This window comes from Heterodontus francisci, unplaced genomic scaffold, assembly GCF_036365525.1.
Source record: "Heterodontus francisci isolate sHetFra1 unplaced genomic scaffold, sHetFra1.hap1 HAP1_SCAFFOLD_70_2, whole genome shotgun sequence".
NCBI classification, from domain to species: Eukaryota; Metazoa; Chordata; class Chondrichthyes; order Heterodontiformes; family Heterodontidae; genus Heterodontus; species Heterodontus francisci.
Window position 1 is genome coordinate 2722444 of NW_027141156.1, and position 144179 is coordinate 2866622.

Here is a 144179-nt window from a genome sequence, read left to right on the forward strand (position 1 = left end):
TGATATCACTGATGTGTCTTGGTGGGTTGTTGCTCTTCAAATGAAGTAGGTGTTATATCTTATAGGGCCGATTTGTTACGAGATAGGACAGTGATTATTTGCCTGCTCGTTCCAGTACAAGTGAGGTATATCTGGATGGGCGGTTACAGTACAAGTGAGGCTAGAGATGTATCTTGATGTGTAATGACAGTACCGATTAGTGTAGAGTCACGTCTGCATGTGTAATTATACAACAATTCATTGAAGCATCTGGATGAGTAATTACAGCACAGGTGTGCTCCATGATATAGGACAGCAGGTATTTACAGTGCAAGTGAGTTCAGTAATGCATCTGGAGGGGTAATTGCAGGACAATTGCTCTATCTAATTGGGTAGTTACAGCGCCATTTATCTCACTGATACATCCTGTTTATGAGTTAAAGTAAAAGTTCGGCCAGTAATATATTTGGGAAGTTTGTGACACTACAAGTGAGGTAATTAATACATCCAGATGGGTAATTACAGGACAACTGAGTTTGGTGATGCATCAGGTTAGGCATTTACAGTACAAGCGACATCAGTGACATTTGTGATTGGGCAGTTACAGTGCAGGTCGCGTCAATGTTTACACATAGATCTGTAGTTACTGTACAAGTAAGGTCAGTGATATATCTGGAATAATAGTTACATTGCAAGTGAGGTCAGTGATATATCTGAATGCTTAGTTACAGTACAAGTGCGGTGAATAATTAAGCTGGGTAGGTGGTTGCAGTGAAACTGATATCAGTGACATTTGCTGAAGGATATTTACAGTATGAGTGACGTCAGTGATGTATCTGAATTTGCTGTTAAATTTCACGTGAGGTTTGTGATGTTTCTGAATGGTAGCTACACTTCACCGCACTTGTACTGTAACTAAACATTCAGATATATCACTGACCTCACTGGTCATGTAACTATTATTCCAGATATATCACTGACATTACTTGTGAGGTTACCAATGTATCTGGAAAGGTAGGTGAACTTTCAGTGAGTTTAGTAACATACATAAATGTTTATTTACAGTACATGTGAGGTCAGTGATGTGTCTGGGTGGTGAGCCATCTGGAAGAGTAGTTACAATTCAAGCAATATCTGTGCGTGATTGGATGGGTAGATACACTGAAAGTGAGCTGTTCAATAGATCTGGAAGGGGAGTTGCAGAACCAGTACGTACGTACGTTATATAAGGATGCACAAGTAAACTCAGAGATATATCTGGATTTGTGCTGACTGCAGAGATGAAGTCAGTGTGATTTGCAACAATTATCAAAATGCATTTTCTGTGTGAAGTTTTGTTTTGTTGCTTCAGTTATAAACTGCGTTGAGACACTTCGGTTGCATCAGACTGTCAGTGGCACTCTGTTGGTCACAGTAGCAACAGACCTTTATTTCAGAAAATGTTTAATTGAAATAGCTGCACTCACGTGGTGCAATCAGGATGAGACATCTCTCCCAGAAAGAAGCTTCTGAGCACTCCAATTTTGCTAGAAACAGGTTAAACATTAGACCACACTATACAAGATAATTTTTCAAGTGCAAATCTTGGGCACCTCGGTCCTATACACATTAGCGTTGATAAGAGTTAGTATTGAAATATAGACGTTTCTGAGGGTGCTAGATAGGGTTGGTACTGAGAGTATTTTGCCCATCGTGGTGGCTGCTGTGTAGAGGGCATAGCTCCAGAACATGGGGCCGCCCATTTCAAATGGAGGTGAGCAGAAATGTTCTCTCTCAGGAGTCATTAATCTTAGGAATTTTCCACCCGCCAGGGCTGTGGAGGCTGACTCATTCAAGACTGATATGGACTGATTTTTGAGCTATTGGCTTTGGTAACAAGCGGGAATGGGGAGTTCAGGACAAGATCACATCAACCATGAACTTATTGAATGGTAGGGCATCCTTGACAGACCGCATGTCCGCTCCCTGCTACTCCCTTTATGTTTTTAAAAAAATTATATGTTATGTTCTTTATGTATAATTGACCTCTGGCACGGTTCAGGGACAATGTCTGAATATAATTTCATCCATGACCATTCTGTCGACAGTCGTTGAAATTTGCCACAGAAGTAATACAAACTGAAAAGCTAGTCCCACTATCCACAAGTACTATCAGACTGTGGGTCGCTTATTGTCCATCCAAAACTTTGGTGAAGTAATATTCTGCTCCTTTGGAAGTTCACTTCAGTAGCATAAGTTATATACAGCTGTTTTTCTATTGAATATATAAAGTTCTGGAGTGAAACGAGTTAATTTCAACTGTTCAATGACTGCACTTAATGTCAGTCTCCAGAGGAACTAATTGACTTTTCCTGTTATGTGTCCCAGTCAGATGAACAGCACAGGTTCAGACAGTATTCATTCCAACATTTAATATGACGAAATGCATTTAACATATATTATTTGTTTGGATTTGCTGACTTAAATAATTCAATTCACGCAATGTAATCATTAAATATTTAGTTAAAAAAAAACATTTGTTCACCTCATACAGTGAAATTTAACTGTGAGAATCAGCTTCACTATGCCGGTTTCAAAATGCAGTCTTTTTTATTTTGATCGTGATAGTTGAATATGAGGGCTGATAAAGCAAGATAACAGATTCTCATCATTGTAAGCAACACCGAGTGGAGGTTCTGTACCTCTTTTCAAATTGCAAAATAATTGTGGCAAGGCATAGGCCTACTATTAATGAATAAACCATGAAACTCCACTTCATATTTGTTTTACATTGTCCAATACAACAGATTTCTCCCAGTTACAAAAAGCGTGAATGTTCGTGATAAACAAAGCAGTTTACAATCATAACCGCGAGTACATCTGATAGATGGGATTTCATACAGGGAAGTGTGAGGTGGTGGATTTCGGCAGAAAGGCTCGGGGAAAAAATCTTGGAGACTTCCCGAAGATTGTGTAGCAACAGCGCGATGTGGAGGTGCATGTGAACCGATATTTAAAGGTGACAGGACATAATGAGAGAGTGTTTCGTTTAAAGCAATTGCATATTGATTGTTTTTCTGTTTTGCTTTCAGACATTTTTAATATATCTTGCATTTCAGTGTATAAGTAATTAGGAAGGACAGACAAAAAGCAAACGGTAGTGGAGTTGCATTGCTGGTTAAAGAGGAGGTAAATGCAATAGTGAGGAAACATATTAGCTCTGACGATGTGGAATCTATATGGGTAGAGCTGAGAATGACTAAGGGGGAAAAAAACATTAGTGGGAGTTATATATAGACAACCAAACTAGTGGTGATGTTGGGAATGGCATTAAGCAGGAAATTAGAGTTGCATGCGATAAAGGAACATCTGTAATTATGGGTGATTTTAATCTGCATATAGTTCGGGCAAGTCAAATGAGTCACAATACCGTAGAGAAGAAATTCTTGGAGAGTATATGGGACAGTATTCTGGACCAATTGGTTGAGGAACCAACGAGAGAACAGGCCATCCTCGACTGGGTATTGTGTAATGAATGAAGAATAATTGACAATCTAGTGGTGCGAGACCCCTTGGGGACGAGAGACCATAATCTGAAAGAATGTTTCATCAAGATGACGAGTGACATAGTTGATTCTGAGTAAAGGGCCCTGAATCTTAGCTAAGGAAACTACGAAGATATGAGGCGCAAGTTGGCCATGATGGATTGGGAAAGGTTACTTAAAGGAATGACGGTGGGGCAAACATTTAGAGCGCACATGGATGAATTGCAAGAATTGTTTATCCCTGTCTGATGTGAAAGTAAAACAGAAAGGTAGCCAAATCATGGCCAAATCATGGCTTACAAAGGAAATTAGAGGTATCATTAGTTCCAAGGAAGAAGCTTTTATATTTTCCAGGAAAAATAACAGACCTGAGGATTGGGAGAAGCTTCGAATTCAGTAAAGGAGGAGCAAGGGATTGAATAAGAAAGGGAAAATAGAGTGCGAGAGCAAGCTTGCAGTGAACATAAAAACTGACTGTAAAAGTTTCCAGAGGTATGTGAAGAGAAAAAGATTGGTGAAGACAAATATAGGTCCCTTACCTTCAGAAACAGGGGATTTTATTATGGGGAATAAAGAAATGGCAGACGAACGAAATGCATACTTTGGATCTGTCTTCACAAAGGAGGACACAAATGTCATACCAGAATTGTTGGGGAACATAGGGCTTAGTGAGAGATTGGAAATGAAAGTATTAGTAGAGAAATGGTGCTGGAGAATTTTATGGGATTGCAGGCCGATAAATACCCACGGCCTGATGTTATGCATCCCAGAGTAATTAAGGAAGTGTCCCAAGAAATAGTGGATGCATTGGTGGTCATCTGCCAAGATTCTACCGACTCTGGAACAGTTCCTACAGATTGAAGGATAGCTGATGTAACCCCACTGTTTAAAAAAGAGAGGTAGAGAGAAAGCAGGGAATTATAGACCAGTCAGCCTGACGTCGGTAGTGGGGGAAATTCCAGAGTCCAGTATCAAAGATTTTATACCAGACCACACAGAGAATAGTGCCAGAATTGGGCATAGTCAGCATGGATTTACGAAAGCGAAATCATGCTTGACAACAGTAATAGAATTCTTCGAGGATGGAACGAGCAGATTTGATGATGGGGAGCCAGTGGATGTGATTTATTTGGACTTTCAAAAGATTTCCGACAAAGTCTCACATAAGAGATTAGCATGCAAAATTAAAGTGCAAGAGATAGGGCGTAGTGTATGACGATGGATAGAAAATTCGTTGGCGGACAGGAAACAAACAGTAGGAATAAATGTTTTTTTTTCTGAATGGCAGGCAGTGAATAGTGGGGTACCGCAGGGATTGGGGCTAGGACCCCAGCTATTCACAATATACATTAATGATTTAAATGAGGGAACTAAATGTAATATCTCCAAATTTGCAGATGACACAAAACTGGTGGGAGGGTGAGTTGTGAGGAGGATGCAGACAAGCTTCAGGGTGATTTGGACAAGCTGAGTGAGTTGGCTAATGGATGGCAGATGCAGTATAATGAAGATAAATGTGAGGTTATCCACTTTGGTAGCAAAAACAGCAAGGCAGATTATTATATGAACGGCTATAAACTGAGAGAAGGGAACATGCAGTGAGACCTGGGTGTTCTCGCACACCAGTCGCTGAAGGTATGCATGCAGATGCAACAGGCGGCAAAAAAGGCAAATGGTATGTTGGCCTTCATGGCGCGAGGTTTTGAGTACAGGAACAGGTATGCCTTGCTGCAATTAGACAAGTCCTTGCTGAGGCCACCCCTGGAATATTGTGTGCAGTTTTGGTCCCCCTATAGAACATAGAACAGTACAACACAGTACTGGGGCGGCACAGTGGCGCAGTGGTTAGCACCGCAGCCTCACAGCTCCAGCGACCCGGGTTCAATTCTGGGTACTGCCTGTGTGGAGTTTGCAAGTTCTCCCTGTGTCTGCGTGGGTTTCCTCTGGGTGCTCTGGTTTCCTCCCACATGCCAAAGACTTGCTGGTTGACAGGATAATTGGCCATTATAAATTGCCCAGAGTATAGGTAGGTGGTAGGGAAATATAGGGACAGGTGGGGATGTGGTAGGAATATGGAATTAGTGCAGGATTAGTATAAATGGGTGGTTGATGGTCGGCACAGACTCGGTGGGCCAAAGGCCCTGTTTCAGTGCTGTATCTCCAAACTAAAACTAAACTAAACAGTACAGGCCCTTCAGCCCACGATGTTGTGCCGAACCTTTAACCTACTCTAAGATCAAACAACCTACATACCCTTCATTCTACTATCATCCATGTACCTATCCAAGAGTCGCTTAAATGTCCCTAATGTATCTGCTTCTACTACCACTGCTGGCAGTGCATTCCACGCACCCACCACTCTCTGTGTAAAGAACCTACCTCTGAGATCTCCCCTAAACCTTCCTCCAATCACCTTCAAATTATGAACCCTGGTGATAGCCCTTTCCACCCTGGGAAAAAGTATCTGGATATCCACTCTATCTATGCCTTTCATCATCTTGTACCCTTCTATCAAGTCACCTCTCATCCTTCTTCGCTTCAATGAGAAAAGCCCTAGCTCCCTCAACCTTTCTTCGTAAGACATGCCCTATAGTCCAGGCAGCATCCTGGTAAATCTCCTCTGCACCCTCTCTCATGCTTCCACATCCTTCCTGTAATGAGGCGACCAGAAATGAGCACAATATTCCAAGTGTGGTCTAACCAGGGCTTTATAGAGCGGCAGCATACCTTGCGACTCTTAAACTCAATCCCCGTGTTAATGAAAGCCAACACACCATTATGAACAACCCTATCAACTTGGGTGGCAACTTTGAGCGATCTATGGACATGGGCCCCAAGATCCCTCTGTTCCTCCACACTACCAAGAATCCTGTCTTTAAGCCTGTGTTTTGCATTCAAATTCGACCTTTCAAAATGAATCACTTCACACTTTTCCAGGTTGAACTCCATCTGCCACTTCTCAGCCCAGATCTGCATCCTGTCAATGTCCCGTTGCAACGTACAACAACCTTCCTCATTACCCACAACTCCAGCAACCTTTGTGTCATCGGCCAACTTGCTAACCCAGCCGTCCACTTCCTCGTCCAAGATATTTATAACAATCACAAAGAGCAGAGGTCCCAGAACAGATCCCTGCAGAACACCGCCGGTCACCGAGCTCCAGGCTGAATACTTTTCATCTACTGCCACCCACTGTCTTCTATGGGCCAGCCAATTATGTATCCAGGCAGCCAACGTTCCCTGTATCCCATGCCTCCTTGCTTTCTGAATGAGCCTACCATGGGGAGCCTTATCAAACGCCTTGCTAAATTCCATATACACCACATCCACAGCTCTTCTTTCATCAATGTGTTTTATCACATCTTCAGAGAATTCAATAAGGCTTGTGAGGCATGACCTGCCCCTCACAAAGCCATGCTGACTGTCTCTAATCAAACTATGCTTTTCCAAATAGAAGGATTAGAATCCTTTCTAATAATTTGCCAACTACAGACGTAAGACTGACTGGTCTATAATTCCCAGGGTTATCCCTATTCCCTTTCTTGAACAAGGGAATAACATTTTCCACCGTCCAATCATCTGGTCCTTTTCCAGTGGACAGTGAGGACGCAAAGACCATCGCCAAAGGCGCTGCAATCTCTTCCCTCGCTTCCCGTAACATCCTTGGGTATATCCATCTGTCCTCAGGTCTTTCAAAATTTACATCACATCCTCCCTCTTAACATCAACCTGTTCGAGCATATCAGCCTGTTTCACGCTATCCTCACAAACGACCAGGTCCCTCTCACTACTGAATACTGAAGCAAAGTATTCATTAAGGACCTCCCCTACCTCCTCTGACTCCAGGCACAAGTTCCCTCCACTGTCCTTGATCGGCCCTATCCTCACTCTGGCCATCCTCTTGTTCCTCACATAAGTGTAGAACGCCTTGGGATTTTCCTTAATCCTACCCGCCAAGATTTTTTCATGACCCCTTCTAGCTCTCCTAAGTCCATTCTTCAGTTCCTTCCTGGCTACCTTGTAAGCCTCTGGAGCCCTGGCTGATCCTTGCTTCCTCAACCTTACTTAAGCTTCCTTCTTCCTCTTGACTAGCTGTTCCACATCTCTTGTCATCCAAGGTTCCTTCACCCTACCATCCCTTCCTTGCCTCATCGGGACAAACCTATCCAGCAGTCGCAGCAAGTGCTCCCTGAACAAACTCCACATTTCTGCCGTGCATTTCCCTGAGAACATCTGTTCCCAATTTATGCTCCCCAATTCCTGCCTAATAGCATTGTAATTCCCCCTCCCCAATTAAATATTTTCCCATCCCATCTGCTCCTGTCCCCATCCATGACTACATTAAAGGTCAGGGAGTTGTGATCACTATCACCGAAATGCTCTCCCACCGAGAGATCTGCCACCTGGCCTGGTTCGTTGCCAAGCACCAAATCCAACATCGCCTCCCCTCTAGTCGGCCTATCTACATTTTGAGTCAGGAAACCTTCCTGCACACACCTGACAAAAACTATACCATCCAAGCAATTTGCACTGAGGAGGTTCCAACCAATATTAGGGAAGTTGAAGTCACCCATGACAACAGCCCTGTTACTTCTGCACCTTACCAAAATCTGCATCCCAATCTGTTCCTCCGTGTCTCTGTTGCTATTGGGAGGTCTAAGGAAAACTCCCAATAAAGTGACTGCTCCTTTCCTGTTTCTGACTTCCACCCATATTGACTCAGTAGCCAAACCCTCCTCGACGACCTCCCTTTCTGCAGCTGTGATACTATCCCTGATTAGCAATGCCACTCCCCCACCTCTTTTACCTCCCTATTACTTTTGAAACCTCGAAACCCCGGAACATCTAACATCCATTCCATCCCCTGTGATATCCAATTCTCCATAATGCTCACAACAACGTAGCTCCAAGTACTGATCCATGCTCTAAGTTCATCAACCTTATTCCTGACACACTTCCTGACTGTTAAAATAGACACACTTCAACCCATCATACTGGCTGCAACTATGCCCTGTCAACTGACTAACCTTCCTCACAGACTCTCTGCACTCTGTATCTGCCTGTTCAACAGCTACCCCATCCACTGATCCGTAGGACCGGTTCCCATCCCCCTGCCAAACAAGTTTTAACCCTCCCGAAGAGCTCTCGCAAAACTCCCGCCCAGGGTATTGGTGCCCCTCCAGTTCAGATGCAACCCGTCCTTCTTGTACAGGTCCCACCTTCCTCAGAAGGTATCCCAATGATCCACATATCTGAAGCCCGCCCTCCTGCACCAGCTCTATAGCCACGTGTTCAGCTGCACTCGCTCTCTGTTTCTCGCCTCACTAGCACGTGGCACCGGTATCAATCCTGAGATTACTATTCTGCTCGTCCTGCCTTTTAGCTTCCAACCAAACTCCCTATTTTCGCTTTAACGGTCCTCACCCCTTTTCATAGCTATGTCATTGTTTCCGATGTGTACCACGACTTCTGGCGGCTCCCCCTCCTCCTTAAGAATCCTGTGGACTCGATCGACACATCCCTGACTCTGGCACCCGGGAGGCAACATACCATCCGGGAGTCTCGTTCGCTACCACAGAATCTCCTGTCTGTTTCTCTAACTATTGAATCTCCTATGACTATCGCTCTCCTATTCTCCCCACTTCCCTTCTGAGCCACAGAGCCAGGCTCAGTGCCAGAGACCTGGCCGCTGTGGCTTTCCCCTTGTAGGCCCACCCCCCCAACCGTATCCAAAATGGTATACTTATTATTTAGGGGAACGGCCACAGTGGATCCCTGTACAGTGCACCTATTCCCTTTCCCTCCCCTGATGGTCACCCAGCTACCTTTGCCCTGTAACTTTGGTGTCATTACTTCCCGATAACTGCTCTCAATCACCCCCTCAGCCTCCCGAATGATCCGAAGTTCATCCAGCTCCAGCTCCAGTTCCCTGACGCGGTCTGTGAGGAGCTGGAGTTGGGTGCAACTGAGGAAGGATGTTCCTTTTATAGAGGGAGTGTAGCGAAGGTTTAGCAGACTAATTAATGGTATGGCAGGGCTGACGTATGAGGAGCCATTGAGTCGGTTAGGATTATGTTCCCTGGAGTTCAGAAGAGTGAGGGGCGATCTCATGTAAACCTATAAAATTCTAACAGGACTTGATAAGGTAGATGGAGGAAGGATGTTCCCGATGGTGCGGGAGTCCAGAACCAGGCGTCAAAGTCGAAGGATATGGGGGTAAACCTTTCAGGACTGACATGAGGAGAAATTTATTCATCCAGAGAGTGGTGAGCCTGTGGAATTCGCTACCACAGAAAGCAGATGAGGCCAAAACATTATATGTTTTCAAGAAGGAGTTAGATATTGCTCTTGCATCCAAATTGGTCAAAGGATATGGTGTGAAAGTGGGAACAGGCTACTGAGTTGCATGATTAGCCATGATCATAATGAATGGCGGAGTAGGCTCGAAGGGCTGAATGGCCTGCTCCTGCTCCTATTTTCTATGTTTCTATGATAGCAGACACAGAGGGGCAAGCTATTTGTTTAATTATTCACTATTTCTGAACGCTATTATTTGCTGTCCCTTTCTGATATCTGTCTAATGGAAACGCAATCTGTATATTCCTCAGTGACAGGCATCTCTCCCCGCAGGGATACACCTCACGAGCTAAATGCAATGCTTGCTGGAGCTTTCGCATTTCAGACTCATAATGACAGATAGGAACTGCTCGGTCAAACCATAAACAGTCAGAGAGCTGAATGGTTTAATAATGGTTTAACAAATATAATGTTTATAATAACTATACTCAGGGTAATATTTTTATTACCCGGCGGATGCGAATGCTGTAACAATGCTGTCCTGCTGTTTAACTGTCAGTTCGTAGACAAAATCTGTTTCTCCTCAACCAGTTCAGTATGAAAAGGGATCTAGATATATATTTCACTTTATATGCATACCACCAAACAGTTTCGATAAAAAGCAAAAATCTACCTAGTTGTCAAATATTGCGTTACTAAAACATGGAGTGGAGAGATCACTCACCTGAAGCAATGATTTTAACATCGAACAATTTTACAGTGAAAAATACTCCTAGTAACACATTGGCACAGGGATCTGGTTTTCCACTGCTGTTCGCGACTGAGATTCAGGATAATACTAATGTGACACAATTTGCCTTCCTAACAGCTAGCTACACCTACATATTAAAATCCTGCCATTGTGCATACCTTGGAGGACGTTGATCAAAGGCTCATTTGTTCATGGTGAAGCACGTCTGAGTGGCATGTGTTCTGCTTCTGCACTTTTATCTTACGTCCTTATGACAGGGAGGGATAGAAAGATGAACAGCCCGAGAAACGACGGAGAGGGGCAGGGAGACTGGGACGGAAAGAGAGAAAGAGTTATGGTGAAAGTGGGAGAGGGTACTAGAGTGAGTGGAAGAGGATGTGAGAGGGAGTGCACAAAGGTGATGAAGGTGGGAAAGGGTAACAGAGCGATTGGGAGAGAGTGCAAATAGAGAGTAGAGCGGCTGATGCAGAGAAGCTTGCGAGAGCGGGAGAGGGAGAGAGGTGGGGTGGGGGGGGAGAGAAAGAAACAGCAAGAGAGAGAGAGGGCATCAAGGATTAGGCAGAGTGAGAGAGGGGATAGGAAGAGTGAGAGAGGGAGGGAGACAGAGGAGAAAAGGGAAAAGGAGGGAAGATAGATTCAATCTCACTCTGTATATAATCCTTTTTTTCTCATTCACAGTCAGCTAGTTCCAGGCTGTGAAAGATGAGGGCAAAAGGACTCACATGTGAACTAAAATGCCACTAGATCAGAGAATGTGATTTATTTTAAAGAATTCTGCAGAAGAGTTCAATGACATTCTTTTCCACTTTTCTGCTGCCACCCTCTAAGGAATGCAATTCACTGTGTATCAAAAGCATTTATTGTCATTTGCTTTGCTGCACCTGTCCTGGGAGTGTTTCATGGGACAGTGAAAAGGGAGCTTTACGCTGTATCTAACCCTGTTTTATGTTTTTGTATGCTGCACCTGCCCTGAGAGTGATTAATTGAACAGTGCTGAGGGGGATTCAACCTGTATCTGACCCCAGGAGCAGAATGACGGGAAGATCCTCCTCCTGGTCCACACCACTCTGCACTGGGTGCCCAATGATAGGAGTGTGTGGCTGAAGTGCTACCAAAACCTGAGGAGCAGCACCTTCAAATGCTCCAACAGAAGCTGCAACCTCAGACACTCCAGATAGACATGGATCATGGACCCATACAGGCCGCAGAAATCGCAGGCGGACTGGAAGTCCATGAACCTGCCTAAACGTCTATGGCACGGGACTGCTCTGTGCAGCACTCGACACCCCAGGTTCCTGATCTAAAGGGGAAGGACTCCGCATGCGAGACCTCCACTGGGGTTTTCCCTTACCGCCAGATGGCAGCACAGACCACCAAGGCGTGTCCAGCAAGCTGACGAGTGCGAGGTAGTGGAGAGTGGGCAGAGGCAGCCCGCAAAGGAAACCCCTCCGTTCAATGTTCACCCACAGAGAGGGGTGTCCCGGGCGCATCGTCTTCTCCACCACCCGTCAGTCCATCCCTGGAGCTGGCCGCCTGGATAGATGAGGCACTCTACTCCACCGGTAGGAGAGAGCCCTGACTGGAGGTTACCATGTTCCAGACTCCCACAGAGACGCTCCGCCAGGAGCCACATGTCGCCTTGGAGGCCATCTGCCAGTGCAAAAAAAAAGTACACCAGTGTACAACATCTGGAAGGATGCTCGACATACAGGTATCTTTGCAGGGTCTGAAGGCAGAGAGTCACAGCCTGGGAGCAGACACATACCGGCGTCTTCCCACCCTCCTCAAATGGAAGAGTCAGGACGCAGGCAAAGACCCAATGTTTCCTCTTGCCCCAGAAGAAATCGAAAACCTTCTTCTGGATCTTGGTGGCAAATGCAAGGAGCAGGGCCAAAGTAACCAACCAGTACCACAGCATCGAGACCACCAGTTGGTTTATGACCAGAGCTCGGCCCCAGTAGGAAAACGTTCAGAGCAGTCCTGTCCACCGCCCTAGCCGAGTGGTGACTTTTGCCTCTCATCCTGCCAGTTTCTAAGGTGGCTAAGGTGAACTCCCAGATAGAGGATGTACGTGGTGCTACTCTGGCAGGGAGCCGACTCGTCAGTGTCCCACCTGGAATCTAGAATATTTCTCCAAAATGATTCTTGCGGCAGACCTGACAGAAAAGGTCTGTTGGCACTCGCGCATCCTCCGCAAGTCAATGGGATCTGTGACCGTCAGGAGCACGTCATCAGCGTAAGTCGAGAGGATGGCCCGCATGGCCGGCCCGTGCAGAGACAAACCGGGCAACCTTCTTCGAAGTAGGCACAGGAATAGCTGTACACAGATGGTATATAAATGGCCAGTCATGGGGCATCCCTGAAGCAGTCCTCACCCAAAGTGATGGAGCGCCGTCAACGACCCAGTAACTTTGACCAGATACACTGCGGTGGCATCTCAAAGTGCTGAAAAGATATTCGTGATCCACATTGTTGAATGCCTACTCCTCATCGAGGGAGAAAGAGGCGACCGATAGATCAGTCTGCTGGGAAGAATGGATCAGGTCCCGGGACCATGTAGGATTGGTTGGCGAGGATCATGTGGTCCAGCATGGAGCCCAGGCAGGTACACATTGCCCGGAAAGACATCTTATAATCCATGCTGAGGAGGGAGAATGCAGGCCAGTAAGCGGAAATCACACCTCTTCGGCAGCAGGATGTGACTGTCCTGCGCAAAGAGAGGGGCAACTCCCCAGTCGACATGCTTTATCCCTGGAAGCGTGCGTAATCACCCCCCAGAATGTTAGAATTAGAATTAGAAATATAACATTACAGCGCAGTACAGGACCTTCGGCCCTCGATGTTGCGCCGACCTGTGAAACCATCTGACCTACACTATTCCATTTTCATCCATATGTCCATCCAATGGCCACTTAAATGCCCTTAATGTTGGCGAGTCTACTACTGCTGCAGGCAGGGCGTTCCACGCCCCTACTACTCTCTGAGTAAAGAAACTACCTCTGACATCTGTACGATATCTATCACCCCTCAACTTAAAGCTATGTCCCCTCGTGTTTGCCATCACCATCCGAGGAAAAATGACTCTCACTATCCACCCTATCTAACCCTCTGATGATCTTATATGTCTCTATTAAGTCACCTCTCCTCCTCCTTCTCTCCAACGAAAACAACCTCAAGTCCCTCAGCCTTTCCTCGTAAGACCTTGCCTCCATACCAGGCAACATCCTAGTAAATCTCCTCTGCACCCTTTCCAAAGCATCCACATCCTTCCTATAATGCCGTGACCAGAACTGCACGCAATACTCCAGGTGCGGTCTCACCAGAGTTTTGTACAGCTGCAGCATGACCTCGTGGCTCCGAAACTCGATCCCCCTAATAATAAAAGCTAACACACCATATGCCTTCTTAACAGCCCTATTAACCTGCGTCGCAACTTTCAGGGATTTATGTACCTGGACACCAAGATCTCTCTATTCATCTCCACTGCCAAGAATCTTCCCATTAGCCCAGTACTCTGCATTCCTGTTACTCCTTCCATAGTGAATCACCTCGCACTTTTCCGCATTAAACTCCATTTGCCATCTCTCAGCCCAGCTCTGCAGCCTATCTATGTCCCTCTGTACCCTACAACATCCTTCGGCACTATCCACAACTCCACCGACCTTAGTGTCACCCGCAAATTTACTAACCCACCCTTCTACACCCTCTTCCAGGTCATTTATAAAAATGACAAAGAGCAGTGGCCCCAAAACAGATCCTTGCGGTACACCACTAGTAACTAAACTCCAGGATGAACATTTGCCATCAACCACCACCCTCTGTCTTCTTTCAGCGAGCCAATTTCTGATCCAAAGCTCTAAATCACCTTCAACCCCATACTTCCGTATTTTCTGCAATAGCCTACCGTGGGGAACCTTATCAAACGCCTTACTGAAATCCATATACACCACATCCACTGTTTACCCTCATCCACCTGTTTGGTCGCCTTCTCGAAAAACTCAATAAGGTTTGTGAGGCACGACCTACCCGTCACAAAACCGTGCTCACTGTCGCTAATGAACTTATTCTTTTCAAGATGATTACAAATCCTGTCTCTTGCAACCTTTTCCCACATTTTGCCCACAACCAAAGTAAGGCTCACAGGTCTATACTTACCAGGGCTGTCTCTACTCCCCTTCTTGAACAAGGGGACAACATTTGCTATCCTCCAGTCTTCCGGCACTATTCCTGTCGACAATGATGACATAAAGATCAAGGACAAAGGCTCTGCAATCTCCTTCCTGGCTTCCCAGAGAATCCTAGCATAAATCCCATCTGGCCCAGGGCACTTATCTATTTTCACACTTTCCAAAATTGATAACACCTCCTCCTTGTGAACCTCAATCCCATCTAGCCTCGTAGCCTGAATCTCAGTATTCTCCTCGACAACATTTTCTCTCTCTACTGTAAATACTGACGCAAAATATTCATTTAACACTTCCCCTACCTCCTTTGATTCCACACACAACTTCCCACTAATATCCTTTATTGGCCCTAATCTAACTCTAGTCATTCTTTTATTCCTGATATACCTATAGAAAGCATTAGGGTTTTCCCTGATCCTATCCGCCAATGACTTCTCGTGTCCTCCTCTTGCTCTTCTTAGCTCTCCCTTTAGATCCTTCCTGGCTAGCTTGTAACTCTCAAGCGCCCTAACTGAGCCTTCATGTCTCATCCCAACACAAGCCTTCTTCTTCCTCTTGACCAGCGCTTCAACTTCTTTGGTAAACCACGGCTCCCTCGTTCGACAACTTCCTCCCTGCCTCACATGTCCCGGAGCACCATGAAGAACTCCACGGTCAGGCCTTCCAGCCCCGGGGGTTTGCCGCATGAAAGCTGGTGGAGGGTACCAGGCAGCTCTGCCAAAGTGAGCGGAGCCTCAAATCCTTTGGCGCCCTGCGGGAAGACCCTAGACAGGTCCTCCCTCAAATCTGTGCACGAATCCTCAATGCACGGCTCCAGAGAGAGCAACGCACTGTAATTGGTACGGACCAGGAGGCTGTTTTGCTCCGGATGCGTGATGGGCACTCCACCATTTTTCCAGCAAGTAGAAGAAGGGTCAGGTGCAGTCCAAGTCTTCCAGGATCTGGATTCCTGACCTTACTTATCCGCATCGGAACTCTATGAGCTGCAGCTCCCTCACTGCCCCATTCTTCTCTTCGTACGCCTGCCACAGGGCCGCGTCCGAGATGGCATGACCGAAGCGAGACACCATGTCGGGCACCTCCCTTTCTAGGCGCCCGATCTCGGCTTCCCAACTCTTGCTCGGCCAATTTGCATAATCCTGACAGAAGAAACGGTTGTGAGTCTTGCCCATTTCCGACCATAGCCTTAAGGAGGGGAAGCCCCCCTGCTTCCTTCTCCAGTCGGCCCATAATCAATGGAATGTGTCCCGGAATCACTCGTGCTCCAGCAGCCAGTTGTTCAAGTGCCAGTAAGCGGACACCACCCACGTGCTGAGTGGAGTGAACTCCGTACACACTCGGTGGTGGACTGAGCATGGCACCAGCCCCATCGAGGCCACCGAGATGGGGGAGACGTACGCCTGCAAAAAGTAGAGGCGGTTGATTCAAGACCCACCTCCTCCACAGCTCCACGTGAAGGCGCTGGAGTCGGGATGGAGATTCTGCCAGACGTCCACCAAGTTGAGGGAGCTGATCAGTTCCCTCAACTTTTGCACCGACGCTTGGCTGCGCTGGGGACCGGCGCGATCCCTCACCTCGAGGGTACAGTTTAAATCCCCCCCGAAGATGATGTACTCGCCGCTATTGATGGAGCTCAAGAGAGCGGACACTTCTTCAAAGAAGAGTGCCCGCATCGCGCCAGGCCTGGGTGCATACATGTTCACAAAGTGAAGCAGCAGGCTACACAGGCGAACGTCGAGGTGGAGCAAGCGGCCCGGCATGAACTCCTTGACCCCCTAAGATCTCTGAAAAGCCAGGGCCAACAGGACAGCCACCCCATTAGAAATCGGGGTGACGTTACTCATGTAACCCCTACCCTGCCACTCCAGGAGCCAGGTGGATTCATTCTAGGAGCCAGGTGGCTTCATCTCCCAGAACGCTGTGTGTTTCCTGCAGAAAGCTCACCGCACATCTTCCTTGCCTGAGGACTGAGAGGTGAGACCCCCTGCTGTCGTTAATGTTGAGGCTGGCTATGGTTATCTTCATGTCAAACGTACTTAATAACCATCGCCAACACCTCACTGTGAGGAGGGAGTGGAAGTGCACCTGGCCTTCTATTCGACCAGCAACCCATTGAGGAACGCCTTCAATCGTCGCCTATCAACCAGTTTTACGCTCTAATCCTTACCTGCTCTCTTGAGGTTGGCACGGGCAGACTGGATGATCAGCGCCAGAGGCGACCAATGATTGAGGGCCAGTTGAACTTTATCACGGCAACCCCTGCATGCCGTGAGGAAATGCCGGAGTTGCGCTGTGGGGATGAGAGGAGACTCAATGGAGGCATGAGGGACTCCACCCACCTCACTGGCGATGAAATCAAGATCGTCCTCCGTGCCCCACCTCGTGTCCCCATCCTCCTCTGGCCCATCACCACCAGCAGCTGACACACCCACCACACACTGTGGGGCGGATGTCCCGGCTGTGCCAGCTGGTCTAGCCTCCGTCCGGATCCCACCCCCAGGATCGATGGCGGAGGAGTCCTCTCTGGGTTCTAGAATGGAGTGGAACCTGTGGGTGCCAGCGGTTCAGGGCCCCCCTCCACCTCCGTCCCCAGGCCAAAGAGTGGTCCAGTGGAGATGTAAGTGCCTGACTTCAGAAATCCTGCCAGAGCCGGGACCGGAGGTGGAGACAGGAGGCCATCTCCCGTCCCATCAGCGCCCACAGGACCAACAGGCAGGGACTTACACAGATTGGCCTCTGAGATGGATACATCCAGGGCAGGAGCGGCACGCTGTTGGGCGGGCGGCCCCTCACAGGTCTCGCCCTCACACAGGACACCCGAACCATCGACCAAAGGAATGATTTCTCTCGTGGGTCCACAAACTCCCCGACCAAGTGCGTGTCCCCCACCTCAAGAGTTGACAAGTGTACAGAGGCATCTGCTCCACCTCCGTTCCGAGGGGTGGAGGGTTCCCGCCCAGGGCTCAAGGCCCCGATCATGCTGGTGGCAGGTGAGCCTGAGGAACCACGCTAAGTGATGGACCCCGATGCATTCTTCAGAGGAGGAAGGTCACCTCCTCTTATTTCGGGAAGGGCGTGGAATCTCAGACACCTCCAATCATAAGAGGCCTTTGCCTCCGCACCCACCTTTTCCCTGGTCACACTGGGCCTGAGTCCTGCCCTGGGGCAGGGGAATTCCCTGGAAGCGGGCCTTGGGCTGAGCTCAGGCTCGGGTTGTGCCACGGTGTCCAGGGGACGCACTGTCGATGTTTATTTTTCATCCGTGCCTTCCTTCCACTTGGACGGCCGCCACTGTCCCAGCCAGGGGCTGTGAAAACCATCCTTTGGAAATCCACATTGAAGTATCCATCCGTGGCCTCCTCCCACGCCAGCTGCATAAATAACTGGTGATGTAAGGAGTACACATGCCGGAGGCTGTTCTCCCAAAGTCCAAGCGGCACTGGAATGAGCCCCGTCGTTACGTCCCCCAGGTGGTGCAAGTGGGGAAGGAGGAGCTAACCGAGAACGAAGGCCTGGATATTCGACAGAATGACCCGTTGTGCAGAAGTCTCCAAGGCGTCCACTGGCGGAAAGGTTCCGCCCACTGTGAGCCCCTTGTTCACTGTGAGCCCCTTGTTCACAGTCAGGGACACCGACACTTGGCCTTCAGGAAAAGCAGCGCCTTCCTGTAAATTTTAGAGACAGCAACAATGGGTGAAGGGCCGAAAACCTCGGCCATTGTCTTCACGCCTACCTATATTGTTATATTGAGATGGACATAGCTCTTGACCCCATGCTTCGATGTTAGAAACGCAAACGGTGATGGGGCAACAGGTGCAGCTGCAGCAGCATACGTGCGTGAAGGCCCCACCATCGGCGAAGAGGAGCTTGCCACGGGGTCGAAGAGCCACGCCCAACCCCAAGAAACAAAGAAAACAACAGTGTTCTCTTCAACACAAGCAATATTATGGGGGCGGGGGCGTGTTTGGGGGGGGGCGCGGTGAGAATGGGAGTAGAGGCGGAAAGGGCTGAAAAGGACAAGGGGAGGAGAGGACAGGTGGCGGAGTGATGGAAGCGAGAGAAGGGCTGCGAGGATTAGATTAGATAAGAGATACAGCACTGAAACAGGCCCTTCGGCCCACCGAGTCTGAGCCGACCATCAACCACCCATTTTACACTAATCCCATATTCCTACCACATCCCCACCTGTCCCTATATTTCCCTACCACCTACCTATACTAGTGACAATTTATAACTGCCAATTTACCTACCAACCTGCAAGTCTTTTGGCAGGAAACCGGAGCACCCGGAGAAAACCCACGCAGACACAGGGAGAACTTGCAAACTCCACACAGACAGTACCCAGAATCGAACCCGGGTCCCTGGAGCTGTGAGGCTGCGGTGCTAACCACTGCGCCACTCATGGTTGCAGCACCTTGCTGTAGAGTCCACGGTTCATTCTTCCAGTTAGGGGAGGGCTCTTCGCCCGGGTCGGGAACAGACGCCCAGTTCTCTCCTTTTCCTTCTGTTCAATACAGATTGACTTCATCTGGCCAGCTCCAGCCGTCCCGAGCCACACAGTTGGGGTGAGGAGGGAGCCCCTATTGTGCAAGGTGAAAGATAAGCACAAGAGCAAATACAGGGTTTCCGACAGAGTTTGGCAGTCCCACCCCGGATCCTCCAGTGCCCCCACCCTCCACCAACAGTCCAAACAAAGAACAAAGAATAGTACAGCTCAGGAAAAGGCCATTCGGCCCTCCAAGCCTGCGCCGATCTTGATGCCTGCCTAAACTTAAAACCTTCTGCACTTCCGGGGCCCATATCCCTCTATTCCCATCCTATTCATGTAATTGTCAAGATGCCTCTTAAATGTCTCTATGGTACTTGCATCCACCACCTCCCCTGGCAACAAGTTCCTGGCACTCATTACCCTCTGTGTAAAGAACTTGCCTCGCACATCCCCTCTAAACCTTGCCCCTCTCACCTTAAACCTATGTGCCCTAGTAACTGATCTTCCACCCTGGCATAAAGCCTCTGACGATCCACTCTGTCCATGCCGCTTATAACTTTGTAAACCTCGATCATGTCGCCCCTCCACTTCAGTCGTTCCAGTGAAAACAATCTGAGTTTTACTAACCTCTCCTCATATCTAATGCCCTCCCGACCAGGCAACATCCTGGAAAACCTCTTCTGTACCCTCTCCAAACCCTCCACATTCTTTTGGTAGTGTGGCGACCAGAATGGCACGCAGTTGTCTAATTGTGGCCAAAGCTAAAGTTCCGTGAGCTGCAGCATGAATTGCCTATTATTATATTCTATGCCCCGACCGATGAAGGCAAGCATGCCATATGCCTTCTTGCCTACCTTATCCACCTGCGTTGCCACTTTCAGTGACTTCTGGACCTGTACGCCCAGATCTCTCTGCCTGTCAATACTCCTAAGAGTTCTGCCATTTACTGTACACTTTCCACCTGCATTAGACCTTCCAAAATGCATTACCTCACATTTGTCCGAATTAAACTCCATCTGCCATTTCTCCGCCCAAATCTCCAACAAATCTATACCCTGCTGTATCCTCTGACAATCCTCATCACTGTCCGCAACTCCACCAACCTTTGTGTCGTCCGCCAACTTACTCATCAGACCAGCTACATTTTCCTCCAAATCATTGATATATACTCCAAACAGCAAGGGTCCCAGCACTGATCCCTGCGGAACACCACTAGTCACATCTCTCCATTCAGAAAAGCACCCTTCAACTGCTAAACTCTGTCTTCTATGACCGAGCCAGTTCTGTATCCATCTTGCCAGCTCCCTTCTGATCCCGTGTGACTTCACCTTATGTATCAGTCTGCCATGACGGACCTTGTCAAAGGCTTTACTGAAGTCCATATAGATAACATGCACTGCCCTTCCTTCATCAATCATCTTTGTCACTTCCTCAAAAAACTCAATCTATTTCGTTGGACACGACCTCCCCTTCACAAAACCATGCTGTCTCTATCGAATATGTCCATATGTTTCCAAATGGGAGTAAATCCTGTCCCGAAGAATCCTCTCTAATAATTTCCCTGCCACTGACGTAAGGCTCACTGGCCTATAATTTCCTGGATTATCCTTGCTACCCTTCTTAAACAAAGGAACAACATTGGCTATTCTCCAGTCCTCTGGGACCTCACCTGTAGCCAAAGAGGATGCAAAGATTTCTGTCAAGGTCTCAGCAATTTCTTCCCTTGCCTCCCTCAGTATTCTGGGGTAGATCCCATCAGGCCCTGGGGACTTATCTACCTTAATGCTTTGCAAGACACCCAACACATCCTCCTTTTTGATAATGAGATGACTGAGACTATCTACACTCCCTTCCCTAGACTCATCATCCACCAAGTCCTTCTCCTTGGCGAATACTGATGCAAAGTACTCATTTAGTACCTCACCCATTTCCTCTGGCTCCACACATAGATTCCCTTCTCTGTCCTTGACTGGGCCAACCCTTTCCCTGGTTACCCTCTTGCCCTTTATATATGTTTAAAAAGCCTTGGGAGTTTCCTTAATCCTGTTTGACAATGACTTCTCATAACACCTTTTAGCCCTCCTGACTCCTTGCTTAAGTTCCTTCCTACTGTCTTTATATTCCTCAAGTGATTCGTCTGTTGTTAGTCTTCCAGCCCTTACGAATGATTCATTTTTCTTAAAGGTCACATTCACTATGAATGTCTATGCATCAAGCTCTTTCAAGACGTTCATAGGTGAATGTGCAAAATCTCACAGTCATCAGCACGGCACAGCATTAAAGTGATATTTGATAATATATTGAGGCATGCCAACCTGTTCATGAAATTCCAGACACACGCTCTGAGTCTGTTCGAGAGAACAGAGGATTTAGCAGCATCACTGCGTTCTCTGTGTTCCAAGACATAATTGATTCCACACATATGGCCGTTGGAGCACCTACAGGCCTGTTAAATGCATTTATGAATCGATAGGTGTCTCAATAAATAAATGTGCAGCTTGTCTGTGACAACCAAAATAGTATACTGCAGGTGTGTGATTGTTATCCAGGAATCAGAACCAATGTATTCATTCTGCAGAAATCACAGGTGCCAGCACAGTGCAGCCACCCGCCCACCACCCACCCGCCCACCGAATTCCTGCCAGGATGCATACTTGGCGACAGGTGTTACTCGCTGAAGGCTTGACTAATGTGATGGAACCACGGAATGAAGAAGAGGAACGGTACAATTCCAGCTGTATGACCTTCAGAGTCAAGGCTGAGCAGGCCATAGGTCTACTGAAGATGAGGTTTAGGTGTCTGGATCACGCAGGTGGTGCTCTGCAGCAATCGTCTGCAAGGGTATCTCGCAGTTTTCTTATCAGCAGACTGCTGGTGCTGCAGAGGGAGGAGGGTCTGGCGGATGAGGGCAATGTTCAGCATGAGGCATTCTCAGATGCGGAGGGTGAAAGTGTTGAGGAGGAGGAACAGGCGCAGCTACCTGAATTGTGGTGGAGATGGAGTTGGAGACTTTCAGGAGTTGAGTGCAAGGAAGGCTCGGGGGGCTGTAATACTCAGGTCTTTCTCCTTATCGGGGACTCATGACACATCGACTGACATGTCAATCTGAATTCAGAAATTCAAATCAGCTGAAAACGCTAAGGCATTCACCAGAAATGCTAATCTCAGCTTCAAAGGTTCACCTCTCCCTCAAACACAAACACGGTCCAATAGGTCACCTCCCCCAAGGCTCCATGGCATGCAGCTGAAATATTATCATTGACTTGAGGCCGATAAAAAGCCTAATGATTTTTTTTTTGTGTGTGCGGTCGAACAACAAATAAATTATTCCAAAGCGCATCAGTGACCCGAAAACAGTTAATGTAATCTCTTGAAACATTTGGGAGTTCTCACGCATGTCGACGACCCCTTGCCGTCAGCCCTGGTAGAGGCAAGTGACTGATCAGGGTGCTCCGTGGTCTGGGATGAACTTGACGGACATCCTTTGACTGTCCGAAGCTTTGAGGGCCCCGGAATGTTGAGGCGACCCCGAGCAGTGTCAGGAGCACCCTCCATCGCCCTAGGATACTGAAGTGTTACTGTCACTGGCAGAGGGGGCAAGGTGACGCTGTACACATCAGGAGTGCCCTGCGAGGAGACCCCAGTTGCATGCAGCTACTGATTCTGTGCCCTCACGATACTCAATTGGGTCGCTTCGCTGTCCTCAGAGGGATGAGTAGCTTCCAGATGTCGCAAGAGCCGCATTGACAGTTCGCTCAGGCACTGCTGCATGGAGCTGACTGATTCTATGTGGGTTTTCAGGGTCTGCTAGATCGAGCTCCCCTGTGCCGCCGCCAATCTGTCAATGGAGGAATCCAGTTGTGCAGATGGCATTTACTGTGCGGTACCCATGACCTGGAGGAGATCTCGAAAGTCCGAGCCACAACATACATCATCTCTGTTAACTACTCCAGATTTTGACACACATCACACTGCAACTGAAGAATCCCCCACCAAATGGATGTCCTCAGAGTCTTAGCACAGCCCTGGCCTCCAAAGATCCTCCGAGTGTCCAAGGCATCGGACGATACTGCCTCTGGCATCTGGTGTGGCAGTTGTTGTGGTGATGGCACCAGGTAGTGACCACGAATCCAAGGAAACAACGAGCCCAACCGAGGTGACTGGCTGTGAGCGCGTGATTAGTGAGGGGGAAGGATGTGAATCTGCACCCTCTGAGGACCCTCCTGCTCCTCAGCTGTGGACGAATATGCCCCAGAGACATCACCTGGCCACCGCTGTGTTGCACCTGCAGGTGAAAACAGAATCATCAGTTGTGATCAGTACTCCAGACTGAAGGATATGTCATAGACTGCAGTGTGGACACATGTGTGACTTTGAACTCGCGAGCAATCTTTATTGCTTGAGCCAGCCCCCTGCTCGAACTCTTGGGAATTCGCCCACCCGACTAGGTGCTCCTACCGCACCATTTGCTACTAAGCATCCTCCTGCCTCCCCAGAAAGCAGCAATGCCTCCTCCTACACACTTTTAAGAACTTCCATATTGGTGATGTCCAAGGGCATTTCTTGGGCATTCTGTGCCTTCTTCTCCTGTGGAAACGCATGGCAATCTGTTCAGTTTTGTGACTTGAAGGAGCACCTGTCATTCCCTTTTACTGCGTGCTACCTCTCGGAACGGTGTCATAGAGGTATACGATTGGCACACTTCTGGACCATTGTGCATCTCAGATGTGCCCAGCACACGATCCACATCAGGGCTGCTGCCATTCATTCGAGACAGATGACTTTGACTTTGCAGCATCAACAACTGGAAACTCTACCATATAAGTTCAAAGCAACGATGACTGTCACATGCCCTTTACCCTGGCAGAGTGTTTTGTTTAGTTTAGAGATACAGCACTGAAACTGGCCCTTCGGCGCACACAGTCTGGAGAATGTATTGACCCGCTTGTGGCACGATAGTCACGTCCACCTCACCACCACGTGGCTGCTGACCTACTTCACAACGTTCTATCATGCCTTCTTGGTGACCTGGGGAGGCCTCCTCCTTCTGTATGCTGGGTAGAGGACCTCCCGCCTTGCCTCAGCTGCCTGGAAGGAGACATGCAGTGAGTCTTCTGTGAACATTGGCTTCATGCGATTGCCTCTATAAGTCATTGCAGCAAGCAGGTTCTGGTCCTCCAAGGACTCTGTTAGATTTATTGATATTGACTGGGTCGCCCCTTTAATTGCAATGACAGTCCTTTTCCCCTTAGCCAGCTATTTGCCGTGTGTTGAGCTCTAGCTCCTCCCACCATCCTCTGTGATGAAAACAGCCTTTTCAGAGTTAGTGAAGATGCTGAAAGCCCTTTTAAATGGCTTTCAGCACCTTCGTTAGGCTCTAGCCCCGCCCTTACGGATGCTCACCTTCCCATCCGAGCACATCTTTTTCAAGCAGTAATCCACTGCCGAAGTTCTAATTGATCAGTTAGCGCACCATCGGTACGGCGGCTGAGCGCAGTGCATGAGCTCCATTGGTACAGGCTTCTGTCTGCTGGACCGTGAACCCGGAGGGACAGGTAGAATTCCTGCCGATGATTTATTGTATTGCTGTCCTTCCCTTTGAGGCGTTGGAAAGCTGGAAGCCATTGTCATCCGGGCTGATCCAAACTCCTTTCCGTATCCACTGACTACATCCCCCTGTCTGTCCAATACCTGCGGTAGAAGCAGGCTATTCATAACTTCCACAATCCCTTTGTCCCTGAGTCGAGTTCCAGTACCAAATCCTCTGCATTACAAATCTTACCCAAAAACTTGATCTCTATCTGCCTCAATGCATTGGTTGCATACATCCTCTTCAGCGTCTTTGTCAAATCTGGACTTGAGTATTCGGTGTTAACCTGCCTGGAGATCAAAGTGGAAGACACAAAAAAGACTTCTTTCTTGAAATGAGATTTGTATCTGTTGAAAAGAAACCCTCTAATAGAAACGTGGCGGATGCCTGTTACCTCCTGTCTTTCAATAATTCCCGCAGCCAGTGTGATTCTTGCTGCCTCCTGTGTTTTGGGAAATCCTGGAACCTGAAGAAAGCTTGTCCTGTTATACTGTCACTGTGAGTGCTAAACAGACCTGTTACTACACCCCTGCTGATCGACCTATGTGACACCTACTACAGTCGAATCGCCTTGAACGCCTTCCCATCACAGGTAGAGAGACTTTGGGTGGCACTCGAGTATTAGACTGTGGGATACATTAACCAAATGAAAATTTTCGAACCAGAACGTGGCAAACTGATCCCCCACCCCTATGAAACAGCTATAAACCCAAAAACGATTTTACCTAATCAATCCTTTTGAATGTGCGTTTGTTTGTGTGTATGTGTGCAAGAGGGCTAGGGAAAAACAGAAATAAGGAGGTTTTCATATATAAGTTTATCTCATTAGTAGTTAAGACATTTTATTTCGAATAAATAGTTAATGTTGTTGTTGTTTAAATATGCCTTTTGCGTGTTTTTTTGCGGGGGGGGACAAATAGGCTAACTAATTGGCTAATCTTTGGTAGGTAGGAAAATACATTGATATGCTGTGACCCTTGGAGAAATGGAACTGTATTAACGGTACAATTCTCCCGCCTTTGTTGTAAAATCACAAAGATCCCTTTTTTAGCTCTGTAACATTGTCCAACTTTGCACCTGGCTCAACTCATCAACTGCTAATGACCTAATTCATCTTATGAAAATGCTTCCTTTTTTATATTTTATTTTTAGGGCATAAGTTAGAACTTAGAAGATTCCATAGATGTGTTTTTTTTTGAACAAAGCTCAGCAAAACGACACTTGAGATGTTGTTTGAAAACCACCTGTGCTGGAAGTCATGTGCTTTGGGTTCAGTAAACAACAGAACCGTTGGTGTCCTGTGGAAAATGATTGCGGAATGAAGCCAAATCTAAAGGTTCATGAAGGTCGGGATGTCGACGCTTAGAAACCACCCAGCTCACCTCTTTCTGTCCCACTTTGCAGAAATCCTGAGTGTGGGAGAGCAAAAATCCCAGGTTTTGCATCGCTTCTGAGAAGCGGAAAAAGTCCTGTGATGCAAGTGTGTGCTGGTGGCAAACCGTGATGCCACATATCTCCTGGAATGTTAACTGGAATAATTATCGACATCTCCAAAACGGAATGCTTCTGGAACAATCCCAGTGATCCGGCTCCATATACTTGGATGCCAGACCAAAATGATGGGTAAATTACTTCCTTCCGTGTCTTGCCTTTTTTTCGTCAATAATGAGCAAGTATTTGGACAAAGTATTCATTTTTGTCTTTTTTTTTGTTACAGAGCCCCGCAGGGGGAATTTTTGCATTTTTTCCAGTGTTTGTGTGAGTGTAATTGGGGGATTTTAAAAACGAAAACTTCCATATTTCGATCTCTGTTTTAATGTTTTGCTTCGGTACTGGTTAAGTCTAGTTTTATAATAAACTGATAATTTTGTTGTTTATTAAAGAAATGTGGCTAGCGAATTTTATTCTGGGATATAAAAAGTGATTTGCTGTAACAGTAACCGGGTAAACATTTAAATATGTTGTGTCTGTTGGAGAATCAAGCTAGAAAACACAGGGCACTCCTCCTGCCTTGGTCGTAACACTTCGTTACCTATAGACCTAACTGCTCTAAGACACTCCTGGAGGGTAGCCAATATTCTACTCTCCCAAAACTTCAAGGAACCTAAAGCTCTGCTGCCAGTATCCAAACTGGCCTCAAGTGCCGTTCCACATGCAGCCCTGTGCTCGCTGACGTACATTAGCTGCCAGTAAAGCAAAGTCTTGACTTTCAAATTCTCATAATTGTTTTCAAATCCCTTCATGGCATTGCCCTTCCCTTTCTTTGTAATTTCCTACAGACTAACAACTCCTGACATAGAATCATAGAAAATAGGAGCAGGAGTAGGCCATTAGGCCCATCGAGCCTGTTCCGTCAGTCATTATGCTCATGGCTGACCGTCCAAGTCAGTAACCTGTTCTTGCTTTCTTCCCATATCCTTTGATCCATTTCGCCCCAAGAGCTATATCGAATTCCTTTTTGAAAACATACAATGTTTTGGCCTCAACTGCTTTCAGTAATAATGAATACCACAGGCTCACCACTCTCTGGGTGAAGTAATTTTTTCTCATCTCAGTCCTGAAATTGTTACCCCATATCCTTAGACTATGACCCCTGGTTCTGGACTCTCCACAAATAGGGAAGATCCTTCCTGCATCTCTCCTGTCAAGTCCTGTTCGAATTTTATAGGTATCTTTGCGATCCCCCCTTACTCTTCTGAACTCCAGCAAATATAATCCGCACCGACTAAATGTCTCCTCATACGTCAGTCCCACCATCCCAGGAATCAGTCTGGTAAACCTTCGCTGCATTCCCTCTATAGGAAGAACATCCTTCCTCAGATAAGGAGATCAAAACTGCACACAATATTCCAGGTGTGGCCTCACCAAGGCCCTGTATGATTGCAGCAAGACATCCCTGCTCCTGTACTCGAATCCTTTTGCAACGAAGGCCAACAAACCATGAGCCCTTTTTACCACCTGTTGCACCTGCATGCTTAACTTCAGTGACTGGTGTACGAGAACACCCAGATCTCGTTGCATATTCCCCTCTCTCAGTTTAAAGCCATTCAGATAATAATCTGCCTTCCTGTTTTTCCTACCAAGTTGGTAAACTCACATTTATCCGCATTATACTGCATCTGCCATGCATTTGCCCACTCACTTAACTTGTCCATATCACCCTGAAGCCTCTCTGCATCCTCCTGACAACTTACCCTCCCACCCAGTTTTGTGACATCTGCAAATTTGGGGATATTAGACATAGTTCCCTCATCTAAATCATTAATGTATATGGTGAATAGTTGGATTCTAGCACAGATCCCTGCAGTACCCCACTAGTCACTGCCTGAAATTCGGAAAAAGACCCATTTACCCCGACTCTTTGTTTTCTGTCCGCCAACCAATTTTCTATCCATCGCAATACGCTACCCCAACCCCATTGCGCTTTAATTTTACATGTTAATTTTACTTGCGGGACTTTCTCGAAAGCCTTCTTAAAGTCCAAATACAGCATATCCACTCGTTCTCTCTCATCTATTCTACTAGTTACATCCTCGAATAATTCTAGTAGATTTGTCAAGCATGATTTCCCTTTCGGAAATCCATGCTGATGCGATCCGATTCTACCACTGTTCCCCAAGTGTTCTGCTATAAAATCTTTGACAATGGCCTCTAGATTTCTCCCCATTACCGACGTCAGACTGACTGGTCTATAATTCCTTGCTTTCTCTCTACCTCCCTTTTACAACAGTGGGGTTACATTAGCTGCCCTCCAATCTATAGGAACTTTTCCAGAGCCTATAGAATCTTGAATGATGACCACCAATCCATCCACTATTAATAGTTGAGTTCTGAAGAAGGGTCACTGACCTGAAACGTTAACTGTGCTTCTCTCTCCACAGATGCTGCCAGACCTGCTGAGTATTTCAAGCATTTCTTGTGTTTATTTCACTATTTCTCGGGCCACTTCCTTAAGTACTCTGGGATGAAGATTATCAGGCCATGGGGAGTAATCGGCCTGCCATCCCATCAATTTTCCCAACATTATCTCTCTACTAATACTGATTTCCTTCAGTTAATCCCTTTCACTAAACACTGTCTTCCACAACATTTCGGGTAAGATATGTGTGTCCTCCTTTGCGAAGAAAAGTATGCATTTAGTATGCAAAGTATGCATTTAGTTGATCATCCAATTCTTTGTTCCCCGTAATAAATTCCCCTGATTCTGGCTGTAAGGGACTTACATTTGCCTTCACCAATCTTTTTCTCTTCACATGCCTATAGAAACTTTTACAGTCAGTTTTTATGTTCCCCACAAGCTTACTCTCCTGCTCTATTTCCCCCATTTTAATCAATCCTTTGATCCGCCTTTGCTGAATTCTGAGCTGCTCGCAATCCTCAGGTCTTGTTTCTTCTTCCGGTGAATTTATATGCCTCCTCTTTGTATCGAATGCTATCTCTAATTTTCCTTGTAAGCCATGGTTTGGAAACCTTTCCCAGTTTGCTTTTTGCGCCAGACACACATACCAGCACTCGTCCAAATCTGGACTCTTGAGCATTTCCGATTTTAATTGCTCCACCCGTGGTTGGTGTGCTTTTAATTGCCTCTGCCCTAAGGTTTAGAATCCCCTAATTGTACCTCTCCAAATCTCTATATCGTTTATACCTCAAGACCTATCTCTTTGGCAAATCTTTCAGTCATCTATATTAATATATGATTATGTGCCACAGTGTCCTATTTTGCATTATAATGTTCCTGTGAAGGGCCTTGGGACGTCTTATTACATTAAAGTCGCTATACAGGTTATTGTTTTTGTGTCTGCTCATTCCACCACCCTTTCTGAAAGTTTATTTATGCCTTGCCCGATCTTCACTGTACTTCAGCGATCATGTCTTCCACAAATTTAGACATTGTGCTCTGTTCCCCAAAGTCTAAGTCTAAATGTATGTCAGAAACAACAGTGATTCTGGTACTGAAACTTGTGGACCACCACTATGTAGCTCTATCCAGTCGGAAAAACAATATTGGTGAACGATTTCCTGTAGTCTATTAATGTCCTCTGTCCTCAACCTTCTCTGTTACATCATCAAATAATTCAAATGGATTTGTCAAGCATGACTTTCCTTTTGCAAATCTATGCTGGCAATCCTGAATTAACTCAAACCTCTCAAAATTCCTGCTGTTTTATCCCTGTTTATTGTTTCTAAAACCTTTACCACCACTGTTGTTAAACTAAATGACCAGTAGTTGCAATGCTTGTGTATTGTCCATTGATAGTTCTGGAAAGTAAGGGTGACCATCTATGTCATCATTTTCTCCCTCAGCAGGGAGAAGTAGGATGAGAGGTCCCAGGGCTTTGTCAGGATAGCGGTATTCCTGATGGTGTAGGTGGCTCTGCGGGGCCCCCATGTCAACGGGGAGAGGTACAGGGACTGGAAGAATTCTCACTCCATTAATGTACAGTTGCTGTGTGAGCATGCCCAGTGCATCATGTTGGTGATTGTCCACTATCCTGGCAGTAGCCACCGTAACTACATTCTGAAGCAGTCAGCCGGTCCCAACATCTTCAGGATTCCATGGAGAACCAGAATGTCACTCCTCAGAGATAAGCGATACTCTGTCTAGACAAGACATATAAACCCTGGCACCAACCAACCCAACTTAATTCTGGATCAAATTTTTTTGAAGGGAGCCTTACTTCGCATTCACCCATTTACTGCAAAGGGCGATTTACTCTGTATCTAACCCGTGGGAGTGTTGGATGGGGTCAGTGTAGAGGGAGTTTTACTCTGAACCTAATCCCGTTTATTTCTCTTTTTTTCCTTTTCTTTCCTTCTTTCTTTTTTCTCTATCCAACCCCGTTTTTTATGGGGACAGTGAGCTTTACACTGTATCTAACCCCGTGCTGTACCTTTCCTGGGAGTGTTTAATGGGGACAGTACAGAGGGATCTTTACTCTGTATCTAACCCTTTTTTTTTCTTTTTATTTGCTTTGTACAATGAGCCTTTCTACCCCAGGCTCCTTTTATATTTTTCATGTGAAGGAGGCCTTTATTCCTCAGATCCCTTTATATACAACATAGAACATAGAACTGTACAGCACAGCGCAGGCCCTTCGGCCCACGATGTTGTGCGATCCTTTAACCGACTCTAAGATCAAACTACCTACATACCCTTCATTCTATTATCATCCATGTACCTATCCAAGAGTCGCTTAAATGTCCCTAATCTATCTGCTCCTACTACCACTGCTGGCAGTGCATTCCACGCACCCACCACACTCTGTGTGAAGAACCTACCCATGACATCTCCCCTAAACCTTCCTCCAATCACCTTAAAATTATGCCCCCTGGTGATAGCCCTTTCCGCCCTGGGAAAAATCCTCTGACTACCCACTCTATCTATGCCTCTCATCATCTTGTACGCCTCTATCAAGTCACGTCTCATCCTTCTTTGCTCCAATGAGAAAATCCCTAGCTCCCTCAACCTTTCTTCGTAAGACATGCCCTCCAGTCCAGGCAGCATCCTGGTATATCTCCTCTGCACCATCTCTAAAGCTTCCACATCCTTGCTATAATGAGACGACCAGAACTGAACACAATATTCCAAGTGTGGTCTAACCAGGGCTTTAAAGATCTGCAGCATAACCTCGCAGCTCTTAAACTCAATCCCCCTGTTAATGAAAGCCAACACCCCATACGCCTTCTTAAAAACCCTATCAACTTGGGTGGCGAATTTGTGATCTCTGGCCATGGACCCCAAGATTCCTCTGTTCCTCCATACTACCAAGAATCCTGTCTTTAAGCCTGTATTCTGCATTCAAATTCGACCTTCCAAAATGAATCACTTCGCACTTTTGCAGGTTCAACTCCATCTGCCACTTCTCAGTCCAGCTCTGCATCCTGTCAATGTCACGTTGCAACCTACAACTGCCTTCCACACTAACCACAACTCCAGCAACCTTCGTGTCATGAGCAAACTTGCTAACCCAGCTTTCCATTTCCTCATCCAAGTCATGAAAATCACAAAGAGCAGATCCCTGCAGAACACCACTGGTCACCGAGTTCCAGGCTGAATACTTTCCAGCTACTACCACACTCTGTCTTCTATGGGCCAGCCAATTCTGTTTCCAAACAGCCAACTTTCCCTGTATCCCTTGCCTCCTTACTTTCTGAATGAGCCTACCATGGGGAACTTTATCAAACGCCTTTCTAAAATCTACATGCACCACATCCACTGCTCTTCCTTCATCAACGTGTTTTGACACATCTTCAAAGAATTGAATAAGGCTTGTGAGGCATGACCTGCCCCTCATAAAGCCACGCTGACTGTCTCTAATCACACTATGCTTTTCCAAATAATCATAAATCCTGTCTCTCAGAATCCTCTCCAATAATTTGCCCACTACCGATGTAAGACTGACTGGTCTATAATTCCCAGGGTTATCCCTATTCCCTTTCTTGAACAAGGGAATAACATTTGCCACCCTCCAATCATCTGGTACTACTCCAGTGGACAGTGAGGACGCAAAGATCATGGCCAAAGGCGCGGCAATCTCTTCCCTCGCTTCCCGCAATATCCTTGGGTATATCCCGTCTGGCCCCGGAGACTTATCTGTCCTCATGTCTTTCAAAATTTCCAGCACATCCTCCCTCTTAGCATCAACCTGTTCGAGCATATCAGCCTGTTTCACGCTGTCCTCACAAACGACCAGGTCCCTCTCACTAGTGAATACTGAAGCAAAGTATTCATTTAGGACCTCCCCTACCTCCTCCGACTCCAGGCACAGGTTCCCTCCACTATCCCTGATCGGCCCTACCCTCACTCTGGCCATCCTCTTGTTCCTCACATGTGTAGAACGCCTTGGGATTTTCCTTAATCCTACCCACCAATACTTTTTCATGTCCCCTTCTAGCTCTCCTAAGTCCATTCTTCAGTTCCTTCCTGGCTACCTTGTAACTCTCTCGAGCCCTGTCTGATCCTTGCTTCCTCAACCTTCAGTAAGCTTCCTTCTTCCTCTTGACTAGCTGTTCCAACTCTCTTGTCATCCAAGGTTCCTTCACCCTACCATCCCTTCCTTGCCTCAACGGGACAAACCTATCCAGCAGTCGCAGCAAGTGCTCCCTAAACAACCTCCACATTTCTGTCGTGCATTTCCCTAAGAACATCTGTTTACAATTTATGCTCCGCAGTTCCTGCCGAATAGCATTGTAATTCCCCCTCCCCCAATTAAATATGTTCCCATCCCGTCTGCTCCTGTCTCTCTCCATGTTGGAGGCCTTGGAATGTGAAAAGGTGTTTCAGATGTTAATTGCTGTGCCCTTCTTGGCTTCCAGTTTTCTCAAGGTTAACTGTTGGATTTTTTTCCCATTAAATGTTGACTGTATGTTTACAATCGATGAAGTAAAATTCCTCATTTGGCATATCGTGTTATCTTGACACCGCTGCAGCGCACAGGAATCTTAGAATTGTCTGTTACAATTGTGCTGATTTAGTTCTTTGGAGTCTTGTCTGGGATGGTTGTATTTTGGGTGCGAACCGAAACAATGCATCAGCGATTACATTGTTTTTTTTTTATCTTCTGCAATCAAGCTTTACCCATTCAGGCTCCTGCACCTTGATAGTCTTTCTCCCTCAACCGACAGTGCGTAATAAATTGTTTTGTTCGCCCCTGTGAAATGTCTGAGATTCCTCTGGGCCTTTCTTCTTGCTGAGTTCTGCTTTGAAATTGTTGGGTTTGATTAGCATTGGGTTTGGGACCTATAACTTCCCAAAGAAGGTGTCAGACAACTAGACAGTAGGGTCATCCAACTGCAGTGTCAGTTCAGGGGATTGTTTGGCCATGGACCGAGTCACCACACAATTATGGAGAATGCCGGGGACCTTCGCCTGTATCTGATCTGTCTCCCTGACCTCTTTTAGTCTCTCCAGAACTACTGGGGAAGCTGCTACCTGTTCCCTGTCAGATCATTACCCAGGAGCAGGTTGCCCAATCCATCGGTAAACTAGGTACAATCCCCATGGTTACCGGTCCTAAAACTGTGTCACACTCCATGTGCACCCGATATAAATGTCTGGTCACATACTGTCTTCCGATACTGACACTCTATCATTCACTGCACTCTCTGGAGGAAAGGTTATGCCTTTTACCAGCATAAGAGATTGGGTGGCCCCTGTATCCTTGAGTATGACTACGTGCTTGCTTGCCTCACTGGAGTCATTTTTCCTTGGGATACGTATTCCTGGTAACTCTCAGGGATTTTGTTATGTTTTCCCGCACTCTCTGTGGTAGGTTTACTGGGTCTGACTGTTACAGTTAAAGGCACAGTCATCAGGGCCCGTTTTCCTGCACTGATCTGGTGGACCATGATTAATCCTACAGATTTTCCCCATAACTTCCAGCATTCAGCTCCATGGTGATCTGCCTTATTACAGTGGAAACACACAGACCTTCAGCCGTTACTCTTGCTCTCAGTACCGTCCTTTTTGACCCAAGGATGGACCCCGTGTGTTTCACATTTCCTCCTTGCCCATGGCTGTTCGGACTCCTATCACCCTCCCACCTTTTATTCTCAGGTCTTTGGGGTAACTAGGGAAGGGTTTCCCTTTGGGGGAAAGGCCTTGTGTACAAGGGAAAATTCATCAGCCAGAATTGCAACCTACCTGACTCTTTGAACCTTTTGTTCCTCTGTGTGGATGTTACTGGGAGGGGGAGCGAGTTTTTGAACTCCTCGAGAAGGACAGTACACTAAGGTTTTCATATGTGCACTGTATCTTATGTGTCCGTATCTACTGGTCAAAAGAAAACACAAAAACAGACTGTAAATCTTCTAATGGTGTATAAAAAAGTAACGATTAGCTAAGACAAATGTGGGCCATTACAGGCAAAGTCAGGAGAATTTATTTTGGGGAATAGAGAAATGGCAGAGAAGCTAAATGACTTTTTGTGTCTGTATTGACGAAGGAAGATACAAGAAAATTCCCAGAATTAGAGATCCAAGGGACAGGGGTGGGGTGTGTGTTGGGGGGGGGGGGGGGGGAATGAGGAAGTGAAGGAAATTAATTTTGGTATGACTTTTGTATTGGAGACATTAATAGGGCTGATGTTTGATAATTCCCCAGGATAGGATATTTGACATCCCAGAGTGTTGAAGGAAGTAGCAATGGATTGTTGATCGTCTTTCAAAATGCTATCAATTGTCGAACGCTTCCTCCAGATTGGAAGGTCGCAAATGTCACCCAACTGATTGAGAAGGGAGGGAAAGAGAAAATTGGGAACGACAGACCTGTTATCCCTTCATTATTACCAGGGAAAATGCTAGAATCTGTTCTAAAATATGTGATAAATGGATCTGATTGGGCTGAATCAACATGGATTTATGAATGGGAAATCATGCTTGATGAACATGTTAGGGATTTTTTGAATGTCACTAACAAAGTAGAAAAGGTGAGGCGGTGAATTTTCAGAAGGCTTTTGATGAAGCGCCTCACAGTAGGTTGGTTAACAAAATTAAAGAACATGGGATAGGAGGTAATATACAGACATGCAGTAAGGATTGGTTAACAGGCAGGAAACAGAAAGTAGGAATAAACGTCTCTTTCTTGCATTGGCAGGCTGTGAATAGTAGGGTATCGCAGGGATCAGTGCTTGGGCCCCAGCTGTTCATAATATATCAATGATTTGGATATGGGGACCAAGGTAATATTTTCAAGTTTGCAGGTGGCAAAAACTGGGTGGGAAAATGTGTTGTGACAAATATGCAAAGCAGCGTCAAGGGGATTTGGACAGACGTATTGAATTGGGCAAGAATGTGGCAGATGGAATATAATGTGAAAAAATGTGAGCTTAGCCAGTTTGGTAGGCGGAATAAATGTGCAGAGTATTTTTAAATGGTAGGAGATTAGAAAGTGTAAATGTACAAAGGGACCTGTCTATCCTCATCAATAAGTCGCTGAAAGCTAACATGCAGGTGCAGCAAGCATTTAGGAAGGCTAATGGTATGTTAGCCTTTATCACAAGTTGATTTGAATACAGGAGTAGTGAAGTCTTGCTGGAGTAATTTGTGCAGTTTTGTTCCCCTTACCTTAGGAAGGATATTATTGCCGTAGAGGAAGTGCAACGAAGGTTCACCAGACTTTTTCCCGGGATGGGGGACTGTCCGACAAAGAGAGATTGGGAAAACTGGGCCTGTATTCTCTGGAGTTTCGAAGAATAAGAGGTGATCTCATTGAAACCTACAAAATACTTAAAGGGATATACAACGTAGATGCAGATAAGATGTTTCCCCTGGTTGGGGAGTCTAGAACCAGCAGAATTTTAAGAGCTCAGCACATGGCCCTGAGCTAGAGGTAGTTTCCTCAATAGCTTTGCCTTCACTGGGTGTACTGGGTCTTCCTCTAGTTGTTTGAGCAGCCTTAACTCCCTTTCCTCCTTCTCCTTCTGGAACATTCTTAATTTTTCTCTATATTGATGCTCACTCTGCTATTTCTCGCGTTCTCTCGACATCTAATTCTAGTCTCTTCTGTTCTAGTTTTACCTTAGCTAACATTACTCTATCTGCTAGTGATTATAACCCTATTTGAGTCTTCAGCTTCCAGAGAAAAATGGTTGGCCACAGGTCTTAGGATTTGAGGTTTCCTGGCTTTTGAATGGAGAGTAATCCCTAACTGCCCAGCTACATTACTCAACTTTTCAAGAGACAGGGCTTTTAACCTGTGCCAAGTTACTTCACTCTCTATGTAACTCCTTTATTGCGAATGTAACTCCTTTATTCAAAAAGGGAGAGGGACGGAAAGCACGAGAAAGTGATGGGCACGGATAGGGTAGATAAGAAGAAAATGTTTCCTTAGCGGAGGGGCATTGATTTAAGGTAAGGGGCAGGAAATTTAGAGGGGATTTGTGGAAAAAATCACCCAGAGGATGGTTGGAATCCGGAATACACTGCCTGAAGAGCTGGTAGAGGCAGGAACACTCACAGCATTTAAGAAGTATTTAGATGAGCCAACGAAATGCCATAGATAACAAGGTTACGGGCCAAGTGCTGGAAAATGGGATTAGAATGGAAAGGCTTGATGGCTAAGAAGAACACAGTGGGCCGAAGGGTCTGTTTCTGTGCTGTATTACTCTGACACTTCCAATTTCTCGTTTGTCATTGCGTTACAATCACTAGAACCTCCATATTTCTGATACAGCCAGGTGAGGAGGGGTCACGGGCTCCCCTCTTGTCCTATCTTTTATTTGATCACAACGGGGTTTATTACATTTTCGCAGCAGGCGTGCTGAGCAGCTCAGTGAGTATTTTACCTTTTACTTTATTGTGATCGTGAAAGAACCAATCAGACAGGTTTTCTTAAGTTTAAACCAGAAGTTAGTTTATTATACTTTGAAATCTAAAATTAATCGAAATAAAATAATAAAAATATAAGGTACACATTCTTGCACAAACTCACAGGCAAATCACACAAATAAATTATACACTGAGAAATTAATTTGTATTTGGATTGGAGTCCGGAATAAATTAAAAGTAAACAAAGTCTGTGAGGTTGGATAATTCTGTGATGTGTGCCTTTGCCACCCTTACTTATGAGTTTCATGTCATCTGCAAGCTTTGAAATTATGTTTTATTACATATAACTCTCTATCACTTGTATATCTATCTACATGTCAGGAAGAGCATTAATTCTAATACTGACCCCTGAGAAACAACACTGCATACTCCCCCTCGCCCAGTCTGAACAATGACTGTTCACCACTTCTCTCTGCTTTATGTCCCTGAGTCAATGTCATATCCACACTATCACTGTCACATTAATCCATGTGTTCGATTTTTCATCACAAGTATGAAATGTCATTTGATCACAGGCCATTTGAAAGTCCATATACAAAACACGAAATACACTATCCTCATCAACACTCACAGTTATGTCATCAACGAGCTAGAACAAGATTATGAGACATGATTGGTCATTAACCTGTCCATGCTGTTTGTCATTTATTATCCCATGTTTTTGCAAGAAAGATATATTTTTTTACAGGGTTATGGCCTCGAGAAATTTCCAACCACAAACATTAGACTGACTGGTCAGTAGTTACAGGACTAATCTAATGTCTCCTTTTATAAACAGGGTGTAACATTTACAACCCTCCAGTCCCCTGTCATCACTCCCAGATCCAAGGAGGAATGAAATATTCTGGCCAGTGCCTCTCCTATTTCCACCATTCCTTCCCTCAACAAACCTCATATATCCCATCCAGACTGAGTAAATCTTCTACACTATCGTAGCACAAAAACTATTGGATTGAAAGAGGTTAACTTAACTTGTCTGTGCATTGACTGTAATTAATGTCAGTCACTATGGACTCTAATTGTGTCACTGGAGGGTTTCCCTCTTCTATTAATAAGATACTCCTTTCAATGTGTTAACTCATAGTGTCGGTGGGAGCATTACCCCCGGCACTAACAGGGATCCGTGGTTATAGAGAGAGAGAGACAGGGGATAGATCAAAATCTGAGAACAATAGATTGGAATGTTGCAACAATGGGTCAGAATCTGAAGACAATAGATTGGAATGTTGCAACAAAGGACAGCAGGAATTTCTCCTATTGGTTTGGCCTGGTTACTGCTAATTATTATTGGATGACATTGGAATATCGGTTCTATTATGCTCTGAAGATGTTTCAAACGATTTACCAACCCATCCTCGCCATTATAGGTGGCCCTGGTAAGTCTCTGTATCCAACTATTAGATCTATAAACCATATTTCACTGACATGGTGTTCTGTCAAGTAGGTTTGGGAAGCATTAAGCCACTGTCTTCAGTATCTGTCACAAACTCCACTCTACATCCACTAGTGCATTCCCCACCCTACCCAATGTCTGAGGCAGACACAGACTGTTTGGAACCTCAGTGTTATAGTTATACCTGAGGTGAGTTCATCGCCATATTTCGCCCAACACCAGCTCTACCTACTACCACCTCTGTTATATCACCCGTCATGACATCTGCCTCAGCCCATCTGCTGAATAAACCCTCATCTCTGCCTTTGTTAAATCCACACTTGACTATTCCAATTCTATCCTGGTCTCCCTCCCAGTTATAAACAACGAGAAGCCACAGCCCATCCAGAACTCTGCTGCCTGTATTCTAACTCACACCAAATCCCGATCACACATCACCCCTGTGCTCACTGATCTTCATTGGCTCCCAGTCTGGCAGCACCTTAATGTTAATATTCTCATTCGTGTGCTAGAATGCCTCCACGACCTCACCCCTCCAATTAGTACTTTTCCCCTGTACATTTCACATATTATTGAAAATCTTATGCCTTCAAGTCTTTATCCAATCCTTTTTGAAGTGAGTTGCTTTCATTCTACATCTTCCGCTGCTCTGATTTTCAATCTATGTCGGCACTGGTGCTAAAGCTATGGAAACCTGGATCCATAAAATGATGTGAACTTCACAGCCAACCACTTCTAGTGTAACCTGCAGAGTGCCCGATGCTGGGCAGGGATCTAGCCTGGGTATACCATGCATATGCTGTTAGGGTGAGGAAGGGTTTGAATTAACGTCAATAAGCCATACTGACAGCTTTGATGTACTTCTTTGACACTTTGTCTGTGCATGGCCATTGGCCGCCTGTGCAGTCACTCTCAGGTGAACACACATTCAGCAGCACGAGGAACCCCTCTGGTGTTATTCAAAAGGACCAGGCATCCAACGTACAGGCGAGGGGCTGTTGACTTCCTTCTGCTATTTTGAAGTAAGTGGACGTGCTGTGGATGGTTTTCTGGAGGTTGTGTTGTGAGCTGCTGCAGACATTCAGGAACGACAGAGGATTTGGTAACCCAACTCTGGACGAGGTATGGGGACTGTAGTTACAGTGTCTCTGGGTCTGTAACATGACCAACAAATAGAGTAGGGGCTGCAGAGAGGGGAAGCTCTAGAAAGAGGGAGGAGGAGGGGGCCCTCCCCTACCCACCCCTGGTTTTCCAAGAGCACTTTTCCCACCTACACCTAACGCAGGAGCAGTGTGTGAAGTAACTGATTCAATAAGGAGATGGTCACAGAGCTGCGTCACCTCCTGTAACACGACCTGGAGCTTCACACCAGGGTGAGGACGGAGTTGTCAGTGGCTGTTAAGGTCTCAGATGCATTGAACTTCTATGTATCGTTGAAAATTGATAGCAAAACAAACTTACCGGCTTTGTACCTGAATGCATGAAGCCTTTGGAATAAAATAAATGAGCTAACAGTGCAAATAGAGACGAATGAGAATGATTTAGCGGTGATTACTGAGACGTAGTTGCAGGGATGTCAGGCTTGGGAATTGAATTTCCTTTGTTCGTAAAGAAAGAGATCAGTGCAGTGGTGAGAAATGATATAGGCACTAGATTTCAAGATGTACAATCAGTCTGGGTAGAAATAAGAAATAGCAAGGGAAAGAAGTACCTGGTGGGAGTAATCCATAGGCCCCCGAAACAGTAGTTCCGCAGTGAGGCACAGTATGAACCAAGAATTACTGGGGTTTGTAAGAAAGGTACGGCAATAATCATGGGTGATTTTAATATGCCTATAGACTGGATTAATGAAATTGGCAAAGGTAGCCTCGGGGGGAGCAGGCGATTCAAGATTTGGTATTGTCAAATGAGGTAGGATTAATTAATGATCTCATAGTTAAGGATCCTCTATGGACTTCAGTGCTGGGACCTTTGCTCTTTGTAGTATATATAAATGATTTGGAGGAAAATGTAGCTGTCCTGATTAGTAAGTTTGCGGACGACACAAATTTGGTGGAGTTGCGGATAATGATTAGGATTGTCAGAGGATACAGCAGGATATAGATCGGTTGGAGACTTGGGCGGAGAAATGGCAGATGGAGTTTAATCCGGACAAATGTGAGGTAATAAATCTGGAAGGTCTAATGCAGGTGTAAAGTATACAGTAAATGGCAGAACCCTTCGGAGTATGGACAGGCAGAGAGATCTGGGCGTGCAGTTCCACAGGTCACTGAAAGTGGCAACGCAGGTGGATAAGGTAGTCAAGAAGGCATACAGCATGCTTGTTTCATCGGTCGGGGTATAGAGTATAAAAATTGGCAAGTCATGCTGCAGCTGAACAGAACTTTAGTTAGGCCACACTTAGAATATTGCGTGCAATTCTACTCGCCACACTACCAGAAGGACGTGGAGGCTTTGGAGAGGGTATAGAAGAGGTTTGCCAGGATGTTTCCTGGTCTGGAGGGCATTAGCAATGAGGAGAGGTTGGATAAACTCGGATAGTTTTCAATGGAACGACGGAGATGGAGGGGAGACATGATCGAGGTTTACAAATTTCTGAACGGCATGGACAGAGTGGATACTCAGAAGCCTTTTCGCAGGGTGGAAGAGTCAGTTACTAGGGGACATAGGTTTCAGGTGCGAGGGGCAAAGTTTAGAGTGGATGTGTGAGGCAAGTTCTTCACAGAGGGTGGTTAGTGCCTGGAACTTGCTGCCACGGGAGGTGGTGGAAGCAGATACGATAGCTACGTTTCTGAGGCATCTTGACAAATACATGAAAAGGATGGAATAGAGGGATACGGACCCCGGAAGTGCAGAAGGTTTTAGGTTAGGCAGGCATCAAGATCGGTGCAGGCTTGGAGGGCCGAATGGCCTCTTCCTGTGCAGTCCTGTTCTGTTCTTTGTTCTTTGTTCATTGTTCTTTGTTCTTTGGAGGAGTGATCATAGCATGCTAGAATTTCAAATTCAGTTTGAGAGCGAGAAACTGGAGTCCCACACTCGCGTTCTAGAGTTAAACAAAGGTAATTATATCGGCATGAGGACAGATGTAGCCCTAGTAGACTGGACAGGAAGACTAAAAGGTAGGACAGTTCATGAGCAGTGGCAAATGTTTAAGGAGATATTCAATTGCTCCCAACTACAATATATTCCAGAGAGGAAGAAATATTCTAGGAGGGGGAAAACAAACATCCATGGCTAAGCAAGGAAGTTAAGGATAACATAAAGACAAAAACTAAGGCATACCATGTTGCAAAGGCCAGTGGCAGGCTGGAAGATTGGGAAATGTTTAATGATCAACAAAGGGTTACTAAAAATTTAATAAAAAGAGCAAAGGTAAATTAAGAAAGAAAACTAGCGCAACATATGAAAACGGATAGCAAATACTTCTATAAGTATATAAAAGGTAAGAGAGTAGCTAAAGTGAATGTTGGTCCCTTGGAGGATGAGATTGGGGAGTTGATGGAGGCGAACACAGAAATGGTGGAGACACTAAATCAGTATTTTGCCTCAGTTTTCACGGTGGAGGCCACGAGTACTATATAAATAGTAGCAGGCAATGCAAAGTTTACAGAAAGAGAGGAATTTAGAACAATCATCATTACTAGGTAAAAAGTACTGAGCAAACTATTAGGATTGAAGGCAGACAAGTCCCCAGGACCTGATGGCCTACATCAGAGGGTCTGAAAGGAAGTGGCAGCAGAGATAGTGGATCCATTGGTTATAATATTCCAAAATTCCCTGGATGCGGGAAAGGTTCTAGTGGATTGGAAAAAAGCTAACATAACGCCTTTATTCAAAAAGGGACGTAGGCAGAAATTTGGAAACCATAGACCAGTCAGATTAACATCTATCGTTGTGAAAATGTTAGAATCTATTATTAAAGAAGTAATAACAGGACATTTAGAAAGTCAAAACGCAATCCATCAGAGTCAGCATGGTTTTATGAAGGGTGAATCCTGTTTGATGAATTTGCTAGAGTTCTTCGAAGCTGTGACAAGAAAAGTGGAAAATGGGGATCCTATCTGGACTTCCAGAAGGCATTTGATAAGGTGCTGCACAAAAGGTTAATACACAAGATAAGATCACATGGGGTTAGGGGCAATTTATTAACTTGGATAGAGGATTGGCTAACAAACAGAAAACAGAGAGTTGGGATAAATGGGTCTTTTTCTGGTTGGCAAGATGTTACTACTGGAGTACCACAGGGTTTGGTCCTTGGGCCCCAACTATTTACAATATATGTTAATGACTTGGATGCAGGGAGAGAAGGTACTATAGCCAAATTTGCAGGTGACACTAAAATAGGTGGGATAGTAAGTTGCAATAAATAAATAAGAAATGTACAAATTGATATGGATAGGTTAGGTGAATGATCCAAAATTTGGCAGATGGGGTTTAACGTGGATAAGTGTGAGTTTATCCATTTTGGTCGGAAGAATAGAAAGGCAAATTATTATCTAAATAGAGAGAAAATTCAGAGTGCTTCGGTGCAGAAGGATTTGGGTGTCCTCGTGCAGGAATCACAGAAATCTAGTTTGCAGGTACAGCAGGTGATAAGGAAATAAAATGGAATTTTGGCATTTCTTGCTGAAGGTATAGGATATAAAAGTAGGAAAGTGATGCTGCAACTGTACAAGGCATTAATGAGACCGCACCTGGAGTACTGCGTACAGTTTTACTCTCCTTACTTGAGGATGGATGTCGTTGCATTGGAGGCAGTTCAGAGGAGGGTCGCTAAATTGATTCCAGGGATGAGGGGTTTGTCTTATGAAGAGAGATTGAGCTCTTTATGCCTTTATTCTCTAGAGTTTGGAAGAATAAGAGTCGATCTAATTGAGGGATATCAGCTGATTAAGGAGATTGACAAAGTGGACAGAGAGAAGATGTTTGCTCTTGTGGGGCAATCTAGAATGAGAGGTCATAGTTTTAGGATAAGGGGGAGTAGATTTAAAACAGAGATGAAGAGAAATTTCTTCTCTCAAAGGGTCGTGAGTCTGTGAAATTCACTAACCCATATTGCGGTGGATGCTGGGGCATTGAGTAAATTTAAGGAGGAGATAGACAGATTTTTAATTAGTAATGGGTTGAAGGGTTATGAAGAACGTGCAGGAAAGTGGAGTTGAGGCAGAGATGAGATCAGCCATAATCATATTGAATGGCGAAGCAGGCTCGAGGGCCTGAATTGCCTACCCCTGCTCCTGGTTCTTATGTTATTATGTTCTTATCTGGATCTTTCCAGACAAGAGCTGGTGACGTATCCATTATCTCTCTCTATGCTGTCCATTGATGTATCTGTTGTGTGACAGAGGCCATCTATGTCGGGTGAGATGAATATATCATTTCCTCCCTCAGCAGGGAGAAGCAAGATGAGAGATTCCGTGGCTTTGTCAGGATAGCGGGTTTCTTGATGGTGCAGGTGGCTCTGCGGGGTCCCCATGGCAACAAGGAGAGGTACAGGATCTGAAAGAACTCTCACTCCATTAATGTACAGTTCGCGTGTGAGGATGCCCAGTACATCATGTTGGTGAATGTCCACTATCATGGCAGCAGCCACCATACCTTTATTCTGAAGCCCTCAGCCGTCCCCAACTCTTCAGGCCTCCATGCAGAACCAGAATGTGGCTCATGACCTCTAAACTCTAGACACCCCCTCCCCCACACAGAACCACCAGATGCTTCCAATGTCTGAACCGCTTGGGGGGAGCCCTTCAGTACACACTGGAGCAGGTGTCCAAGTTCATGGTGTTCTGCTGATATGAAGTGCTCTTCATATCATCACCATCATGAGGACACACGCATTGGTACCAGGAATCCAGAGGCTACCTCAGGAGGAGGAGGAGGAGGCAGGGGGATATTTCCTGGATGCTTTCAACCTAGACAGGCTGTAGGAGTGTCCCTGATAAGATTCTGGTTCCCATAGGACAACTTCCGTTTCCCACCAAGGATCCCCCATTCTCCACCATTACACCCATCTGAGACGTCCCATCACTGTGTCCCCTTGGTCACCATCCTGCAATAAAAAATCACCATCAAAAACCTTTTCATTAGCATCTTTATCCAACAACACATCCAATTATACAAGCAAAACTGAAAAATTCACCCTTGTGTATTCCCTTAGTCTCTGTCTTGTGGGTTCCCTCAACCTGCCTACTGCTCATACACAGTGTTTCCCCAGTGGCTGCAGCATGGCTCGTGGAAAGCTGCTGACTTTCACTGGGGTTGACTGCAGATGGCCTTGCAGGACGTCCTCGAGCATCTCTGTGACTTGAAAGCTCGGAATCGGACTGCACCACCTCGACATGGGCGGCAGCCCCAGCAATGTTCACATCTGAGTCCTGTGTATTATAACTCGTTTGTGACCTCGCCCTCCGGTGAGCTGACACATGAACTATCCTTTCCACCTGGCTTGGCTGCAGCTCACTCGTGCTCAGTGACTCACCACGTGCAGATTCCTACTGTATCCCAGCCTCTAAGGTACACGCGGTGTAAGTATTTGATCTGGTGACTGTGAGTATCAGGCCAAATGATGGCGTCACTATCAGTGCTCTGCTGCTACTCTCTTTCTGAAGCTGCTGTGACAGGGAAGCTGGCGGATTTGTGTTATCATTGGAAAGTAGAAAATTTGAAAGGGAGGGTTGGGGTGCGGGTTTGCGGGTGGAATGGAAATCAGGAGGTCCATGGTCTCAACATCGCCAGCGTGTACATTAACATTTCTAACCTTTACCAGTTCTGATGAAGGGTCACAGGTCTGAAACCTTAACTCTGTTTCTGTCCACACCGATGCTGCCAGACCCACTGAGTATTTTCGGCACTTTCTGTTCAGGTACACAGATGTGCCCCTTTGACCAACTTATCTCAGCCCTTTTTTAAGCTTAAATTTGCATTTCTGGCCATCCTCAAATACTCCATTGAGAATGAAATTTTAATTCCAATCATACACCACGAAAATCCTTAGGATGTCCGTCTCCCCAGGTGTGCCTGTTTTTCTTCTCTACCAGGTTATCAATTGGCTATTTCCTGTGATATGCTAGTGAGATTGTATTTCTGGCTTTATTTATTCAAAATGCTCTGGAAGTCCTTCCCCCAGCCCTCGCTCTTAGTGATGAACACACACGTTTGATTGAGTGTAAACTCTTTTTGTTGCCAAATCCCCGACTCATTCATCACTCAACTGAGTTTACTATTTCTCACCAACCAAGTAAACCAAGCCCATCATCCCGTTCTCTGTGTTCCCTCTCCTAAACCACTGTAAGGTCTGATCTAGGGTCAGGGATTACCCAAAAGGAGGTCAAAGGGTCACAAGCAGTTTATTGAGGAGCGACGGTTCAAATACAGCACAAAATCAGAATAAACACAGTAGAGAAACGATCTGTGATGGATGAGAAAGGCTTTCTGGCTGTGGATTAGTTTTAAAGATTATTAAAGATGTTATAGCAGGGCGCATAGAAAAATTCAAGGTGATCAGGCAGAGTCAACATGGTTTTGTGAAAGGGAAATTATGTTTCATCAATTAACTGGAGTTCTTCGAAGAAGTAACATGTGCTGTGGGTAAAGCGGAACTGGTGGATGTACTGTACATAGATTACCAGAAGGCATTTGATAAGGTGCCACATCAAAGGTCATTGCGACAAATAAAAGCTCATGGTGTAGGGGGTAACATATTGGCATCGATAGACGTTTGGTTAGCTAACAGGAAACAGAGAGCAGGCATAAATGGATAATTTTCTGATTGGCAGAATGTCACGAGTGGTGTGCCATGGGGATCAGTGCTGGGGCCGCAACTTTTTACAGTTTATTTAAATGAATTAGATGAAAGGACCGAAGGTGTGGTTGCTAAATCTGTTGATGAAACAAAGTTCTGAAGAGGACATAAGGAGGCTACAAAGGGACATAGATAGGTTGAGTGAGAAGGCAAAGATCTGGGAAATGGAGTATAATGTGGGGAAATGTGAAATTGTCCATATTGGTAGTAATAATGACATTAAACTAAGCATATTATCTGAATGGTGAGGGATTGCAGAACTCTGAGATGCAGGAGCATCTGGGTGTTCTGGTGCATGAATTGCATATGATTAGTATGCAGGTTCAGCAAGTTATTAGGAAAACTTATATAATGTTATCATTTATTGTGAGCGGAATTGAATACAAAGGTAGGGAGGGCATTGGTGAGACAATATCTGGAATTCTGTGTACAGTACTGGTCTCCTCATTTAAGTAAGCATGCAAATGCGTTGTAAGCAGTTCAGAGAAGGTTTATTAGACTAATATGAGCGGACTGTCTTATGAGGAAATGCTGGACAGGTTAGGCTTATATCAGCTGGAGTTTAGAAGAGTAAGGGGCGACTTGATAGAAACATTTAAGGTGCTGAGCGTTGGATAGAGCAAGTGAGGGCGACAGAGAGAGAGAGAGAGAGGGAGAGATACAGAAAGAGAGAAAGAGAGAGCTGAGCTCATCGGCTGCTGAAAACCTCGTCCATGCCTTTGTTACCTCGATACTTGACTATTCGAACACACTGCTGGCTTGTCTCCCACATTCTACTCTCTGTAACCTTGTGGTCATCCAAAACTTTGCTGCCATCTTCTAATTTACACCAAATTCTGTTCACCCAAAATCCCTGTGCTCACGGACCTACATTGGCTCTTGGTCCAGTAACACCTCAATGTTAATATTCCAACCATGAGAACAAATCCCCCCATGTCCTCGTCCTTCAGATTATCTCAATCCCCTGTCCATTACCAATATTCCTGAAACTTGTTCATCTTATAGTATTTTGCTAATTCCCTTTTTAAAGGTGGGTTTCTTTCCCACTATCTCTATCCTTGACTACACATTTCATCTCTCCAGCTCCACTGGTGCTGTGGAAATTTGGTTCCATAAAATTGTGTGAGCTGCACTGCCGGTCACATCCAGCACATTGTACAGGACACCCAGGCTGGCCAGGGTGCTCGCGTGGTGTAACGTGTGTGCGTCTGTTGCGCGAAGAGGGGTCTGAATATGGTGTCAATCAACCATTCCGGCAGCTTTAATGTACGTCTTTGAAACTTGGTCTTTGCATGACCACTAACTGCCTGTGTTAGTCTCTCTCAGCTGAATATACATTCATCAGCACGAGGAACCCTCTCTGGTGTTATTTAAAAGGACCAGACATCCAACTTAGAGGTGAGGGGCTTTTGACTTACTTCTGCTATTTCAAAGTTAGTGGAGGTGCTCTGAATGTTTTTCTGGAGGTTGTGTTGTGACCTGCTGCAGACATTCAGGGAGGACAGAGGATTTGGTGACCCAACTCTGGACGAGGTAAGGGGACTGTAGTTACAGTGTCTCTTGGTCTGTAACAGGACCAACAAATGGAGTGGAGGCTGCAGAGAGGGGAAGCTCTGTAAAGAGGGCGGAGGAGGAGGCTCTGCCCTACCCACCCGGGTTTTCCAATAGCAAAAAGAGCTGTTGTCCAAATATCGGTGCCTGGGGATCGCCACTGTAAACTCCCATCGAGTCTGAACAACAACGTTTCACCACTTCTCTCTGTTTACTGTTCCTTAGTCAATGTTATATCCACACTGTCACTGTCCCTTTAATCCATAGGGTTCAGTTTTCCTAACCTGTCTATTGAATGTCACTTGATCAAACTCCCTTTGAAATTCCATTTATATAACTTCAATCACACCACCCTCATCAACCCTCTCCGTTGTTTTATCAAAGAACTCCATCAAGTTTACCTCACCACCACCTCTCTCCACTCCTCCACTGCTGTGAAATTATCAGACTGCTTATCCGACACCCAGTACTGGATGAGCAGAAATTTCCTCCAATTGAATATTGGGAAGACGGAAGTTATTGTTTTCATTCCCCTCTCCAACTCTGTTCTCCTGCTATTGATCCCACCCTGGTAACAGTCTGAGATTCAGAAAGTCTGTTTACAACTTTGGTGTCACATTTGACCACAAAATGAGCTTCCAACATAATTCTCATGCTATCATTACAATCGCCTACTTCCACCTCAGTAACAACACTCGACTTCACCCCTGTCTCAGCCCATCTGCTGCTGAAACTCATTCATGCCTTCATTACCCCTAGGCATGACTATTCCGGTTCACTCCTGTCTGGTCTCCCACCTGCTACTCTCTGTAAACTTGAAGTCTCCCAGAACGTTGCTGCCCATTTCCTAACTCGCACAAAGTCTTGTTCATATATCACTGACCGACATTGACTCCTGATCAAGCAATGTCTTTGTTTAAATTCTCCACCTTGTTTTCCCTCCATGACGTCGCCCCTGGCCTGAATCTGTAATATCCTCCAACCCTTCAATATATCTGTACTCCTCTAATTCATGCCTCTTCTGCCTCCCTGATATTAACTGTTTCACCTTTGTTGGCCACACCTTCAATTGCCAAGGCCCCAAGCACTGGAATGCCCTCCTTACACCTCTCCACCTCTCCATCTCTCCATCTCTCCACCACGCTTCCCTTCTTTAATGCACCCATTAAAACCTACCTCTTTGACCACGCTTTTTGCCCTCTGACCTAATAATTTCGTATATCTCTCGGTATCATGTTTTGTTTTATAATGAAGCATCTTGTGATGCTTTATTACAATAAAGGCACTATATAAAATCAGTTGTTGTTGAAGTTTGCCAGATATGATTTGGAAATCGCATTTGCGTGCTGCTTCTCAATTATTATCCCTTTTTGAGCAGGGCATACTTATCTCCTGGTTGTGACCTTTAGAAATTTCCAACCAGCGACATTACATTGACTGGTCAGTAAATACAGGTTTTACCTCATCTGTCCTTTTTTAAACAGGGTGCAACATGTACAGCCCTCCAGTCCTCTGTTATCACTCCCATATCGAAGGAGGGTTGGAAGATTCTGTCCAGTGCCTCTGCTACTTCCACATTTCCTTTCCTCAGTAACCCTCATACATCGCATACAGATCGGGTAAATGTTCTACTTTTTTGAGGTACAAAAAGTGTTGGATGGAAAGTGGTTAACAGAACCTGTTTGTTCAGTGACTGTAGTTAAAGACAGTCTCCATGGACCCTAATTGTGTCACTGGAGGTTTTCCACCTTCTATTGATAAGGGACTCCTTTCAAGGTTTAATACCATTGTGCTTGTGATTATCAGCTTCACCACTTACAGGCATCAGCAGCTCCAGAGCGAGGGAAAGGATCGATCAGAACCTGAGAACAATAGCTTGGAATGTTACAACAATGGGTCAGAATCTGAGAACAGTGGATTGGAATATCACAACAGTGAGCAGAGGATTATCATGGCCTCTTTACATGCTTTCTACGTATGATTCGCTGTCTTTCACAACGTGGACCTTTTACACACTGTTGATTATACAACACATTTACTATCCCATTCTTGCTATTGTTGGTGTCCCTGGTAAGTTTGTCAATACAGCTATTAATTTTACAAGCCATTTTTAACTGCATTACTGTTACTGGAATTTACTCTGCCCTCCTTACTGCTGTTGTTATTCCTGGTGAATCTCTGTCTCCAGCTATTAGCACTGCAACCATTGCTAATGGTATTCTCGTTCTTGTAATTTATTCTCATCTTTCCTGCTGTACTGCCCTGGTAAGTCTTTATTTCCACATATAAGATCTGTAAACCCTGATTCACTGAAATACTGTTCAAGTAATTTTGTTTTTTTTTCCCTCTGGAGCACGAAGCTAGTGTTATTGGTCTCCATAAGAAATTCTGTCGCCTATCTGTGAACGACATACTCCAAGTCCAATGTTTGAGGCTGAACCAGACTGTTTGCAACCTCTGTGTTCTATTTAAACCGGAGCTGTGTTCATCTCCATATTCTCTGCATCACAAATCCTGCCTACTACCACCTCTGTAATATCAACCATCTCCTCCTCTGCCTCAGCCCATCTGCTGCATAAACCCTCATCTGTGCCTTTGCTAAATCCACACTTGACTATTGCAATTCTATCCTGGTCATCCTCCCAGTTATAAACCCCCCATAAATCACAGCCCATCCAAATCTCTGCTGCCTGCTTCCTAACTCACACCAAATCCCGATCACATATCACCCCTGTGCTCACCGATCTACATTGGCTCCCAGTCTGGCAGCACCTTAATTTTAATATTTTCATTCTTGTGTTAGAATCCCTCCATGGCCTCACCCCTCCAATTAGTCAAATTCCCCTCTTCATTTCTATATTACAGAAAAACCTTTGTCTTGAAATCTTTTTCCAGGTCCACCTTTAGAGTCCATTTCAGTCCCTCTCTATCTCTCCCTGGTGGTGATTTTCGGCTCTATAGCACCACTGTTGCCCACACGATGGAAGCCTGGATCCACAAAAGGGTGTGAGATGAGCTAGAAGTCACTTCTGGTGTGGCCTGCACACTGCTTCGTGCTGTGCCCGGTTGTATATTGCGTTACCGAGTAGCATGAGGAGTTGTGGAATGTCACATCAAACTTCTATTCCAGCAGCTTTGATGTACGTCTTTGAAACTTGGACTGTGCATGTTAATTGACCGCCTGTGTAAGTCACTCTCGGCTGAACATACATTAAGCTGCACGAGGAAACTCATCTAATGCTATTTAAAAGGTCTAGGCAGTCAACCTACCGGTGAAGGGCTTTAGACTTCCTTCTGCTATTGTAAAGTTAGTGGAGGTGCTGTGGACGGTTTTCTGGAGGTTGTGTTGTCATCTGCTGCAGACATTCAGGGACGACAGAGGATTTGATAACCCAACTCTGGACGAGGTATGGGGACTGTAGTTACAGTGTCTCTTCGTCTGTAACATGACAAACAAATGGAGCAGAGGCTGCAGAGAGGGGAAGCTCTGTAAAGTGGGAGGAGGAGGGGACTCTGCCCTACATACCTCGTGTTTTCCAAAACCACAAAGAGCAGTGGTCCTAATACTGAGCCCTGTGGAACACCACTGTATACTCACATCGATTCTGAACAACAAACTTTCACCACCTCTCTCTGTTTACCTTTCCTTAATCAATGTTATATCCACACAGTCACGGTCCCTTTAAACCATAGGCATCTGTTTTCCTAACCTGTCTATTGAATGTTACTTGATCAAATAACTTTTGAAAGTCCATATATATAACTTCAATCACACCACCCTCATCAACCCTCTCTATTGTTTTATCAAATAACTCCATCAAGTTTACCTCACCACCACCTTTCTCCACTCCTCCACTGTTGTGAAATTATCAGACTGCTTATCCAACATCCAGTGCTGGATAAGCAGGAATTTCCTGCTTATCCAATTAAATATTGGGAAGACAGAAGTCATTGTTTTCACTCACCACTCCAACTCTCTTCCCTTGCTATTGATTCCATCCCTCTCCATGGTAACAGTCTGAGATTGAGGCAGTCTGTTTGAAAGCTCGGTCTCAAATTTGGTACACAATTAATAGGCACACGTACAAATGTGGGATAATTATGGAAGACCAGCACGGATTTGTTCAGGAAAATGGTGTTTAACTAACTTGCTGGAGTTTCTGAAGAGGTGAAATGTTGATGAGGGCAATGCTGTTGATGTGGTGTGAATGGAGTTCCAAAAGGCATTTGATAAAGTGTCACACAACAGACTTGTGAGCAAAGTTGTAGCTCATCGATTAAAAAGGACAGTAGCAACATGAAACTAAATTGGTTGAGTGACAGGAAACAGAGACTCGCGATTAATGGATGATTTTCCGGCTGGAGAAAGGTTTGTAGTCGAATCAAACAAAATACCGCAGATGCTGGAAATCTGAAATTAAAACAGAAAGTGCAGGAAATGTTCAGCATGTCAGTCAGCATCTGTGAGGAGAGAAGCACAGTTAATGTTCCAGGTCTGAGACCTTTTATCAGAAGTGGCAAAGGTTAGAAATGTAATCGGTTTTAAGCAAATAAAGTTGTGGTATTGGGGAAAATACAAGGTCAGAAATGAGAATAGTAGAGCGGGAGTGCTGGGTGGAGGGTGTTGAAATAACAAGCGACTGGAAGCTCGGCGTCATGCTTTTGGACTGAGCGGAGGTGTTCCACAAAGCGGCCACCCAATCTGCCTTTGGCCTGCGGCGGTGTTCCAGTGAACATCAACGCCAGCTCGAGGAACAGCACCTCATTGTCCAATTAGGCACTCGACAGACTTCTAGACTGAGCATTGAGTTAAATTTCAGATCAAGACTGGCTCTTTTAATTATTTTGCTTTGTCCATTCTTTTTTTGCCATGTGCTGGCCTTAAACTGGATTGTTTTATGTTAGTGATTTTGGCGAGGGCTGTTCATTATTTTGTCATTTAACACCCTCTCTGCACTGACGCTTTGTGTTTCACCGCACCATGAGCACACTCTTTTTGCCTTTGCCCCATGACCTCCTTGTCAGTTAATCTCTCTGACCCTCTGTCCTATCAACACTTCTTTTTTTCTCTTTTGCCCCACCCCTGCTTTATTTGCTCAAAACCTATTACATTTCTACCTTTGCCAATTCTGATGACAGGTCACAGGCCTGAAGCGTGAATTCTGCTTCACTCTCCACAGGTGCCGCCAGACCTGCTGAGTATTTCCATCACTTTTTGTTTTCATTTAAGGCTTGTAGTGGTGTTCCCCAGGGATCTGTGTTGGGATCGTTTCTCTTCCTGACACATATTAATGACATGGACCTTGGTGCACAGGGCACAATTTCAATGTTAGCAGATGATGCAAAACTTGGAAGCATTGTGAACTGTGAGGAGGATAGTGTAGAAAATCAAAAGAACATAGACAAGTTGGTGGAATGGACAGACAGGTGGCAGATGAAGTTCAATGTGGAGAAATGTGAAGTGATTCATTTCGGTAGGAAGAACATGGAGAGGCAATGTAGAATAAATGGTACAACGCTAAAGGGTATGCAGGGGCAGAGGGATCTGGGTGTATATGTGCATAGGCCATTGGAGGTGGCCGGACAGGTTGAGAGTCGTTAATAAAGCAGACAGTATCCTGCGCTTTATTATCAGCAGTTTGGAATACAAAAGCAAAGAGGTTGTTTTGAGCTTGTATGAGACACGAGCTCGGCCTCAGTTGCAGTATTCCGTCTAGTTCTGGGCACCACACTTTAGGTAACGTGAAGACATTGGAGAGTGTACAAAAACATTCACAAGAATGGTTCCAGAGGTGAAGAATATCAGTTATGAAGAGAGACTGGAGAATTGGGAACATTTTCCTTGGAGAAGAGAAGGCTGAGAGGAGATTTTAATAAAAGGTATTCAAAATTATGAGGTGTATGGACAGACTGGATAGGGAAACAAATGTTCCCGCTCCTGAAAAGATCTAAAACGAGAGGGCAAAGAATTCAAGTAATTGATAAAAGAAGCAGAAGTGACATGAGGAAAACTTTTTCACACAGTGAGTGGTTAAGGTCTGGAATGCACTGCCTGAGAGTGTGGTGGAGGCAGATTCAATTGAGGCATTCAGGAAGAAATTGGATAGCTGTCTGAAAAGGAAGATTGTACAGAGTTACAGGGAGAAGGCAGGGGAGTGGCACCAGATGAATTGCTCTTTTGGACAGCCAATGCAGACACGATGGACAGAATGGCGGCCTGGAACAATTATGTGATTCTGTGACAGTTGACCACAAAATGAGCTTCCAACGTTATATTCTTGCCATCCCTATCACCACCTATTTACACCTCAATAACTTCGCCCAACTTCACCCCTGTCTCAACTCATCTGCTGCTGAAGCACTCCTTCATGCTTTCATTACCTGTAGACTGGATTATACCAACTCATTCTCCCACATTCTACTATCTGTAAACCTGTGGCCATCTAAAACTCTGCTGCCGGTGTCTTAACTCACAGCAAGTCCCATTCCCCGGTCACTGACCTACATCAGCTCACAGTCAAACAATGTCTTGATTTTAAAATTCTCAACACGTTTTCAAATCCCTCCATGGCCTCACCCCTCACTAACTCTGTCATCTCCTCCAGCCCTACAGTTCTTCGGGATATCTCTGCTCCTCTAATTCTGGCCTCTTGTGCATCCCTGATGTTAATTACTCCTCCATTGGTGGCCACACCTTCAGTTGTCTCGGCCCACAGCTCTGGAATACCCTCACTACACAGCTCCATCTGTCCACCTCGCTTTTATTCTTTTAGACGCTCCTTTAAAACTTGCCTCTTTGACCAAGCTGTTGGTCACCTAACCTAATATCTCCTTTTGTGGTTCAGTGTTATACTTTGTTTCATGATGCTGCTGTGAAGTACCATGGGATAAGTTCTTGTTAAACTTTGCCAGGCATGATTTGTCATTAGCATATCCGTGCAGCTTGAAATTTATTATGCTATGCTTTTCCAAGCAACGAATATTTCTGTCCTGGGTTGTGAACTTTCCCCAGCACTGACGTCAGATTGACTGGACAGTACATGGTTTACCCCATCTCTCCTTCGTGCCAAAAAGGTGTATAATTTGCAGCCCTCCAGTGCTCTGTCATCACTCCTATATCCAAAGAGAATTGACAGATTCTGTCCAGTGCTTCTGCCATTTGCACCATTCCTTCTCTCACCAACCCTCATAATTCTCATCGAGACCAGGTAATTGTTCTAGTTTATTGTGATACAAAAAGTGCTGGATTGAAAGGGGTTAACTGAACCTGTTCGTTCAGTGACTGAAATTAATGTCAGTCTGCATGGACCCGAATTGTGTCACTGGAAGATTTTCCGCTTCTATTAATAAAGGACTCCTTTAAATGTGTTATCACATAGTGTCAGTGGGAGTATCACATCACTCCCGGCACTAACAGGGATCAGCGGTTTTGGAAAGAGGAAGAGGTTCGATCAGAATCAGAGAACAATAGATTGGAATGTTACAAAAATGGTCAGGAGCTTCATCTGGGAGTTTAACTTTCTTTCTGCAGATGATGATCAGTTCTCATTAAACAGTCTGATATATTACGTACTGAGGAATATTCAATACATTTACGACCACTTCCTGGATATTATTGGTGTCCCTAGTAAGTCTCTGCATCTAGCTATTAATTCTATAAACCATATTGAACTGCCTTCCCATTCTTGTCATTTCCTCTGCTCCTTGTTGCTGTTGTTATTCCTAGCAAATATCTGTCTCCAGATATTAGCTCTGTAAACCATTGCTATGTGCATTCGAGCGCCTGTAATTTACTCTCCCATCTTTGCTGCTGTTGATGTCCCTGGTAAGTCTCTATTTCCCGCTATGAGATCTGTAAAAGTTGTTTCACTGAAATAATGTTCTTGCTATTTAAATTTGGGAAGAGTGGAGTTGTCATTGGTCTCCATAAGAAATTCCATCCACTATCCGTGAACCACGAACTCCTCATTGCCAAATATCTGAGGCTGAACCAGACAGTTTGCAACCTCTGTGTTCTACTTAAATCTGAGATGAGTTCATCTCCATATTCTCACCAACCCTGCCTACCACCACCTCTGTACTAACACACGTCTCCACCTCTGCCTCAGCCAGCTGCTGCATAAACACTCATCTGTGCCTTTGTGAAAGACACACTTGACTATTCCAATTCTATTCTGGTCACCCTCCCAGTTATAAACCTCCAGAATCCACAGCCCATCCATACCTCTGCTGCCTGTATTCTAACTCACACCAAATCCCGATCACCCATCACCCCTGTGCTCACTGATCTTCATTGGCTCCCGGTCTGGCAGCACTTTAATTTTAATATTCTCATTATTGTGTTTGAATCTCTCCATGGCCTCACCCCTCCAATTAATCCCATTCCCCTCTCCATTCCCATATTCCTGCAACTATTTTGCCTGAAAGTCTTTTCTTCAATTCCCCTTTTGAAAAATAACTGTTTGAAAAGGCACTCTTTGAAAATTAGGGGTCGCCCTTTTAGGACAGAGATGAGGAGACTTTTTATTTCCTCAGATAATTGTGTGATTTTGGAAATCTCTGCCTGAGAAGGTGGTGGAGGGGGAGTCATTGTATATTTTTAACGCGGAGGTAGATAGATTTTTGTTAGGCAAGAGAATCCAAGTTTATCGGGGTAGATGGGGGTTTGGAATTCGAAACACAAACAGATCAGCCATGATCTTATTAGATGGTGGAACAGGCATAACAGGCTGACTGGCCTACTTCTGCTCCTAATTCCGATGATCCTGTGGTCGTTCTCTCTGTTTATCTGCTCTGGCAATGATTTTTAGCTCCACAGCGCCACGGGGCCCACCGCCATGTAAGCTTGGATCCATAAAATAATACGAGCTGAGCTGCTGGTCACTTTAAGTGTTCCATGCTGGACAGGGCTCTTGCCCCCGTTCACCAAGCATGTGCTGGGAGCGTGAGGAGGGGTCTGAATATGGCGTCTATCAGCCATACCGGCAGCTGTGATGTACGTCTTTGAAACTTGGACTGTCCACGGAACGCCTGTGCTAGTCACTCTCAGCTGATCAGATATTCAGCAGCACGAGGAAGCCCCTCTAGTGTTATTTAAAAAGGACCAGGCATTCAACATACAGGTGAGGGGTTTTTGACTTACTTCTGCTGTTGTAAAGTTAGTGGAGGTGCTGTGGATGGTTTTCTGGAGGTTGTGTTGTGAGCTGCAGCAGAGATTCAGGGAGGACAGAGGATTTGGTGACCCAAATTTGGACAAGGTATGGGGACTGTAGATACAGTGGCTCTGGATCTGTAACAAATGGAGCAGAGGCTGCAGAGAGGGGAAGCTCTGTAAAGTGGGATGAGGAGGGGACTCTGCCCTACCCACCTCGGGTTTTCCAAGAGCACATTTCCTACCGACACCTAACCCAGGAGCAGTGTGTGAGATGACTCTGATTCAATAAGCAGGTGGTCACAGAGCTGTGCCACCTCCTGTAACACGACCTGGAGCCTCACACCAGGGTGAGGATGGAGTTGCCAGTGGCTGTTAAGGTCACAGTTTCATTGAACTTCTATGTATCTGGATCGTTCCAGGCAGGAGCAGGAGAAGTATCCAACATTGAGTCACAGACACTGATAGAGCCATTTACGACATAGAAGGAGGCCATTCATCCCATCATGTTCATGCTGGCTCGCCATGGAGAAATCCAGTCAGTCCCACTTCCCCGCTCAATCCCTGTAGCAAATTCATTTCCTTCAGGTTTTCACCAGCTTTCATTTGAAATCACTGATTGTCTCTGCTTCCAACACACTTGTGGGCAGTGAGTTCCAGATCATTAACACACGCTGCATAAAGAAAAATGTTCTTCCTCATATTCCCCCTGCATCTCTTGTCCAAAACCTTCAATCCGTGCCCCTAGTCCTTCTTCCATCAGTTAATGGGAACAGTTTATCATTGTCTAAATTATCTAAACCTGTCATAATCTTGTAAACTAACCTTGGAACTAAAATCCTCCATCCCTGGAACCATTCTGTTAAATCTCTTCAGCACCATTCAAGGACCTTCACAATCTTTCTGAAGTGCGGTGACCAGAATTGGACAAACTAGTCCAGCTGAGACCTAACCAGGGATTTTTAAACGCTCGTCATAACTTCTCTGCTTTTGAACTCAATACCTCTCTTTATAAAATCCAAGATTATATTTGTTTTACTATCCAATCTCTCAATATGTCCAGCCACCTTTAAGGATGGATACACATGCACCCACTGGTCTCTCTGTTCCTGCACACTGTTTAGAACTGTGTTATTAAGATTATATTGCCTTCCTATCCCATCTGTCAAAATGCATCACCTCACACTTGTCTCACAATTTAATTTGCCACTTGTCTGCTCATTCTACTCACTATCTATGTCCTGTCGCAGGTGGTTCTGAACATCCTCACTGTTTGTCACAGCTCCAAGTTTGGTATCAGAGGCGGATTTTGAAATTCTACTCTGTATTCCAAGATCCAAGTCATTTATACACAGCAAAATTAAACAGTGGCCCGAGCACTGACCCTGGGGAAACTTCCACTGTAAAACATCTTCCAGTCTGAAAAACTGCCATTTACTATGACACACTGTTTTCGCTATGTAAACCTTTGTTTGTATCCAATTGGACACTGACCCTCCCATTCCATTTGACTCAATGTTGGTAATTAACCTTTTTTGAGGTATTTTATCAAACACATTCTTCCAACCAATCTAGACAACATCCATCACATTCCCTTCATCAACCTTCTCTCCTACATCATCAAAAGTGCAATTAGATTCGTCAAGCATGACTTTCCTTTTGTAAATCTATGCTGGCTATCCTGAATTAACTCAAACCTTTCAAGCTGCCTGCTGTTTTATCCCTGACTATTGCTCTAAAACATTTCCCTCCACTGATGTTGGACTAACTGGCCTGTAGTTGTGAGGACTGTGTTTTGTCCATTGATATATTCTCTAGGTGAGAGAGGTCATCTATGTCGGGTGATGTTAATACATCATTTTCTCCCTCAGTGGGGAGAAGCAGGATAAGGGGACCCCTGGCTTTGTCAGGATAGCCACATTCCTGATGGTCGAGGTGTCTCTACGGTGTCCCCATGTCAACGGGGAGAAGTACTGGAACTGAAAGAACTCTCACTCCATTAATGTACAGTTGGTGTGTGAGCATGCCCAGTACATGATGTTGGTGAATGTCTACTATCCTGGCAGCAGCCACAATAACTTCATTCTGAAGCAGTCAGCCGGTCCCAACACATCGGGCCCCCATGCAGAACCAGAATGTGGCTCCTCGGAGACAAATGTAAACACCCCGCCGCCCCCCCCCCCTCTCCAGACACAGCTCATGTTTCTACTCCCCCAAACCACCTCCCACCGCCAACCAACCTCACACAATCAAGATGTGTATAACATGAACAATGAAGTCACCAGGAACATGGTGGAACAGACCATCGGTGTGATGAAGCAATGCTTCCGATGTCTGAACCGCTCGGGGGGAGCCCTCCAGTACACACTGGAGCAGGTGTCCAAGTTCATGGTGTTCTGCTGCACCCTTCATATCATCACCATCATGAGGACACAGGCATTGGCACCAGGAATCCGGAGGACACCTCAGGAGGAGGAGGAGGAGGAGAGGGGGAGGATATTTCCTGGATGCCTTCGACCCAGAAAGACCGTCGGAGAGTCACTCCTAATATTCTGTTTCCCATAGGCCAACTTCCCTTTCCCACCAAAGATCCCCCATTCTCCACCATTACACCCATCTGAGACGCCCCATCACAGTGTCCCCTTGGTCACCATCCTGCAATGAAAAACACCAATAAAAACCTTTTCATTAACATCTTTATCTAACAGCACATCCAATTATACAAACAAAACTGAACTATTCACCCTTGTGTATTCCCTTAGTACCTGTCTTGTGGGTTCCCCCGACTTGCCTAGTGCTCCTACACAGTGTTTCCCCAGTGACTGCAGCATGGCTGGTGGAAGGCTGCTGACTTTCACTGGGGGAGACTGCAGATGGCCTTGCAGGATGTGCTCGAGCAGCTCTGGGCATTGAGGGCTTGGATTCAGACTGCACCACCTCGACATGGACAGCAGCAGCCTGGGCTGGCAGATGGGTAACAGCAAGGACACTGGTGGAGTGACAGTGAAGGGAGAACAAATGCTGTCATCCTGAGAGAGGACAGCAGGTTCCCGCTCCACGGAGACACTGTCACTGCCACGGGGCGACACCTCAGCAATCCTAGTAATCTACTGGATCACAGATTGCTGGACTGCTGTGAGAGCCTGCAAACCCCTTTGAACACTGAGATCGACAGCCATGATGACAGCAGTCTTATCCTGCATGGAAGCAAGCATGGATCTCATGACCTCAGTCTGAGCTTCCACTGCAGCACTGAGACGTCATACAATTCTGGTGTCTTGAACATCTCGAGTTTAATTACTAGACCATTGGCGGCCGTACCTTCAGCTGCCGAGGCCCTAAGATCAGCAAGAGAAGAGCAGAACTTCTTCAAGGTTGGCATTCCAAGAAGAGAAGTGACAGTGATATAAATACTAAAATGAAAGCAAAATACTGCCGTTGCTGGAATTCTGAAATGAGAACAGAAAGTGCCAGAAATATTCAGCAGGTCTGTTGCATCTGTGTAGAGACAAACAGAGTTAACGTTTCTGATCTGTGACCCTTCGTCAGAACTGGAAAACGTTCGAAATGTAACAGTCTGTCATTTAAACTCTCCCCTCTCCGTCCCATCACTGTCCTTCCGTCTTGTTCTTCTTCCCCCTTCCCCTCTTTCACTTGCTCAAAGACTGTTACATTTCGAACGTTTGCCAGTTCAATTGACTATTTCCTGTCATATGCTAATGACATTGTATTTCTGGCTTCACTGATTCAAAACTCTCTTAAAATTCCGTTCCCCCACGCCCCGCCCCGCAGCTGTTAGCGATGACAAACACACGTTTGATCGAGTGTAAACTCTCTCTGTCTCCAAATCCCTTTTGGCAGGAATATTAAAAACCAAGCATGTTATCTGAATGGTGATGGATTGCAGAACTCTGAGATCCAGAGGGCTATGTGTATCCTGGTGAATGAATTGTATAAGGTTAGTCTGCAGGTTCAGCAAGTAATTAGGAAAGCTAATGGAACATAATCATTTATTGCGAGCGGACTAGGACACAAAATTAGGGTGTTTATATTTCAGTTATACAGGTCATTGATGAGACCTCATCTGGAGTACTGTGTACAGTATTGGTCTCCTTATTTAAGAAAATATGTAAATTGGTTGGAAGCAGTTCAGAGAAGGTTTACTAGACTAATACCTGGAATGGGCGGGTTGTCTTATGTTGAAAAGCTGGACAGGCTCGTCTTATATCAGCTGGAGTTGACAAAAGTAAGAGGCGACTGGATTGAAGAATATAAGACTCTGAGTGTGGGACAGAGCAAGTGAGGGAGACAGAGAGAGAAACAGGGAGAGAGAGAGAGAGCTCAGCTCATCTGCTGCTAAAACCCTCATCCATGTCTATGTTACATCTGGACTTGACTATTCTAACACACTCCTGGCTGGTCTCCCACATTCTCCTCACTGTAACCTTCTGTTCATCCAAAACTCTGCTGTCATCTTCTAAATTATATTAAATTTTGTTCACCCAACATCCCTGTGCTCATTGACCTACATTGGCTCTTGGTCCAGTAGCACCTCAATTTTAATGTTCTCATTCATGTGATCAAATCCCTCCATGTCCTCATTCCTCTGATTATCCCAATCCACTGTCCATTACCAATATTCCTGAAACTTGTTCATCTTAAAGTCTTTTTCTAATTCCCTTTTTAAAGTGAGTTTCTTTCCCTCTGTCTCTCTCCCTGATCACACATTTCATCTCTCCAGCTCCACTGGTGCTGTGGAAGTTTTGATCCATAAAATGGTGTGAGCTGCACTGCTGGTCACATCCAGCACATTGTGCAGGACACCCAGGCTGGCCGGGGTGCTAGCGTGGTGGTAACATGCGTGCGTCTGTAGTGTGAGGAAGGGACTGAATGTGGTCTCAATCTCCCACTCCAGCAGCTGTGATGTACATCTTTAAAACTTGGTCTTTGCATGTCCACTGATCGCCTGTGTTAGTCACTCTCAGCTGAACATACATTCAGCAGCACGAAGAATCCCCTCCAGTGTTATTTAAATGACGAGGCATCCAACAAACAGCTGAGGGGCTTTTAACTTACTTCTTCCATTGTAAAGTTAGTCGAGGTGCTCTGGATGTTTTCCGGAGGTTGTGTTGTGAGCTGCTGCAGACATTCAGGGTCGACAGAGGATTTGGTGACCCAACTCTGGACGAGGTATGGGGACTGTTGTTACATAGAACATAGAACATACAGCACAGAACAGGCCCTTCGGCCCACAATGTTGTGCCGATCCTTTGTCCTCTGTCAAGGACAATTTAATCTATACCCCATCATTCTCCTTTATCCATATACCTATCCAAAAGCCTTTTGAAAGTCCCTAAAGTTTCTGACTCAACAACTTCCCCGGGCAAGGCATTCCATGCCTCGACCACTCTCTGGGTAAAGAACCTTCCCCTGACATCCCCCTTATATCTCCCACCCTTCACCTTAAATTTATGACCCCTTGTAACGCTTTGCTCCACCCGGGGAAAAAGTTTCTGACTGTCTACCCTATCTATTCCCCTGATCATCTTATAAACCTCTATCATGTCACCCCTCATCCTTCTCCTTTCTAATGAGAAGAGGCCTAGAATGTTCAGCCTTTCCTCGTAAGACTTATTCTCCATTCCAGGCAACATCCTGGTAAATCTCCTCTGCACCCTCTCCAAGGCTTCCACATCCTTCCTAAAATGAGGCGACCAGAACTGCACACAGTACTCCAAATGAGGCCTTACCAAGGTCCTGTACAGCTGCATCATCACCTCACAGCTCTTAAATTCAATCCCTCTGCTAATGAACGCTAACACCCCATATGCCTTCTTCACAGCCCTATCCACTTGAGTTGCAACTTTCAATGATCTATGCACATAGACCCCAAGGTCTCTCTGCTCCTCCACATGCCCAAGAACCCTACCGTTAACCCAGTATTTTGCATTCATGTTTGTCCTTCCAAAATGGACGACCTCACACTTTTCAGGGTTAAACTCCATCTGCCACTTTTCAGCCCAGCACTGCAACCTATCCAAGTCCCTTTGCAGACGACAATAGCCCTCCTCGGTATCCACAACTCCACCAACCTTTGTATCATCTGCAAATTTACTGACCCACCCTTCGACTTCCTCATCCAAGTCGTTAATAAAAATCACAAACAGGAGAGGACCCAGAACTGATCCCTGCGGTACGCCACTGGTAACTGGGCTCCAGGCTGAGTATTTACCATCTAAGACCACTCTCTGCCTTCTATCAGTTAGCCAATTCTTAATCCAACTGGCCACATTCCCCACTATCCCATGCCTCCTGACTTTCTCCATAAGTCTACCATGGGGGACCTTATCAAATGCCTTACTAAAATCCATGTACACCACATCCACTGGTTTACCCTCATCCACTTGCTTGGTCACCTGCTCAAAGAATTCAATCAGGCTTGTGAGGCAAGACCTGCCCCTCACAAAACCGTGCTGACTGTCCCGAATCAAGCAGTGTCTTTCCAGATGCTCAGAAATCCTATCCCTCAGCACCTTTTCCATCAACTTGCCTACCACCGAAGTAAGACTAACTGGCCTGTAATTCCCAGGGTTGTTCCTATTCCCTTTCTTGAACAGGGGCACAACATTTGCCACCCTCCAATCACCTGGTACCACCCCCGTCAGCAGAGAAGATGAAAAGATCATTGCCAGCGGCTCTGCAATTTCATCCCTTGCTTCCCATAACATCCTTGGATATACCCCGTCAGGCCCGGGAGACTTGTCTATCTTCAAGTTATTCAAAAACCCCAATACATCTTCCCTCCTAACGAGCACTTCCTCGAGCTTACCAGTCTGTTTCACACCGTCCTCTTCAGTAATACACCCCTTCTCATTCGTAAATACCGAAGAGAAGTACTCATTCAAAACCTCACTTATCTCTTCCGGCTCAACACACAGTCTCCCGCTATTGTCCTTGACCGGACCTATGGTCCCCCTAGTCATCCTCAGTGTCTCTGTGTCTGTAACATGACCAACAAATGGAGCAGAGGCTGCAGAGAGGGGAAACTCTGTAAAGAGCGAGGAGGAGGGGTCTCTGCCCGACATACCTCGTGTTTTCCAAGAGCAAAAAGAGCAGTGGTCCTAATACCGAGCCCTATTGAACACCACTGTATATTGCCATTGAGTCTGAACAACAACCTTTCACCACTTCTCTCTGTTTACTGTTCCTTAGTCAATGTTATATCCACACTGTCACTGTACCTTTAATCCATAGGGTCCAGTTTTCCTAACCAATCTATTGAATGTCACTTGATCAAACAACTTTTGAAAGTCCATATATATAACTTCAATCACATCACCCTCATCAACCCTCTAAATTGTTTAATCTAAGAACTCCATCAAGTTTACCTCACCACCACCTCTCTCCACTCCTCCACTGTTGTTAAATTATCAGAGTGCTTATCCAACACCCAGTACTGGATGAGTAGAAATTTCCTCCAATTAAATATTGGGAAGACTGAAGGCATTGTTTTCACTCCCCACGCCAACTCTGTTCCCTTGCTATTGATCCCATCCCTCTCCCTGGTAACAGTCTGAGATTCAGACAGTATGTTTACGACATTGGTGTCACATTTGACCACAAAATGAGCTTGAACCTCATTTTCAGGATATCATTACAACAGTCTATTTCTACCTCAGTATCATTGCCCGACTTCACCCCTTTCTCAGCCCATCTACTGTTGAAACCTCATTGATGCATTCAAAGAACAAAAGAACAAAAAACAGTGCAGCACAGGAACAGGCCATTCGGCCCTCCAAGCCTGCGCCGATCTTGAAGCCTGCCGAAACTAACACCTTCTGCACTTCCGGGGCACATATCTCCCTATTCCCTTCCTATTCATATATTTGTCAAGATGTCTCTTAAACATCGCTATCGTTTTTTATAAATTTATTTAAGTGGTGATTATTCCAACTCACTCCTGGCTGATCTCCAACATTCTACTCTCTGTAAACTTGAGATCATCCAAAACTCTGCTGCCCATGTCTGAGCTCACACCAAGTCTCGTTCATCTATCACTGACCGACATTGGCTCCCAGTCTAGCAATGTCTTGATTTTAAAATTCTCATCCTCGTTTTCAGATGCCGCCATGGCCTCTCCCCCACCCCACCCCCATATATCTGTAATCTCCTCCACCTCCACAACCCACTGCGATATATGTGCTCCTCTAATTTCAGCCTCTTGTGCAACCCTGATTTTAATCACTGCACCACTGGCGTCCGGGCTTTCAGCTGCCTCGGCCCAAAGTTCTGGAATATCCTCACTGCACCGTTTTCTTTTTTCATTCTTTCATGCGATGTGGGTGTCACTGACAAGGCCAGCATTTGCTGCTCATCCCTAATTGCCCTTGATAACTGAGTGACTTGCTGGATATTTCAGAAGTCAGTTTAGAGTCAGCCACATTGTTGTGGGTCTGGAGTCACATGGAGGCCAGACCGTATAAGGATGGCAGATTTCCATTGCTAAAGAACATCAGTAAGCCGGGCTGTTTTTATTTAACGATGATCAATGATAGCATCATGGCAACATTGATGAGAATAGCTTTCAAATGCAGATTTGTATCAGTAATTGAATTTTATAACTTATTGAATTTTAAATTGCACCAGTTGCCACGGTGAGGTTTGAACCCATGTCCTCAGAGAATCAGCCTGAGCTGATTACAATTTTGATAATATTACCACGACGCTACGGTCACCGCTTTTCCGTCTCGCTTTCCTCCTTTCAGGTACTCCTTAAAACCTATCTCTTTGTTCAAGCTGTTGGCCATCTGACCTAATATCTCCTGTTCTGTCTCAGTTTCATACTTTGCTTCATAATGAACCTGTGAAGTACCTTGGGATGTTTTATAACATTAAAAGCACTATATAAATATAAGTTGTTGTTGAAGTTTGCCAGACATGCTTTGTCATTACCATATTCCTACTGCTGTCCATTTATTATTCCATGTTTTTCAAAGTAATGAATATATTTGTCCTGAGTTATGAAATTTCCCCATCAGTGACGTTAAACTGACTGGTCAGTAAATGCATTGTTTACTCCATTCTGCTTTTTCAAATAGGGTGTAACATTTACAACTCTCCAGCCCTCTGTCACAACTCCCATATCCAAGGAGGATTGAAAGATTCTGTCCAGTGCCTCCGCTATTCCCACCTTTCCTTCCCTCAGCATCTCTCATACATCCCATCCAGACCAGATAAATGTTCTACTTTATTGTGGTACAAAAAGTGCTGGACTGAAAGGGGTTAACTGAACCTGTTTGTTCAGTGACTGGAATTAATGGCAGTCTCCATTGACCCGAATTGTTTCACTGGAGGGTTTCCATCTTCTATGAATAAGGGACTCCTTTCAATGTATTATCACATAGTGTCATCAGGAGCATCAAACCCGGCACTAAGAGGGACCAACAGCTCCAGACAGAGGGAGAGGATAGATTAGAATCTGAGAACAATAGATTGGAATGTTACAAAAATGGACAGGAGTTTCATCTGGCAATTTGACGCTCTTTCTACATATTATGACTGGTACTCATTAGACAATCGTATCTATTTTACTCTTCAGATTATTCTATATATTTACTATCCCATCCTCGCTATTGTTGGTGTTCCTTCTAAGACTCTTTATCCAGCTATTAATTCTACAAACCGTGTTTTACTACATTACTGCTCTTGTCATTTTCTCATCTCTCTTTGCTGTTGTTGTTACTCCTGGTGAGTCTTGGATACAGGCTATAAACTCTACGAAGCATTGCTAATTTTGTTACTGGTCGTGTAATTTTCTCTCTTGGCGTTGCTTCTTTTGATGTTCCTGGTAAGTCCCTGTATAGAGCTATCAGATCGTTGTTGTGCCTAATCTGCACTTACTCTTAAAGAATTCACAGAAGCAGACTGGTGGAAGGTATATCAATGGTTATTCACACTTTAGATCATCAGATACAAGCACTCACTCCTTGCACGTTATACTACTCGTCAAGACACGAGGTGATCAGTCCCGGAATAGCAGCTGCCCTTCTGTTCTCTGAGTCCTTGAGTCAGGGAACTTTCTTGAGTGTTCTTCCCCGGGGTTCTCGTGCCGTCACCAGTTTCAGCCATTGTCTTCTGTGAGTCTAATCATACCTCGTGTCCATAGCAACTCCTTTATCTGGTTTGTGCAAAGATACTATCTGGTAGAATCTCTCGTTTGTTTCAGCCTGTTTTTTTCTGGACTGTCCACAATTGCTTGCCATCTGTTTGTTGTGATCCATTCTACCAAGCCCCTCCATGTTTCAAAATGTTGTGTATTGTTGTGTGACGATCCCCTTTGTTTTAACTAAGTTCTTATGTGTTTTTACTGAGTCTACAGCCACCCCCGCCCCCCTTTGATCCTGCAACGCTACACCCAAGGGATCACTCTCTCACGTCTCTTCGATAGTACACTTGTGCAATTACAATTTCATTGTTAACGCAATATCATAAACAGAGTAGTGTTAAAGAAAGCACAATTTAAGGATCATTGTTACATAATTAATCACTAGTGTGATCACAATACAGTAGCAATTTAATTTGTCGAATACATTTGTCATTCATTAATTCATTTTAAGTATGTACCAATAGTTATGCAACTACCGTCGTGTTACATAATTAATTGTTTATCTTTTTATAGAACAAGTTCGAATACTGATTGCCTTTAAGGTAGCTGTCCAACCTGCATTCATACATCCTCTCACATTCCTTAATCAACTTCTTAAGTTTCCAAATTAAGTATGTCACATATATCAACATGACACCCGAAACAACTATCAGGACATGGGAGATAATTCTAAACCAGGGGTTTGACCCCCAGTTCCATAAGTCCTCCCACCAGGTAGAATCGTTTCTCTCATCAATCTCATCTTGTATCATCTTACACTGTTGTTCCAGATTGTAGTACACTACACCAATGGTTTCTAGTTGCTGCCTCTCTTTACCCAAACGTGTAGGCAATGGCTGAATAATATATTCATATTCCCGAAGGTAATTTATCAAGTCGTCCTTAATACTTTCTGTCACAGTTATCGTTTCTGTCTTTCTTTTATGTATGTCGGCCAACTCCATCTTCTCTACTCTAGTTGGTATTTGTGGGTTGAAAAGAAACATACTGTTGCTCACCAGACAAATCCGGTTATGTCCATACTGGTACTCCTTCATTGTGGTGGTTAAGCAATATCTCCCCTTCTCCCCTTTCCCTGATAGGCCACATGGGTTAACCCTGGCAATGCCTTCCTAGTTTCCATGGCGCAATTTACAGTGGTATTAAATCCACATTTTTATTCTGCTGTGTTATATGTATGTATGTATATATGGTGAGGACATATGACCACCTGGTTTTCCAGACTACACTTAGACAAAGTTGTCCCAATTATCTCCTTTCCAATTTTCACAACATAGGTCGATATATCATAGTATTTTCTGTAATCCTTTTCCCTTTCCTCACTCCGTCTACTATTCTCTGTAGTAATAGGACAGATGGAAAAGGTTGGCTATCTGCTGAGACAAAACCTCTCCCTTCCCACAGAGGTAGGTACTCGGTCAAACTGTTACACACGTACATACTGTCAGAATTTATATCAACCAGTTGGGGAAACATGTGTGGTTGTGTCACCACAAAGTGACTGCAGCTAGTTCGGCATTCTGCACACTTAAACTCGCCCGTAACTGTAAGGCAATGTCTTTAATAGGTTTTCCATTATGATCCTGTCCATGTAATCCGCACTTTGCCTGCCTAATCCCATCCTCCACAGCAGAGGAACCGTTAACAAAAATGTTGACTGCTGGTTTGATTTCTGTTTTCTTCCTTTGGACATCCCCGCCCCGCAATGATTTTGACACAAAATGTCCCTTGAGGGCCTTTTCTGTCAAAACCTGACACTCATGGGGTGCAGCCTGGTAGATTAAATTGACTGCCAAGCATGTCAAAGTATTTTCCTTTTTTACTGAAATGTCTCTACCTTGCCAGAACAAGGTCCACCGAGCAATACGATTCTGACTAACATTACCGTCCTTCAGTTGTCCATCCAGTAACAACTGGAAGGGTATGTGTTCAGTTAGGATAGTAACGGGGCTGAGACTGACAATATAACATTACCGTCCTTCAACCGTCCATCCAGGAACGACTGGAAGGGCGTGTGTTCAGTTAGGATAGTAACGGGGCTGAGGCTGACAATATAAGTAAAATTTTGAATCACCCAGAAGACGGCCGGCAAATCTTTTTCACACATTGTGAAGGCCCTTTCTACTGACGTTAACAAGTGAGATGCGTACTCAACTAGGCAGAATCGGCTATGTTTCTTCTGAAGCAATGCTGCTGATAAGGTGGTATCTGTGGTAGCGACATCGAGGGCAAAGGGTAGGGGTGGGTCCGGCACCTGTAACACCGGATCTATGGCCAGCACCTGTTTTAATTCTGTAACTGCTGACTTACACTGACACCAGGAATCAATATGGTTACAGTTGTATAGGACTTTGGTTCGGCCACATTTGGAATGCTGCGTGCAGTTGTGGTCGCCACATTACCAAAAGGATGTAGATGCTTTGGAGAGGTATAGACAGGGTGGATAGCAAGAAGTTTTTTTCCCAGAGTGGAGGATTCAATTACTAGGGGTCACGAGTTCAAAGTGAGAGGGGAAATGTTTAGGGGGGATATGCGTGGAAAGTTCTTTACACAGAGGGTGGTGGGTGCTTGGAACGCATTGCCAGCGGAGGTGCTAGATGCGAACACAATAGCGTCTTTTAAGATGTATCTAGACAGATACATGAATGGGCAGGAAGCAAAGAGACCCTTAGAAAATAGGCGACGTGTTTAGATAGAGGATCAGGATCAGCTCAAGTTTGGAGGGCCGAAGGGCCTGTTCCTGTGCTGTAATTTTCTTTGTTATTTGTTCTTTGGTCCCTGCAATACCCAGTAATCCCAAAATTGATCTCAGACGCTTAATATCTTGTGGTAGGTGGAGTTTGAGGATTGTCTGTACTCGCATCTGCTCTATCTCGTGCTTTCTCTGTGTTATCACTATTCCCAAATAGGAAATCTTTTCTTTCATTAGTTGTGCCTTTTTAAGTGTAACTTTCACTCCGACCTTCCAGAGGAGACGAAGGAACTCCTCCAGCAGCTCTAGCTGCTCCTCCTTACTCTCCGTTTGGAGCAGTAGCTCATCCACATATTGTATCCAACATTCTGATCGGGAGAAAGGACTGTGCCTGTCCCCTGTGCCAACCACTGGTGGAAAGTTGACGGACTATCATGTAATCCCTGGGAGAGACACATCCAGGCGTACAGTTGTCCGGGAATGTAAGCACAAATTTATACTGACACTCTCGTGCCAGCGAGAGTCTGGATAAAACTCCATCTGCCATTTCTCTGCCCAAGTCTCCAACCGATCCATATCCTGCTGTGTCCTCTGACAATCCTCATCATTATCCACAACTCCACCAAGCTTTGTGTCGTCCGCAAACTTACTAATCAGACCAGCTACATTTTCCTCCAAATCATTTATTTATACTACAAACAGCAAAGGTCCCAGCACTGATCCCTGCGGAACACTACTATTCACAGCCCTCCATTCAGAAAAGCGCCCTTCCACTAATACCCTCTGTCTTCTATGACTTAGCTAGTTCTGTATCCATCTTGCCAGCTCACCTCTGATCCCGTGTGACTTCACCTTTTGCACCAGTCTGCCATGAGGGACCTTGTCAAAGGCTTTACTGAAGTCCATATAGACAACATCCACTGCCCATCCTTTCTCAATCATCTTCGTCACTTCCTCAAAAAACTCAATCAAGTTAGTGAGACACGACTTCCCCTTCACAAAACCATGCTGCCTCTCGCTACTAATACGTTCATTTGTTTCCAAATGGGAATAAATCCTGCCCCGAAGAATCCTCTATAATAATTTCCCTACCACTGAGGTAAGGCTCACCGGCCGATAATTTCCTGGATTATCCTTGCTACCCTTCTTAAACAAAGGAACAACATTGGCTATTCTCCAGTCCTTTGGGACTTCGCCGATAGCCAATGTGGATACAAAGATTTCTGTCAAGGCCCCAGCAATTTCTTCCCTTGCCTCCCTCAGTATTCTGCGTTATATCCCATCAGGCCCTGGGGACTTATTTACCTTAATGCTTTGCAAGACGCCCGACCTCCTCCTTTTTGATAACAACATGACCCAGACGATCTACACTCCCTTCCCTCGACTCATCATCCACCATGTCCTTCTCTTTGGTGAATACTGATGCAAAGCACTCATTTAGTACCTCACCCATTTCCTCTGGCTCCACACATAGATTCCCTTCTCTGTCCTTGAGTGGGCCAACCCTTTCCCTGGTTACCCTCTTGCTCTTTATATACGTATAAAAAGCCTTGGGATTCTCCTTAATCCTGTTTGCCAATGATTTTTGATAACCCCTTTTAGCCCTCTTTAATCTTTGCTTATGTTCCTTCCTACTATCTTTATATTCCTCAAGGGCTTCGTCCGTTCCCAGTCTTATAGCCCTGACAAATGCTTCCTTTTTTCTTTTTTGATTAGGCTCACAATATCCTTCGTTATCCAAAGTTCCCAAAACTTGCCAAACGTATCCTTCTTCCTCACAGGAATATGTCGGTCCTGGATTCTAATCAACTGACGTTTGAAAGACTCCCACATCTCAGATGTTGATTTACCCTCCAACAGCCGCCCCCAATCTAAATTCTTCAGTTCCTGCCGAATATTGTTATAATATTTCATTCGTGGAAGCTTCCAACATTCACACGTTTGAATCAAAAGCAACAGTAACTTGATTTTACTCATTTCAAATTTGACTAAATCATTGTCCTTTTATATCACTCTGTCATAAATTTAGTCATGGAGCCTTCTGACACCCTCCCCCTCCCCTCCCCCGTTAATGATGGGTCATACATAAGGCCAGGGTGGGGGTCTAAGGCTCGATTGGGGGTTGGGGAGATGGTCATCCCAAGGACTGTAAGCATCATCATGGCACATAGTGGCCTTATCTGTCAAGTCGGCCCGAAAAAGTCATCATTGTCATCATCCTCCCTAGCTGCAAACGCATTTATGATATCTCACTGTGCTGAGAGTTGATACTGTTTTTTACTTATCTCCTGCTGACATTTGGTATGATCCGCTCACTGGTACACCCGCTCCTTCTGTGAACAGAGCAGAACCGTCAATGTGGTCTGGAAGTCAGAGCATTTCTGTTCCACTCTTGTGAGCTGTTCCTTCACTCTCTCCACTTCCCTCTCAGTCTGACCGAGACTGTATTCAACCTTGTCAGCTGGAGTCTGGAATTGGCTTAAGACAGACCTCTGGGCCCGTGCACTGTTTAACTGCAAACCCTATCCACGAGGGCCACTTGCCCTTCAATTATTTTCGGAGTCCCAACTCCCAATCTGGCTTGACCATAATTACTCAACCGTTCAACAATCCATTGAATTCTTAAATTAGTTTGAACTTGGCGAGACTATTTAAAAGAGCCATAAATTGTATTGCAAGCAAGTCCCATCTGGGATCGCTACTCATGTTGTGCCTAATCTGCACTTACTCTTAAATAATTCACAAAAGCGGACTGGCAGAAGTACATAACTGTTTTAGTCACACAGCAAATCATCAAAGTACAAGCTCTCCCGACTTGCACGTTATATTACCCATCAGGACACAAGGTGACCAGTCTCAGACTTGCGGTTGCTCTTCTGATCCCTGAGACCTACACTCAGGGTGTCTTCTTCAGTGTTCTTTCCCGGGGTTCTAGTACCGTTCCCAGTTTCAGTCAGTGGTTTAATCTTGTTTCCAAGACCCTTCCCTCTTAATTACTCATAGGGTTCTGGTACAATGACATAATGACAATTCCATATTGTGTTCAGTAAGAGCCTGGTCAGCACTTTCATTTCTCACAATATCCCATTGTCTACTGTGAGTCTAATCATATCTCGTGTCCAAAGCAACTCCTTTATCTGGTATGTGCAAGGCAATGTCTGGAAACATCTCATTCTGTTTCAATCTGTTTTTCTGGACTGTTTGAAATTCTCTGTGCCATTTGTGTGCTCTTCCCCCTTTCACCAAGCCCCCCTAAGTTTGAAAACACTGTGTATTGTTGTCTGACTAGCCCTGTGTCTCAACTAAGTTCTTATGTGCTTTTACTGAGTAGACAGTACCGCCGTCAATAAGTCACTAAAGACAAACAAGCAGGTTCAGCAAGCAATAAGAGGGCTAATGGTATGTCCGCCTTTATTGCAAGAATATTTGAGTACAGAAGTAGTGAAGGCTTACTTCAATTGTACAGAACCTCGGTTAGACCGCACCTGGAGTACTGTGTGCAGTTTTGGTCCCTTTACCCTAGGAAGGATATTATTGCCATAGAGGGAATGCAAGGAAGGTTCATCAGACTTGTTCCTGGGATGGAAGGACTGCCCTATGAAGAGAGATTGGGCAAACTGGTCGTGTAGTCTCTAGAGTTTTGAAGAATGAGAGGGGATCTCTTTGAAACCTACAAAATATTTAAAGGGATAGACAGGGTAGATGCAGCGAATAGGTTCCCCAAGGTTGGGGAGACTAGAATCAGCAGACACACTTTCAAAATAAGACGGAAGCCACTTAGGACTGAGCTGAGGAGACATTTGTTTATTCAGAGGATTGTGAACTTTAGGAATTCTCTACTCCAGAGAGTTGTGGAAGCTCAGTGATTGAGTCTGCTTAAAGTAGAGATTGACAGATTTATAAGTACCACTGACAGAAAGGGATATGGGGATAATGTGGGAAAAAGGCATTGAAGTGGATGGTCAGCCACTATCATATTGAATGGCAGAGCAGGCTTGATGGGCTGAATGGCCGACTTCTGCTCCGATGTTCCTAAGCTGCTTAACTCATTCAGACTCGAGGCAGTTTAGTAATGCTGCTTTCAGAGGGTTTGGAATTTTTGCTGGAACACCTCTGGTACTATCTCATATGCGCCCAGGATAGAATTTTTAGTTATCTCATAATCTGAAGAATTTTCATCTGACAACATCAGCACATGGTCCTGAGCGAGGGGCAGCTCCCTCACTAGATGTGTCTTCACTGGGTGTACTGGGTCTTTCTCTAGTTGTTTGAGCTGCCTTAACTCCCTTTCCCCCTTCTCCTTCGGGAACACTCTTATTTTTTCCCTTTCTTGACACTCACTCTGCTCTTTCTCGCTCTCTCTGGAATTCTAATTCTAGTCTCCTCTGTTCTAGTTTTACCTTAGCTAACATTACTCTATCTGTTAGTGATTGTAATCCTGTTTGAGTCTTCAGCTTCAAGTGAAACATGGTTGGCCACAAGTCTTAGGATTTCGGGTTTCCTAGCTTTTGGATAGAGAGTAATCCCTAACTGTCCAGCTACATTACTGAACTTTTCAACAGAGGGCTTTTAACCTGTCCCGAGTTACTTCACTCGGTATGTAACTCCTTTATTGCCAATGTAACTCGTTATTCAAAAAGGGAGGGAGACAGAAACTGCAGGCCAGTTAGCTTCACATCTCTCTTGCGGGAAATGTGAGACGTTATTATTAAAGACGTAATCGCAGACAGTTAGAAAAAAAATCAAAGTAATCAGGCAGAGTCAGCATGGTCTTCTGAAAGGGAAATCATGTGTAATCAATTTGTTGGAGTTCTTTGAAGAAGTAACATGCACTGTGGAGAAAGGGGAACCAGTGGATGTACTGTACTTAGATTTCCAGAAAGCATTTGATCAGGTGCCAGATCAAAGGTTAATGTGGAAAATGAAAGATTATAGTGTAGGGGGTAACATACTGGCATTGATAGAGGAATGGCTAGCTAACAGGAAACAAAGTAGGCAAAAATGGGTCATTTTCTGGTTGGCAAGATGAAACGAGTGGTGTGCCACAGGGATCTGTGCTGGGGCCTCAACGTTTTACAATTTATATAAATGACTTGGATGAAGGGACCGAAGGTATGGTTGCTAAATTTGCTGATGACACAAAGATAGATAGGGAAGTAAGTTGTGAAGAGGACATAAGGAGGCAACAAAGGAATATAGATAGGTTAAGTGAGTGGGCAAAGACCTGGCAAATGGAGTACAATGTGGGAAAGTGGGAAATTATCCATTTTGAGAGAAAGAGTAAAAAAGAAGAATATTATCTTAAAGATGAGAGATTGCAGAGCTCTGAGATGGAGAGGGATCTGGTTGTCCTCGTGCACGAATCACGCAAGGCTAGTATACAGGTACAGCAATTCCTTCGGAAAGCTAATGAACTGTTGTTGATTGTGAGGGGAACTGAATACAAAAGTAGGGAGATTATGCTTTAGCTATACAGGGCATTGGTGAGATCACATCTGGAGGACTGTGTACAATATTGGTCACCTTATGTAAGGAAGGATGTAAATGCATTGGAATCAGTTCAGGAAAGGTTTACTAGACTAATACCTGAAATGGGTGGATTGTCTTATGAGGAAAGAATGGACAGGCTAGGCTTGTATCCGCTGGAGTATAGAAGAGTATGAGGTGAGTTGATTGAAACATGTATGATCCTGAGGGATCTTGACAGGGTGGATGTGGAAAGGATGTTTCCTCTTGTGAGAGAATCTAGAATTCGGGGTCACTATTTAACAATAGGGGGTCGCCCTTTTAAAAGAGGGAAGAGGAGAATTACTTTCTCTCAGAGAGTCGTGGGTGTTTGGAACGCTCTTACTCAAAAGGAAGTGGAAGCAGGGTCTTTCAATATTTTTTAAGGCAGAGGTAGATAGATTCTTGATAAGAAATAGGGTGAAAGGGTATCGGGGGTAGGTGGGAATGTGGAGTCGAGTTTGCAGTCAGATTAGCCCTGATCTTATTGAATGACAGAGTAGGCTCTCGGGGCCGAGTGGCCTACTCCTGCTGTTAATTCGTATGTTCTTATGTTCATATGCTCTGGCTTCAGAAGGTACTGGCTTCGAATGTGGACATTTTAGTGTTCTAGCAGTGAAAACCACAATAAGCTCTGCAATGAAATTATTTATTTTTCTCAGAGTCATTTGTTTTACCACTTCTCTGGCCACAGAAGAGGTGCCAGAGGACTGGCGAATAGTGAATGTGTTACCATTATTCAAGAAGCAGGGATAAATCATGTAATTACAGGCCAGTGAGTCTCACATCATTGGTAGGGAAACTATTGGCGAAAAAATCTGACAGACAGGATTAATCTCCACATGAAGAAGCAGGGATTAATCAAGGATAGTCAGGCATTGTCAGAGGGAGATCATATCTCAAAATTTGATTGAGTCTTTCGAGGAGGTGACCAGATGTGTAGATGTGGATTTTTGATAAGGTCCCGCATGGGAGATGGGTTGAGAAGTATTTAAGAAGTCCCAGAGTACTTAAGGAAGTGGCCCTAGAAATAGTGGATGTATTGGTGGTCATCTTTCAAGATTCTATAGACTCTGAACAGTTCCTACAGATTGGAGGACAGATAATGTAACCCCACTATTTTAAAAAGGGAGGTGGAGAGAAAACATGGAATTATAGACCAGTCAGCCTGACGTTGGTAGTGGGGAAAATTCTAGAGTCTATTCTCAAAGATTTTATCGTGGAGCACTTTGAGAACAGTGTTAGAATGGGACAAAGTCAGCATGGATTCACAAAAGGGAAATCATGCTTGACAAATCTACTAGAATTCTTCGAGGATGTAACTAGGAGAGTTGATGCGAGGGAGCCAGTGGATGTGGTTTATTTGGACTTTCAGAAGGCTTTCGACAAAGTCCCACATAAGAGAGTAGCATGCAAAATAAAAGCACATGGGATTGGAGGTAGTGTATTGCGATGGATAGAAAATTGGGTGTCAGGCAGGAAACAAAGAGTAGAAATAAACGTGTCTTTTTCAGAATGACAGGCTGTAACTAGTTGGGTACCACACGGATTGGTGCTGGGACCCCAGCTATTCACAATATATATTGATGGTTTAGATGAGGGAACGAAATGTAATATGTACAAATTTGCAGATGACACACAACTGAGTGGGAAGGTGCGTTGTGAGGAGGATGCAGAGAGGCTTCAGGGTGACTTGGAGAAGTTGAGTGAGTGGGCAAATGCATGGCAGATGCAGTCTAATGTGAATAAATGTGAAGTTATCCACTTTGGTAGCAAAAACAGGAAGGCAGATTATTATGTGCACGGCTATAAACTGTGAGAGGGGAATATGGAACGAGACCTGAGTGTTCCCGTCCACCAGTCGCGAAAGGTAAGCATTCAGGTGCAACAGGCGGTAAAAAAGGCAAATGGTATGTTGGCCTTCATAGCGAGAGAATTCGAGTACAGAAGCAGGCATGTCTTGCTGCAATTGTACAGGTGCGGCCACACCTGGAATATTGTGCGCAGTTTTGGTCTCCTTATCTGAGTAAGGATGTTCTTGCTGTAGAGGGAGTGCAGCGAAATTTTACCAGACTGATCCCTGGGATGGCGGCCTGACGAATGATGAGAGACTGAGTCGGTCAGGATTTCAGAATAGTGAGGGGGGAATCTCAAAGAAATCTATAAAATTCTAAAAGGACTTGACAGGGTAGATGCAGGACGGATGCTCCTGATGGTGGGAGAATCCAGAACCAGGGGTTATAGACTAAGAATAAGGGGTTAACCTTTCAGGACTGATATGAGTAGAAATTTCTTCACCCAGAGAGTGGTGAGCCAGTGGAATTCGCTTACACAGAAAGCAGTTGAGACCAAGACATTGTATGCGTTCAAGAAGGAGTCAGATATAGTCCTTGCATCAAAAAGAAACAAATGATATGGGGGGAAAGCGGGAAAAGGTTACTGAGTTAGATGATCAACCATGATCATAGTGAATGGCGGAGCAGGCTTGAAGGGCCGAATGGCCTGTTCCTGCTCCTATTTTCTATATTTCTGAGGTAGGAGCCCATGGGATCCAGCTCAATTTGGCAAATTGGATCCAAAATTGGCTTACCAGCATGAGGCAGAGGGTAATGGTTGAGAGTTGTTTCTGTGATTGGAAGGCTGTGGCCAGTGGTGTACCACGGGGATCGGTACTGGGACCATTGCTGTTTGTAGTGTACATCTATAATTTAGACGTGAATGTAGAAGATATGATCAGTAAGATTACAGATGACACAAAAATTGGTGGTGTCATAAATAGTGAGGAGGAAAGGCTTAGATTACAGGACGATATACATGGGCTGGTAAAATGGGCAGAGCAGCGGCAAATGGAATTTAATCCTGAGAAATGTGACGTGATGCATTTTAGGAGGACTACCAAGGCAAGGGAATATACAATGGATGGTCGCACGCTGGGAAGTACAGAAGGTCAAAGGGATATTGGTGGACTTGTCCATAGATCACCGAAGGCAGCAGCACAGGTGGTTTGGACGGCATATGAGATGCTTGCCTTTATTCGCTGAGGCATAGAATATCAGAGTGGGGAGGCTATGGCATTCAGGGAAAGTTGGCTGTATGGATACAAAATTGGCTGGCCCATAGAAGTCAGAGGGTGGTAGTCGATGGAAAGTATTCAGCATGGAGCTCGGTGACCAGTGATGTTCCACAAGGATCTGTTCTGGAACCTCTGCTCTTTGTGATTTTTAGAAATGACTTGGATGAGGAAGTGGAAGGCTGTGTTAGCAAATTTGCCGATGACACGAAGGTTGCTGGAGTTGTGATTAGTGTGGAAGGCTGTTGTAGTTTGCAACGGGACATTGACAGGATGCAGAGCTGGGCTGAGAAGTGGCAGATGGAGTTCAACCTGGAAAAGTGTGCAGTGATTCATTTTGGAAGGTCGAATTTGAATGCAGAATATAGGATTAAAGACAAGATTCTTGGTAGTGTGGATGAACAGAGGGATCTTGGGTCCATGTCCATCGATCGCTCAAAGTTGCCACCCAAGTTGACAGGGTTGTTAAGAAGACGTGTGGTGTGTTGGCTTTCATTAACAGGGGGATTGAGTTAAGAGCCGCGAGGTTATGCTGCAGCTCTATAAAGCCCTGGTTCGACCACACTTGGAATATTATGTTCAGTTCTGGTCGCCTCATTAAAGGAAGGATGTGGAAGCTTTAGAGAGGGTGCACAGGAGATTTACCAGGATGCTGCCTGTACTGGAGGGCATGTCCTACGAAGAAAGATTGAGGGAGCTAGGGCTTTTCTCATTGGAGCGAAGAAGGGTGAGAGGTGACGTGATAGAGTGGTACAAGGTGATGCGAGGCATAGATAGAGTGGATAGTCAGAGACATTTTCCCAGGGTGGAAAGGGCTATCACCAAGGGGCATAATTTTAAGGTGATTAGAGGAAGGTTTCGGGGAGATGTCAGAGGTAAGTTCTTTACACAGAGAGTGGTGGGTGTGTGGAATTCGCTGCCAGCGGTGGTAGTAGAAGCAGATACATTAGGGGCATTTAAGCGACTCTTGGATAGGTACATGGATGATAGTAGAATGAAGGGTAGGTAGTTAGTTTGATCTTAGAGTAGGTTAAAGGTTCGGCACAGCATCGTAGGCCGAAGGGACTATACTGTGCTGTACTGTCCTATGTTCTATGTTCTATGTTTGACGGAGCTGTATAAAACGCTGGTTAGGCCACAGCTGGATTACTGTGCACAGTTCTGGTCACCACACGAGAAGGATGTGATTGCAGTAGAGAGGGTGCAGAAGAGATTCACCAGAATGTTGCATGGGCTGGAGCATTTCAGCTGTGAAGAGAGACTGGATAGGCTAGGGTTGTTTTCCTTAGAGCAGAGACGGCTGAGGGGGGACCTGATTGAGGTATACAAAATAATGAGGGACATTGATAGGGTAGATAGGAAGAAACGTTTTTCCCATAGTGGCGGTGTCAGTAACCCAAAGAGTTGATTTAAGGGAAGGGGCACGAGGTTTGGACGGGATTTGAGGAAAAGGAAATCACCCAGAGGGTGGTTGGAATCTGGAATACACTGTCGGAAGGAGTGGTAGATGCAGGAACACTTACAACATTGAAGAAGTATTTAGATGAGCACTTGAAACGCCATGGCATACAAGGTTATGGGTGAAGTGCTGTAAAATGGGATTAGAATGGATAGGCTTGATAGCCGACACAGACACAGTGGGCCAAAGGGACTGTTTCTGTGCTGTTTATCTCGGTGACACTATGACACTTCCAATTGCTCGTTTGTCATTGGGTTACGATATCTGGAACCTCCACATTTATGTTACATCCATTTGAGACTTCTATCCACCGAAATTTACAAGAGTCAGAGGCGAAGTGATGGAAACATATATGATCCTGCGGGGTCTTGTCAGGATGGATGTGGAAAGGATGTTTCCCGTTCTGGGAGTATCCAGAAATAAGGGTCACTATTGCAAACAGAGTTGAGGAGAATATTTTTTCTCTGAGGGTCGTGAGTCTTTGGAATTCTCTTCCTCAAAAGGCAGTGAAAGCAAAGTCTTTAAATATTTGTAAGGCAGAGCTAGATAGATCCTTGATATGCAAGGGGTTGAATGGTTATCGGGGTCGGTAGGAATGTGGAGTCGAGGTTACAATCAGATTAGTCATGATCTTATTGAATGGCCGAGTGTCCTACTCCTGCTCGTAATTCATATGTTGATATATTCGTATAATCTGGCTTCAGAAGGTACTGTCTTCGAATGTGGACATTTTTGTGCTTCAGCAGTGAAAATCACAATAACATCTGCATTGAAATTTTAAATTTTTATTCTCAGGATCAATTGTTTTTACCACGACTAATTTCTCCTTTGTCATTGCATTACAATCCCTGGAACCTCCACATTTTTGATACAGCCAGGTGAGGAGGGGTCCCAGGCTCTCTTCTTGTCCTATATTTTATTTGATCACAACGGGGTTTATTCCTTTTTAACAATGGACGTGCTGACCACCTCAGTGAGTATTTTACCTTTTACCTTTATTATGATCGTGAAAGAACCAATCAGACAGGTTTTCTCTAGTTTAAACAAGAGGTAAATTTATTATACTTAACAATCTAAACTGGATCTGAATAAAATCGTAAAAATATACACTACACATTCACGCACACACTCAGACGAGAATCTCACACACATGAATTACAGAGTGACAAATAAATTTGTGTTGGATTAGAGTACAAAACAAATTTAAAAAAAGGTTCCGTGAGGTTGGATAATTCTATGGTCTGCATTTTTCCCACCCTTAGTTATGAGTTTCATGTCATCTGCAAGAGTTGAAATTAATGTTTTATACATAACGTCTCTGTCATTTATATAGCTATCAATATGCCAGGAAGAGCACTGGTTCTAATGCTGCCCCCTGAGAACCAGCCCTTTAGACTCCCCCTCCATCTGTCTGAACAGTGTCTGTTCACCACTTCTCTCTGCTTTCTGTCTCTGAGTCAGTGTCATACCCACACTGTCACTGTCACATTAATCCATGTGTTCCATTTTGCATAACAAGTCTATGAAATGTTATTTGATTACAGGCCTTTTGATAGCCCATATACATAACACGAAACACACTATCCTCATCAACACTCAGTTATGTCATCAATGAACTTGATCAAGATTATCAGTCGCGATTTTGTATTAACCGATCCGTGCTGTTTGTCATTTATTATCCCATGTCATCCAAGAAAGATATATTTTTGTCCTGGGTTACGGCCTCTAGAAATTTCCAACCATCAACTTTAGACGGACTGGTCAGAAGTTACTGGGTTCATCTGATGTCTCCTTTTACAAACAGGGTGTAACATTTACAACCCTGCAGTCCTCTGATAACCCTTTCATATCCAAGGAGGATTGGAAGCTTCTCGCCAGTGCCTCTGCTAGTTCCACCACTCCTTCCCTCAACTAACCTCATATATCCCATGCAGACCGGGTCCAATATATTGTGGTACTAAAAAGTGAAGGATTGAAAGGGATTAACTGAACCTGTTTGTTCAGTGACTGTAATTAATGTCAGTCACCATGTACCCTAATTGTGTAACTGGAGGGTTTTCCTCTTCTATTAATAAGGGACTCCCTTCAATGTGTTATCACATAGTGTCAGTGGGAGCATCAACCCCGGCCCTAACAGGGGTCCGTGGCTGCAGAGAGATGGAGAGGATAGATCAGAATCTGAGAACAACAGATTGGAATATTACAACAATGGGTCAGAATCTGAGAACAATAGATGTGAATAATACAACAATGGGCAGGAGTTTCTCAAATTGGTATGGCCTTGTTACTGCAGATTATTATTGGATAACATTAAATGGTCGGATCTATTATGCAATGACGTTGATTCAAACGATTTACTATTCCATCCTCGCAATTGTTGGTGTTCCTGGTAAGTCTCTGTATCAAACTATTGTATCTATTAACCATATTTCACAGATTTAGTGTTCTTGTCATGTAAACCTTGGGATTAACTTCAGCCATTGTCTTCAGTCTCTGTCAGAAACTCTATTCCATTTCCACTGTTTGCAATCCCATCCCTGCCCAATGCCTGAGGCTGCAACAGACTATTTGCAACCTCTGTGTTCTATTTAAACAAGAGCTGAGTTCATCTCCATATTCTCTCCATCATCAACCCTGCCTACTGCCACCTCTGTAATATCACCCGTCTCCACCTCGGCCTCAGCACATTTGCCATATGAACCCTCATCCGTGCCTTTGTTAAATCCACACTTGACTATTCGAATTCTATCCTGGTCACCCTCCCAGTTATAAACCTCCATAAACCACAGGCGATCCAGAACTCTGCTACCAGCATCCTAACTCGCACCAAGTCCAGATCACCCATCACCCTGCGCTCACTGATGTACATTGGCTCCCAGTCTGGCAGCACCTTAATTTTAATATTCTTATTCTTGTGTTTGAATCTCTCCAATTGGTCCCATTCATCTCTCCATTTCACATATTGTTGAAAATCTTCTGCAAGCAAGTCTTCTTCTACTTCCCTTTTTATAGTGAGTTGCTTTCACTCTGCATCTTCCCCGGCTGTGATTTTCACTCTCATCTAGTGTGGCCAGCACTGTGCTCCAGGCTGGACAGGGTACTAGCCTGGGTCTACAGAACATGTACTGTTCCTGTGAGCGGGGATCTGATTTGACGTCAATCACCCATTCCAGCAGCTTTGATGTACGGAAGGGCAGTGGATGTTATCTATATGGACTTCAGTTAAACCTTTGACAAGGTGCCTCATGGCAGATTGGTACAAAAGGTGAAGTCACACGGGAACAGAAGTGAGATGGCAAGATGGATACAGAACTGGCTCGGTCACAGAAGACAGAGGGTAGCAGTGGAAGGGTGCTTTTCTGAATGGAGGAATGTGACTAGTGGTGTTCCGCAGGGATATGTGCTGGGACCTTTGCTGTTTGTAGTACATATAAATGATTTGGAGGAAAATGTAGCTGGTCTGATTAGTAAGTTTGTGGACGACACAAAGGTTGGTGGAGTTGCAGATAGTGATGAGGATTGTCAGAGGATACAGCAGGATATAGATCGGTTGGAGACTTGGGTGGAGAAATGGCAGATGGAGTTTAATCTGAAAAAATGTGAGGTAATGCATTTTGGAAGATCTAATGCAGGTGGGAAGTATACAGTAAATGGCAAAACCCTTAGGAGTATTGACAGGCATAGAGATCTGTGCGTACAGGTCCACAAATCACTGAAAGTGGCAACGCAGGTGGCGAAGGTAGTCAAGAAGGCATACAGCGTGCTTGCCTTCATCGGTCGGGGCATAGAGTATAAAAATTGGCAAGTCATGCTGCAGCTGCACAGAACTTTAGTTAGGCCACACTTAGAATATTGCATGCAATTCTGGTCGCCACACTACCAGAAGGACGTGGAGGCTTTGGAGAGGGTACAGAACAGGTTTACCAGAATGTTGCCTGGTCTGGGGGGCATTAGCTATGAGGAGAGTTTGGATAAACTCGAATTGTTTTCACTGGAATGACGGAGGTGGAGGATAGAGGTTTACAAAGTTCTGAGCGGCATGGACAAAGTGGATAGTCAGAAGCTTTTTCCCAGGGTGGAAGAGTCAGTTACAAGAGGACATAGGTTTAAGGTGCGAGGGGCAAGGTTTAGAGGGGATGTGCGAGGCAAGTTTTTTGCACAGAGGGTGGTGAATGCCTGGAACATGCTGCCAGGGGAGATGGTGGAAGAAGATACGATAGCGACATTTAAGAGACATCGTGACAAATTCATGAATAGGAAGGGAATCGAGGGATTTGGGCCCCGGTAGTGAAGAAGGTGCTAGTTTCGGCAGGCATCAAGATCGGCGCAGGCTTGGAGGGCCGAATGGCCTGTTCCTGTGCTGTACTGTTCTTTGTTCTTTGTCAGTGATTGTGTTGAACTATGTTTTCTGATGTGCCTGCCATAGCTGAATAGCTGGAGTTATGTGGAGGCAGTGAGAGGTGGGTGTGAGGCTGGTATCAGTGGAACGTGTGTCAGGGTGAGGTGGAGTATGTGAATATTAGGTGTGAGTCCTGAGTGTTAGGGACTACTGATGGGTGAGTGATGGGGGTGTGGTTCATTGAGCAGTGTGAGATGTTGGTGATGTTGGGGGTAGGAGATGCCATGTGGAGATGAATTCACTGACATTGACCACCCGTGTGAGCTCATTAAACTTCTTCTGGCACTGCTGCCAGGCCCTCGGGTCCAAACGTCTTCCATTAGCCTCCCTGGGAACGTGAACCCATTTCCTTCGCTCTTTCTATTTCTCTTTCCTTCTTTCACAAGCACACTGTCTCTCTCTCTGCACTCTCTGTGTCTGTTGCTCATAGAATCAGAGATTGATGAAACACAGAAGGAGGCTATTCGGCCCATTGTGTCAGTGCTGTCTCTTTGAAAGAGCTATCTAATTGGTTCCTCTCCCCTCCTCTTTCCCTGGACTCCAACAGTTTTTTGCCCCTTTTCAAGGATTTGTTAAATTCCCTTTTGAAAGATATTATTGATTATGCTTCCACCATGTTTTCAGGCAGTGAATTCCAGATCCTAACAACTTGCTGTGTAAGAAAATTCTCCTCATTTCACCTCTGGCTCTTTGTCAATTGCCTTCAATCTGTGCCTTCTTATTACTGAACTTTCTGACACTGGAAACAGTTTCACATTAATTACCCTTTCAAATCCCTTCATGATTTTGAATTCTACATTAAATCTCCTCTTACCCTTCACTGCTCTAAAGAGAACAATCTCAGCTTTTGCAATCTCTCCATGTAACTGAATCCCCAGATCCCTGGTACAATGTGATTAAAATTCTGCTGTTCCATTTGTCATGCTTCGGGATGTGCTGTAGTGTTTTATATAGATTTAACATAACTTCCCAGTTTTGTTTTCTGTGCCTCTATTTATAACGCCCAGGATCTCATATGCTTTATTAACTGCTTTGTTAACCCCTCCCGTGACTTTCAATGATTTACACATAAACTCCCCAGGTCTCTCTGATCTTGCACTCCCTTTACAGTGTAACATGTAGCTTGTGTTGTCTCTCCACATACATCCTTCTAAAATGTATTACCTCAGACATCTGCTGTGACAATTACAATTTGAGAAGATTGAAGACATTGTTTTCAGTCCCCGCTCCAAACTTTATTCCCTAGCTATCGACTCCATCCCTCTCCCTGGCAACTCTGTGAGACTAAACCAGACTGTTCGCACCTTAGTATCATATTTGACCTCTAGATAACCTTCTGACCACATCTACACACCTTCACTAAAACAGCCTATCTGCACCGAGAAATTCATCGAAAAATCATAGAATGATTATAACACAGAAAGAGGCCATTTGGCCCATTGTGTCTCTGCCGGCCAAATAACAATCCCACCAGCCGAATCCCACCTTCCAGTATTTGGTCCGTAGCCCTGCAGATTACAGCACTTGTGGTGTAACAAGCCACCTTTAAAATGAGTTCAGGGTTTCTGCCTCAACTACCCTTTCAGACTGTGAGTTCCAGACCCCCACCACATTCTGAGTGATTTTTCTCCTCATCTCCCCTCTAATTTTTGTACCAATCATTTTAAATCTATGCGCCCTAGTCACTGATCTCTCTGCTAAGGTGAATTGACTCTTCACCTCCACTCGATCAAGGCCCCTCAATATTGTGTACATTTCAATCAGATCTTCCCTCAGCCTTCTCTGTTCCAAGGAGAACAACCACATCCTATCCAATCTTTCCTCATAGCTGCACTTTTCCAGTCCTGGCAACATCCTTGTTAATCTCTTCTGCATCCTTTCTCGTGCAATTACATCCTTTCTGTAATGAGGTGACCAGAACTGCACACAGTACTCAAGTTGTGGCCAAACCAATGCCTTATACATTCCCAGCATAACCTCCTTGCTCTTATATTCTATACCTCGGCTAATAAAGGAAAGGATTCCAAATGCCTTTTTAACCATCTGATCAACCTGTCCTGCTACCTTCAGGGACCTGTGGACATTCACTGCAAAGTTCCCTCAATTCCTCGACACGTCTCAGTATTTTCCCATTAATCGTGTATTCCTTTGCTTTGTTTGACCTCCCCAAATGCATCACCTCACACATCTCCAAGTGGAATTCGTTTGCCATTTTCTACCCATCTGACCAGACCATCAATATCTTCCTTTAGCCGACAGCTATCTTCCTCGCTATCTACCACACGGTCAATGTTTGTGTAGTCTGCAAACGTTTTGATCATGCCCCTTACATTTACGTCCAAATCGTTAATATACAGCACGTTAAGCATGGAACCCAGTACTTAGCCCTGCAGAACGTCACTGGAAACAGCCCTCCAGTCGCAAAAAATGCCTGTTAACAATTACCCTTTGCTTCCTGCCACTGGGCCAATTTTGTATCCACCTTGCTGCATTTCACTGGACCCAATGGGATTTTATTTTGTTAACCAGTCTTCCCTGTGGGACCTTGTCAAAAGCCTTGCTAAAATCCATGTCGACCACATTAACTGCGTGACCCTCATCCATATTATTTGTTACATCTACAAAAAAATCATGCAAATTGGTCAGGAACGATCTTCCCTTAACAAATCCATGCTGACTATCCTTAATTAATCCATGTCTTTCTAAGTGACTGTTTATCCTGTCTCTCAGAATTGATTCCAATAATTTTCCCACTACGAGGTTAGACTGACTGGCCTGTAATTATTCGGTCTGTCTCTTGCTCCCTTTTTAAACAGAGGTACACTGTTAGCAGTTCTCCAATCCTCTGGCTCCACACCTGTATCCAGTGAGGACTTAAAAATGATGGTCTGCTATTTCCTCTCTTGCTTCTTTCAAGAACCTGGTGTATATTTCATCCGGATCTGGTGATTTATAAACTTTCAGGTTACTAATCCCATTAATACTTCCTCTCTCCCTATGTTTATCATATCCAATACTTCACACTCATCCTCCGTAACTACAATATCTGCATGGTCCTTCCCTCTTTTGTGAAGACAGACACAAAGTATTCATTAAGAACCATACCAATATCTTCCTCCCCGACACATAGGTTACCTTTTTGGTCTATTACGGGCCCTTAGTTACCCTCTTACACTTAATGTATTGAGAAAAAAAAAACATCTTTGGGTTCACCTTGATTTTGCTTGCCAATATTCTTTCATGCCCTTTCTTCTATTTCCTAATATCCTTTTTGATCTCACCCCTCCACTTTCTATAGTCTCAGTTTTCTGTAGTATTGAGTTCTTGATGTCAGGCATAAGCTTTCCTTTTCTGCCTTATCTTACCCTGTAGGCTCCTTGTTATCCGCAGAGAAGTGGATTTGTCTGTCTTACCTTTTTTCTTGTGGGAACATGGTTGCCCTGAAACTCTTGAATCTTCCCTTTGAATGCCTCCCACTGTTCTGACACTGATTTAGTTTCAAGTAGCTGTTTCCAGTCCACTTTCACTAAATCACTCCACAGTTTAGTGAAATTGGCCTTGCCCCAAGTGAGAACTCTAACTCCTGGTCTATCTCTTTCCTTTTCCATAATTATGTTAAAACTGACTAAATTATGATCACTATCACCAAAATGCTCTGCCACAGCCATTCCTTCCACCTGCCCATCTTCATTTCCTCAAACTAATTCTAAAACTGCCCCCTCTCTTGTTGCACTTGCTTCCTACTGGCCAAAAGAATTCTCCTGAATACGGGCCAAAAAAGTTCTCCATAACATCGCCTGACGTCACCCGTGTCTCAGCTCCTCTGCTCAAAACCCTCATTCATTCCTTCATTCCCTCTAGATTTGACCATTCCAATGTCCTCCTGCTGATCTCCCACATGCTACTGTCTGTAAACTTCAGGTCATCCAAAACTCTGCTGCTGATGTGTTAACTCACAGTAACTCCCGATCACCTATCACTCCTATTCACACTGACCTCCATTGGCTGTCGCTTAAGAAATGTCCTGATTTTAAAATTCTCATCCTTGTTTTCAAGTTCCTCCATGGACTCACCACTCCCTGGGCTGGGTTTTATGGGCCCCCGTAAGTTGAGGTTGGAGGTGGGGGGCCCAGAGAATGGCGATGGGAAGTGGGGGCAGGGGGCCTGTCTCAGCCCATTGCCAAGTGAACTTGCCGGGATCGGGGATAGGCCCACAATGACTTTCCCGCCCAAAGGGAATTAACCAGCGGCGGCGGTCACACCACCACGTGGAGAGGGCACCTTGTAAAACGGGGTTCCGTCCCTGTGGGCTTGGGGAGTTTCCCACCTCCATAAGCAACATGTGACCGACGGAGGGTTCCGGCCGGCAAACAATGAATCTCCAGGATACCTCTCCCACTGAGGTGGATGACCACCCGTCCAATCACCCTCAGCAGGTCCTTCCAGACAGGCCCCAGTGACCCGACACACACGCATTGATCAGACTCCAGGCACTGAGGCAAACATATATACAAACACATACACACACACCGATCAGTCCCCAAGCGCTGAGGCAGACATATATACAAACACATACACACACACCGATCAGTCCCCAAGCACAGAGGCAGACAGATATACACACAGACACACAGACACACAAACCAATCAGGCACCAGGCACTGAGGCAGATAGATATACAAACACACACATGCACACAGATCAGACCGCAGGCACTGAGGCAGACAGATATACAAGCACACACACACCGATCAGACCCCAGACACTGAGGCAGTCAGTCATACAAAGACACACACACACCGATCAGACCCAAGGCACTGAGGCAGACAGATATACAAACATACACACATACCGATGAGACACCAGGCACTGAGGGAGACAGATATACAAACACACGCACAGACCGATCAGACACCAGGCACTGAGGCAGACAGATATACACATACACACACACACACACCGAGAAGACACCAGGCACTGAGGGAGACAGATATACGAACACACACACACCAATCAGACACCAGGCACTGAGGCAGACAGATACACAAACACATACACACATCGATCAGACCGCAGGCACTGAGGCAGACAGGTATGCAAACACACAGACACACACACACACATACCGATCAGATCCCAGGCACTGAAGCAGACAGATACACAAACTCACACACACATCGATCAGACCCCAGGCACTGAGGCAGACAGGTATACAAACACATTCACACACACATACCGATCAGACCCCAGGCACTGATGCAGACATATATACAAACACCCACACACACCGATCAGTCCCCAGGCACTGAGGCAGACAGATATACAAACACACACTCATACCCACACACACACCGATCAGACCTCAGGCACTGAGGCAGACAGATATAAAAACACACACACACACACACACCGATGAGACCCCAGGCACGAAGAGAGACAGATATACAAACACACACAAACACACCGATGAGACCCCAGGCACTAAGACAGACAGATATACAAACACACACAAACACACTGATGAGACCCCAGGCACTAAGACAGACAGATATACAAACGCACACAAACACACCGATGAGACTGCAGGCACTAAGACAGACACATATGCAAACACAAACACACACACACACCGATGAGACCCCAGGCATGAAGACAGACAGATATACAAACACACACACACAAAAACACCGATGAGACCCCAGGCACTGAGACAGAAAGATATGCAAACACACACACACACACACACACACACACACACACACACACACACACACACACACACACACACACACACACACACACACACACACACACCGAACAGACCCCAGGCACTGAGGCAGACAGAGAAAGACTCACAAACACACACACACACACCGAACAGACCCCAAGCACAAAGACTGATGGATATACGAACACATACACACATCCCAATCAGATCCCAGGCACTGAGGCAGACAGATATACAAGCACACAGACACACACCGATCAGACCCCAGGCACTGAGGCCGACAGATATACAAGCACACAGACACGCACACACACACCAATCAGATCCCAGGCACTGAGGCAAACATATATACAAACACATACACACACACCGATCAGTCCCCAAGCACTGAGGCAGACAGACAAACACACACAAACACACACACACACACCGATCAGACCCCAAGCACAAAGACTGACGGATATACGAACACATACACACACCCCGATCAGACCCCAGGCACTGAGGCAGACAGATATACAAGCACACAGACACACACTGAACAGACCCCAGGCACTGAGGCAGACAGATATACAAACACACTCACACACTGATCAGACACCAGGCACTGAGGGAGACAGATATACAAAGACATACACACACACACACACAAACCGAGAAGAAACCAGGCACTGAGGGAGACAGATATACGAACACACACACAGGCACACCGATGAGACCCCAGGCACTAAGACAGACAGATATAGAAACACACAGACACACCGATCAGACCCTTGGCACTGAGGCAGACAGACATATAAAGACACAGACACACACACCGCTGAGACCCCAGGCACGAAGGCAGACAGATATACAAACACACACACACAAACACACCGATGAGACCCCAGGCACTAAGACAGACAGATATACGAACACACACACACACCGAACAGACCCCAGGCACTGAGACAGATAGATATCCAAACACACACGCACACCGATCAGACCCCAGGCACTGAGGCAGACAGGTATACAAACACATACACACACACACACATACAGATCAGACCCCAGGCACTGAAGCAGACAGATATACAAACACACACACACACACCGATCAGACCCCCAGCACTGAGGCAGACAGGGATACAAACACATACACACACAAACATACTTATCAGACCCCAGGCACTGAAGCAGACAGATGTACAAACACACACACACACACACACACACGCCTATCAGACCTCAGGCACTGAGGCAGACAGATATACAAACATACACACACACACACACCGATGAGACCCCAGGCACTAAGACAGACAGATATACAAACACAGAGACACACCGATCAGACCCCAGGCACTGAGGCAGACAGATATACAAAGACACACACACACAAACACCGATGAGACCCCAGGCACGAAGACAGACAGATATACAAACACACACAAACACACCGATGAGACCCCAGGCACTAAGACAGACAGATATACAAACACACACAAAGACACCGATGAGACTGCAGGCACTAAGACAGACACATATGCAAACACAAACACACACAGACCGATGAGACCCCAGGCACGAAGACAGACAGATATACAAACACACACACACAAACACACCGATGAGACCCCAGGCACTGAGACAGAAAGATATACAAACACACACACACACACACACCGAACAGACCCCAGGCACTGAGGCAGACAGATAAACACTCACAAACACACACACACACACCGAACAGACCCCAAGCACAAAGACTGACGGATATACGAACACATACACACATCCCGATCAGATCCCAGGCACTGAGGCAGACAGATATACAAGCACACAGACACACACCGATCAGACCCCAGGCACCGAGGCCGACAGATGTACAAGCACACAGACACGCACACACACACCAATCAGATCCCAGGCACTGAGGCAAACATATATACAAACACATACACACAAACACACCGATGAGACCCCAAGCACTGATGCAGACAGACAAACACACACAAACACACACACACACACCGATCAGACCCCAAGCACAAAGACTGACGGATATACGAACACATACACACACCCCGATCAGACCCCAGGCACTGAGGCAGACAGATATACAAGCACACAGACACACACTGAACAGACCCCAGGCACTGAGGCAGACAGATATACAAACACACTCACACACTGATCAGACACCAGGCACTGAGGGAGACAGATATACAAAGACATACACACACACACACAAACCGAGAAGAAACCAGGCACTGAGGGAGACAGATATACGAGCACACACACACGCCGATCAGACCTCAGGCACTGAGGCAGACAGATATACAAACGCACACACAGACACACCGATGAGACCCCAGGCACTAAGACAGACAGATATACAAACACACAGACACACCGATCAGACCCTTGGCACTGAGGCAGACAGACATATAAAGACACAGACACACACACCGATGAGACCCCAGGCACTAAGACAGACAGATATACAAAAACACACACACACCGCTGAGACCCCAGGCACGAAGGCAGACAGATATACAAACACACACACACAAACACACCGATGAGACCCCAGGCACTAAGACAGACAGATATACGAACACACACACACACCGAACAGACCCCAGGCACTGAGGCAGACAGATATACAAAAGCACACACACACCGATCAGACCCCAGGCACTGAGGCAGACAGATATACAAACACACACACACGCACCGAACAGACCCCAGGCACTGAGGCAGACAAATATACAAACACACACCGATCAGGCCCCAGGCACTGAGACAGACATATATCCCAACAGACATACACACACCGATCAGACACCAGGCACTGAGGCAGGCAGATATACAAACACACAGACACACTGATCAGACACCAGGCACTGAGGCAGAAAGATATACAAACACATGGACACACCGATCAGGCCCCAGGCACTGAGACAGATAGATATCCAAACACACACGCACACCGATCAGACCCCAGGCACTGAGGCAGACAGGTATACAAACACATACACACACACACACATACAGATCAGACCCCAGGCACTGAAGCAGACAGATATACAAACACACACACACACCGATCAGACCCCCAGCACTGAGGCAGACAGGGATACAAACACATACACACACAAACATACTTATCAGACCCCAGGCACTAAGACAGACAGATATACAAACACAGAGACACACCGATCAGACCCCAGGCACTGAGGCAGACAGATATACAAACATACACACACACACACACTGATGAGACCCCAGGCACTAAGACAGACAGATATACAAACACAGAGACACACCGATCAGACCCCAGGCACTGAGGCAGACAGATATACAAAGACACACACACACAAACACCGATGAGACCCCAGGCACGAGGACAGACAGATATACAAACACACACAAACACACCGATGAGACCCCAGGCACTAAGACAGACAGATATACAAACACACACAAAGAAACCGATGAGACTGCAGGCACTAAGACAGACACATATGCAAACACAAACACACACACACCGATGAGACCCCAGGCACGAAGACAGACAGATATACAAACACACACACAAACACACCGATGAGACCCCAGGCACTGAGACAGAAAGATATACAAACACACACACACACACACACACACACACACACACACACACACACACACACACACACACACACACCGAACAGACCGCAGGCACTGAGGCAGACAGATAAACACTTACAAACACACACACACACACCGAACAGACCCCAAGCACAAAGACTGACGGATATACGAACACATACACACATCCCGATCAGATCCCAGGCACTGAGGCAGACAGATATACAAGCACACAGCCACACACCGATCAGACCCCAGGCACCGAGGCCGACAGATGTACAAGCACACAGACACGCACACACACACCAATCAGATCCCAGGCACTGAGGCAAACATATATACAAACACATACACACAAACACACCGATGGGACCCCAAGCACTGATGCAGACAGACAAACACACACAAACACACACACACACACCGATCAGACCCCAAGCACAAAGACTGACGGATATATGAACACATACACACACCCCGATCAGACCCCAGGCACTGAGGCAGACAGATATACAAGCACACAGACACACACTGAACAGACCCCAGGCACTGAGGCAGACAGATATACAAACACACTCACACACTGATCAGACACCAGGCACTGAGGGAGACAGATATACAAAGACATACACACACACACACAAACCGAGAAGAAACCAGGCACTGAGGGAGACAGATATACGAGCACACACACACGCCGATCAGACCTCAGGCACTGAGGCAGACAGATATACAAACGCACACACAGACACACCGATGAGACCCCAGGCACTAAGACAGACAGATATACAAACACACAGACACACCGATCAGACCCTTGGCACTGAGGCAGACAGACATATAAAGACACAGACACACACACCGATGAGACCCCAGGCACTAAGACAGACAGATATACAAAAACACACACACACCGCTGAGACCCCAGGCACGAAGGCAGACAGATATACAAACACACACACACAAACACACCGATGAGACCCCAGGCACTAAGACAGACAGATATACGAACACACACACACACCGAACAGACCCCAGGCACTGAGGCAGACAGATAAACACACACAAACACACCCACACACCGATCAGCCCCAAAGCACAAAGACTGACGTATATACGAACACATACACACACCTCGATCAGACCCCAGGCTCTGAGGCAGACAGATATACAAGCACACAGACACACACCGATCAGACCCCAGGCACTGAGGCAGACTGATATACAAGCACACACACACACACACCAATCAGATCCCAGGCACTGAGGAATATAGATATACAAACGCCCACCCACACACACCGATCAGACCCCAGGCACAGAGGCAGACAGATATACAAAAGCACACACACACCGATCAGACCCCAGGCACTGCCGCAGACAGATATTCAAACACACAGGCACACCGATCAGACCCCAGGCACTGAGGCAGACAGATATACAAACACACACACACACACCGAACAGACCCCAGGCACTGAGGCAGACAAATATACAAACACACACCGATCAGGCCCCAGGCACTGAGACAGACATATATCCCAACAGACATACACACACCGATTAGACACCAGGCAATGAGGCAGGCAGATATACAAACACACAGACACACTGATCAGACACCAGGCACTGAGGCAGACAGATATACAAACACATGGACACACCGATCAGACCCCAGGTTTTGAGACAGATAGATATCCAAACACACACGCACACCGATCAGACCCCAGGCACTGAGGCAGACAGGTATACAAACACATACACACACACACATACAGATCAGACCCCAGGCACTGAAGCAGACAGATATACAAACACACACACACACCGATCAGAACCCCAGCACTGAGGCAGACAGGGATACAAACACATACTCACACACACATACTTATCAGACCCCAGGCACTGAAGCAGACAGATATACAAACACCCAAACACACCGATCAGTCCCCAGGCACTGAGGCAGACAGATGTCCAAACACACACACACACACACACACACACACACGCCTATCAGACCTCAGGCACTGAGGCAGACAGATATACAAACACACACACACACACACACACACCGATGAGACCTCAGGCACTAAGACAGACAGATATACAAACACAGAGACACACCGATCAGACCCCAGGCACTGAGGCAGACAGATATACAAAGACACACACACACAAACACCGATGAGACCCCAGGCACCAAGACAGACAGATATACAAACACACACAAACACACCGATGAGACCCCAGGCACTAAGACAGACAGATATGCAAACACACACACACACCGATGAGATCCCAGGCACAAAGACAGACAGATATACAAACACACACACACAGACACCGAACATACCCTGGCACTGAGGCAGACAGATGAACACACACAAACACACACACACACCGATCAGACCCCAAGCACAAAGACTGACGGATATACGAACACATACACACACCCCGATCAGACCCCAGGCACTGAGGCAGACAGATATACAAGCACACAGACACACACTGAACAGACCCCAGGCACTGAGGCAGACAGATATACAAACACACTCACACACTGATCAGACACCAGGCACTGAGGGAGACAGATATACAAAGACATACACACACACACACAAACCGAGAAGAAACCAGGCACTGAGGGAGACAGATATACGAGCACACACACACGCCGATCAGACCTCAGGCACTGAGGCAGACAGATATACAAACGCACACACAGACACACCGATGAGACCCCAGGCACTAAGACAGACAGATATACAAACACACAGACACACCGATCAGACCCTTGGCACTGAGGCAGACAGACATATAAAGACACAGACACACACACCGATGAGACCCCAGGCACTAAGACAGACAGATATACAAAAACACACACACACCGCTGAGACCCCAGGCACGAAGGCAGACAGATATACAAACACACACACACAAACACACCGATGAGACCCCAGGCAGTAAGACAGACAGATATACGAACACACCCACACACCGAACAGACCCCAGGCACTGAGGCAGACAGATAAACACACACAAACACACCCACACACCGATCAGCCCCAAAGCACAAAGACTGACGTATATACGAACACATACACACACCTCGATCAGACCCCAGGCTCTGAGGCAGACAGATATACAAGCACACAGACACACACCGATCAGACCCCAGGCACTGAGGCAGACTGATATACAAGCACACACACACACACACCAATCAGATCCCAGGCACTGAGGAATATAGATATACAAACGCCCACCCACACACAACGATCAGACCCCAGGCACAGAGGCAGACAGATATACAAAAGCACACACACACCGATCAGACCCCAGGCACTGCCGCAGACAGATATCCAAACACACAGGCACACCGATCAGACCCCAGGCACTGAGGCAGACAGATATACAAACACACACACACACACCGAACAGACCCCAGGCACTGAGGCAGACAAATATACAAACACACACCGATCAGGCCCCAGGCACTGAGACAGACATATATCCCAACAGACATACACACACCGATTAGACACCAGGCAATGAGGCAGGCAGATATACAAACACACAGACACACTGATCAGACACCAGGCACTGAGGCAGACAGATATACAAACACATGGACACACCGATCAGACCCCAGGTTTTGAGACAGATAGATATCCAAACACACACGCACACCGATCAGACCCCAGGCACTGAGGCAGACAGGTATACAAACACATACACACACACACATACAGATCAGACCCCAGGCACTGAAGCAGACAGATATACAAACACACACACACACCGATCAGAACCCCAGCACTGAGGCAGACAGGGATACAAACACATACTCACACACACATACTTATCAGACCCCAGGCACTGAAGCAGACAGATATACAAGCACCCAAACACACCGATCAGTCCCCAGGCACTGAGGCAGACAGATGTCCAAACACACACACACACACACACACACACACACACGCCTATCAGACCTCAGGCACTGAGGCAGACAGATATACAAACACACACACACACACACACACACACACACACGCCTATCAGACCCCAGGCACCGAGGCCGACAGATGTACAAGCACACAGACACGCACACACACACCAATCAGATCCCAGGCACTGAGGCAAACATATATACCAACACATACACACAAACACACCGATGGGACCCCAAGCACTGATGCAGACAGACAAACACACACAAACACACACACACACACCGATCAGACCCCAAGCACAAAGACTGACGGATATACGAACACATACACACACCCCGATCAGACCCCAGGCACTGAGGCAGACAGATATACAAGCACACAGACACACACTGAACAGACCCCAGGCACTGAGGCAGACAGATATACAAACACACTCACACACTGATCAGACACCAGGCACTGAGGGAGACAGATATACAAAGACATACACACACACACACAAACCGAGAAGAAACCAGGCACTGAGGGAGACAGATATACGAGCACACACACACGCCGATCAGACCTCAGGCACTGAGGCAGACAGATATACAAACGCACACACAGACACACCGATGAGACCCCAGGCACTAAGACAGACAGATATACAAACACACAGACACACCGATCAGACCCTTGGCACTGAGGCAGACAGACATATAAAGACACAGACACACACACCGATGAGACCCCAGGCACTAAGACAGACAGATATACAAAAACACACACACACCGCTGAGACCCCAGGCACGAAGGCAGACAGATATACAAACACACACACACAAACACACCGATGAGACCCCAGGCACTAAGACAGACAGATATACGAACACACACACACACCGAACAGACCCCAGGCACTGAGGCAGACAGATAAACACACACAAACACACCCACACACCGATCAGCCCCAAAGCACAAAGACTGACGTATATACGAACACATACACACACCTCGATCAGACCCCAGGCTCTGAGGCAGACAGATATACAAGCACACAGACACACACCGATCAGACCCCAGGCACTGAGGCAGACTGATATACAAGCACACACACACACACACCAATCAGATCCCAGGCACTGAGGAATATAGATATACAAACGCCCACCCACACACACCGATCAGACCCCAGGCACAGAGGCAGACAGATATACAAAAGCACACACACACCGATCAGACCCCAGGCACTGCCGCAGACAGATATTCAAACACACAGGCACACCGATCAGACCCCAGGCACTGAGGCAGACAGATATACAAACACACACACACACACCGAACAGACCCCAGGCACTGAGGCAGACAAATATACAAACACACACCGATCAGGCCCCAGGCACTGAGACAGACATATATCCCAACAGACATACACACACCGATCAGACACCAGGCACTGAGGCAGACAGATATACAAACACATGGACACACCGATCAGACCCCAGGTTTTGAGACAGATATATATCCAAACACACACGCACACCGATCAGACCCCAGGCACTGAGGCAGACAGGTATACAAACACATACACACACACACATACAGATCAGACCCCAGGCACTGAAGCAGACAGATATACAAACACACACACACACCACAGCTCAGGCCCTGCGATATCTATATATATATATATATATATATATTTATATATACACACACACCTCAGCCCAGGCCCTGAGATAGCTATATACACACACACATACACACAGACACAGAGGTCACACCGCATCACTGAGCCAGGCATATAAATGCACACACTCACACATACACACCACAGGTCAGGCCCTGATATATATATATATATATATATATATATAAAAACGCACACACACTCTCTCTCTCACGCACACACACACCAAAGTAATTCATGACAACGCTACTTCATCGGGTACGTCATCAGGATGCGCCGCGGTGCGCACATGCGCAGACGGTCTCATGCCCCCTGCGCATGCGCTGCGGTCCGGCTTACCAGGACCGATTTGCGCATGCGCAGACGACGCGATACGCGCATGCGCACACAGTCTCCTTATCTCTGCGCATGCGCTGCGGTCCGTTCTGCCGGTACCGCTGTGCGCATGCGCATATGACGTCATCGCGTTATTTCGTCTTCCTCGCCGACGCGCCAGTTTGGCCTCTGCGCATGGGTCAAAGCTTTGGCGCGACTTTTTGAAAGTGGAAGGAGGAGAGGTTTCGTCGGGCATTTTCTCTCATTTTATCTGAATTATTTATTCGTTTAGGAGACTTGCTTCATTTTTATTTGACACAGGCGATTGTTCCAAGGTAAGTTGCTCTGCCTTTGCAAGTTGCTCTGAAAACATTTCCATTGTCTGGGCCACCGCATGTTCTCCAGTCCCTGTTGTGAGTTGCTCTGAAAACATTTCCATTGGCTGGGCCACCGCATGTTCTCCAGTCCCTGTTGTGAGTTGCTCTGAAAACATTTCCATTGTCTGGGCCACCGCATGTAGCAGGATGAAGGCACAGTGACTGTGATTTCTGGCGCCAAACAGTACACACTGCAGATACATGATGGCCAGGCTACCTGCAGCTGCATCTTCTCCATTCAGACTTTGTTGCCCTGCAAACATGCTGTTGTTGTGGAGAGGCATCTGGGTCTGCCTTTGGACAGGCTCGCCCCTAATTGCCGCTGGCGTGCATCTCAGACACCAACGACGACAGGCATGGCTGCTGTGATTACAGAGGAACAGCCAATGCCCCTCAGCCACAATGAAAAATACCGCTTGCTTTCAGATCAATTGTACCAGCTACAACAGGCCGTTCTGCAGAGTGGAACGGCAGCATTCATGAGGAGACTGGACTGGCTGCGGCAACAGACTCTCCGCTGGCAGCAAGGACTGGCTGATGAGATGGAGCCATTTACTATGCCCAACAATTGCCCGGAAGCACCTTCGGATGGAGGTGGCCGCGCGCTGGACATCAGTCACGTGTCACAAACCCTGGATCCTGAGCGTCTCACCCCCTGGCCTACTGATCTGATGGACCATACATATGCCTGCCTGTTCAAATCTCCACTTCCCCTACCTGCGGTAACTATTCCTTGCTGCTCAGTTACACAGTTACCTGCTCCTACACCCATCAGGGCAGTGCACATGGACACACAGTTACCTGCTCCTACACCCATCAGGGCAGTGCTCATGGACACACAGCCACCTGTTTCCCCATCCGACGTTGAAACAACCATGCAGAGCCTTGTGAGACCCCGCAATTGCCAGTTGCTGCCTGTCAAGCAAGAGAGGGCGTCCAAAGGCGTCAAGCACTTGGGGGACATTCAGCAAGAAGAGACTGAGCACTAAAAGAAACAAGCATGCCGTGTCCAGTGGTAGCAGAAATGTGAATGCTCTTGCTGTGAACACAACTGGTAATAGTAGTAGGCAGGATTAAATGGGAATGGATGGAAAGATGCACAAGTAACATAACCACTGGCAGGGAACTGCTGGGCTAAATGGCCAGCTTTATGTTCATAGCCCAAAAGAAATGTGCTTCTTTTCCAGCACCCTCACATCATTCATGTTTTCCCTGAGAGCAGCATTGAACCATCACGAGATAGGGGCAGTAACATCATCCTGCCTCCTGCAGCTGAGGTGGGTACTAAGTGATTCATTGGCGGTGTTATCAGTACATGCCTTTACCGCAGAACACAAAGCATTCTCAACAGTAATTTCATTGGAGGGAGGGAAGCTCTGACACTGATTTTCTTTCCTTATTTTCTTTCATGAAAAACGTGCCCTTGAGAAAACAATCCTTGACACTTAAGGACGGCATTCAAGCAAAGGAGGCAGTGTGGGAGAGGACGCAAGGATGTGCTGATTCCTGCATCTGAGGTGGGTAATAAGTGCTTCATTGGCGACGTTATCAATTGTTGCCTTCACTGCAGAACTTAAAAAGGTGTGCACAACAGTAATTTCAGTGGATGGAGGGAGGCAAGCTCTGACTCTGATTTGCTTTATTTCTTTTCATGTAAAACATGGCGTCGAGAAAACAATCCTTGAGACTTAAGGTCAGCATTCAAGCAACGGAGGCAACTAGATCATGCTGCGGAGCTCATCACGATGTGGAAAGGAACATTGCATTTATGGATGAATTGGGAATGCACATTGGGATGCGCTTGGGGAACATTCACCAAGAATAGACTGAGCTCAGACTCTTGTGACTTTGCCTTCTTCACATGGACAATACAGTAGTGGAATAGAGAGCCAAGCGTCTATTCACCACAAGGCTCTCCAGGAATAATCTCTTTAGCTGTGCATAGCAGAGACTCGGCCTGTCTGTCTAACGGGAATGCTGGACACAACACTCATGTATCCATGCACAGCAGTTCCTCGGATACTTAATGAACTTAATAAAACTTTTCAATAATTAAACCCAGAATTGTTGAGGTTTTGTTTTGCATGCTATTTCCCCGACTTTGCAACTGCACTTCAGATATTCTACTATGGTGGGGGGGTGGAGGGAGGGGTGGGTGAAGAGGGGGAGGGGTGGGGAGTGCGGGGAGGCGTGGGGAGAGGGAGAATGCAAAATGCAGGGACCAAACAGTTGCAATGCCTGAAGTACTGTGGCGAAGTAGAGAAAGCAACTGGGAAGGGGAGAAAGCAACTGGATTGGGCATCCGCAGCTGGAGGGAACAGCTGAATGGAGAGGGCCGGATGGGAGAGGTCGTAGAGAGCCGCGGGGAGCGAGCGTGCGAAGACCATGGTGTCACCGGGTCCAGGGACTGGCCAGTAAGTCTTTTGCTGTTGTGTTTTTGGCGCATGCACAGAAAAAGGCACTCCCCTTCCGTTCCGCTGCTCCCCCCCCCACTCTCTCCCCTTCCTCCCTCTCCCCCCAGCTTTCTTCCTCCCCCCTTCCTTACCCCTCCCTCTCCCTCTTTCACCCCCTCCCCCTTTCTCCCCCCTTTCCCTCTTTCTCCCCCTCTCTCTTTCTCCCCCTCTCCCTCTTTCTCCCCCCTCCTTCTCCCTCTTTCTCCTCCTCTCCCTCTTTCTCCCCCTCCCTCTTTCTCCCCCTCTCCCTCTTTCTCCCCCTCCTTCTCCCTCTTTCTCCTCCTCTCCCTCTTTCTCCTCATCTCCCTCTCTCCCCCCTCCCTCTCCCTCTTTCTCCCCCTCTCCCTCTTTCTCCCCCTCCCCCTCTCCCTCTTTCCTTCCCCTCTTTCCCTCCCCCTCTTTCCCTCCCTCTCCCTCTTTCTCCCCCTCCCTCTTTCTCTCCCTCTTTCTTCCCCCACCCTCTCCCTCTCCCTCTTTCTTCCCCCTCCCTCTCCCTCTTTCTCCCCCCTCCCTCTCCCTCTTTCTCCCTCCGTCCCTCTTTTCCCCCCTCACTCTTTCTCCCCCTCCCTCTCACTCTTTCTTCCCCACCTCCCTCATTCTTCCCCTCCCTCGCCCTCTTTCTCTCCCTCTTTCCTCCCCCCTCCCTCTCCCTCTTTATTCCCCCCTCCCTCTCCCTCTTTCTCCCCCCTCCCTCCCCCACCTCGCCCCCCGGCACCGCTACCGCTGGTCTCCCCGCGCTGCTGTCCCGATCCCCCGCGCTGCTCTCCTCGGCCCCCGCGCTGCTCTCCCCGGCCCCTGCGCTGCTGTCCCCGGCCCCCGCGCTGCTCTCGCCGGCCCGCTCCTTTCTCTCACTCCGGCCATTGTATTCTGCCACGTGTTTGTCAGGTTTCATCTCTGTGATTCTTTGAGCAGCGCCATCTTTAGTCCTGGCAGCTGCTGCAGTCGCAAGCTGTGACGTTTCGGTGGCGCATGTGCCAAAACAGCGCCACCTACCGATCGCGTTGTCAACAATTGCGGTCCACACACACACGCACACACACATGCTCTCTTTCCTTCTCACGCACACACATACCCTCTCTCTCTCTGACACACACACACAAACACACACACAGGTCACACCACGGACATTCAGACAGAGTCTCGCAGTCAGTTCAACACTTAACTCTCTATACAAGACAACAGTGCTGCAGATGCTGGAAATCTGAAATAACAAAATAAAATGCTGGAAATACTCAGCAGGTCTGGCAGGATTTTTGGAGAGAGAAACAGAGTTTAATGTTTCAGTTCAATGACCCTTCATCAGAACTGAGAGATGAGAGATGGAACCATTTTTAATCCAGACGGGGAAAGGAGGGAGGGGGAGGATTATGATCAACATTCAGTTAAACAACTTCAGGAGCATCCTTTCATTATTTAATCTCTCTTGTTTTCCACTGTATCACAGATCTTCCCATTTGTTCATTCAGGTTCAATCATTTTAATACTTCACTGGATACAGGAACACATTTATAAATCTCAATCAGTCCTCTATTAAATTGGTAACTTTGCTCCAGCCTGATGTATAATTTCTCTGTTTGTTTCCATTCCTCACAGTCAACTTGCTGACGATTGGGATCCTGTCTCGGGGAAAGTGCGGTCTCTCCAAATGTATCACTTGGTACCTGGTGGCCATGTCAGCGGCGGATCTACTGGTCATTATCCTGGACCTGATATTCAGACAGATTCCCATTGTTTATCGGGAAAAGTTCCGGTTCCTGCAGTCCAACCCCGTGTGTAATATCCACGCAGTCCTGCTTTACACAGCCACAGACTGTTCTGTCTGGTTCACCGTCACTTTCACCTTTGATCGATTTGTGGCCATTTGTTGTCAGAATCTGAAAAGTAAATATTGCAGCGAGAAAACATCGGCTGTGGTTGTGGGAACAGTGACTGTGCTGAGCACAGACCCCACTCACACACCAGCAAATAGCCAATTCAATCCAAGCCTCTATTAATAACTGCTGGTTTGGAACTGAGCCAGAATCACACACCAGGAAAGAGCCAATACAATCCAGGCCTCTATTAATACCAGCTGGAGTGGAACTGAGTCCCACTTACACACCAGGAAAGAGCCAATTCAATCCTAGCCTCTATCAATACCAGCTGGAGAGGTAGTGTTTCCCACTCACACACCAGGAAAGAGCCAGTTCACTCCAGGCCTCTATTAATACCTTTTGGAGTGATGCTGAGTCCCAATCACACACCATTAAAGAGCCAATTCAATCCAAGACTCTATAAATACCAATTGGATTTGAACTGAAAACCGCTCACGCAACAGGAATGAACCAATTCAATCAACGCCACTATTAATAACAGCTGGAGTGGCACTGAACCGCCCTCACACACCAGGAAACAGCCAATTCATTCCAAGCCTCTTTTAATACCAGCTGGAGTAGTACTGAGTCCCTCTCACACACCAGGAAAGAGCGAATTCAATTAATTCCTCTACTAATACATTCTGGTGTGTTACTGAGCCAGACTCACACACCAGGAAAGAGCCAATACAATCCAGGTCTCTATTAATATCTGCTGGAGTTGAACTGATCCCCACTCACACACCATGAAAGAGCCATTTCAATCCAAGCCTCTATTAATATCAGCTGGAGTTATACTGAGTCCCATTCACACACCAGGGAAGAGCCATTTCTATCCAAGCCTCTATTAATACCCGCTGGAGCGGTACAGAGTGCCACCCACACACAAGGAAAGAGCCAATTCAATCCAGGCCTCTGCTAATACCGACTGGAGTGGTACTGAGCCACACTCACACACCAGGAAAAAACTCAATTCTATCCAAGCCTCTATTAATACCTGCTGCAGTGGTACTGAAGCCCACTCACACACCAGGAAAGAGCTAATTCAATCCAGGCCTCGACTAATACCAGCTGCAATTGTACTGAACCACACTCACACACCAGGAAAGAGCCAATTCAATCCAAGCCTCTATTAATACCCACTGGAGTGGTACTGAGTCCTCTATTACTACCAGCTGGAGTGGTACTGATTCCCACTCACACACCAGGAAAGAGCCAATTCAATCCAAGCCTCTATTAATACCAGCTGGAGTGATGCTGAATCCCAATGACACACCAGTAAAGAAATAATTCAATCCAGGCCTCTATTAATAACAGCTGGAGTGGTACTGAACCCCACTGATACACCAGGAAAGAGGCAATTCAATCCAGGCCTCCATTAGCGCCAGCTGGAGTGGTAAAGAAACCCACTCACACACGAGGAAAGAGTCAATTCATTTCAGGCCTCCATTAATACCTGCTGGAGTGGTACTGAACCCCACTCACTCACCAGCAAAGAGCCAATTTAATCCAAGCCTCTATCAATGCCTTTTGGAGTGGTACTGGACCCCACTCAGACACTAGGAAAGAACCAATTCAATCTTGGCCTCTATTAAAACCAGCTGGAGTGGTACTGAACCCCAGTCACAAGATAGGAAAGATCCAATTCAATCCAGGCCGCCATTAATACCAGCTGGTGTTGGAGTGAGACCCACTCACAGACCAGGAAACAGCCAATTCATTCCAACCCTGTTTTAATACCAGCTGGAGCAGCACTGAGTCCCTCTCACACACCAGGAAAGAGTCAATTCAATCCAGGCCTCTATTAATATCAGCTGGAGTTGTACTGAGCCACGTTCACACACCAGGACAAAGCTAATTCAATCCTAGCCTCTATTAGTACCAGTTGCTGTGGTACTGAAGCCCACGCACACAACAGAAAACAGCCAATGCAATCGACGCCGCTCTTAATACCAGCTGGAGTGGTACTATGTCCCACTCACACACCAGGAAAGAGCCAATTCAATCCAGGCCTCCATTAATACCAGCTGGAGTGATACTGAATACCACTCAAGCACCAGGAAAGAACCAATTCCATCCAGACCTCCATTGGTGCCAGCTGGAGTGGTAAAGAATCCCATTCACACACTAGCAAAGAGTCAATTCATTACAGGCCTGCATTAATACCTGCTGGAGTGTTACCAAACTTTACTCACACACCAGAAAGGACACAATTCAATCCAGGCCTATATTAATACCAGCTAGAAGTGGCATTGAAACCCACTCCCACACCAGCAAAGAGCCAATTCAGTCCAAGCCTCTATTAATACCAGCTGGAGTGGTACTGAGTCCCACTCATACACCAGCACCAGGTTAAAGTCTAATCAATCCAGGCCTCTACTAATACCAGCTGGAGTGGTACTGAGCTACACTCACAAACCAGGCAACAGAACAATTCAATCAAAGCCTCTATTAATACTTTTTGGAGTGGTACTGGACCCAACCCACACACCAGGAAAGAGCCAATTCAATCCAAGCCTCTATTAATAGCTGCTGCAGTGGTACTGAAGCCCATTCACAAGCCAGGTAACAGCCAATGCAATCGAGGCCTCTAATAATACCAGCTTGAGAGGCACTGATTCCCACTCAAAAAAAAGGAAAGAACCAATTCAATTCAGGCCTCTATTAATACCAGCTGGAGTGGTACTGAGTCCCACTCACACACCAGAAAACAGCCAATTCAATCCAAGCCTCTATTAATAACTGCTGGAGTGCCTCTGAACCCCACTCAAACACCAGGAACGAGCAAATTCAATCCAGGCCTCTATTAATACCAGTTGGAGTTGGAGTGAGACCCACTCAAACACCAGGAAACAGCCAATTCATTCCAACCCTCTTTTAATACCACTGGAGCAGCACTGAGTCCCTCTCAAACACCAGGAAAGAGTCAATTCAATTCGGCCTCCACTAATACCAGCTGGAGTGCTACTGAGCCACACTCACACACCAGGAAAAAGCCAATTCAATCCAAGCGTCTATTCATACCTTTTGGAGTGGTACTGAAACCAAATCACACACCAGGAACGAGCCCATTCAATCCACGCCTGTACCAGCACCAGCTGGAGTGGTACTGAACCCCACTCAATCACCAGGAAACAGCCAATTAAATCCAGACCTCCATTAGTGCCAGCTGGAGCGGTAAAGATTCCCACTCACACACTAGCAAAGAGTCAATTCATTTCAGGCCTCCATTAATACCTGCTGGAGTGTTACCGAAATGTACTCACACACCAGAAAGGACCGAATTCAATCCAGGCCTCCATTAATACCAGCTCGAAGTGGTATTGAAGCCCACTGCCACACCAGCAAAGAACCAATTTAATCCAAGCCTCTATGAATACCAGCTGGAGTGGTACTGAGCCACACGCACACACCTGGGGTAGGTGGGACCTCTACAAACAGAATGGTCTTCACCTGAACCAGAGGGGTACCAATATCCTGGGGGGGAGATTTGCTTGTGCTCTTCGGGGGGGTTTAAACTAATTTAGCACGGGAATGGGAACATAAATTGTCGTTCCAGTGCACAGGATGTTGAGAGTAGTGAGGTCAGGGATAAGGTTACAAAGATGCAAGAGGGCACTGGCAAGCAAGAACCTGGTTTAAAGTGTGTCTATTTCAACGCCAGGCGCATCCGGAATAAGGTGGGTGAGCTTGCAGCATGGGTTGGTACATGGGATCTCGATGGAGTGGCCATTTCGGAGACATGGGTAGAGCAGGGGCAGGAATGGATGTTGCAGGTTCCGGGATTTCGATGTTTCAGTAAGAACAGAGAAGATGGTAAAAGAGGGGGTGGTGGTGTGGCATTGTTAATTAAGGAGAGTATTACAGCGACAGAAAGGACGTTTGAGGACTCGTCTACTGAGGTAGTATGGGCCGAGGGTAGAAACAGGAGAGGTGAAGTCACCCTGTTGGGAGTCTTTTATAGACCTCCAAATAGTTCCAGAGATGTAGAGGGAAGGATAGCGAAGATGATTCTGGACAGGGTCGAGAGTAACAGGGTAGTTGTTATGGGGGACTTTAACTTTCCAAATATTGACTGGAAATACTATAGTTCGAGTACTTTAGATGGGTCAGTTTTTGTCCAGTGTGTGCAGGAGGGTTTTCTGACACAGTATGTAGACAGGCCAACCAGGGGCGATGCCACATTGGATTTGGTACCGGGTAATGAACCCGGCCAGGTGTTAGATTTAGATGTAGGTGAGCACGTTGGTGATAGTGATCACAATTCGGTTAGGCTTACCTTAGCGATGGGCAGGGACAGGTCTATACCGAAGGGCAAGAATTATAACTGGGGGAAATGAAATTATGATGCGATTAGGAATAATTTAGGATGCGTAGGATGGGGAAGGAAACTGCAGGGAATGGGAACAATCGAGATGTGGAGCTTATTCAAGGAGCAGCTACTGCGTGTCCTTGAGAAGTATGTACCTGTCAGGCAGGGAGGAAGTTGTCGAGCGAGGGAGCCGTGGTTTACTAAAGAAGTTGAAGCGCTTGTCAAGAGGAAGAAGAAGGCTTATGTTAGGATGAGACGTGAAGGCTCAGTTAGGGCGCTTGAGAGTTACAAGCTAGCCAGGAAGGATCGAAAGGGAGAGCTAACGAGAGCAAGGAGAGGACACGAGAAGTCATTGGCGGAAGGATCAGGGAAAACCCTAAGGCTTTCTATAGGTATATCAGGAATAAAAGAATGACCAGAGTTAGATTCGGGCCAATCAAGGATAGTAGTGGGAAGTTGTGTGTGGAATCAGAGGAGATAGGGGAAGCGTTAAATTAATGTTTTTCGTCAGTATTTACAGTAGAGAAAGAAAATGTTGTCGAGGAGAATACTGAGATTCAGGCTACTAGGCTGGATGGGATTGAGGTTCACAAGGAGGAGGTGTTAGCAATTTTGGAAAGTGTGAAAATAGATAAGTCCCCTGGGCCAGATGGGATTTATCCTAGCTTTCTCTGGGAAGCCAGCTAGGAGATTGAAGAGCCTTTGTCCTTGATCTTTATGTCGTCATTGTCGACAGGAATAGTGCCGGAAGACTGGAGAACAGCAAATGTTGTCCCCTTGTTCAAGAAGGGGAGTAGAGACAGCCCTGGTAATTATAGACCTGTGAGCCTTCCTTCGGTTGTGGGTAAAATGTTGGAAAAGGTTATAAGAGATAGGATTTATAATCATCTTGAAAAGAATAAGTTCATTAGCGATAGTCAGCACGGTTTTGTGAAGGGTAGGTCGTGCCTCACAAACCTTATTGAGTTTTTCGAGAAGGATGAGCAAACAGGTGGATGAGGGTAAAGCAGTGGATGTGGTGTATATGGATTTCAGTAAGGCGTTTGATAAGGTTCCCCACGGTAGGCTATTGTAGAAAATACGGAAGTATGGGGTTGAAGGTGATTTAGAGCTTTGGATCAGAGATTGGCCAGCTGAAAGAAGACAGAGGGTGGTGGCTGATGGCAAATGTACATCCTGGAGTTTAGTTACTAGTGGTGTACCGCAAGGATCTGTTTTGGGGCCACTGCTGTTTGTCATTTTTATAAATGACCTGGATGAGGGTGTAGAAGGGTGGGTTAGTAAATTTGGGGATAACACTAAGGTCGGTGGAGTTGTGGATAGTGCTGAACGATGTTGTAGGGTACAGAGGGACATAGATAGGCTGCAGAGCTGGGCTGAGAGATGGCAAATTGAGTTTAATGCGGAAAGGTGTGAGGTGATTCACTTTGGAAGGAGTAACAGGAATGCAGAGTACTGGGCTAATGGGAAGATTCTTGGTAGTGTAGATGAACAGAGAGATCTGGGTGTCCAGGTACATAAATCCCTGAAAGTTGCTACCCAGCTTAATAGGGCTGTTAAGAAGGCATATGGTGTGTTAGCTTTTATTAGTAGGGGGATCGAGTTTCGGAGCCACGAGGTCATGCTGCAGCTGTACAAAACTCTGGTGAGACCGCACCTGGAGTATTGCGTGCAGTTCTGGTCACTGAATTATAGGAAGGTTGTGGACGCTTTGGAAAGGTTGCTGAGGAGATTTACTAGGATGTTGCCTGGTATGGAGTGAAGGTCTTACGAGGAAAGGCTGAGGGACTTGAGGCTGTTTTCGTTGGAGAGAAGGAGGAGGAGAGGTGACTTAATAGAGACATATAAGATAATCAGAGGGTTAGGTAGGGTGGATAGTGAGAGTCTTTTTCCTCGGATGGTGATGGCAAACACGAGGGGACATAGCTTTATGTTGAGGGGTGATAGATATTGGACAGATGTTAGAGGTATAGTTTCTTTACTCAGAGAGTAGTAGGGGCGTGGAACGCCCTGCCTGCAACAGTAGTGGACTCGCCAACTTTAAGGGCATTTAAGTGGTCATTGGATAGACATATGGATGAAAATGGAATAGTGTAGGTCAGATGGTTTCACAGGTCGGCGCAACATCGAGGGCCGAAAGGCCTGTACTGCGCTGTAATGTTCTAATTCTAAAAAGAAAATTACTGGACCCCACTCAGACACCAGGAAAGAGCCAACCAAAGAGGCCAATCCTGGCCTCTATTAATACCAGCTAGAATGGTACTGAACCCCAGTCACCAGAAAGGAAAGATCCACTTCAATCCTGGCCTCTATTAATACCAGCTGTAAGAGCCACTGAGCCCCACTCACATACCAGGGAAGAGCCAATTCATCCAAGCCTCTATTAATACCTACCGGAGTTGGAATGAGACCCACTCACACACCAGGAAACAGCAAATTCATGCCAGCTCTCATGTTATACCAGCTGGAGCAGCACTGAGTCCCTCTCACACACCAGGAAAGAGTCACATCAATCCAGGCCTCTTCTAATACCAGCTGCAGTGCTCCTGAGCAACACTCCCACCCAGGAAAGAGCCAATTCAATGCAGGCCTCGACTACTACCTTTTGGAGTGGTACTGGACGCCATCACACACCAGGAAAGAGCCAACGCAATCGAGGCCTCTATTAATACCAGCTGGACTGCACTGATTCCCAATCACAAGAAAGGAAAGAGCGAATTCTATCCAGGCCTCTATTAATACCAGCCGGAGTGGTACTGAACCACACTTACGCACCAGGAAAAAGCCAATTCAATCCAGGCATTCATTAATACCAGCTGGAAGTGGCATTGAAACCCACTCACACAAAAGGAAAGCGCCAAATCAATCCAGGCCTCTATTAACACCAGCTGGAATGGTACTGAGTCCCACTCACACCCCAGGAAAGTGCCAATTCAATCCAAGCCTCTATTAATACCTTTTGGAGTGGTTCTGGACCCCACTCAGAAACCAGGAAAGAGCCAATTCAATCCTGGCGTCTATTTAGAACAGCTGGAGTGGTACTGAACCCCTGTCACAAGAAAGGAAAGATTCAATTCAATCCATGCCTCTATTAATACCTTCTGGAAGAGCCACTGAGACCCACTCACACACCAGGAAAGAGCCAGTTTAATCCTGACCTCTATTAATAACTATTGTGTGGCACTGATTCCCACTCACACACCAGAAAAGAGCCAATTCACTCCAGGCCACTATTAATACCTTTTGGAGTGGAACTAAACCCCACTCATACACCAGCTATGAGCCAATTCAATCCAAGTCTCTATTAATACCAGCTGGAGTGGTACTGAGTCGCAATCACACATCAGAAAAGAGCGAATTCAATCCAACCCTCTCTTAATACCAGCTGGAGTGATACTGAGTCCCATTCACACACCAGGAAAGAGTTAGTTCAATCCAGGCCTCTTCCGAACAAGGGTCACTGACCCGAAACGTTAACTCTGCTTCTCTTTCCACAGATGCTGCCAGACCTGCTGAGTGAATCCAGCATTTCTTGTTTTTGCCTCTATTAATACCAGTTGAAATGGTACTGAACCCCTCTCCAACACCAGGAAAGAGCCAATTCATTCAAGGTCTCAGTTAATAACTGCTGGAGTGGCACTAAACCTCACTCACACACCAGGAAACGGCAAATTCATTCCAAGCCTCTTTTAATACCATCTGGAGCAGTACTGAGTCCTTCTCACACACCAGCAAAGAGTCAATTCAATCCAGGCCTGTACTAATACCAGCTTGTGTGGTACTGAGCCAGAATTACACACCAGGAAAGAGACAATACAATCCAGGCCTCTATTCGTAACAGCTGGGTTTTGAACTGAACCCCACTCACACACCAGGAAAGAGCCACTTCAATCCAATCCTCTATTAATACCAGCTGGAGTGATACTGAGTCCCATTCACACACCAGGAAAGAGTTAGTTCAATCCAGGCCTCTTCTAATACCTTTTGGAGTGCTACTGAGCCACACTCCCACAGCAGGAAAGAGCCACTTCATTCCAGGCCTCGACTAATACCTTTTGGAGTGGTACTGGACGCCACTCACACACCAGGAAAGAGCCAACGCAATCGAGACCTCTATTAATACCAGCTGGAGTGCACTGATTCCCAATATCAAAAAAGGAAAGAGCCAAATCTATCCAGGCCTCTATTAATGGAAGCTGGAGTGGGACGGAACCCCACTCACAAACCACGAAAGAGCCAATTCAATCCAGGCCTCTATTAATGGAAGCTGGAGTGGGACGGAACCCCACTCACAAACCACGAAAGAGCCAATTCAATCCAGGCATTCATTAATACCAGCTGGAAGTGGCATTGAAACCCACTCACACAACAGGAAAGAGCCAAATCAATCCAGGCCTCTATTAACACCAGCTGGACTGGTACTGAGTCCCACTAAAACACCAGGAATGAGCCAATTCAATCCAAGCCTCGATTAATACCTATTGGTGTGGTACTGGACCCCACTCAGACAACAGGAGAGAGCCAACTCAATCCTGGCCTCTGCTAATACCAGCTGGAATGGTACTGTACCCAGTCACCAGAAAGGAAAGATCCACTTCAATCCAGGCCTCTATTATTACCAGCTGGAAGAGCCACTGAACCCCACTCACGCACCAGGAAAGAGCCAATTTAATCCAGACCTCCATTTGTGCCAGCTGGAGTGGTGAAGAATCTCAGTCACACACCAGGAAACAGCCAATTCATTTCAGGCCTCCATTAATACCCACTGGAGTGTTACTGAACACTACTCACACATCAGAAAGGACGCAATTCAATCCTGGCGTCTATTTAAACCAGCTGGAGTGGTACTGAACCCCTGTCACAAGAAAGGAAAGATCCAATTCAATTCATGCCTCTATTAATACCATCAGGAAGAGCCACTGAGACCCACTCACACACCAGGAAAGAGCCAGTTTAATCCTGACCTCTATTAATAACTGCTGGTGTGGTTCTGACCCAGACTCACACACCAGGAAAGAACAAATTCAATCCAAACCTCTATCATTACCAGCTGGAGTGGTACTGAGTCCCACTCACACACCAGGAAAGAGCCAATTCACTCCAGGCCACTATTAATACCTTTTGGAGTGGAACTGAACCCCACTCATACACCAGCAATGAGCCAATTCAATCCAAGTCTCTGTTAATGACAGCTGGAGTGGCACTAAACCCCACTCACACTCCAGGACACGGCAAATTCATTCCAAGCCTCTTTTAATACCATCTGGAGCAGTACCGAGTCCTTCTCACACACGAGCAAAGAGTCAATTCAATACAGGCCTGTACTAATAACAACTTGGTGTGGTACTGCGCCAGAATTACACATCAGGAAAGAGCCAAAATAATCCAGGCCTCCATTAGTACCAGCTGGGTTTTGAACTGAACCCCATTCACACACCAGGAAAGAGCCAATTCAATCCAAGCCACAATTAATACCTGATGGAGTTGGTGTCATTCCCACTCACAAACCAAGAAACAGCCAATTCGTTCCAAGCCTATTTTAACACAAGCTGGAGTGGTACCGAGCCACACTCACACACCAGGAAAGAGCCAATTCAATCCAGGCCTCTATTAATACCAGCTGGACAGGTACTGAGTCCCACTCATACACATGATATAGCCATTTCTATCGAAGCCTCTATTAATACCGGCTGGAGTGGTACCGAGTGCCACCCACACACAAGGAAAGAGCCTATTCAATCCAGGCCTCTGTTAATACCAGCTGGAGGTGCTAATGAAACCAACTCACACACCAGGAAAGGGACAATTCAAAATAAAAACAAGAAATGCTGGAACCACTCAGCAGGTCTGGCAGCATCTGTGGAAAGAGAAGCAGAGTTAACGTTTCGGGTCAGTGACACTTTTTCGGAACTGTTCAATCCAGGCCTCCATTACAACCAGCTGGAATGGTACTGAAAACTACTCAGACACCAGAAAGTACCCACTTCATACCAGGCCTCTATTAATACCAGCTGTAAGTGGCACTGAACACCACTCACACACCAGGAAAGAGCCAAATCAATCCAGGCCTCTATTAACACCAGCTGGAGCGGTATTGATTCCCTGTCACACAGCAGGAAAGAGTCTATTCAATCCAAGCCTCTACTAATACCTGCTGGAGTGGCACTGAGCCACACGCACACGCCAGGAAAGAACCATTTAAATCCAAGCCTCTATTAACACCCACTGGATTAGTGCTGATTGCCACTCATACACCAGGATAGAGTCTATTCGATCCAGGCCTTTACTAATATCCAGCTGGAATGGAAAAGAGCCACACTCACACACCAGGATACAGCCAATTCAATTCAAGCCTCTATTACTATCTTTTGGAGTTGTACTGGACCCCACTCTCACACCAGGAAAGAGCCAATTCTATCCAAGCCTCTATTAATACCTGCTGAAATGGTACTGAAGCCCAACCACACACCAGCAAAGAGCCAATATAATCGAGGCCTCTATTAATAACAGCTGGAGTAGCACTGATTCCCACTCTAAAAAGGAAAGAGCCAATTCAATCCAGGCTTCCATTAATACCAGCTGGAGTGGTACTGAACCCCAATCACACACCAGGAAAGAGCCAATTCAATCCAGGCCTCCATTAATACCCACTGGAGATTTACTGAACTCCACTCACGCACCAGTAGGGACCAAATTCAATCCTGGTATTCATGAATACCAAAAGGAAGAGGCATTGAAATCCACTCACACTCCATGAAAGAGCCAAATAAATCCAGTCCTCTATTAAAACCAGCTGGAGTGGTACTGAGTCCCACTCACACACCATAAAAGAGCCAGTTCAATCCAGGCTTCTAATAAAACCAGCTGGAGTGGAAGTGAACCCCAGTCACCAGAAAGGAAAGATCCAATTCAATCCAGTCCTCTAATAATACCAGCTGGAAGAGCCACTGAGCCCCACTCACACACCAGGAAAGAGCCAATTCATTACAAGCCTCGATTAATAACAGCTGGAGTTGCACTGAACCACACTCAGACACCAGGAAAGAGCCAGTTCAATCCAGGCCTCTATTAATAACAGCTGGTGTGGTACTAAACCAGACTCACGCACCAGGAAAGAGTCAATACAATTCAGCCCTCTATTAATACCAGCTGGAGTGGAACTGAGACACAATCACAGACCAGAAAAGATCCAATTCAATCCAACCCTCTATTAAAACCAGTTGTAATGGTACTGAACCGCACTCAAATACCAGGAAGGAGGTAATTCAATCCAGTCCTCTATTAATAACCGCTGGAGTGGCACTAAACCCGACTCAAACACCAGGAAATGGCCAATTCATTCCAACACTCCTTTTAATGCCAGCAGGACTGACTCCCTCTCACACACCAGGAACGAGCCAATTCAATCGAAGTCTCTATTAATAGCAGCTGGGCTTTGAACTGAACCCCACTCACTCACCAGGAAAGAGCCATTTCAATCCAAGTCTCTATTATTACCAGCAGGAGTGATACTGTTTTCCATTCACACACCGGGAAAGAGCCAATTCAATCCAAGCCACTATTAGTAACAGTTCGAGTGGCACATAACCCCAGTCACACACCAGGAAAGAGCCAAATCAATCCAGGCCTCTATTAATAACTGCGGGAGTGGCACTGAACCCCAATCACACACCAGGAAAGAGCCAATTCAATCCAGGCCTCTATTAATACCAGCTCGAGTCTCACTGAGTCCCACACACACACAAGGAAAGAGCAAATTCAATCCAGGCCTTTATTAATACCGGCTGGAGTGCTACTGAAACCATATCACACACCAGGAGAGGGAAACATCAATCCAGGCCTCCATTAGAACCAGCTGGAGTGGTACTGAATCCTACTCAGACACTGGAAAGGACTCAATTCAATCCAGGCCTCTATTCATACCAGCTGGAAGTGGCACTGAACACCACTCACACACCAGCAAAGAGCCATTTACATCCAGGCCTCCATTAACACCAGCTGGAGCGGTATTGCGTCCCTGTCATACAGCAGGAAAGCGTCTATTCCATCCAAGCCTCTATTAGTGCCAGCTGGAGTGGTACTGATCCAAACTCACACACCAGGAAAGAGCCATTTCAATCCAGGCCTCTATTAATACCCACTGGAGTAGTACTGAGTGCCACTCATACACCAGGATAGAGTCTATTCAATCCAGGTCTCTGCTAATACCCACTGGAGTAGTACTGAGTGCCACTCACACCAGGAAAGAGCCAATTCAATCCAGGCCTCTATTAATAACTGCTGGAGTGGCACTGAACCCCAATCACACACCAGGAAAGAGCCAATTCAATCCAGTCCTCTATTAATACCAGCTGGAGTTGGAGTGAGTCTCACTCACAGAGCAGGAAAGAACCATTTCAATCCAGGCCTCTATTAATACCAGTTCGAGTGGTACTGAGTCCCACTCACACACAAGGAAAGAGCAAATTCAATCCAGGCCTTTATTAATACCGGCTGGAGTGCTACTGAAACCATATCACACACCAGGAGAGGGAAACATCAATCCAGGCCTCCATTAGAACCAGCTGGAGTGGTACTGAATCCTACTCAGACACTGGAAAGGACTCAATTCAATCCAAGCCTCTATTCATACCAGCTGGAAGTGGCACGGAACACCACTCACACACCAGCAAAGAGCCATTTCCATCCAGGCCTCTATTAACACCAGCTGGAGCGGTATTGCGTCCCTGTCATACAGCAGGAAAGCGTCTATTCAATCCAAGCCTCTATTAGTGCCAGCTGGAGTGGTACTGAGCCACACTCACACACCAGAGAAGAGCCATTTCAATCCAAGCCTCTATTAATACCCACTGGAGTAGTACTGAGTGCTCCTCATACACCAGGATAGAGTCTATTCAATCCAGGCCTCTGCTAATACCAGCTGGAAGTGGCATTGAAACCAACTCACACACCAGGAAAGTGCCAAATCAATCCAGGCCATCAGTAACGCCGGCTGGAGTGGTACTGAACCCCAATCACACACCAGGAAGGAGCCAATTCAATCCAGGCCTCCATTAGTGTCATCTGGAGTGGTAAAGAATCCCACTCACACACTAGGAAAGAGCCAATTCATTTCAGGCATCCATCAATACCCTTTGGATTCTTACTGAATAAGACTCACACACAGAAAGGACACAATTCAATCCAGGCATCCATTAATACCAGCTGGAAGTGGCATTGAAACCCACTCACACAACAGGAAAGTACCAAATCAAACCAGGCCTCAACTAACACCAGCTGGAGTGGTGCAGAATCATACTAACGCATTGGGAAAGGGCCAATTCAATCCAGGCCTCATTAATACCAGCTGGAGTGGTACAGAATCCCACTCTCATGAATGCCAAGCATTCACACATACACACACATACACACACACACACACACACACACACACACACGTAAACACACAAACAGCCACACGCAGACACACACGCAGACACATCATGCCCCAGCCCCTGAGCCAGGCACACGCACACATAGACACACACACACACACACAAAGACATATGCACACACACCTACACACGCACACCGGGAAATCATTCTACAGACCCTAAGCCACACACACTCATACACACAGAGCCCAGGACGAGTGCCAGACACACACGAACACACACAGACACAGAAACATGTACACAGACACACTCGGACACACATACACAAACGCACACAGATATACACACACAGTCACACACACAGACACACACACACAGCCACATACACAGACAGAGACACACAATCACAAACACACATTGAGTTCACACCCAGGACCCTGAGTCAGACACACACACACACACACACACACACACACACATACCCACACACAGTCACACAGACCCAGACGCACAGACACCGACACAGACACACACACACAGACACACAGCCACAGACACCCACACACAATGACACATTGAGGTCACGCCCAGGACCCTGAGCCAGAAACATCCCACAAGGGCACACAGAGGCAGACACACTCGGACACACAAACATATCACAACGCAGGAACTGAGCCAATCAAACACACGAACATAAACACACACCGAGATCACACCTCAGGCACTGAGATAAACACACAAACATATACACACATGCACATGCACTCATACACACGCACACACACAGAGCACTCAACACAACCCTGGTACTGAGATACACACACACAAAGATAAGCACACACACAGATACACGCAGACACACATACACACACAAATACACAGACACCCACAGATGCACATGGACACACATGCACCAGCACAAACAGATACACAACACAAAGGCACAGGCTCCACCAGGGTAGGCGATGATGTAGTGGTGTTATCACTAGATAAGTAACCCAGATGTCCAGGGTTTGCTCTGGGGACATGGGTTCGCATCCCACCACAGCAGAAGGAGGAATTTGAATTTAATTTTTAAATCTGGAATTAAAAGCTAGTCAAATGATGACGATGAAACTATTGTCGATTGTTGTCAAAGCCCATCTGGTTCACATCATGTCCTTTTGGGAAAGAAATCTACTGTCCTTACCTGGTCTGGCCTGCAGATGACTCCAGACCCACAACAACGTGATTAACACTTACATGCTCTGTGAAATGGCTGAGCAAGCCTCTCAGCTGCATCTAACCACTACGAAGTGAATAAAAAGGAATGAAACCGGACAGACCACCCGGCATCAACCTAGGCAACGGAAACGACAACGGCAAACCCAGCAATGTCGACCCTGTGAAGTCCTCCTTACTAACATCTGGGGGCTTGTGCCAAAGTTGGGAGAGCTGTTCCACAGACCAGTCAAGCAAGAGACTGACATCGTCATATTCACGGAATCATACCTTACAGACAATGTCCCAGACACTGCAATCACTATCCCTGGGGATGTCTTGTCCAACAGATCTAGCAATGCAAAACTGGGCATCCATGAGGCGCTGAGGGCCATCAGCAGCAGCAGAATTGTACTCAACCACAATCTGTAACCACATGGCCCGGCATATCCCCCACTCTACCATTACATTCAAGCCAAGACACCAACCCTGGTTCAATGATGAGTGCAGGAGGTCATGCCAGGAGCAGCACCAGGCATACCTCAAAGTTAGGTGCCAACCCGGTGAAGCTACAACACAGGACTATCTGCGTGCCAAACTGCGTAAGCAGCATGCGACAGACAGAGTTAAGCGATCCCATAACCATCGGATTAGATCTAAGCTCTGCAGTCCTGCCACATCCAGCCGTGAATGGTGGTGGACTATTAAACAACTAACTGGAGGAGGTGGCTCCACAAATATCCCCATCCTCAATGATGGGGGAGCCAAGCACATCAGTGCGAAAGATAAGGCTGAAGCATTTGCAACAATATTCAGCCAGAAGGTCCTAGTTGTTTATCCATCCCTGCCTCCTCCTGAAGTCCCTGGCGTCAGAGATGCCATACTTCAGCCTATTCGATTCACTCCACATGATATCAAGAAACGACTGAAAGCACTGGATACTGCAAACGCTATGGGCCCTGACAATATACTGGCAAAGGTGCTGAAGACCTGTGCTCCAGAATCTACCGCACCCCTAACCAAGCTGTTCCAGTACCACTACAACACTGGCATCTACCCTTCAATGTGGAAAATTTCCCAACTGTGTCCTGTGCACAAAAAAGCAGGACATATCCAACCCGGCAAATTAGCACCACATCAGCCTACTCTCAATCATCAGTAAAGTTATGGACGGTGTCATCAACAGTGCCATCAAGCAGCACTTACTTCGCAATAACCTGCTCAGTGACGCTCAATTTGGGTTCCGCCAGAGCCACTCAGCTCCTGACCTCATTACAGCCTTGGTTCAAACATGGACAAAAGAGCTGAACTCAAGAGATAAGGTGAGAGTGACTGCCCTTGACATCAAGGCAGCATTTGAACGAGTATGGCATCAAGGAGTCTAGCAAAACTGAGGTCAATGGGAATCAGGGGGAAAACACTCCAATGGCTGGAGTCATACCTAGCACAAAGGAAGAAAGTTGTGTTTGTTGGGGCTCAATAATCTGAGCTCCAGGACATCACTGAAGGTGTTCCTCAGGGTAATGTTCTGGGCCCAACCATCTTCAGCTGCTTCATCAATGACCTAACTTCAATCATAAGGGACGTTGGCTGATGATTGCAAAATGTTCAGCACCATTCGTGACTCTTCAGATACAGAAGCAGTCGAGTAGAAATGCAGCAAGACTTGGGCAATAGCCAGGCTTGTGCTGATAAGTGGCAAGTAACATTCGCGCCACACAAGTGCCAGCGAATGACCTTCTCCAACAAGAGAGAATCTAACCATTTCCCCTTGACATTCAATGGTATTGCCACGGCTGTATCTCCCACTATCAACATCCTAGGGGCCGCCATTGACCAGAAACTGAACTGGAGTAGCCATATGAATACCGTGGCTACAAGAGCAGGTCATAGGCTGGGAATCCTGAGGCGAGTAACTCACCTCCTGACGTCCCAAAGCCTGTCCACCATCAACAAGGCACAAGTCAGGAGTGTGATGGAATACTCTCCACTTGCCTGGATGGGTGCAACTCCAACAGCACTCAAAAAGCTCGACACCATCCAGGACAAATAAGCCCGCTTGATTGGCACCCCATCTACAAACATTCATTCCCTCCACCACCGACGCACAGTGGCAGCAGTGTGTACGATCACAGGATGCACTGCAGCAATGCACCAAGGCTCCTTAGACAGCACCTTCCAAACCTGCGACCTCTATCAACTAGAAGGACAAGGGCAGCAAAGACATGGGAACACCACCACCTACAAGTTCCCCTCCAAGTCACACACCATCCTGACTTGGAATTATATCTCCTTTCCTTCAGTGTTGCTGTGTCAAAATCCTGAAACTCCCTTTCTAACGGCACTGTGGGCGAACCTAATTCGCATGGACTGCAGCGGTTCAAGAAGGCAGCTCACCACCACCTTCTCAAGGGCAATTATGGATGGGCAATAAATGCTGGCCCAGACAGTGACGCCCACAACCCATGAAAATACTTAAAAAAAACACTCACTGACACACTGTGTACATCATGACCCACATTCCGATAAACCCTGTGTAATGTAAAGCACCCTCCTGTCCTCAGGACTATTATTGCACTGACAGAGAACACAGATTAAGATGAACACACACTTTGACTCATCTGTACATCATGACCCACAGTCAGATGCACCCTGTGTAATGTAAAACACCCCCAGTGTTCCCAGGAATGTTAACACAGTGACAGAGAGCACAGATTAATATTAACACACTCACTGAGACACTGGGTACATCATGACCCACAGTCAGATACACCCTGTGAAATGTAAAACAACCCCACTGTCCTCAGGAATATTAACACCGTGATGGAGAACACAGATTAATATTAACACACTCACTGACACACTATGTACATCATGACCCACAGTCAGATACACCCTATGAAGTGCAAAACACCATACCTGTCCTCAGGAATATTAACACACTGATAGAGAACACAGATTAATATTAACACACTCTGACACTCTGTGCACATCATGACCCGCAGTCAGATACTCCCTGAGATGTGTAGAACACACCCACTGTCTTCAGGAATATTAAGAACTGGGGAGGGGAATGGAGGAGGCGAGTGGGGAGGGGACTGTTGCAGGGAAGAGGGCTGGAGGAGTAGGGGAATGGAGGGTAGTGGGGTCAGGGGAGGCGTGTGGGGGAGAAAAGTGGCGGAGGAGAGTGGGGGAGGGGATTGGTGAGGTTTTCGGGAAGGGGAGTGGGGGCGTGAAGTAGAGGAGGGGCGGGGGTGTGAAGGGTTGTGGGGGAGGGGAGTATGTTGAGAGCAGTGGGAAGGACAGTGGGGAGAGGCGAAGGGGGAATGAGGGATGGGGTGATGTATGGGTTTGGGGGCAGGGAGGGGGAGTGGGGGAGGGGAGTCGGGAAGGGGGAAGGGAGTGAGGAAGGGGAATGGTGGAGGGGACTGGGGAGAGTAGTGGGGAGGGGAGTGCAGGAAGGGAGTGAGGAGGGGAGTGGGGGAAGGGAATGCTGCAGGGCAGTGGGGGAGAGGAGTGGGAGAATAAAGTGGTGAAGGGGAGTGGGGAAGGGGAGTGTGTGAGGGGAGTGGGTGAGGGGACGGGAAAGGGTTGTGGGAAGGGGTGTGGGGAGGGTTGTGGAGGAGGGGCGTAGGGAGGGGAGTGGAGGAGAGGCGAGTGGGCCTGGGAATGGGGGAGCGGAGCAGTGGAGGGGAGGAGAGCAGAAGAGTGCAGAGGGGAGGGCAGCAGGGGAGGGGAGCAGGGGAGCGGATCGGGGAGGGGTGCGGAGGGGTTGGGGGAGGGTTTGAAAGTGTTGTCCGGACGTGGGAGAGGGGAGTGGGAGAGGGGAGGGGATTGGTAGAGTGGAGGGATGTGTGGGATGGGAGTGTGTGCGTGGAGTGGAGGTGGGGAGTGTGGAAAGAGATTGGAGGGAATGAAGAGAGCAGTGGGGAGAGGCGTGGGGAGAGGCGCGCGAGATGGGATTTGGGAGTTGAGTGGAAAGGGGAGTGGAAAGGGTAGTGGATGGAAAGTGGAGAGGTGGGCAGAGAAGTGGAGGAGTGGGGAGGGAAGTGAAGGAGTAGGGAGGGGAGTGGGGGGATTGGGGGGTGTGTGGGGGCTCTGGGGGGTGTATAGGGGGTTTGGGGCAAGAATGGTGGGGAATGAGGGGAGGGGAGTATGGAAGGTAGTGGGGAGGGGAGTGAGGTAGGGGAGGGGAGTGGAGTGAGGGGAGTGGGGGGAAGGGAGTGGGGGAAGGGTAGGGAAGTGGGGGGAGCGGGAGGGAGTGGGGGACGCGAGTTCGGGCGAGGGGAGGCAGTGGGGATGGAAAATGGGGGGATCATGGAGGGGAGTAGGGGATGGGGTGGGAGTGTGGGAGGGTAGTGGGGGGATGGTAGAGACAGTTGAGAGGCAGTGGAAATAGGAGTGGAGGAGTGGGCAGTGGTTGTATAGGGAGTGGCCGAGAGGGGAGGTGAGGGGAGAGGGGGAGGTGAGAGAGTGGGGGAGCGGAGTGGGGGAGTGGATGTGAGTAGGGAAGGGGAGGGTAGGTAGGTGGGGAAGGCGAGGATAGAGGGTTGGGTAAGGGGAGGCGTGTGGGGTAGGGGAATGGCAAGGGAGTGGGGTAGGTGAAGGGGTGTGGGGTAGGGGAGGGGAGGGGATTGGGGTAGGGCAGTGGAGGAGAATGGAAGGTTGTGTGGAAGGGGAGTGGGGGATGGAGTGGGTGGGGGCATGGGGGAAGGGAGTGAGAAAGGAGAGGGGAGGGGAGTGAGGAAGGGAACGGGTAGGGGAGTGGGATATGGAGTAGGGGAGGGGATGTTGAGGGGAGGGGTGGGGAGGAGAGCGGGGAAGGGGAGGGGAGTGGGGAAGGTGGGAATTTGGGAAGGGGAGGGGAGTGGGGGGACGGGTGGGCAGTGGGAAAGGGGCGGGGAGTGCAGGTGGGGAGTGTGGGAGGGTAGGGGAGTGGGGAGGGGAGTGAAGGAGGGGAGTGGGTGTGGAGCATGGGGGAGGAGAGTGGGGAGGGGAGTGGGGAAGAGAGTGGGGGAGGAGAGTGGGGGAGGAGAATGGGGGAGGAGAGAGGGGGAAGGGGAGTGGGGAGGGGAATTTGGGAGGGGAGGAGAGTGGGGAGGGGAGGGGACTAGGGAGGGTGGGGAGTGGGGAAGGGGAGGGGAGTATGGGAGGGGAGGGATTGGGGAGGGGAGTGGGGAAGGGGAGGGGATTGGGAATGGGTAGAGAGTGGAGTAGTGGAGGGGAGTGGGCGAGGGGAGTGGGGGGCGTGGGGGAGTATTGTGGGGGAGGAGAGTGGGGGGGAGAGTTGGGTAGGAGAATGGGGAGGAGAGTGGGGGAGGAGAGTGGGAGAGGAGGGTGGGGGAGGTGAGTGGGAAGGGGAGAGGGAATGGGAGTGGGGGAGGGGGACAAGATGTGAAGGGGAGTGGGAAATACGGATGGGAGTAGGGAGCGGAGTGGGAAGGGGAGTGGGTAATGCAGAATGGGGAGGGGGTGTATTGGGGTGGGGGATGGAGGGTCTGGAGTGGGGCAAGGAGCTAGGGTAATGGGGTAGGGGAGTGGGAAGGGGAGTGGGGGAATGGAGGAGTGAGGAGACGAGTGGGGAAGGTCGTGAGGATGGTCGTGGGTTATGGGTGTGGGAAGGGTCTTGAGGGAGGCGAGAGGGGAGGGTCGTCGGGGATGGGATTGGGCAGGGGAATGAAGTGGGGAGGGGTGTACGGTAGGGAGTGCGGGAGGGGAATGGAGGAGGGAATTGGGGAAGGGGAGTGTGGGGAGGAGAGTGGGGAGGAGAGTGGGAAGGAGAGTGGGGAAGGGGCAGGGGAGTGGGAAGGGGAGTGGGATTGGGAATGGGGATGGCGGAGGAGAATGGGGAATGGGAATGGAAAGGTAAGTGGGGAAAGGGGAGGGAAGTGGGGGAGGGGAGTGGGTAGGGGAGTGAGTAATGAGGAGTGGGTTAGCGGAATGGTAGGGAAGTGGGGTAGGGGAAGGGGAAGGGAGTGGGGTAGGGGAGTGCAGGGAAGTGGAGGGTTGTGTGGGAGGGAGTGGGGGAGCGGATGGGATTGGGGATGGAGTGGGTGGGGGCGTGGGGGAAGGGAGTGAGGAAGGAGATAGGGAGTGGCGTGGGGGAAGGAGAGGGGAAGTGGAGTGGGATATGGAGTGGGTGAGGGGCGGTGGAGGGGAGTGGAGGGGAGGGGTGTTGGGAAAGGGAGGGGAGTGGGGCAGGGGTGTGGGGGAGGGGAGGCGAGGGAAGTGTTGGAGGGGAGTGAGGAGGGGAGTGGGGGCGGGGAGTGGGGGAGGAAAGTGGGGGAGAAGCGTGGGGAGGAGAGTGAGGAGGGGAGTGGAGAAGTGGAGGGAAGTGGCGAAGTGGAGTGGGGAATGGGGTGGAGAGTGGGGAAGGGGAGGGGAGTGTGAAGGGGAGTGGGGGAGGGGTGTTGGAAGGGGATTCTGGGAGCGTAAAGTGGAGTGGAGAAGTGAGGAGCGTGGAAGGATAGTGGGGGAGGGGGAGGGGGAGGGTGGTGGGGGAGGGAAAGAAGGGAGAGGGGGAAGGGGAGGGGTGTGGGTGAGGTGTGTTGGATGGGGCGTGGGGGAGTGGAGGAGTGGGGAGACCAGTGGGGAAGGGCCTGGGGGATGGAAGTAGTGAGGAGCGTGGGGGATGGGAGTGGGGAGGGGAGTGGAGTGGGAAGAGGACTTGAGGAGGGGAGTTGGGGAGGGGGGTTTGGGAGGGTAGGGGAGTGCAGGAGGGGAGTGGAAAGGGGCGTGGAAAGAGGAGTGGAAAGGGAACTGGAAAGGGATGTGGAGGCGTGCGGGGGTAGTGGAAGTGGGGGAGTAGGGGAGCGTAGGGGAGTAGAAGGGCGGGAATGGGGAGTGGAAACGTGCAGAGGGCAGTGGGGAAGGGAGTGAGGAAGGGAGTGGGAGAGGGGATTGGGGAGGGGAGAGGGCAAGGGAGCGGGGAGGGGAGTGTCGGAAGGGGAGTGGGGAGGGAGGTAGGGAGAGAAGTGGGGAGAAGAATAGGGATGGGAGTGGGGAGGGCAGTGGGGAGGGCACCGGGGACGGCAGTAGGGAGGGCAATGGGGCGTGTGGCAGGAAGGGAGTGGGGAAGTGAGTGGGGAGGGGAGAGGAAAGGCGAGTGTAAGAGTGCGGAGAGTGGGGTAGGGGAATGGGAGTGGGGTTGGGGAGTGGGAGGGAGGGGAGTAGGGGAAGAGAGTGGGGGAGGATCGTGGGGGAGCAGGTTGGGGTGGAGAGTGGGGGAACAGTGTGGGGGAGGGGAGTGGGGAAGGGGAGGAGAGTGGGAAGAGGTGGGGAAAGGGGAGGGGATTGGGGAAGGGGAGGGGAGTGGGAAGGGGAGTGGGAATGGAGAGGGGAGTAGGGGAGGGATGAAGGAAGTGGGAAGGGAGTGGGAAAGGGAGTGGGGAGGGTGTTGGAAGGGGATTCGGGTAGTGGGGGAGGGAGTGGACTAGTGGGGAGGGAGTGGACGAGTGGGGAGGGGGGCTGGTAGCGGGGGAGGAGAGTGGGGGAGGGTAGTGGGGGAGGGAGGCAGCAGAGTGGGAGTGGGTGGGAGCAGAGTGGGGGAAGGAGTGAGGGGAGAGGGGCAGGGGTGTGGGACGGGGAGTGGTGGAATGGAGGAGTGGGGGGACGAGTGTGGGGGGTCGTGGGGAATAGGAGTCGGGGAGGAGAGTGGGAGGGGGGAGGAGGGTGCGAAGGGGAATGGAGAATGGGGAGGGAAGTGGGGAAGTGGTAAGGGAGTAGGAAGGGGAATGGGGAATGGGTGGAGTGGGGAAGTTGAGGGGAGTGGGTAAAGGCGAGGAGACTGGGACGGGGAGTGGGAGAGGGGTGTGGGAAGGAGATTAAGGGAGTGAAAAGGGGAAGTGGAGGAGTGGGGAGTGGGGAGGGAATTGAGGGCGGGAGAGGGGATTGGGGGAGGGAGGGAGGGGAGTGGGGGAAGGAGGGAGCGGAGTGGGTGAGGGGTATGGGAAGTGGAGTGGAGGGGTGGGCAGATGAGTGGGGAGGGGCGTGCGGGATGGGTTTGGTGAGGGTGGTGGGGATGGGAGTGGGGGGAGGGGATTGTGAGGGGTGCTGGGGAAGCGGGCTGGGGAGGGGAGTTGGGGAGGGGAGTTGGGGAGAGGAGTATGGGGGTGAGGGGAGTTGGGAGGGGAGCGGAATGGGGAGTGGAAAGAGGAGGGAAAGTGAAATGGATGAGTGGGGAGGGGAGTGGGCAGGGGAGTGGGGAAGGCAGTGGCAAGGTCAATGGGGGGAGTGGGGGGAGGGCAGTGGGCAATGGAGTAGGGAAGGGAGTGGGGGAAGGGAGTGTGGGAGAGGAGTGTGCGAGGGGAGCAGGCAAGGGGGGGTTGGGAAGGGAGTGGGGGTGTGGGTCGGCGAGGTGAGTAGGGCGGGGAGTGAGGAGGGGGTGGAGAGAGTAGTTTGGGAGTGGAGTTGGAGAGGGGAATGGAAAGGCGAGAGGAAAGGGGAGTGGGGGAGTGAGGTGGGAAGTGGAGGAGTGGGGGAGAGAACAAAGAACAAAGAACAAAGAACAGTACAGCACAGGAACAAGCCATTCGACCCTCCAAGTCCGCCTATCTTGATGCCTGCCTAAATTAAAACCGTCTTCACTTCCGGGTACCGTATCCCTCTATGCCCATCCTATTCATATATTTGTCAAGATGCCTCTTAAACGTCGCTATCGTACCTACTTCCACCACTTCCCCTGGTAGCAAGTTCCAGGCACTCAACACCCTCTGCGTAACGAAATTGCCTCGCACATCCCCTCTAAACCTTGCCCCTCTCACCTTTAACCTATGTCCCCCAGTAACTGAATCTTCCACCCTGGGAAAAAGCTTCTGACTATCCACTCTGTCCATGCCGCTCATAACTTTGTAAACCTCTATCATGCCGCCCCTCCACCTCCGTCGTTCCAGTGAAAACAATCCGAGTTTATCCAACCTCTCCTCACTGATAATGCCCTCCAGACCAGGCAACATCCTGGTAAACCTTTTCTGCATCCTCTCCAAAGCTTCCACATCCTTCTGGTAGTGTGGCGACCAGAATTGCACACAATATTCGAAGTGCGGCCCAACTAAAGTTCTGTACAGCTGCAGCATGACTTGCCAATTGTTATACTCTATGCCCCGACCGATGAAGGCAAGCATGCCGTATGCCTTCTTGACTACCTTATCCACCTGCCTTGCCACTTTCAGGAACCTGTGGACCTGTACGCCCAGATCTCTCTGCCTGTCAACACTCCTCAGGGTTCTGCCATTTACTGTACACTTCCCACCTGTTTTAGACATTCCAAAATGCATTACCTCACATTTGTCCGGATTAAACTCCATCTGCCATTTCTCTGCCCAAGTTTCCAACCGATATATAACCTGCTGTATCCTCTGACAATCCTCATCACTATCCGCAACTCCATCAACCTTCGTGGCGTCGGCAAACTTACGAATCAGACCAGCTGCATTTTACTCCAAATCATTGATATGTACTACAAAGAGCATAAAGTCCCAGAACTGATCCCTGTGGAACACCACTTGTCACATCCCTCCATTCAGAAAAGCACTCTTCCACTGATACCCTCTCTCTTCTCTGACTGAGCCAGTTCTGTTTGCTTCTTGCCAGCTCACCTCTGATCCCGTGTGACTTCACCTTTTGTACCAGTCTGCCATGAGGGACCTTGTCAAAGGCTTTACTGAAGTCCATATCGATAACATCCACTGCCCTTCCTTCATCAATCATCTTTGTCACTTCCTCAACAAATTCAATCAAATTCGTGAGACACGACCTCCCCTTCACAAAACCATGCTGCCTCTCATCTGTTTTCAAATGGGAGTAAATCCTGTCCCTAAGAAACCTCTCTAGTAATTGCCCTACCACAGACGTAAGGCTCACTGGCCTATAATTTCCTGGATTATCATTGCTACCCTTCTTAAACAAAGGAACAACATCGGCTATTCTCCAGTCCTCTGGGACCTCACCTGTAGCCAATGAGGATGCAAAGATTTCTGTCAAGGCCTGAACAATTTCTTCCCTTGCCTCCCTTACTTTTCTGGGCTGGATCCCGTCAGGCCCTGGGGACTTATCTACGTTAATGCTTTGCAAGACACCCAACACATCCTCCTTTTTGTAAATGTGATGACTGAGACCATCGACTCTCCTTTCCCTAGGCTCATCATCCACCAAGTCCTTCTCTTTAGTGAATACTGATGCAAAGTACTCATTTAGTACCTCGTCCATTTCCTCTGGCTGCACACATAGATTCCCTTCTCTGTCCTTGAGTGGGCCAACCCTTTCCCTAGTTACCCTCTTGCTCTTCATATACCTATAAAAAGACTTGGGATTTTCCTTAATCCTGTTTGCCAATAAATTTTCATGACTCATTTTAGCCCTCCTGACTCCTTGCTTAAGTTCCTTCCTACTGTCTTTCTTTTCCTCAAGGGCTTCGTCTGTTCCTAGCCTTCCAGCCCATTACGAATGCCTCCTTTTTCTTTTTGACTAGGCTCACAATATACCGCGTTATCCAAGATTCCCGAAACTTGCCAAATTTATCCTTCATCCTCACAGGTGTATGCTGGTCCTGGATTCTAATCAACTGACGTTTGAAAGACACCCACATGTCAGATGTTGATTTACCCTCAAACAGCAGCCCCTAATCTAAATTCTGCAGTTCCTGCCTAATATTGTTATAATTAGCCTTCCTCCAATTTAGCACCTTCACCCGAGGACTACTCTTATCCTTATCCACAAGTAGCTTAAAACTTGTGGAATTATGGTCACTGTTCCCTAAATGCTACCCTACTGAAACTTCGACCACCTGGCCGGGCTCATTCCCCAATACTGGGTCCAGTACGGCCCCATCCCTAGTTGGACTATCTACATATTGTTTCAAGAAGTTGTCCTGGATGCTCCTTACACATATTGCCCCATCCAAGCCCCTGGCATTAAGTGAGTCCCAGTCAATATAGGGGAAGTTAAAATCACCCACAACTACAACCCTGTTGCCTTAACATCTTTCCACAATCTGTCTGCATATCTGCTCCTCTACCTCCCGCTGGCTGTTGGGAGGCCTGTAGAAAACACCCAACATCGTGACTTCGCCCATCCTATTCCTCAGCTCCACCCATCTTGCCTGGCTGCACGACCCCTCCGAGGTGTCCTCCCGCAGTACAGCTGTGATATTCTCCTTAACAAGTAACGCAAACCCCTCACCCCTTTTACATCCCCCTCTATCCCGCCTCAAGTTTCTAAATCCTGGAACATTTAGCTGCCAATCCTGTCCTTCCCTCAACCAAGTCTCTGAAATCGCATCAACATCATAGTTCCAAGTTCTAATCCAAGCTCTAAATTAATTTGCCTTACCTGTTATACTTTTCGCATCGAAACAAATAGTGCATATATCTCGGAGCATTGCAGGGCTGGAGGAGATTACAGGGATATAGAGGTGTGGGTCAATGAGGGATTTGAAAGGAAGGCTGAGAGTTTTAAAATTGAGCTGTTTCTGATGAGGACCCCATGTAGGTCAATGAGTACAGCGGTGGATGGTTGAACAGGACTTGCTGTAAGTTAGGACATGGGCAGTAGTGTTTTGAATCACCTCTCGTTTATCGAGTTTATAATGTGGGAGACCAGCCAAGAGTGTGTTTGAATAGTCAAGTCTTCAGGTAACACAGGCAAGGGGGAGTGTTTCATCAGCAGAAGAGCTGGTACAGGGATGAAGTCGTCCTATGTTAAGGGGGTGAAAATAGGCCGTTTTACTGATGCTGTGATTACTTGGTAGGAATCTCATCTCAAGGCATCTCAAGGTTAACTATGCAACCAAGCTTTTGAACAGTTTGGCGTAGTCTCATCAATTACAAAGGAAAGGGATGGAGTGCGTAGCTGGGAAATGTTTGGAACAGAGACAGAAAACAATGGCTTCAATCTTCTCAATATCTAATTGGCATTGCAGATGTGTGAGGTAATACATTTTGGAAGGATGAATGAGGAGAGGCAACACAAGTTAAATGGTACGACTTTTAAAGTGGTGAAATAACAGAGACACCCGGGGTGTTTGTACACAAATCGTTGAAGGTGGCAGGAAAGGCTAACTAAACAGTTCATAAATATATGGGATCCTAGGTTTTATAAATAGAGCAAACATAGCAAAAGCAAGGACATTATGTGAAACATATATAAAATACTAATTCGGCTCCACCTGGAGTTTTGTATCGAATACTGGGAACCACGCTTTCGGAAGCACATGAAGTCTTCGGAGAGGGTACAGAACTGTGTTACGAGAACTTGTCCAGGCATGAGGGATTACAGTTATGTAGCTGGGGTGGATCTGCTTGGAGCAGAGAACTTTCAGAGGAGATTTGATTGTGGTGTTTAACATTAGGAAGGGTATAGATAAATTAAATAAAGAGAAACGGTTTCTAATTTCCAAGGGGTCACTAACCAGAGACACAGATTTCAGGCAATTGGTAAAAGAAGCAATTTTGAGGATTTTTGTTGCTGAGTGGTTTGGATTTGGAAAGCACTGTCTGATAGGCTGATGGATGCAGATTCAATTGTAGATCCCAAAAGGAAACTGGATAAATATATGAAGCAGAAAGAATGTAAGGATATGGCGAAAGCGCTCGGGAGTGGGACGAACTGGATTGCTCTTTGAAAGGGCCAGCACAGACTTGATGGGCCTAATGACCTCATTCAGAGCTGTGCTATTCTATGTTTCTATGACTGTTCCTGCCTGTGCTTTCCCAATATTCTGATCCTTTCAACAGGGGTTTGATAAGGTACCACATAACAGCCGTGTTACCAAATTAGAAACACATGGGATTAAAGGACCAATGTCAGCCGTGGCTGTCTGTCGCGCTCTCCTCTTTCAGTCACCAGTTAATCGGATTAAGTCTCACTGCAGGTCATGATCACAAGAATCATAGCTGACACTGCAGTGACAGTACTGGGGGAGTTTTGCACAGTCAGAGGTGCCGTCTTTTGAATTAAACGTTAACCCAAGGCGCCGTTCGCCCGCTCAGGTGGATGGTAAAGACCCCATGAGATTATTTCGAAGAAGCACAGGGGGGTTATCCCCAGTGTCCTGGTCCACATTTACCCTTCAATCAACATCACAATAACAGATCTGATCAACATCACATTGCTGCTCGCTGGATCTTGCTGTGCAGAATGTCAAGCAAACAACCGACCTACCAAAGACTGAGGCACACATATTTTGCCACGTGAATATTAAAACTTAAACATTGCAAGTCCCAGATTGGAAGGACATTTGAATAGTATCAGACAATGTGGAACCAAAGGGAGCAAGTACCTTCCCCAATACACATAAAGAGACCTGGTCAAAACAGTCTGTCACGTGACCACCTGCTGGACGACCCGGGGAGTTTTAAACTGGAAAAACAGATTTCGAACTCAGAGCACCGTGTGCTCCTAGCCTGAGAACATCTCCTCTCCTGTCTGCCTGCCTTCATCTTTTCCCACAGAACTGAATCTTGCAAAAACACTTGAAATTCAAAAAGTGAATGGGTTTCTCCGTGAACGAGGTTTTAAGAAGACTACTGGGCCCCAATGAAATGCATGACTTTTTCTACAATCAATGAATACCGTGAGCTCGAGACACAGTAACAAGACATTGCCTCAAACTGTTCCACTAACTTTGCTTCTGCTCTTTTCTGGCCCTGTTTGCATGTTTATATTGCATGTGCATGCTAGTGTGGGTGCGTCATAAATCTGTAGGCAGGAACCGTATTAGATTTTAAGTTTAAGTTTCAATAAATTTAATTCTTTCTTCGTTAAACCAAAGAAAGCCTGTTTGTGCTCATTTTTTGCCTTATAATTGGAAAGTTGTGAACAAGGATTCACGCAGGGGAGCTCAAAACACAATGTGTTTAAAGTTAAACTTTGGTATAATAAGACATGAAAAGACCCCGAGCCACATTTCTCACCTTTAAAACGTACTCATTGGTTGTAAATCGCTTTGTACATGCAGTGGTCATGAAAGGCGTTACATAAATGGAAATCTTTTCTTTTATTTTCAATGCCAGCATGCAGGAAATTAGGTAAGTGACAGAAAGCAGGGAGTCGTGGAGAATGGTTGTTGTTCAGTCTGGAGGGAAGTACACAGTGGGGTTCCCCATGGTCACTGTTGGGATCAGTGTTGCTATATGTCAATACCACAGGATTGTGTACGGAGGGGATAATGTCAAAGTTTTTGGATGGCAGGAAACTCAGAAATATTGATAAACAATGACAAGGATAGTAACGGACTTGAGAAGGACAGAGACTGACTGATGAACTGAGCAGACACATGGCAGATGTAATTTAACACAGTGAGGCATGAAGTGAGACATTTGGGTAGGAAGTGCAAGCGAAGGCAATATAAACAAATGGGTATTGATTAAATGAGGAGCCAGGAACAGAACGTCTTGGTGGTTATTCACACAGACCTTTGAAGGTCGCACGAAAAGTTGACAAGTTTATTCACCGATATTCAAACTTATGACAGATGCCAGGTAGAAAATACTATTGAGAACCAGGCAGAATATAGAAGGTCCAGAGGGGAAGTGAAAAAGCAAATAAGAGAAACAAGGAAAGAGCATGAAAAGAGACTGGCTGCTAGTATTAAAGGAAGTCCCCAAGTCATCTATTGGCATATAACCAGGGGAAGGGTAGTAAAAGGTGGAATGGGGCCGATTCGGGGCCAGAAATGTGATTTACACATGAAGGTAGAGGGCATAGCTGAGGTACGAAATGAATACTTTACATCTGTCTTCAACAAGCAAGAAGATATGGAATCCTTTCCTACATTAGCTGAGATATAGAATAGAAGAGCAGGGAGGTTATCCTGGAACTGTATAAGTCATTGGTTAACATAGAACATTGAACAGTACAGCATAGTACAGGCCCTTCGGCGCACGATGTTGTGCCGATCCTTTAACCTACTCTAGGCACAAACTACCTACACACCCTTCATGCTACTATCATCCATGTACCTATCCAAGAGTCGCTTAAATGTCCCAAATGTATCTGCTTCTACAACCACCGCTGGCAGTGCATTCCACGCACCCACCACTCTGTGTGTAAAGAACCTACCTCTGACATCTCCCCGAAACCTTTATCCAATCACCTTAATATTATGCCCACTGGTGATAGCCCTTTCCACCCTGGGAAAAAGTCTCTGGCTATCCAAACTATCTTTGCCTCTCATCATCTTGTACCCCTCTATCAAGTCACCTCTCATCCTTCTTCGCTCCAATGAGAAAAGGCCTAACTCCCTCAACCTTTCTTTGTAAGACATGCCCTCCAGTCCAGGCAGCATCCTGGTACATCTCCTCTGCACCCTCTCTATAGCTTCCACATCCTTCCTGTAATGAGGTGACCAGAACTGAACAAAATATTCCAAGTGTGGTCCAACCAGGGCTTTATGGAGCTGCAGCATAACCTCGTGCCTGTTAAACTCAATCCCCCTGTTAATGAAAGCCAACACACCATATGCTTTCGTAACAACACTGTCAACTTGGGTGGCAACTTTGAGCGATCTATGGACGTGGACCCCAAGATCCCTCTGTTCCTCCACAGTACCAAGAATCCTGTCTTTAATCCTGTATTCTGCATTCAAATTCCATCTTCCAAAATGAATCACTTCACACTTTTCCAGGTTGAACTCCATCTGACACGTCTCAGCCCAGCTCTGCATCCTGTCAATGTCCCGATGCAACCTACAACAGCCTTCCACACTATCTACAACTCCAGCAACCTTCGTGTCATCGGCAAACTTACTAACCCAGCCTTCCACTTCCTCATCCGAATCATTTATAAAAATCACAAAGAGCAGAGGTCCCAGAACAGATCCCTGCGGAACATCACTGGTTACCGAGCTCCAGGCTGAATACTTTCCATCTACTACCACCCTCTGTCTTCTATGGGCCAGCCAATTCTGTATCCAGACAGCCAACTTTCGCTGTATTCCATGCCTCCTTACTTTCTGAATGAGCCTACCATGGGGAACCTTATCAAACGACTTGCTAAATCCACATACACCACATCGACTGCTCTTCCTTCATCAAAGTATTTTGTCACATCTTCAAAGAATTCAATAAGGCTTGTGAGGCATGACCTGCCCCTTACAAAGCCACGCTGACTCTCTCTAATCAAACTATGCTTTTCCAAATAATCATAAATCCTGTCTCTCAGAATCCTCTCCAATAATTTGCCCACTACCGACGAAGACTGACTGGTCTATAATTCCCAGGGTTATCCCTATTCCCTTTCTTGAACAGGGGAATAACATTTGCCACCCTCCAATCATCTGGTACTACTCCAGTGGACAGTGAGGACGCAAAGATCATCGCAAAAGGCACGGCAATCTCTTCCCTCGCTTCTCGGTTAATCCTTGGGTATATCCCGTCTGGCCCCGGGGACTTATCTGTCCTCATGTCTTTCAACATTTTCAGCACATCCTCCCTCTTAACATCAACCTGTTCGAGCATATCAGCCTGTTTCACGCTGTCGTCACAAACGACCATTTCCCTCTCACTAGTGAATACTGAAGCAAAGTATTCATTTAGGACCTCCCCTCCCTCCTCCGACTCCAGGCACAAGTTCCCTCCACTATCCCTGATCGGCCCTACCCTCACTGTGACCATCCTCTTATTCCTCACATAAGTGTAGAACGCCTTGGGATTTTCCTGAATCCTGCCCGGCAAGACATTTTCATGTCCCCTTCTAGCTCTCCTAAGTCCATTCTTCAGTTCCTTCCTGGCTACCTTGTAACCCTCTAGAGCCCTGTCTGATTCTTGCTTCCTCAACCTTAAGTAAGCTTCCTTCTTCCTCTTGACTAGCTATTTCACATCTCTTGTCAACCAAGGTTCCTTCACCCTACCCATCCCTTCCTTGCTTCATCAGGACAAACCTTACCAGCAGTCGCAGCAAGCACTCCCTAAACAACCTCCACATTTCTGTTCAACCACAACTTGAGTACTGTGTGCAATTCTGCTCACCTCATTACAGAAAGGAGGTAATTGCACTAGAGAGGTTAGAGAGGATATTTCCGAGGATATTGCCACGACTGATAAAATGCAGCTGTGATGAAAGATTGGATAGGCTGGGTTTATTCTCTTTGGAAAAGAGAAGGCTGAGGGGAGAACCGATTGAAATGTACAAAATAGAGACGGGCGTGGATGGAGTGGAGGTGAAGGGTCTATTCACATTAGCAGAGAGATCAGTGACAGAACATAGAACATAGAACATTACAGCGCAGTACAGGCCCTTCGGCCCTCGATGTTGCACCGACCTGTGAAACCATCTGACCTACACTATTCCATTTTCATCCATAGGTCTATCGAATGACCACTTAATTGCCCTTAAAGTTGGCGAGTCTACTACTTTTGCAGGCAGGACGTCCCACGCCCCTACGACTCTCTGAGTAAAGAAACTACCTCTGACATCTGTCCTATATCTATCACCCCTCAACTTAAAGCTATGTCCCCTCGTGTTTGCCATCACCATCTGAGGAAAAAGACTCTCACAATCGATCCGATCTAAAACTCTGATTATCTTCTATGTCTCTATTAATTCACCTCTCCTCCTCCTTCTCTCTAACGAAAACAGCCTCAATTCCCTCAGCATTTCCTCGTAAGACCTTCCCTCCATACCAGGCAACATCCTATTAAATCTCCTCTGCACCCTTTCAAACGTTTCCACATCCTTCCTAAAATGCAGTGACCAGAACTGCACGCAATACTCCAGTTGCGGCCGCACCAGAGTTTTGTACAGCTGCAGCATGACCTCGTGGCTCCGAAACTCGATCCCCCTACTAATAAACGCTAACACACCATATGCCTTCTTAACAGCCCTATTAACCTGGGTGGCAACTTTCAGGGATTTATGTACCTGGACACCAAGATCTCTCTGCTCATCTACACTACCAAGAATCTTCCCATTAGCCCAGTACTCTGCATTCCTGTTACTCCTTCCAAAGTGAATCACCTCACACTTTTCCGCATTAAACTCCTTTTGCCATCTCTCAGCCCAGCTCTGTAGCCTATCTGTGTCCCTCTGTAACCTACAACATCCGTCGGCACTATCCACAACTCCACCGACCTTCGTGTCATCTGCAAATTTACTAACCCACCCTTCTACACCCTCATCCAGGTCATTTATAAAAATGACAAACAGCAGTGGCCCCAAAACAGATCCTTGCGGTCCACCACTAGTAACTAAACTCCAGGATGAACATTTGCCATCAACCACCACCCTCTGTCTTCTTTCAGCTAGCCAATTCCTGATCCAAAGCACGAAATCACCTCCAATCCCATACTTCCGTATTTTCTGATATAGCCAACCGTGGGGAACCTTATCAAACGCCTTATTGAAATCCACATACACCACATCCACGGCTTTACCCTCATCCACCTGTTTGGTCACCTTCTCAAAAAACTCAATAAGGTTTGTGAGGCACGACCTACCCTTCACAAAACCGTGCTGACTATCGCAAATGAACTTATTCTTTTCAAGATGATTATAAATTCTATCTCTTATAACCTTTTCCAACATTTTACCCACAACCGAAGTAAGGCTCACAGGTCTATAATTACCAAGGCTGTCTCTACTCCCCTTCTTGAATAAGGGGAAAACATTTGCTGTCCTCCAGTCTTCCGGCACTATTCCTGTCGACAATGACGACATAAAGATCAAGGACAAAGGCTCTGCAATCTCCTCCCTGACTTCCCACAGAATCCTAGGATGAATTCCATCTGGCCCAGTGGACTTATCTATTTTCACACTTTCCATAATTGCTAACACCTCCTCCTTGTGAACCTCAATCCCATCTAGCCTAGTAGTCTGTATCTCAGTATTCTCCTCGACAACATTTTCTTTCTCTACTGTAAATACTGACGAGAAATATTCATTTAACGCTTCCCCTATCTCCTCTGATTCCACAAACAACTTCCCACTACTATCCTTGATTAGCCCTAATCTAACTCTAGTCATTCTTTTATTCCTGATATACCTATAGAAAGCGTTAGGGGGATTAGATTGAAAGTAATTGAAAGAAATATTATAGGTGAGCTGTGGACATTATGTCTCACCCAGAGGGTGGTGTGAATCTGGAACCCACGTCCCGAAAGGGTAGTTGAGGCAGAAACCCACAACTCATTCAAAAGGGGTCTGGATGTACACCTCCAGTGCCGTAATCTATCAAATGCTGGAAGGTGGGAGCAGAATTTTAGTTTTTTTGTGATGCAGCACTGAAACAGGCTCTTCGACCCATCTAGTCTGTGCCAACCACCAAGCACCCATTTTCTACTAATCCTACGCTTATTCCACATTCCGACCACATCTCCACCTGTCCCGATATTTCCCGACCACCTACCTATACTGGGGGCAATTTATAAAGCCCAATTATCCTATCTACCAGCACGTTTTTGGCATGTGGGAGGAAACCAGAGCACCTGGAGGAAACCCATGTAGACACAGGGACACTTGCAAACTCCACACAGACAGTACCCAGAATTGAACACGGGTCGCTGGAGCAGTGTGGCTGCGGTGCTAACCACTGCGCCACTGTGCCACCCAATTGACGGATGTTTTTTCGGATGGGCCAAGTGATCTCTTTCTGTGCCATAAGCCTTCTATGATTCTCAGATGCAGCCCAGGAAATGTTGAAAGAGGAGGTAAGTCGGACACTAGGGGGATTAAATTGATAAAGAGGAGGTATTCGATAGGCTGTCTGTACTTGAAGTGGATAAGGTCACAGGAACAGATGAGATGCATTCAAGGGAGATAAAAGGAGTGAAGGCCCGAGACCAGACACAGCGGCGATAGCTGCTGCGGTGAGAGCGGGAACAGATGGGAGGAGCCAGCAGATAAAAAGAGCCGAGTCCCCGAGACCAGAAGCAGCGGCGAGGGCGGCGCCCGCGGCGAGAGCGGAACAGGCGAGAGGAGCTGGGAGATAAAAAATGCCGCGGCCCGAGACCAGAAGCAGCAGCCATCGCCGTTTGACACAGAGGGATCTGGGTATTCTTGTGCATGAAACACAAAATGTTAGCATGCAAGTGCAGCAAGTAATTACGAATGCAAATGGAATTTTGGCCTTCATTGCTTGGGGGTTAGAGTTTAAAAATTGGGAAGTCTTATTCCAATTGTACAGGGTGTTGGTGTGGCCACACCTGGAGTACTGCATACAGTTTTGGTCCCTGTATTTAAGGAAGGATATACTAACATTGGAGGCAGTTCAGAAAAGGTTCACTGGGCTGATTTTTGGGATGCAGAGTTGTCTTATCAAGAAAGGCTTAACAGGTTAGACCTTTATTCATTGGCGTTTAGAAGATTTATTGAAACATATAAGATTCTCCGGGGCTTAACAGAGTAGATGTTGAAAAAATGGTTCCACTGGAGGGGGAAATCTCTAACGAGGGGATGTAGGTACAGAATAAAGGTGCACATGTTTAAAACTGAGAAGCAAAGAAATTTTTTCTCTCAGAGGGTGGTGAATCTCTGGAATTCTTTACCTCAGAGAGTTGTGGAGGCTCGATCACTAAATGTATTTCAGGAGGAGGTGGATAGATTTTTGAAATCTCAGGGAGTCGAGGGTGATGCAGAACAGGCCCGAAGGAGGAGTTGAGGCCTGGGACAGATCAGCCATAATCTTATCGAATGGTGGGGCAGGCTCGAGGGGCTTAATGGCCTACTCCTGCTCCTATTTCTTGTGTTCGTGTGTATTCTCTTTGTAAATCTTTGCTGCCTCCTCTCTAATGTTTTCACAATCTTCCTGAAGTGTTGTGCCCAGGACTGGACACAGCACCCCATTTCAGACAGAGGCAGTTTTTCTCAACGTTCATAATAACTTCCTTGCTTTTGGATTCCATGTCTCTATTTCTAAAACCTAGTATCACACACGCCTTACGAATTGCTTTCTCAACCTGTCCTGCCACCTCTAATGGTATGATCATACATACCATACTGCTCCAGCACCCTTTTTAGAAAGGTATCCTTTAATGTGTTAATTCTGCTTCTCTTTTCATAGATGCTGCCAGACTTGCTGAGTGGTTCCAGCATTTCTTGTTTTTATTTCAGATTTCCAGCACCCGCAGTATTTTGTTTTTATTTTCCTTTAATTTATATCGTCTCGACACAACTTCCCGACCACAATCAATCACTTCACACTTCTCAACATTAAATTTCATCAGCCACCTATCTGCCTATTCCATCAGCCTGTCTCTGTCCTCTTGAAGTCCACAAATATCGTCTTCTCTGTTCACACTGATGCCAAGTTTTGTGTCGTCTGCAAATTTTGCAATAGTACCCTGCAGACCAACATACAGGTCATAAATATAGATACAGAAAAGTAGTGCCCGATCACCAACCCTTGGGAAACCCCACTATATAAATGCCTGCAGCCTGAGAAGAAAAGCGTTTATCAATACTATCGGTTTCCTGTTACCCAGCCAATTTCGTGTCAATGCTGCTACTGTCCCTTTTATTCCATCAGCTATAACGTTTCTACTAGTCCAGCTATGTGGCAGTTTTACCAATTCCTTTTGGAAGTCCATCTACACCACAACAACAGCATTACCCTCATCAAAGCTCTCTGTTAACAAATCATAAGTCTCAGCCAATTTTGTTAAACATGATTTCCCTTTAACAAATGCATTCCGAATGTTGTTAGTTAATTCATATCAGTCCGCCGGACTGTAAATATTTATCCTGCAGTTACTGGACATGAGCAGGCTGCAGCCAAGGCAGCAGGAAAATGATAGATCAGATGCCAGTTCACCAGAAGGCTGAGGTCACAAACGAGTTATAATATACAGGATTCAGATGTGAACATTGCTGGAACAGCATACAGGAGACTGCTGATGGACATGTACACTGAGATACGTTGTCCATTGACAGGCCTGCCAGACAGTCTGTTGTCAGTGTCAAGGAACATGGAGGAGTCTGGCTCCAACATGGCACAGGACATTCCACAGAGCTTTAAAAACATTTTTCCCCTGTGGAAATCATCACTAACTCCATGTCAGCACTGGCGGACCCAGCCGTGATGCAGTGCCTGCTGACCATTGTCTCAGCTTCCACTGCAGCACTAACGGTAGACACCCAATGTCTCAGTGCTGCAGTAGAAGCTTAGACTGAAGTTATGAGATCCATGCTTGCTGCCATGCAGGATCAGACTGCTGTCATCATGGCTGTGGATCTCAGTGTTCATAGAGGTTTGCAGGCATTCACATTACTCCAGCAATCTGTGATCCTGCAAATTACTAAGATTGCTGAAGTGTCTCCCCGTGGGATTGGCAGTGCCTCCGTGGAGCATGAACCTGCTGTCCTCTATCAGGCTGACAGTATGTGTTCTCCCTTCACTGCCACTCCTCCAATGTCTTTGCTGTTGCCCGTCAGCCAGCCCAGGCTGCTGCTACCCATGTCGTGGTGGTGCAGTCCCAATCCGAGCACTCAAGGCCCAGAGCTGCTCGAGGACGTCCTGCAAGGCTATCTGCAGTCTCCCCCAGTGAAAGTCAGCAGCCTTCCACCAGCCATGCTGCAGCCACTGGGGAAACAGTGTGTCGGAGCACTAGGCAAGTCGAGGGAACCCACAAGACTGGCAGCAAGGGAATCCACAAGAATGAACAGTTCAGTTTTGTTTGTATAATTACATGTGTTGTTGGAAAAACATGTTAATGAAAAGGTTTTTGTTGGTGGTTTTTACGGCAGGATTGTGACTCAGGGGACACTGTGATGGGGCGTCTCAGATGGGTGTAATGGTGGAGAATGCGGGATCCATGGTGGTAAAGGAAGTTGTCCAATAGGAACCGCAATGTTAGCAGATACTCTCCGACAGCCTGTACGATTCGAAGGCTTCCTCGAAGTATCCTCCCTCCCTCCTCCTCCTCCTCCTCCTGACGTGGACTCCGGATTCCTGGTGCCAATTCCTGTGTCCTCATGTTGGTGATAATATGAAGGGTGCAGCAGAACACCACGAACTTGGACACCTGCTCCAGTGTCTACTGGAGGGCTCACCCCGAGCGGTTCAGACATTGAACTCATTGTTTCATGACACTGATGTTCTGTTCCATCATGTTCCTGGTGACTCCATTGATAACGTTAAACACGGGTTTCTTTCATGTGAATGCTTCGTGGCTTTCGAGTCATGGAGTCACAGAATTATACAGCACAGAAACAGGCCCTCTGGTCCATTGTGTCTGTACCAGCCATAAAGCACCTATCGATTCTAATCGCATTTTCCAGCACTTGACCTGTAGCCTTGAATGTGATGGCATTTCAAGCGCTCATCGAAAAACTCCTTAAATGTATTGAGGGTTCCTGCCTCTTCCACCCCTTCAGGCAGTGAGTTCCAGATTCCAACCTCCCTCTGGGTGATTTCTTTTCCCCTCAAATGCCCTCTAAACCTCCTGCTCCTTACCTTAAATCTATGTGCCCTGGCGATTGACACTTCCACTAAGGGAAAATGTGTCTTCCTATCTACCCTATCTATGACCCTTATAATTTTGTATGCCTCAATCAGATTCCTCCGTCATCCTTCTCTGAAGGAAAGGAAAACAGCCCAAGTCTATCCAGCCTCTCTTCATAGCTGAAATGCTCCAGCCCAGGCAACATCCTGGTGAATCTCCTCTGCACCATCTCCAGTGCACTCACATCCTTCCTGTAGTGTGGTGACCAGAACTGTACACAGTACTCCAGCTATGGAGTAATTGGCGTTTAATACAGCTCCATCAAACCTCCTTCCTCTTATATTCTATTCCTTGGCTAATAAAGGCAAGTATGCCTTCCAAACCACCTTGTCTACCTGTGCTGCCGTCTTCAGTGATCTATGGACAAGTGCACCAATGTCCCTCTCACCATCAGTACTTCCCAGGGTCCTATCATCCATTGCATATTCCCTTGCCTTGCTAGTCGTCCCAAAATGCATCACCTCACACTTCTCAGGATTAAATTCCATTTGCCACTGTTCCACCCATTTTACCAGCCCATCTATATCGTCCTGTAATCTAAGGCTTTCCTCCTCACTATTTACAACATGACCAATTTTCTTGTTATCTGCGAACTTACTGATCACACCTCCTATATTCACGTCTAAATAATTAATGTCCACTACAAACAGCAAGGGTCCCAGCACCGATCCTAGTGGCACTCCACTGGTCAAAGGCTTCCACTCGCAGAAACAACCCTTGAACATCACACTTTGCCTCCTGCCACTGAGTCAATTTTGGATCCAATTTATCAAATTGTCTTCGATCCCATGGGCTCAGTTTTTCTGAACCAATCTCGCATGCGGGACCTTATCAAAAGCCTTACTGAAGTCCATGTAGACGACATCAACTGTTTTACCCTCAGCTACACATCCAGTCAACTCCTCAAAAAATTCAACCAAATTTGTTATACACGATCCCCCTTTGACAAAGCCATGCTGACTATTCATGATTAATCTCTGCCTCCCCAAGTGAAGATTACTCCTGTCCCTCAGAATTTTTACAATGGTTTCCCTACCACCAATGATAGAGTCACCAGCCTGCAATTACATAGTTTATCCTTGCTTTCCTTCTTGACTAACCACATTCGCTGACCTCTAATCCTCTGGTACCTCTCCTGTTGCCAGAGAGGATTTGAAAATCTGCGTCAGAGCCCCTGCTATCTCCTCCCTTGTCTCACATAACAGGCTGTGATACATCTCATCTGGTTGGGTTGTGGAAGGATTGGAGTGGGTGGACGTTAGAGGTCATGACCCAGGTATAGAGGAGGTAACCTTCTGCTCCAACGAGGCACATTCTGACTTTCCATGCATGTCTGAAGATAGTGGGAGCAGACAACTGCTTCGGAATGAATGCATCCTGGCTGCTGCAAGAAATTGGACATTCACCAACATCATGTACCAAAATTATTGTCATGCACCAAAATTATTAAGAATAAAAACATAAGAAATATGAGCAGGACAAGGGCATTCGGCCCTTCAAGCCTGATCCACCACTTAGTAACATCGTGACTGATCTCATTATGGCCTTAACTCCACTCTCCT